This window comes from Archocentrus centrarchus, chromosome 18, assembly GCF_007364275.1.
Source record: "Archocentrus centrarchus isolate MPI-CPG fArcCen1 chromosome 18, fArcCen1, whole genome shotgun sequence".
In the NCBI taxonomy this organism is placed as follows: Eukaryota; Metazoa; Chordata; class Actinopteri; order Cichliformes; family Cichlidae; genus Archocentrus; species Archocentrus centrarchus.
Window position 1 is genome coordinate 7,281,729 of NC_044363.1, and position 105,922 is coordinate 7,387,650.

The 105,922-nt window shown below is 39.7% G+C and overlaps 7 protein-coding genes across 7 annotated transcripts; all 7 read right to left on the minus strand.

Annotated features, from left to right (window-relative positions):
- Nucleotides 1-20,650: 20,650 nt before the first annotated feature.
- On the minus strand, nt 20,651-22,728 carry LOC115796635 (low affinity immunoglobulin gamma Fc region receptor II-like). The gene is made up of 7 exons (XM_030752999.1): nt 22,710-22,728; nt 22,458-22,502; nt 22,031-22,288; nt 21,699-21,944; nt 21,356-21,601; nt 20,902-21,060; nt 20,651-20,733 (listed from the first exon to the last, which is right to left on the minus strand). The coding sequence occupies exons 1-7, from the start codon at nt 22,726-22,728 to the stop codon at nt 20,651-20,653; spliced, it is 1,056 nt and encodes a 351-aa protein (XP_030608859.1).
- Nucleotides 22,729-24,361: 1,633 nt separating this feature from the next.
- Nucleotides 24,362-26,358, minus strand: LOC115796637 (Fc receptor-like B). The gene is made up of 5 exons (XM_030753001.1): nt 26,325-26,358; nt 26,166-26,210; nt 25,688-25,948; nt 25,344-25,604; nt 24,362-24,618 (listed from the first exon to the last, which is right to left on the minus strand). The coding sequence occupies exons 1-5, from the start codon at nt 26,353-26,355 to the stop codon at nt 24,362-24,364; spliced, it is 855 nt and encodes a 284-aa protein (XP_030608861.1). The 5' UTR covers nt 26,356-26,358.
- Nucleotides 26,359-33,175: 6,817 nt separating this feature from the next.
- On the minus strand, nt 33,176-37,377 carry LOC115797238 (high affinity immunoglobulin gamma Fc receptor I-like). The gene is made up of 10 exons (XM_030753759.1): nt 37,330-37,377; nt 37,162-37,206; nt 36,746-37,006; nt 36,415-36,660; nt 36,001-36,135; nt 35,764-35,808; nt 34,946-35,011; nt 33,811-33,873; nt 33,609-33,687; nt 33,176-33,282 (listed from the first exon to the last, which is right to left on the minus strand). The coding sequence occupies exons 1-10, from the start codon at nt 37,358-37,360 to the stop codon at nt 33,264-33,266; spliced, it is 990 nt and encodes a 329-aa protein (XP_030609619.1). The 5' UTR covers nt 37,361-37,377; the 3' UTR covers nt 33,176-33,263.
- A 2,784-nt stretch (nt 37,378-40,161) lies between these two features.
- LOC115797236 (L-amino-acid oxidase-like) lies at nt 40,162-47,006 on the minus strand. Its single transcript, XM_030753756.1, has 7 exons — nt 46,982-47,006; nt 46,436-46,656; nt 46,075-46,187; nt 45,749-45,953; nt 42,355-42,423; nt 42,136-42,272; nt 40,162-40,963 (listed from the first exon to the last, which is right to left on the minus strand). The coding sequence occupies exons 1-7, from the start codon at nt 47,004-47,006 to the stop codon at nt 40,162-40,164; spliced, it is 1,572 nt and encodes a 523-aa protein (XP_030609616.1).
- An 8,654-nt stretch (nt 47,007-55,660) lies between these two features.
- On the minus strand, nt 55,661-62,386 carry LOC115796638 (high affinity immunoglobulin gamma Fc receptor I-like). Its single transcript, XM_030753002.1, has 7 exons — nt 62,347-62,386; nt 62,100-62,144; nt 60,457-60,717; nt 60,113-60,373; nt 59,049-59,294; nt 55,898-55,954; nt 55,661-55,749 (listed from the first exon to the last, which is right to left on the minus strand). The coding sequence occupies exons 1-7, from the start codon at nt 62,375-62,377 to the stop codon at nt 55,661-55,663; spliced, it is 990 nt and encodes a 329-aa protein (XP_030608862.1). The 5' UTR covers nt 62,378-62,386.
- An 8,447-nt stretch (nt 62,387-70,833) lies between these two features.
- Nucleotides 70,834-99,112, minus strand: LOC115797235 (L-amino-acid oxidase-like). Its single transcript, XM_030753755.1, has 9 exons — nt 99,089-99,112; nt 98,095-98,160; nt 75,400-75,448; nt 74,880-75,100; nt 74,064-74,176; nt 73,735-73,939; nt 72,914-72,982; nt 72,695-72,831; nt 70,834-72,274 (listed from the first exon to the last, which is right to left on the minus strand). The coding sequence occupies exons 3-9, from the start codon at nt 75,422-75,424 to the stop codon at nt 71,461-71,463; spliced, it is 1,584 nt and encodes a 527-aa protein (XP_030609615.1). The 5' UTR covers nt 75,425-75,448; nt 98,095-98,160; nt 99,089-99,112; the 3' UTR covers nt 70,834-71,460.
- On the minus strand, nt 88,513-104,353 carry LOC115796639 (low affinity immunoglobulin gamma Fc region receptor II-a-like). Its single transcript, XM_030753003.1, has 7 exons — nt 104,309-104,353; nt 103,845-104,096; nt 103,513-103,758; nt 100,995-101,098; nt 99,089-99,308; nt 94,041-94,143; nt 88,513-88,750 (listed from the first exon to the last, which is right to left on the minus strand). Exons 1-7 carry the CDS (start codon nt 104,349-104,351, stop codon nt 88,513-88,515), a joined length of 1,206 nt encoding a protein of 401 aa, XP_030608863.1. The 5' UTR covers nt 104,352-104,353.
- Between the last annotated feature and the right edge of the window lie 1,569 nt (nt 104,354-105,922).

A 105,922-nucleotide genomic window follows, 5' to 3' on the forward strand; every position in this document is an offset into this window, starting at 1 on the left:
GTGTGTGTGTGTGTGTGTGTGTGTGTGTGTGTGTGTGTGTGTGTGTGGTTTAAAAGGAAGTTATTTGCAGCAATAGCAATAATGGTTCCTGTTTCACTTCAGTCCATCATTCAGCACTGTTTTTGTTATTATACTGTGAAGTCCAAAGCAGCATCCATGTGGCTGATAAAATGTTTTTAATAATTGCCACAGCAGCTATTAAGATACATAATAAAACCTTCATATTCTATCACACACGTGTGCGCTCAGTAATCAACGAACAAGTAGGCTGAGGACGACCTCCACAAGAATTTTCCCTGTGATGAAGAATAATAACCAGAAGACTGTGGATCATATCAGGAACCATCTTCAGGACACAGGTGTGGGAGTGTCAGTGACCACTGTCTGCAGCAGAAGTTTGGACCAAAGAGGCTTCACTGTGACATGAACCCAGTATTTTATTTCAATTGTGAATCAGTCTTTTTAGCTTTTATTTAATCAGCTCATCATCATCATCATATATCAATTCACTTTTTTTTTAACCTGGGGTTATAAATTTGTATTAAAATTTACATGTGATTATTGGCACTGATAGAGAAGCAGCCACTGCAGCTGTGCATGATGTAACAAGAAAAGAAAAAAAAAAGTCAAATGAGTCAAATGTCAAAATTCCATTCAGTTCATTAAGACAGGACAAAGTACAATAACTAAAGGTTAAACAGAACTCATAACAAGAGTAAATGCAACATCATGTATCAACTGTGACTTGGTGCTCAGAGCTTTAGGGGATAAAGTTCTTCACAGTGTGTGAGTCTCTCTGCATCAGGGTGGATGAGGCCGACACAGGGACAAGAAATTCAAATTGAATATTTTCATAATATTGTAATAGCTTGTGATTGGTATTGGCTATTAGCTCATTTTCAGTCCATCATTTTAAACTAATTCAATTTATTCACTTTTAATTCAATTTTATTTATATAGCGCCAAATCACAACAAACAGTCGCCTCAAGGCGCTTTGTATTGTGAGTAAAGACCCTACAATAATACAGAGAAAACCCAACAGTCAAAACGACCCCCTATGAGCAGCACTTGGCGACAGTGGGAAGGAAAAACTCCCTTTTAACAGGAAGAAACCTCCAGCAGAACCAGGCTCAGGGAGGGGCAGTCATCTGCCGCGACTGGTTGGGCTGAGGGGAGAGAAAGACATGCTGTGGAGGAGAGCCAGAGATTAATATCAATTAATGATTAAATGCAGAGTGGAATATAAACAAAGTAAATAAGGTGAATGAAAAGAAACAGTGCATTATGTGAACCCCCCAGCGGACTAGGCCTATAGCAGCATAACTAAGTGATGGTTCAGGGTCACCTGATCCAGCCCTAACTATAAGCTTGATCAAAAAGGAAAGTTTTAAGCCTAATCTTAAAAATACTCTTAAAATCCTAAAAAACTACTGGTGTCTACTGCATAACATTTGTCAATTATGCGTGGCATTATTTAAATAATTATAAATTTCATAATTATTTGGTCACAGGGGGGCTGGAGCCTATCCCAACTGTCGCAGGGCCAACACAGAGAGACAAACAACTTTTCACACTCACATTGACACCTATGGGCAATTTAGTGTAGCCAATTAACCTAACCCCAGTAAGTGCATGTCTTTGGAATGTGGGAGGAAACCAGAGTACCCGGAGGAAACCCACGCAAGCACGGGGAGAACATGCAAACTCCACACAGAGAGAGGGAGAGGCCTGGGCCAAGGTGGAATCAAACCCAGGCCTTCCAGATGGTATTCTAACTGTGAGGCAGCAGTGCTATCCACTGAGCCACCGTGCTGCCACCAGAAATAAACCAATTAACTGTATTCACTTTACTTGATTAGTTATTTTTTACATTTGCCACATGCAAATTCAAGGTCTTCAAAATTTGCCAGAAACTGCAGTTCCTCTAATGTCCACTTGAGGCTGCCTCCAAAAGTAAATCAGTCCCCACAGAGAGCCATGATAAAATGCTCAGCTAATGAACAACTAAATAATCTCTGGAGCTTGAAAAAAAGGCGACTGGACTTCTTTTTGTTCCTTGAAGACGTTTCACCTCTCATCCGAAAGGCTTCTTCAGTTCTCAACCAAATGGTGGAGAGACCCAGGTATTTAAACCCCTGTGGGCGTAGTCCCCTGGAGGTGGTTATGACCCTCTATTGATCATGTGCGTGAACACATGTGCCCAGGTGTGAAGGGGCGTGGGTCATATTTAATCAGTGGTTTCAGTTGAAACCAATTTAGGACTCCGCTCCATTGTTTCCTGTGGCCTATTGAGGTCACTGGAACAAAGGTGTGAATGGGGGTTGAGACGTCTGGGAAGGGAGCTCAGGACAGCACTGTAAGCGGGGGAAAGTTGGTGACGTAATCCACCTCCTCTGTTCAATGATGGTTGTTCACAGTGGACATAGATGGCTTCTTTCACTCCTCTTTCAAACCATCTGTTTTCCCTGTCCAAAATGTGAACATTGGCATCCTCAAAAGAGTGCCCTTTTTCCTTCAGATGCAGATGTACTGCTGAATCTTGTCCTGTCGAGGTGGCTCTTCTATGTTGTGCCATTCGTTTGTGAAGAGGCTGTTTGGTTTCACCAATGTAGAGGTCCGAGCACTCTTCACTGCACTGAACAGCATACACTACATCGCTGATCTTGTGTTTGGCGGGTTTGTCTTTGGGATGAACCAGTATTTGTCTTAGGGTGTGACTTGGTTTGAAGTATACTGAAATGTCATGCTTGGAGAAAATTCTTCTGAGTTTCTCTGACAAGCCTGACACATATGGGATGACAATGTTGTTCCTCTTGTCCTTCCTATTCTCTGTAGTTTGTGTTTGGCCTTCATTCCTGTGCATCTTAGCTGATTTGATGAAGGCCCAGTTGGGGTAACTGTCGTGTATTTTTATCTTGATGACATCAGTATTTTCTATCAATATTTTTATATCATGTATTGTTATATATATATTAATCACACACTCTAATTAATGGTCACATTATGTATTATTTGTCACCTATATTGTCACTCACACACTGGAGCACTGCATAGGTAGGTGGAAAAGGCCTGCTCTGCAGGCAACCTGGGATTTTTCCATTAAGTAATGCTAGCCCCCACCTTTGTGAGGAGCTTCACCTTTTACCCAGTGCACTTTTGACCCAGCTTCTCCCGAGGGGAGGGGTGAAGGCGCACCTGGACTCCTTCCGTGGGAAAGTTGGGTGTCTTGTTAGCCCCCCCGAGATCAATTCATAGAACTGTTGCTTAAAGGAGCATCTTAATATGTCCCCTCCCCTGATAACAGCTGCAGGAGGTGTGAGATTGGGCTATATAAGGGCATGGCAAACTTGGGAGGGAGCGCTCTTCTTTGCTCTTCCTCTCACCCGTGTTTGCAGCGGCTGCAGGCTCTCACTCCCGAGAGGGCTTCTGTTTTTATACTCTGTTAAACTCTGGACGTTTATTTCTTTGCTTTTCTACCACCTTATAACAGCACCAAGGCACTCACTCTCGGGAGGCTTTTTGCTTTCTTGCATTTTGTTTAACTTTTGCTATCTTGTATTTTGTTTAACTTTTTGATATCTCGAACTTTGTTTAACTTTGTGCTTCAATAAATCCTGGAAACGAAACCTGCTCATCTCCAGTGAGTTTCTGTGAAGTGTGGAGCTTTTCTCAAGGTGCATTTGCTCCCATTGGTCTCCCCTCCGCCTGGTAAGAGCAACAGGGGGAGAGAGCCGCAAAAAAACCCGACATCTTGGCGACCGCGGCAGGACTCCGAGATAAGAACAGCTGGAGAGGTACCTAGGGTTTGGACGGAGCCTCACGTTGCTACGGAGAACACCAAAAGCGCGCAAAAGTAAGTAAAGCAGTTTTCTGCAACAATGGTGTTGTCCGGGTGACTGAGACTTCCGCCCAAGTTCCTGGTTACACTTTCAAAATAAAACAGCTGTCTTGCTCTGGATAAAGAATTTGTAAAATTTAAGGGTTTTGTGGTCGGCTATTTTGAGCTAAAATGGTCTAATCTGGATAAAAGGAGACTCCTGGATTGAGCAGGTGTTGTGTTTGGGGTTTTTCTTGCTTTGCTGAACTCTGGAGTGGAATGAATGCGTGTTGTGTGTGAGATCGCAGCTGTGAATGGTGTTTGTTTTGTCTGTTCGTCTTGTCGTATCTGTTCTGTGGTATTTATTGAGAAAGCGCTGAAGAGAATAAAGTGATAGGTCCTCGCGGAGATTTACCGCTGAGAATTATCCGGTCCAAACCTTTATCTTGGGCCGGACGAGCTCAGGCTGCTATCTGCCGCGGGCGATACTGCCCAGGTCGTGTATCGGAAGTAAGCTATTGGGGGTCCCATGATTAGTATTTTGAGACCTTTGCGGTAACAATGCACTGAAGATTCGGCCTGGAGGATTCACTGTATGAAAAAAAGGAAGCTAGCAGAAAGTCGCACGGCGGTTACCGCACGTTTCATCAGAATCCGCTAAAGGTTCGGGCTCTGACGAGCGGGGGTCCACGGTCGGGGTCGACAACCAGGGGCGGATCGAGATAAGCTCTTAGGGGTAGCTCTCTGAAGGGGGAAACCTTTGATAATAAGGCATCGAGGTCCGACTGGTGATTATGACGTCAGGCACTGGATGAGTGGTGCCATTTGGTTAAGTTGTGTTTAAGTAATGTTTTGTACATATTGCCTGGGCTTGTAGTTATTCCCTGCTGTAAAATCTGCTTTTGAAAAGTATAACTCATTTATCGTTGTTAATTGCTGTAAATTGTGCTTCAAGAATATAACCTGCTGTGGGAGAAGGAGGAGAGAGGCTGCTGCAAGCTGCAAAGGCCTTGGCTGCGGACCTGTGTGTGTGTGTGTCTGCCTGCCTGGTATGTGTGTGTGTGTGTGGGAGAGCCTGGGATGTGTGTGTGTGTGAGCAGGAAGGGAGTTTGGGAGAGAGAGAGAGAGAGTGCTGTCGCTGGGCAGTTCTCTCTCTGCTCTAAAAGAAAAAAAAGTTGTGTATATGTGAATAAGGAATTTATGAATTGGGATTAATAGTAACTTTATAACCAGTAATAGGTTAAGGATAATCGGGAGGAGCTCAAATAAAAATAGCCCTGTGAACAAAACAAAGCTCCTGCCGGAGCCAGAAGTCATTCAAACAATGTTAAATTTGATGTTGGTCAAAAGAACAGCTGAAAAGAAGCAGATTAGAAAATAGGTCAGTGAGAACAAGTGACACAATTGGGAGAAATTGGTAAAAATAAGGGAGGAAATACTTGGGGAAAACTAGAAGATAGTGAAGAAATAAATAAAATCTCTAACAGCTGTAGTAGAATAATAGATAACATTATGTAATGGTAACAATAAAATAACTGGGAAATAATGTGTAGATCAAATAAATTAATAGATGTGTTCATGAACTGGTGGTCAGTGTAGTGGAGGAGTGATCTGTGAAGATGGACCTGCTGCGGGCTGCAAGGCCTCAGCCTGCAGCAGCATACATCTGTTGGTGTATATTAAAAGCAGAGCTTGTCTGCTTTTCTATACAATTGGTGAATTAAAGTTTGCATAAAATTGTGGGAAATAAGTGCAAACTAGGAAAATTAATCATTGAGGTTTAAAGTTAATATTGAAGAGTGTAAAAAGTTTAAAAGTAGATAATCTGGAGGGGCTAGAAGTGTTAAATTAGAGACCAAAAGGGGAAAACAGGAACAGTTTAAATACATTTGAATAAAAGAATAACCCATTTAAAAGTGAAAAACCTCTGATAGAATAATTGGATTGATTAAAGCTAATAATAGAAGTAACATTAACTAGAAAAAGAGTCAAATAAAATTAAAAAGCTTAAGAGAATGGGTAAGGATGAATCATAAACTTGGAAGAATAAGGGGAAATAAACGTTAAAATATTTGGGAGAAAAGGAAAGAAGAGAAAATTAAGAGAGAATTAAATAAAATAGCTATAATAACAACAATAGTATGAATAATAAATAATAACAAAATAGTGATGATAATAATATAGCTTGGACACAAACTGAGCCTAAAATAAATAGATTTAAGTGAAAATATAAATGTAGTAGGTGTGAGTGAGGTAAAGGAGTGGTGAGAATAGATTAGAGAGGATGAAATAACAGCTGAGCCTCTGAGGAGATAAAGGAATTTCAGAAACAAAATATAATCTGATTATTAGAAACACAGCTGTGTAACAGGTCTGAGAGACTGCAGGACACCCAGCTGATCAACCTGAAGCTTTGACACCTCACAAGAACCCTAATTTAAAACATAACTCTTTGTATGATGAAGTCAAAAGGAGTTCCTAGAAAAAGAAAAATCTGTAAGTTGGTCCTCGGGAAATATTGTTTGGATATTTGTGTGTGTGTTCTCAGTGCAGATGATGTCTTCACCTCAGCACATTCTTTGAATACCGGAGGGTTTAGAAGAAGGGGGTAAATTGAGTTGCAATGACCTCTCTGCTGTATATCTGCCTGGTTCCAAACATAGTTATAGAAGTAAATCTGTAAGTTTACCAAATTATTAAATAAACACATTTAAAATAAATAACAAATGAATTAAATAGATTTGATGGTGCTGAGAGATTACTCTTTGAGTAAAAATTATAGCCAGAGAGACAGTTATTGGTTCACAGTGGACACTGTGTTATTCTCAGAGAGCGAGTGTGGAGCAGGAACACATGGAGACCCTCTAAACCAGGGGGGTGATCCACAGCCCCATGCACACGGTAATAAAATGGTAATATCCACCTCCAACCAGGAGTGTGGTGTATGCACAATGACAATGATGGACTTCCATCTCTGACTTTCACCTGGTAACTTTTAACATGGCATGTTGCTGAGTGACGTATAGATGAGAATGTGTTTACTGATAGAAAGTGGTTTTGGGGTTATGATAGAGGGGAAATAGATTAAAGCAAAATTTATGGTAAACAGAAATGATGTAATAAAGTGGAGGTGAAACAAAAAAAAAAGGAAAATTCCTGAAGTGTCTTCCTCTGCCCCATTGAGGCAGAAAATGCCTCCACTTTATTCTTTAAGTGCTTGAAGATCATTTTTGAGAAGCATGTCCTCTGAGCAAACTGCGGTGAGTGACGTCACACAAGAAGTGGACCTTTAAACAAAAAAACCATGAAGATAAAGAGCAGAGTACATGAGCAGAATGCAATCTGTTCTCTTCTACTAACATTGTGTCCAGAGATGATTTACAGATGACGCTGCAGGTCTCCACAGCAACCTTCCTAAACAACAACATTAACAACAGCTGGACAAGGAAGAGGATGGCCTTCCTGCAAAGGAGGCAGGAGCAGAGGCTGGAAGATAATACACCAGACGGACAGCCAGCAAAGTGACGTCCAGACACACAAGAACTCTTACCTCCTGAATGGGAGGAAGGGGGAGCGCAATGTGTCTATGTGCTCCACCGTGAAGGGGGTGAGGTGTGTCTACCCATGAGCCATGGATGCTTATGGACATGGTGAGACTGGCTGATGGACTGTTCTCAACATCACACAAAAAACCAAGTAAGTCATCATTTCCTTTGGAGAAAATGCTGCAGGAGCTGCTCTGCACTTTGAGACATTTAAGCTCTTTGGGAGACATCCCAGTGAGCTGAGCAGAGTATTCCAGACTAACCTGCCTGATGATGTGAAACTGGAGATGCAACACACTGTATAGTGGAGTTTTTCAGGCAGCAGTATCCTGATGGCAGAGCTCTTCTAAGATAGGAGAAATCCTGAGAGAGGAGGAGAGTCCAACAAAAGGGCTGCGTACATTCCAACGGAGGAGAGACTGAGAGCTGACCAATCACAGGAAGGAGAAGGTTAAACACCTCTGATAACTGCACACTGAGGCTCAGGCTGCAGTGCTGACTGCTAACACTGATCAGAGTCTTGCAGCTTCTTCTCGTTCACCCAGCCAGCTCCTCCTGCTGTCAGCACTACACAGGTAACGGGTGGATTCCCTGCATCAACTGTTCCTAACACTCTAACTGAATCTGCTGTGCCTGTTGTACACATGCATGTTAATCAAGGTGACAATCTGGACTTGTACACCTGAGAGGGAGAAACTAGAAGCAGATGAGAAGCAGAGTGACCTGGCGTGGAGGAAGGAGAAAACTGTCACAGCCAGGACCGCTGCTTGGACTCACTCAGCCTACTCAACAGAGAAACACCTGCTTAGAGGTAACTTCACAGGTCACCTCCAGAGAGATTGCCACATGACCTCTTGGGCTAGACCATCAGCCTGTTGGCCATAAGGAGGTCCAGAAAGGCCTGAAGAGGAAAAGGAGCAACCTGACGCATCCTTTAATTTGTTAAGTGAGCTGACATTTCAATAAGTCTTATGAGAAAAGACATTCTGTGTTCTTTAGAAGCAAAATCATGTGCAACAGTGATGAACTGTATGCAAACTGTCAACTGAGGAAGCACACAGAGTGATGATGTGCCAACAGACACAGAGACTGTGTCTGGGTTCAACCTGAGGTGTTTTGGTTGCAGCCAGTGACTGAAGACTCCATGTTAAATGAACGATGGATGAAATGTGGGAGCTCTGGGTACGAATGCAAAGGAGGAGACTGAGGAGCTGAGGAGCCTGGATTGCTCTACATTTACTGTTTGATGAGAAACTGGAGTCCAAAGACTATGGACTGTGCTTTGATGAGCTGATCAATAGGGGAACGTAAAGAGAAAAATGTTCTTTTGTTGATCAGTTCATTTTTACTGGTGACTACATCTACTTTGCTCCACAGGGTGTGGCTGCTGCACCTGATGGACTGAAAAACTGGTAACAAGTGTCAGATGCTGGGCCACATCTCTTTGCTGATTGCTCGTGGACATACTCTCATGTACTGCACTGATGTTTAACAAGACAAAGCTTATTTTAGAGGGAATCTAACTACACAATAAATGCATGCACATTTCTAAGGACAAAACACTTACCACCACCAAGTATGATTGAAGTGTGAATGGATAGTTTATTAGATAAACATGTGTAGATCAAATTCAATTATCATTGAACATAAGTAGTTGTTGAAACAGGTTCCATCTCAACTGAGCGAAACAACGCAGTATACTTGGCTGACTACGAGAGAGCCCTGCACAAACATTCCAATGTGTCTGGACCTTGGTCCATGCACAGATGGCAAATGAAAATCCTTGAATCCTTGAAATGAGGGAAGGCTCAAATTTGTCCAGCCTGATACAGTTGAGCTGAAACCTGGGGTCAAATTACCTTAATAAATTAGGCAAAGTTCATTTAAGTCACATGCCATTGAAGCTATCAGGCTTAATATTGATGAGCTATTGAAGGCTGGAGTGCTTTTAAAGCTCATACACTAAAACCAAATTCAGACAGTTACATACTGATGCAATTACAGATTCTGATACACCTGTGGTTCCTAATCCATATCTTTGCTTTCTAACAGTGCACCAGATATTAAGTGGTATTTATGTTTAGTACTTAGTACATTCTATGATAACTGTGATAATTGTGATTAACAGCCCTAACATCTTCAACCAAATTTTAGTGTAAGATTTGCAGTATCTGAATATTCTCAGTACTGTCTCACAGCATGCAGCTGATTTGTCGTCCTCTAAAAGAACAAAATGAGAAGAATTCTTGCAATTGTGCTAACAAACCACTGAATATCTAGGAAGACAGTTTAGTGGACAGAGGACGCTAATTGTTCTCTCTCAATTAGAAACTGTGATTAAAACTGACAACCGCAAACGGTTGGTGAATGTTGACGTGTTTGGGAATGACAGGATTCAGCAGACGGTGGATTTGTGACTATGTGTTTAAAACTGCATCTCTGCTGCTTCAATAAAGCAGCAGGACAAACTAACTCTGATCCCTAGCTGCAGTGGTCGGTGGGAGCTGAAGCAACATCTGATGCACTGAAGCAGGACACGCAATCTGACCTGGCATTGGGTAATCAGATTACTCGTAACCTTTCCATTTATATGTGGCTACTAGCAGGGGCTAGGTAAGAGCTGCCCTTACGCAGGATCTCCCAGTAGGTAAGCAGCTCCTGCTTTATTACAATATAAAATTGGATAACATGAAAGCTGGCTTCTCACCTTGCTATCAAGGTTTGATGGCAGCAGACTTTGTTTTTCAGAAACTAGGATTTTAACTCCAGGTCATCCTGTAACTCTTTGTATGCCACATCAATTGTGTGTTTTGTTTTTTTGCCCGAGGTTTGTCATCACTCAAATAAGACTACGGGGTAGGAGGTAAGATTATCTGCCCCTGAACTATTAAAGATGTAATAATGTTAACCCTGTTTCCAAAATGAACTCCTCATGATTGTGCCACAGACTGACAAATTCAGGAGCTGAGAAAATTAATGTGCATAATGAATTTATTACCGATAATTTAACACTGCCTTTGGATGGTTCTTGTTTTAGGGATGAGTGTGGCTGTAATGTGGGCTGCACAGTTGTTTAACTTAATTCTGCAGGTGTAAGTTTTTCTGCTCTAGAAGCTCAGAAGGTTGATCTGCTGAGTTCATCGCTGATCTCAGATCAAAAAGCTTTAACAGCAGCTTGTACACTGGCTACAGGTAAGACTTAATTTGTACATTGATTCAGCCTAGGTTAATGAGGTTTGTCATGCTAATGCTAATATTTAGAAATAGAGAGGATTTCACAAGAGCTGAAGGCAATCCTCTAGTATATGGAGAGGCTGTGTTGCAGTTAATTGATGCTTTACAGCTTCCCAGTGCAGTGGCCATTACTTTAAAATCAAATGGCCAGGAGATCTCAAAGGTGTGATCGAGGGCATAGCCTGGTCAGAGCTAACTTTGTCTTTCCAGGAGGAGGAGAACTAAAGGGTGACACTTCACTGGACATAAGTAATCTGAATACAGAGGGGGTCAGCATGAGGCTGGAGAACAGACAGTGGAGCCGAGGTAGGAAGTTATGGTCAAGCACTCATCAGCCTCAAGGGGGAATAATTGTTGGAGGACATTAGAAAGTGAGGCTGATGATTTGCTATGTCATTAGCAATAATAATAGTATTAATACCGCTCCGCATAGGTAACATAGTGCAGAAAGTGAGGTCTTTCTTGTCTAAATATGATAATATGCTTGGGTGCATCAAGTTAATTTAAAATTTATGTTATAGAATATTAAAACAATCTCAAGTGAGCTAAGTTCAGTATAGTTTATATAAAACATGCTCAGTTGATCAGTCACTAAACCAACAATAAATAAATATATACTAAGAATCAATCAGAAAAAAAGAAAAAGCTGTGTTAGCACAGTAAAACCAAGGGTACAAATAATCTGTATGTAAGCAAATATAACATTTTTAAATTTTTTAAATGATTGAGAATTTGGGCTACTCTCATGGGAAAGAGTAAATCACTCCAGAGATCAGATGTCACCACTGTAAAGGCTCTGTTGCCTCTGCTTTTCAGCCTTGATTTAGGCAAACTGAGGAGCACTTGGTTTGTAGACCGCAGGGCTTTGAAAGGAATATAGGGTTTCAAAAGTTCAGTTAAATAACTAAGTAACGCCTGATCACATCCAACGTATAAAGAATTATAACTAGGTTGAAACAAGAAGTAACAAAAGTATAAATTACTCTCTCTAAGTCATGTTGTGGGAAAAAGGTCTTCATTTTTAACTAATTGGAAAAGCTCATCTTAACAACAAAACTAATGTGTTTATTGAGTTTTAGAACACCATCAAAAATCACCAAGGTTCCACATAACAGAGTGATAATAGGAGGCTAAACGATCAATAGCGCTCTCATACCCAACCAAGGTGGGGTGGTCCAAATAATATAATTTCTGTTTTGTTTTTATTCGACTTAAGAGGGTTTGTCTCCAGGCCATGAGTACATATCCCTAAGACAGTTTACTAGTGTCTGCATAGAAGCAGAAGCAGTCAGATTATAAAGATAAGTATATTTGTAGTTCATCTGCCAAACAATGAGAGGCAATGATGTGCCTTTCAAAAGTGGAACCCAAAGGAAGCAAATATAAAGAAAAGAGAGTGTGACCCCAATAGAGAACCCTGGGGAACCCCATAATTGTTTGGGGATACAGATGACAGATACTGTCCTAAATGAACAGAAGAAACTCCTATCAGGCAAATATAATGGATGCTTATCTGCTTTAGAAGTCCATCTGTAAAGCAAACAAGGCTTGCTTTGGGTCAAAGTATTATTCTAACCTATGTTAAATTTGAAAGATAAAAGATTATATGACAACCAAAATGATTAACTACAAGGGGTAACTGCATGAAATATTGTACATGATAATGCAAAATAGACTTCTGCCTTATGAAATACACTACCGTGTGATGGCAAGGACTCCCCAGGTAAGATAACAACTGTAGATGCCATCCTTTCTGTTACCCATTATAAAAGCATAAAAATGAAGAGAAGTGTAAATATAAAAACAACTTAATAAGAAGAAAGGGAGAAAAGGGAGTGCTTTACTTCAAGAAGATCTAACATTGCATGTTATGGATATTATTAATCTTATGTTTTATGCTATAAGCAGTAACAACAAAACCTGAATGGAAGATAAGGTTCTGACAGTCCCATTCAGCCTCCCCCAGCCAAGAGGCTGCCGAGCCTGGCCTCGTATTGGAGAAAATCTTGCTGAGATCCGTGACCAGCGAAGGCTCGCCCTGTTGTGGAACGGCTAAAGGAGAGAGGAGACTCAGCAGAGCAGGTATCCAGCACGGACCCAGATCTTCTTAGATCTTCTGGAAGCAGAAGGAACCATCTCGACAAGAACGCGTTGTGGGCTGAGGACGCCACCTGGACTGGAATCGAGTCGTTTGAGGGGCCTTCACGACATGATGACATCACCTACGTGACTCCTGGGAGCTGCTTCCCCAGCCAGTGGGAGTTCTGATGACAGCAGATAGCCAGTGCCACCTAACACCCGTGGCACGAGGCTCACCGGGAACAACGCTAACTAGGGGGATCTGAGAGGTCCCCCAGTTCAGGAAGTGCTTAATGCATCTTCAAGCAACCAAGTCTGTGAAACAAGTCAGCTAACGGATGAAGCAGCAGAGCTCGACAGTGACACTGATTTTGTCACCAGTAAGTTGGCTACGGCCAGGGTCGTCGATGGAGAGCAAACCAGTGAGATTCAGAAGCTCACTGGTGAGAATTGAAATTGAAGATCATCAACGATTTGCTTAGAGCAACGAAGGGGGAACAGGTGGAATGGAGGAAGTGGTCCTCACAGAAGCCTGAAGAAGATGCTACAACATCATGAGGACTGAATGATCGTCTAAAAGATGCTGACAATGTTATGAAGTCTGTCTAACACTGAAATTGTCTTTGCTATTGCCGCTATTGTTGTGTTTTCACATAGATACTATATCTCGAGTGCCTTATCTTTTGTGCCCATAAGTATAGGTGCCTCTGACCTGTGTGGTGTGCACTGTAAGTGAGGATGCTGTGTTGGTGAGATCAGTTTGTTTGTTCTGGATTGAGATTTATTCTAGCATCCAGAGTGACGAGCACACCATGTGAGTGAGAAGATTTAGTTTGAAGCTTGCAAATGTTTATATCAATAAAAACAGCTCACGCAGTGTTTTTGCAATGTTCACCTTGTTTAAACAAATATTTACTCTTGAATTGATAAAAATACTTTGTGTTGATACCAGTAGGCATCAAAGGGGGAAATGTCGTGTATTTTTATCTTGATGACATCAGTATTTTCTATCAATATTTTTATATCATGTATTGTTATATATATATTAATCACACACTCTAATTAATGGTCACATTATGTATTATTTGTCACCTATATTGTCACTCACACACTGGAGCACTGCATAGGTAGGTGGAAAAGGCCTGCTCTGCAGGCAACCTGGGATTTTTCCATTAAGTAATGCTAGCCCCCACCTTTGTGAGGAGCTTCACCTTTTACCCAGTGCACTTTTGACCCAGCTTCTCCCGAGGGGAGGGGTGAAGGCGCACCTGGACTCCTTCCGTGGGAAAGTTGGGTGTCTTGTTAGCCCCCCCGAGATCAATTCATAGAACTGTTGCTTAAAGGAGCATCTTAATATGTCCCCTCCCCTGATAACAGCTGCAGGAGGTGTGAGATTGGGCTATATAAGGGCATGGCAAACTTGGGAGGGAGCGCTCTTCTTTGCTCTTCCTCTCACCCGTGTTTGCAGCGGCTGCAGGCTCTCACTCCCGAGAGGGCTTCTGTTTTTATATTCTGTTAAACTCTGGACGTTTATTTCTTTGCTTTTCTACCACCTTATAACAGCACCAAGGCGCTCACTCTCGGGAGGCTTTTTGCTTTCTTGCATTTTGTTTAACTTTTGCTATCTTGTATTTTGTTTAACTTTTTGATATCTCGAACTTTGTTTAACTTTGTGCTTCAATAAATCCTGGAAACGAAACCTGCTCATCTCCAGTGAGTTTCTGTGAAGTGTGGAGCTTTTCTCAAGGTGCATTTGCTCCCATTGGTCTCCCCTCCGCCTGGTAAGAGCAACAGGGGGAGAGAGCCGCAAAAAAACCCGACATAACCGCATGTTTTGAGGGCTTTCTCAATGTGTGTGTGTTCCTTATGCTTCCCTTCTGCCTTAGAGGGAACACTTTCTGCACGGTGTTGTAGGGTCCTGATCACCCCAAGTTTGTGTTCCAGAGGGTGGTGGGAGTCAAAGAGGAGATACTGGTCTGTGTGTGTGGGCTTCCGGTAAACTTCAATGTTGAGGCTTCCATCTTCCTCGATACGCACCGCACCGTGTTCACGCACATGATCAATAGAGGGTCATAACCACCTCCAGGGACTACGCCCACAGGGGTTTAAATACCTGGGTCTTTCCACCAGTTGGTTGAGAACTGAAGAAGCCTTTCGGATGAGAGGTGAAACGTCTTCAAGAAACAAAAAGAAGTCTTGCTCTAGCCTCTGACGGGGACGGTCGCATTCTATCTCTCTCCCTTCCCTCCCTATCTTTCCTGCTTGCTGCTTGCTGTGAGAGCGTCTCTTGCACACTGTTCGAATAAGAATAAGATTGAGAGCAATATGGATTTGGCAAACTGGGCCTTCAAGACCATGGATCGAATTTTTTCCACTATGAGATCTGGGAAAGGGGAGCCTGCGTGTCTGAGTGGAACAGACCCGGTTGGATACGTCATCGACTCCTGGAGCTCGTGGAGACCTGTGTGCTTCTCGGCCCTAGAGGTGGAAGACGTGGAAGACGCTTACATATTTGGCTATCTGGTAGCGGTATCTTTTCTGTTTGGGCTTGGAGGATACCCGATTTACCGTGAAATCAAGAAAACCTGGACGGCAGTTCGACATCTGCAGAGGCTGCCGACCCAGGTGGATGGGCTGACCAGAATGGTACAGACTCAGACTCAAAGCCTGATGAACCTGAGCCGTAGACTTGGGGAGTAGCAGGTGAGAGGGGTTCGATCTGGAGATAAGGTACGGTTCTGCTCAGTGAGGACGGTAACTAACGAATTTGGATTATTGGATTTATTGAATGGTTTCCCAGTGAGACTGAAGGCTGTTGAAAAAACAAGCAGCCTGTTCCAAAACAACATCTGCATTATCAGAATTCGGCTCCCTAGCCGGCCTTGGCTGGCAATCATATCTCTCCAGAACTATGTGTGAAGGCCGCTATCCCCCTCAGCCCTCTCTGTGATTTGTGAAGCTGGATCTGGTGTACCAAGGCTGCTGATGAACTTCCATCACTATCAGCAAACTGTTTGCCTGGGAGCTGGCATCTGGGCTCCACAATGCCCCCACCCTCTCGTCTCCGTCTGCGTCCCCTCCTGACCCTGACCCTACCCACCATACTGCTATCCCGGCTTTATATGTGCAATATGCTTTTTGCTGAGGTGTTTTTTGGAACCTCGTAAGGTGTTCTTTATGAACACAGTATGAGATGATTTTTTGAACCTAACTATCCCAATGTATCTCTTTCTGTCTCTCTGCTAAAGGTAGCGCCGTTGAGAAACGGTTGCATGACCTCAGACATCTGTCCCCCCCCCCTGTCTGTGTTATGTTTTTGTCTTGGATGGATGTTCTGTTAACTGCAATTTCCCCATTTGTGGGACTAATAAAGGCATTCTTGATTCTTGATTCTTGATTCTTGAAGTCCAGTCGCCTTTTTCAAGCTCCAGAGACTACTATGACCTGGATGACTGAGAATCTACACAGACATAACAACTATATAAAGATGTCTGGAAACAGAGAGCCAATTACTGAACCAGTCATTAATTAAAATTTAAAATAAATGAAGTCAGGATAACATTACAGTCTCATTTCATAACTGAAAAACTTCAACAGACATTGTGTTACCTTCTGCAAAACTATTTTGCCCTAATTTGGAGGCCAGAATTTAAGTCACCCCTGGGTTAGTAAAGATATACATAACAAAACATCTTCATTTTTGCTGTAAGAGATTGATATTCTGCGAATATCTTTAACATCTCTGCTAATACTTTTTGGTAACCTTGTCCTAGAATAAACACAAAAAATGTCCATAGTAAATATATTTGAGAAAGTACATACTGTGCTCTTATACATAATGTTTTTTATTCATAATAATTCAGATATGTGCACTTTGTGTCTCACCTGTGACTTTCAGCCAGCTCTCTGGTGATTCTCCAGCTCCTGAAATGCTGCATTTATAAAGTCCTTCATCAAGCTTGAAAGCTCTGTGGATGCTCATGCTTCCTGTGGAGCTGCTGCTGATGTGGAGTTCATCTTTATAGAAATCAGCTGTGAAGTCGTTTTGTTTTTGCAGCGCAGAGTCACAGCTTCTCCCTCCAACACAGGATCAGCAGGAACCTCCAGGATCACTGAACCATCTGAATAACCTTTTCAAAATGAGTAGTTATGCACTTATTAATGTGTATTATGAAGTTAATTACTATATGACCTCTTGCCTTACAATATAAAGGCTTCTTGAGGCGACTGATTGCTGTGATTTGGCTCTAATGAAATTGAATTGACCTGAATCCTGACCTAACACTGAAAACATGGATACATAGCTGTATACTATACAACTAAACAATTATGCAAATAAATCATAAATAAACATCAGTGATTAGCAGTGAATTCATATGCAAACAGGTTTTTGCACTAAGATTACCAAACCATCTAACCAGAATTCATTGATATTCAGTGCTGCCAGGGGCAACATGTGTTTCAGATACCCTGTGGGGACTCAAACCTCTCTGATTGTAGGTCTCTCTTGTCGTGAAACCCACAGAACAGAAATCACAGTAACAGTGGTCATTTCCATTTGTGACATTTGTGAGAAATGGGAAACGAAAGTCAGAGAGTGGCACAAAACTTTGTTCCTTAGAAGTGTATGTGAACCAACAATGCACCAAAACACACCATTAGTGTTTCCATAGGAATTAAGATGGTAAGTAAAAGGCAGGTCAAATCACTACGTCCTAACATGATAAGCTTACTTTGCATAGTAATTCTTTTGGCTGCTCACTATACAGGGGTGAATACAACAGATCTTCTGCATCTGCATCCATGATAAAATAAAAATAAAATTATTTGCCAGAAGAACTGTTATGGACAATTTATATAACTCTTCTTATGAAAACAAATTTTTGGCACAACTGTTGTTTGGCACAACAGTGCATTCAGATGATTGTGACTGCAAAAGCTGCCAGCGCGTGAAAACTGCAGCAGCTCTCCTTCTTCTAACATACAGGTGTAAAAAGGACAAAGCAGGTGGAACACAGTTGGCTTATGTTCTTCTTCTAAATACCAGACAGATGCTTTGTTAACACAGCTAACTGATATCTAACTCAATACACACAAGACGTAACAATTTATAGACATGCACACCAAACCCAGTTGAAAATATACAGTTTGCTCAGTTACAATAACACAACATGTTAAATCTAGATTACTTCATTGTTTTCACCCTCACAGTTGTGATTATGTCTTCAGTCAGCTCTCATTCTGCAAGCTGTAAGAAAAACAGGAAGTACAGATCAAACAGTATTTTAAAACCTTGGTGCACATTACTTATTGTACATATTAAACTCCAGGATTAATTCTACACTTTATATCATGTCAGCATTATTGGAAGTGAGTAAAGCTCACACGATGAAAAGCCATACATATTTCATTGACATTCCACATTTATTCATCTTTATTACATATTAACAAAGTGCAGCACAGGAGGCATCATCACCCCAGTCTTACCTATTGGACTAGAGAATAAAAGCAATCGTCTGCTGCAGGTTGTTGGAGACCTGCTGAGGATGGATCTCTGATGGTTCCTGATTCTGCTGCAACAACAGGGGGATTAAACTAGGTGGTCACAAAATGTTTAAAACAGTTATCATTATCGATGACTCAGTGATGTTTCTGATGCACTGTAAAAAAAAGTCAGTAAAAATGACAGTGGAAAAACATGAAATGGCAACAGTAACAGACCATAAAATCAAAAAGGGTGTATTATGTAGCAGAAACATGTGATTACCGTAAATCAAAAAACAATACATAACTGTAATTTTTACTGTGACAATGTGTTGAAATCACAATGAAAATCTTTTTCCGGCACTGCAAAATGGTTGTAAAAAATACAGTGAAAAACTGCCAAATGGCAATAGTAATAGACTGTAAAATTGAAAAGGGTCTAACTCTGTGGCAGAAACGTGTGATTATCATAAATCCAAAAACAATGCATAACTATAATTTTCACTTTGATAGTATGTTGAAATCAGACATTTTCACAGTGAAAATCTTTTTTCCTACACTGCAAAAAAGTTTGTAAAAAATACAGTGGGAAAAGTGCCAAATGGCAACAGTAATAGACCTTAAAATCAAAAAGGGCGTATCTCCGTTGCAGAAACATTTATTCACCATAAATCAAGAGCCAAGTTATAACTGTCAAAATATGTTGAAATCACACAATTTCACTGTGAAAATCTTTCTTTTCTGTAAAATTTCTATAAAAATGTCACACTCATACCATAAAAATAATTTCAGTTTTTTGTTTGTTTGTTTTTGCAGTAAAGGAAATGCAAAACATTGTCCATCCATCCATTCGCTTATCCTGTTCAGGGTTGCGGGGGGGGGGGGGGGGGGGGGGGGGGCCTATCTCAGCTGTCATAGGGCGAGAGGCAGGGTACACCCTGAACAGGTCGCCAGCCTGTTGCAGGGCTAACATAGAGAGACAAACAACCTTTCACACTCACATTGACACCTATGGACAATTTAGAGTAGCCAATTAACCTAACCCCAGTAAGTGCATGTCTTTGGAATGTGGGAGGAAACTGGAGTACCCAGAGGAAACCCACACAAGCATGGGGAGAACATGCAAACTCTACACAGAGAGAGGGAGAGGCCTGGGCCAACGTGGAATCAAACCCATGCCTTCCAGATGCTATTCTAACAGTGGTATTCTAACCACTGCGCCACCGTGCTGCTGCAAAACATTGTATTGTTTTAATATTCTGTGTGTATCAACTGCATCTGAACTGTAAACTGAATAACTGGATTTAGATTTCATCATACAGATTTTCTTTTCATGCACCTCGTGAGTGGTCCCAAAATATTCAGCTTATTACAGAGTAACCTGCTAATATAAAATGAACCCGCTTTATGGTATTTTACTGTGAACCCGCCTTACGGTATTTTGTCATAAACCCAGTTTGTTGTATTTTGCTGTTAACATGTTAACGGTAAAATACTGGCAGCTGCGGTTGCCAGTACTTTACCGTGAATCTGTTTACAGTATTTACCATAGAACAGTTTACAGTTAAGTACTGGCAACCACAGCTGCCAGTATTTTACCGTAAATTCAACTGTTTTTTTTTTTTTTACAGTGTGTTGCTTAATCTCTGTGTTACTATTAAAATGGTTATAGTCACAATGAGTCTCACCTTGTCGTTGAGCAACTTCCTGGTCTAAGATGTAGTACATCTGCTCATCTTCTCATAGAGAGAGACAGAGACAGAAAACCACAGTAAGATCAGTGATAATGATTCCTGCTTGATATCATTATATTCATTAGGTTTAATTAATATTAGAAAAATCAGCCATTCAGAGTTAGATAAGAAAAATCAGCCCATTATTTAAGGCACTGCTAACAGGACTCTGTTTATTGAGTTGATTCTGCAAGCGAGTGCATATCTCAAGTGTTACTTTATGCCACATGTAACCATTCTGAGCTGCACGAGAACATTTACAGCCCCCACCTTAGTTGCAGGTCATGTTTGAAAGAGGAACCTTAGACGTGTGTGTGGTTAAGTTTGAGAAGCTCAAATTATCACTAGCGTCTACGCATTTATAAATAACACACACACATCAACTGAAACATGGGCAATACTACACAAGAACACAAGAGCAATCTTTTTATTTTGTGCTCAGTGACGTACCGTCCTTCTTCTTGTTTTTTCTTACAGCAGCATACACTGCACCGCCTGCAGTCACCGGGCCGGTCTCTATGTAGACTGAGAAAAACAATTAAAATAAAAGACCCAGAATGCAGACTGAGATCAGGGAGCTCATGAGTACACACAGATGTAATTAGAGAAATGGGAAACTAATCCAGTAAAATAAGACAGAGGAAGAACAACTAATTGTAATGTACACAAAAGAAGAACCATCAAAGCACAACAACAAAACAGAGAGTTAACAGACGCAGGAACGCAGGAGGGAGAAAACTCAGAGGATTAACAAAAACTATGACGCAGTGTTTGTGTTCTGACCTTTTTCATCTTCAGCTGAGTCTGAATGATCTACCTTTGCTGACTGACGCAGCAGTGCTGCAGGGCAAGAAAACATGAAACATGCCACATGCAGTTAATTATCACAATAGATGAAGTGCAGCATTACATTATTGCTGCTGAGCAATCACACACTCACATATTGTGAGTTTTAGTGCAGCAAAACAAAGCGAGGAACTGAATGTTATGCATGATTTTTTATTTTACCTCTGTTGCAGGAGCCTTTGCCAAAGTGAAACAGTCCCAGTGCTGCCACCAACAGAGCGCTTAATAAAGCAGTGGCAATGATCCATGGAGTGGCAGTAGAGGAGGAACGGCTCTCTGTGCGAACGTCTGGATTAGCTGTTGAATTTAAATTTTGTGAGGCTGAAAAAAACAGAAAAGCTGATTTAAGTGACGAAAAACAAACCATCCAAATCTTCATATTAGCTTTTTCATAGTGACACATGTAAATTTTGCCAATGAACTTCAACACTTCTAACACACCTTAAAAGTTTAATACATGTGTCAGTTTTGTAATTTGGCCATTTATGTTTGCACTCTGGAGATTTCCCAGTATTTCAGAAACGCTTCCTACAAACAGATTCAGCAGCTCTGCTTTAAAGAGCATCAGCTCTCACTCACTTCACATGCATTTAAACCAAACATCTCACTGTCTCACCTGTGACTTTCAGCCAGCTCTCTGGTGATTCTCCAGCTCCTGAGATGCTGCACTTGTAAAGTCCTTCATCAGACTTGGAAACTCTGTAGATGTTCATGTTTCCTGTGGAGCTTCTGTGGATGTGACGTCCATCTTTATAGAAATCAGCTGAGAGGTTGGAAGAAGAGGTTTTATTTCTGCAGTGAAGAGTCACAGTTTGTCCCTCCATCACAGGAAGAGCAGGAACCTCCAGGATCACAGAACCACCTGAAAAAACATGCATTTGATATTTATGTCATATTACATTTAATTAAAATTATTCACAAAATACTGAAGTCTTGCTTCAAACATCTCAGTGTCTCACCTGTGACTTTCAGCCAGCTCTCTGGTGATTCTCCAGCTCCTGAGATGCTGCACTTGTAAAGTCCTTCATCAGACTTGGAAACGCTGTAGATGTTCATGTTTCCTGTGGAGCTTCTGTGGATGTGACGTCCATCTTTATAGAAATCAGCTGTGAAGTTGGAGGAAGAGGTTTTATTTCTGCAGTGAAGAGTCACAGTTTGTCCCTCCATCACAGGAAGAGCAGGAACCTCCAGGATCACAGAACCATCTGAAACAATATAAATATGAGATTCATTTGCTAAAAAAATAATTTAAAATGAATCAGAAAATGTTGTTGAATCAATGAAAACATACTAGTGACAGTGATGTTGATAATGTTGCTTCTGTTCCCTCCTTCAGTCTCACTCCAGTACTCTCCACTGTCTTCTGTATAAACATTTTTAATGGTGCAGGATGATCCTGTTGGTGTCTTATTAGTTTTGCTACATGATTTTAATTTCCTATCGAATTTATGCCCAACGTCACAATGATCGACTCCTTCACAGTAAAATGTTACTGATTCATATTCAAAGAACTGCGATCTGTTTGGAGCGATACTCAGAGAAACTGCATCTGAAACAAAGAAGAAAGATTCAGTTTAGACTTTTACTGCTGAAACTGCTGCAGTGAACTTAAACCATGAAGGAATAAAAGGGTCAATAAAACAATGAAGTGCATATGAACATCAGTAATGATTAATCATACCAAAGGATGAGGTTCACAGTAAGTAGCTGTTACTCACCAGCTACCTGCTTCTGTCCATCCAGCAGAATCACAGCGGTCATCACTGAAGAGACAGAACAAAGTCACACATGCACACACGTTGACTCTTACAGCTGCTAATTAAAGCATTAATACATCTGCTCAACAACTGCTCAGCAAAAGAATGACAGCCTACTTTGCTTAATTAAAATATCAAACAAAGCAAATCCTCATATTTTAACAGAAGTAATAACTTAAAATTTTTGCTAACGTGGGAACAGAAAATACTCACACAGAGCTCTGACCACCATGTTGTCTTGATGCAGACAGAAAGGTAACAGCAGTGAGCGATGGGCGTCTTCTTCCTGCTAAGACACTTTTAATATCATTACATTTTTACAACTTAAGGCAACACAAGCTTCTAAATTTGTAACAGCAGTTTCCAGAAAAGCTGAGCTGCTTTAGTTCTGAGTCAAGCTTCAGTGTTTCAGTTCACTACAGTGGGCAGAACAAGGAACCAGTTCAGACTCATGCTGTGTTTGATGCAGCTTTGTAGGTGGTTCATGTTTCCTGTGCTCACATCCTCATGTTGTTGTACTGTTCTGAGATCAGTCACGAAGTAGGGAACATGAAACCCGAAGACAGTCAGGGACTCAGGCACAGGACAGTTAACACTGCTGTAGATAAAGTAGATAAAGTAATGCTATTCTGTCAGTCAAACATAGTTTATCTTTACAAAGTGTCAGTGAGAGCATCTGAGCATGTGCGATATTTGCCAAACCTGCTTAAGTCTTGTTGCACTTGTGGCAATAAGCATAAAAACATCACTTATTACAGTTTAACCAGACTTTTGAATATTTAGCTCTTTGTTAATGAAGACTTTGCCAGATGTCCAAAAACAGGGAGATCGTTTCATTAAAATCTGATCTGCTACATTTTTTGATGCCTAAAATTGATTGAAATTATTTATTATTACTATTTATCAGACTCAAAAAAATTTTAGTATGTGGGGATAATATAATGTTAATATCAAGAGGCCCAAAGAAATGAGCTCATCATGTAACACACAATGAGGCAAACTCAAGAAAAAACATCATTTACTTTTATCATATACATGTACTGGTCACTATATTAGGTACACCGTCCTATTACCAGGTTGAACCCTCTTTTGCTTTCAGAGCTGTTTTAACTCTTTGTGGCACAGAGTCAGTAAGAGTGTCTGTGCGTGCGCGCGCGTGTGTGCGTGTGTGTGTGTGTGTGAGCACTGCATGGTGCTGCTATGTGATAAGAGAGAGAGAGATGCCTCTGGCCTACATACACATACATAGATACATAAAGAGAGAGATTACTTGCAACTGCACTTTTGACAACATTTACTCATGTATGACACAATAACAGAGTATAAATCACACAAAATCAAATGCAACACATACGCCCCCAACTCTAAAAACATCAAGATTTGTATATTGTTTCAATTTATTGTGAACATTTACAAATCATACTTTTTCCTGGAGCAGGTTAACTGAACTCAGTTACCCTGCTCCAGGTGATGGGCCACAAACAACCCAGTGTGATCTCAAGTGAGCTATATCACTGAAAGTACTCTTCATTTTCCCTGAAAAGGGATTAATAAAGTTTAATCAAATATATTAAAATATTAGAATAAAATAAATAGTTTTGTCTTTGCAGCAATGGCAGCTCGTTTACATACACAAACATTTATTTATTTTTCCCCTGAGTAGATTTAATGTTGTGCGCTGTTCAGTCCAACATGAATGCATCAGGCTGATATGAAATACAATCAGAAAAAAAGACACTTGATTTTTTGAAGAAACATATGATTTCATAGAAAGGTCACAGGTCATATGTGTGTCCACAACCAGAGCACACAGTTGATTAATAAAGAAGCAACAATTCTGCATTTACTTTGCCGTTGCATCAGAATCATGAAGCATCTGATGAGACATAAACTGTTGTGCTTTCATTGTTCTGTTTATCATCAGAGGCTGAATCATTTTCTCTCTTATCACTGTAACATTTACAGCCGGGCAGCCATGAGTTAGTTGTTGCAGCTCTGATTTTCCCGCAGTGAAGAAGTCCCACCAGCAGCAGCAGCAGAGCCACCATCATGATGGTGAACACAGTCCGCAAGACGAGGTAAACATGACAGCAGGGGTCCGAAGAGGGGTCTGTGTGACTGTCTGTGTGAAGGAATGCAGAGATGATAGAAATTATATGTGTGAGATACAGTAGAGTTTACAGGAGGTGGATGCATTTGTATAATCTTGGGATATTTAATAATATTAAATACATTCTTGATGACTTTCATGATTGTCTGTGTTTGTCTTGGTTAATTTTTTACTCTACTTTTTCATACATTTTCATTCATGTCCCACCAGCAACAATAAGCTAATGTACTGAAGGTTCTCTGTGACTTTAACTCCCCACTGCTGACATCTGACCACATCTGCTTATTTAAATAGAAAAATCAAGATGGCAACAAGCAGAACGCAGCCTCTGCCCTTTACAGGAGTCATCCAGAACCCTGTAGTTAACATCAGAGCAGCAGTATCCATCTTTAATATACAGTCTATGTAAACATGCTGCACTGCAGCAGCTGTTAATAACAGGAATTTATGAATGATTACAAAATAGTGTTTGACATTATTGACCATTCACTGACCAAACATTTTCAATGGTGTAACAATTTACCTTCAACACGGATACATTGTTGTTCTCATTTACACCATTTTTCTTTTTTATGCCATGAATTTGCCTGACAACACACGTAGAGTCCATAACTATCAAACACCTGCCCCTCCCCGGCCAGCAATTTTATTTTATTTTGGTTTAGTTTATTTGATGCAGTACAAAATGTAAGTAAATAAATAAATAATGGTGTCATGTGGACACTTGACCATTTTACCATCCTTCCATTTTCCTGTCACATTCAGCCAGCTCTCCGGTGAGTCTCCAGCTCCTGAGATGCTGCACTTGTAAAGCCCTTCATCCACGCTGGAAACTCTCTGGATGGTCGTCTCTCCTGTGAAGCTTCGATGGACATGAACTCCGTCTTTATAGAAGTTCGAGGTGAAGTTGGAGGAAGCGATTTTGTTTCTGCAGCGAAGAGTCGCAGTTTCTTCCATGAACACAGGAACAGCAGGAACCTCCAGGATCACAGAACCAGCTGGAGGACATGGATATGAGATTTATTTGCTAAGAAATTCATTTTAAATCAATCACAAAATATTTATCTTGTTGTAAACTTACCAGTGACAGCGATGTTGATGCTGTTGCTTCTCTTGCCTCCCTCCGTCTCACACCAGTACTCTCCACTGTCGGCTGTATAAATGTTTTTAATGGTGCAGGACGATCCTGCTGGTGTTCTCTTGCTGGTGTGACTACAGTAGTTTATTTTCCCTTTGATATTATGCACAACTTCCCAGTAAACATCACCCTCACAGTAAAACGTTACAGATTCATATTCAAAGAACTGCGATCTGCTTGGAACGATACGCAGAGAAACTGCATCTGAAACAAAGAAGAAACATTCAGCTTAAACTAAAACTGCTGGAAAGAAACATTTGAGTGAATAAAATTAAAATAACTAAAAAAGTTCTCTATAGCATCTGATTATTACATGCACAGGAGGAGGTGGTTCTCTGAAAACAAAATGCTTTTTTCCTTCCTTTCAAACTGAAAATAATAAATAAAATTTCTGTCAAGTAGCAAATTTTACGGCTCTCACCAACTTTCTGATCATGCGCACTGAGCAGGATCACGAGGGTCACCACTGAGGAGACAAAAAGAGCCACAGATTACAAACACTCGTACTGACTCCTGCAGCCGGTGACAAATGTATCAGAACATCTCATAACTGATACACATTAATAGCCGTGGTACTCACACAGTCTGATACACAGACCTCTGACCGCCATGCTGTCTTGCTGCTGATTGTGTGAACAACTGACAAATGTAAAGTCAGTGAGCGGGGTTGGGTGGGTGGGGGTGGGGCACCTGTGTTTTCAAAGAAGCCGATTCCCATTCAAGTTAGCAGCAGTGTTTCAGTTCCCTATGAGAGGGGAGCAAAGACAGACTCATGCTGCTTTCAAGCTAACATGCATTTATTAGCACTGAAGTTACAGAGTAAGTAAAAGTTTGGATAGTACAAATCTCATAACCAAAAATAGGGTACTAGTAGTAGAATAAGTAGTAGCAGTAGTATTAACTGCTGCAACAAAATTATTTTACAAATATGGGAAATTAAAGTTTATTTTATAATAAAAGAAGGTTTGATGGAAGAAGAAGTGTAAAGACTGAGATTCAACATCCGGGTCACCAACGTCACACTGAGTCAGTATAAAAGCTACGAGTTACTGTGAAGTTATAGAGAAGTTCTGTTTTGGACAAATGTGTTGTGTTGGTTCCTAATTTTAGGGTCTCCGTGTTCCTCTTGGTCGAAAATTCAAACCCAATTAAATCCAAAATTTCCCAAAAATCACTGGGATGAACAGGTTCTGGTGCAGGCTGTTTATTAGACATATTAGTTACACAAAACACAGACAAAGACCAAAACACAGACAGTAACATATTTAACACTGAGCTACAGAGAGAGAGAGAGAGCGAGAGAGCGAGTGAGAGATGCAGAAACAGGAAGAGAAGAAGACGAGGACAGGAAAGGGAAGAGCAAAAAAAGAGAGTGAGACAAAGAGCGGGTCAATATTTATATCTTAAAGATGATAACTGCCCACTTGTGTTTGACCCCTCCTAATTTACAGAAAGTCTCAACCCCTGAAACTTGAACCCCACCCAATCCCCTGTTGAGGCTGCCCACTCGAGTCCCACGTGGGCTAAAGAAACAAACGTCCCCAGGGGTACCTCAGTGATTTACAACAACTGTGACTGATGTCATCATGAAGGATCTTCTTTCTATTAAAACCTCTGCTAAGAAGACTCCTCTTTGACAATCCCCACTTAGCTACAATTTATCCCCCGCTCTATGTTACACACACACAGGAGGGTCTGAAGGACTCAACTTTTGGAGCGTACCTCTCATAAGACTTCCCCAAAATACAACATGAGGTAGCAAAAGTCATGTGACCTAAAGATGTTCCTGCATATGGGTAATAGATATAACAGGCATTACCTTTACCCCAGCAACCTTATTCAGTGTTCATTAATTCAGTGTATGAGACTAATGTGCTTTTTAATACATGGGATCCCAGAGAGACCGCTCAGAGACTGCACCCCCCAACCTGCACATCTTTATTACAGACATATTCAGCCTGCCTCTGCAATCAATCAACCACAGTCACCTCAGTATCCAAACAAAACCACATCACCACTTTAAATCAAAGGTGGTCCAACACACAGTGAATATGGTGTACCTAATTAAATGGCCAGTTAGTGTATACAGTGTGTGGACTCATATTTCCATAAAGTCTCGTTGCAGTAATTGCTGCAGGTATTATTTTAGTCCAACTCTGCCACCTGCAGTGCAATACAAGGCATTGCAATTTTTTTTTCCTTGGGTGGAAAAAAAAGCTACATGTAGTTTGATCATTAAGAACCATTAAATTGATTAAATTGTAGATTTTGCATGATTTTTGTCACATTGTTAAAAATTAACGATTGGAAAAATAATGTGTGGAATTCACTGAGCATTATTCAGTTGTCTGTTAAAGGGGCCGGTACACACATAGTGCTTTCACTTTTGTCTATTCCTAAGTGCTTTGTTTAACATTTGCACACACACTCTCAAATTCTCATGGATGACAAATTAGGGTTCAGTATGTGGCCCAAGGATGTAGCCGGGGAAACAATCTGCTACATCCTGAGCCGGAGATTTACACACACACACACACACACACACACACACACACACAAACACACACACACACACACACACACACACACACACATAAGAAAATTGTGTAAATGTTAACACTATTTTGAATTCACCTGCAGCAAACATACAGTGTGTGATAACACATATTGTTTTTTAAATAAACATTTTTGTGACAAATTTACAATACTGAGGATGATTCAACAGCTTTTATCACATGTGTACGAATCTTATTTTGAAACTTTCTGTTTCTCACCTGGGAGATCTCTGTATTAATATTTATTAATTTATGGGGGGGTGGGGCATTACAAAATAAAGCACCTTGAGGCGACTGTTGTTGAGATTTGGTGCTATATGAATAAAACTGAATTGAAGAATTGAATTGAGAAGCAGAGCTGCTGTCAGTGTTGAATGTCAGTAAGTCAGTTGATTATCAGAAGGACTTGCTGCTTTTAACACTGCTTGTAGTCATTTAACAGTCACCTTCTTGCTTTATAGCAGTGATGGGTCATCATTCACAGTCATGCTCACAGTGGTATACAGAGATATTTTAAATACATCACAACTAAATGCCATTTTCTTGGTACTGTAGGTAAAAAGTGCATAAACCATTTAAATTTTACATTTTACACCCTATCATTTTGTAAATATACTGTAGAGATATTTGAGTTTGGACAAAAATTTTGGGACACCATTGCGAACAATGAAGCTGTGTTGCAGTACTGCTAACAATTAAACCTTCAACACTTCCAATGCTAATGGCTTGAACAATTCTCAGTGCTAACTACACAGCTTTATTTCTATAATCAATCAGTTAATCCATATTATGTTGATCCCAGTGAATACACCAGTTTTGAACTGAAGCAGGGAACAACAACAAAAAAACCTGCATACACACAAAGTATTTGCTTGTCTGCCTTCACATGTATATGAACTTGAGTGCAATGCAAAGTGAAAATGCAGATGCAGCAGCTCGGCCATGGGCACCATTCCATGAAGCTCTCTATGCACTGTTCCTGAGCTAACCTGAAGGCCACATGAAGTTTGGAGTTCTGTAGAGACTGACTGCAGAAAGTTGGCGACCTCTGTGCAGTATGCACCTCAGCATCCACTGACCCTGCCCTCATTTTACATGGCCATACAACAGTTGTGTTAGGAAGCATGTGTGGTGGTGGATGGTACAGTAAAAGAACTGCTTTTCTTCTGTTCCATTATCGGTGTCAACTTTTTTCTTCTTGTCTGGTTCAGTTTAGGCAATAAAACTACACAGTTTGTTTAGTCATAAATGGATCCACACAGAAACAATACACAGCTTCATGTAGTTCTTCTGCATGTCATGGTCCCCTGAGGGCTCTGGCTGGGCTGCCTTTTTTGGTTATGTTTTCTATCATGTTTCCATTCTGAATGTATTTTTTGGTTGTGGATGTATCGTGTGGAGTCTTGCCTGATGCAGAGGTAGGCGGGTGTTGGAGACTCCACCCGTGGAATTTTTTTCAATGATTTTTGAGCATGCTATGATTTTCATAAAAGGAACAAAAAGTGCAGTACTCGAGCAGTTAATGGAGATCTTAAAAAGATGAAAAATGTTTTTTGACGAATTACATTCTGTACAATGATATGACCTCTGCCCTTTGCCTCTGCTGTCTGCCCCTAAGACACATTCAACCTGCAGCACGATATCCTGATCTAACAAAGGAAGTCATGAAACCATTGTTGAACTATTGAAAAAATAAATCATAAAGACAACAAAAACAACTGCAGTGACTTTTTGAAACTGTCTTTTACTCTTAAGTTTGCCAAAGCATTAAACCAGAATTCATGTGCTCCCCAGATCGTGCAAGTGCAACCCACTTGCAATTCTTATTGCTGCCAGCAGGGTGCGCATACATACCATGCAATTAAGATAAGATAAAATAAGATAAGATAAAACTTTAATGATCCCACGACGGGGAAATTTGTGCATTACAGCAGCTCAATACAGAGAAAAAATGAAAAGGATGAGTAAGAACAAATAACTAAACTAAAAACTAAAACTAAAATTCAATAGAATAAAATAAAATAGCAAAAAACTATACACATATACATAAGCACTATATACATAAATATATATATATATATATATTTACATATACACACATATACACACACGTCAAACACTATATACAGATATTAAAATATTATATACATTTGTAGCCGGTAAGGTACACAGCATACACGGTATGCATTATATGGGTGAGTGTAATAAATAAAATGTATCTGACTGTATGGATAAAGTGATGGCAGAGGAGGTAAAGTGTCCAAGTGACTCAAGACATTATGATGTGTTATACAGTCTAACTGCTGTTGGGATGAATGACCTGCGAAAGCGCTCCTTCCTGCAGCGAGGATGTTTCAGTCTCTGACTGAAGGAGCTGCTCAGTTCACCCACGGTCTCATGAAGAGGGTGATGGGGGTTGTTCATGATGGATGTCAGCTTTGCTAACATCCTCCTCTCACCCATCACCATCACAGACTCCAGAGGACATCCCAACACAGAGCTAGACCTCCGCACCAGTTTGTCAATCCTGCTCCTGTCCCTTTCGGTGCATCCACCCCCCCAGCAGGCCACTGCGTAGAAAAGGGCAGATGCTACCACTGAGTCATAAAAAGTCTTTAACAGAGTCCTGCAGACACCAAAGGACCTCAGTCTCCTCAGCAGGTGTAGTCGACTCTGGCCCTTCTTATACAGGACGTCTGTGTTTGTACTCCAGTCCAGCTTGTTGTTGAGATGAACACCCAGGTACTTGTAGGAGACCACTGTCTCAATGTCCTTTCCCTGGATGTTCACCAGTGCTGTAGGGGGTGGCTTCCTCCTGAAGTCTATGATCATCTCCTTCGTCTTGCTGGCGTTGATTTGGAGTGCGTTGTTCTCACACCAGCCGACAAAGTCACTGATGACCCCCCTGTATTCCTGGTCGTTCCCATCTGATACGCATCCGATGATGGCCGTATCATCTGAGAACTTCTGTAGGTGGAACTTCTGTATTAAGCTGATTAGAGCATGCACAGGGCAGAGAGAGGGAGAGTTTCTTTGCTCTGATGTTCTGTTGATTTTTATGACTAATGGTGAAGTGGATAAGTTCACAATGTGCCGCTGTATTGAGGTAATTTGTAGTTTTGGATTTGTACTTTGAGTGGAAACTCCGGTGAGTGGAATGCTAGTAGTGGTACCCTAAAATGCTAGTTTGCGCCACCTTGGCTACTTGTTACCTTATTCTTTAAGTATGTCTTTTGTTATGTGTCATAAGGCTTCTGTGGTGGTAGCAAAAACAAAACCAATCGTATTGCACACGTATTGCCTTTTCCAAACCTGTGTCCATGTTCCATCTATGCTCCCTGAGAGTACCTACCTCTTCTGACTGGTCCAACTTGAGAGCACATGAACAAATCACTTGTACTTTACAGGGTGTTAAAGTTGCAAACGTGCATGTGTTGTTGTCACGTACAACCTCATGGAAACTCAGATTGCTCATAATAATAAAGGCTTTTCCTCTTTGTTGAAAACCACAGAAAACCTACTCTGAGATTGGAGATTCTGAGAAACATTAAACAAAGCAGCAACAGACTGACACAAAACCTCCATCCTTAAGGATACATGTGAACCAAAGATGCATCATCCCCGCCAGTCATATTCTTTAGACTGCATGTAAAGGCATTTCAGATGATCTCTAAGATTATAACAAAGACAAAATGAAGGGAAGAGTCCATTTTTTTGTGTGTGTTTAACAAAGATCCTTATTTTGCTTGTCTAAATTTGAGCGGGAAAATTAAATCATAGATAAATGAAACATTGTCGGTTTTATAGCTTAATAAGTCTGCAGCTGAGGTGACATTTTTACTTTTTCTGGTCACCTCACATGGCAGTACCAGCAGTTACCACTACATGACACCAGATCACCTGTGATCATCAAAAGTTCTTCTAAACAGCTTCAGGGTTACTGCACTTAAAAAAAATAAATTCCTTCTTACACTTGATTTGGTTTATATCTCATATAACACATTTCAATAACACATCTACAACTACATTATATTTTGGAAATAAGTGCAACTCGCTGAAATGGATTACACACATATTAAAATGAGCTCTTCTCTATTTCAGAGCAGCAAATTAAGTCTTTAGCCTGTCAGTTAAATCAGTCTTAGTCCTTTACGGGCAGCAATCAGCAATTGATTTTTTTTTTTTTTTAAATAAGTGTCTTGTTTTCGTAAAGTCAAGACTTACTGTGCTGCTCACCTTTCAAACCCACTTCATAGGCTCCATTACAAAGTTTCTAATTTTATGTGAAACAGAATCATGATGTGGGGGTGAAAATTCGGCTGTAATAAATAATAGTAATTGACTCTTTTTAACCTGTCAAATGTAAGTATACCGTAACTAATCAACACCAAGCCCAAAGGAGCTGAGCGCTGCCTCCCAGTATCTAAATCTTTATCATAACAGCTTCCCCAACATTCAAACAGCTTCTGACTTCTGCTAATGCTGGCTACATAAATATAGAAAATTATCTCCCCTTTGACCTTACTGAGCAGCTGAGGTTGTCACACTTCTGCACCATGAACCCAACTGCTCTTTAATTAGAGACATGCTCAGTATCAAACTTCGTAGCTATATTTCACTGACGACCACAAACTTGGTGCAACACTTTCAGTTCAGCAGGTGACCACAGTGAGTGCCTGTAAACTGCAGCAGTTCTTTTCTTGTAACAGCATTCAAACATGTGTGAAAACACAAAGCATGTGAAACAAGTTACAGTAAAAACAACAGGAGTTTTTATTAGTAATTGCACTTGATGTACTTATTAATATGTGGGTCGGGGCAGCCAGCTGTATCTAACCACATACACACAAATACAACAGTTTATAGACAAGTCAAACTCAGCTGGCAGTGTACGGCTTGTTCAGTTACAAAAACAACATGTGATCATTCTGGGTTTTCACTCTCTCACAGATGTGATTCTGTTTTCAGTCAGCGCTCTGCAAACTGTAAGGTGCACAGGATAAACAGAAGAAAAAATGAATATTTTTTTTAATGATAGAAATAGTTTGCTGTGTTGTATGTTACATACCAATATTCACAGAGGGCAGCTTTTAAACAAAAAAGTGTGTTTTTGACATGTTTTTTTTTTTTTTTTGGACGGACCAAGGATTAATTCTACACTTGTATCATGGCAGCATGATCTCATACATGAGCACTGGAATGATTACACCTCACAAACTTTATCCATTCTATTCAGTGTAATAGCATGTAAGTGTTATGAGGCACATAATTCAACACATAAGGTAATTTTTATAGTGAATCTTACCTACTGTATTGTAGAATAAAAGGGGTCTTCCTCTATAGGTTGGTAGATTCCTGCTGAAGATGTCTTTGTGATGGGTCCTGATTCTGCTTTGACAACAGTTTCTGCTTAATAAAACTTCTTTTTTTTTTTTAATTATGACAAACTCACTGATGTTGTTTAATCTCAGTTCCACCATTAAATTGGGTTTTAATCACAGTGAGTCTCACCTTCTAGTTGAGCGTCACCCTGGTCGAAGCTGGAAATGGGTCGAGAGGACAATCCATCTTCATCTGATGGAGATAGACATTGGGAGTAAATGGAGAGATAACTGCGCGCACACCCCAGAGGAGGAAGACCCCAGACAGGGCCCCCACGGTCAACGGGCAAGAGCCCAGAGAGCCAGAGGCAATGAGCAGCCCACCTCCCCCCGGCAGGCCGGCCCCCCCAGCAGGAGCCGAGAATGCAGCCCCGAGGCCCCAGGCACCCAGGAACCGCCTGACACCCAGCTCCACCCACTAGCCACTGTGTGACACACCTGCACCCCAAGCTCATATTTTCTGTCTGTGTTTCCCTCTGTGCTGCACACAGATGCTGCAGTAGTTTGGTTTGGACCATAAAATGTGTTTGCAGCACAAGAAAGGGGAGCGTGTTCTCCCACGTTTGCGCTCTTCGGCTTCCGTGTCCAGACGAGGACCCGCCCACACTCATGCGTAAAGGAGCGGTTCGCAAGGGCAGTGGAAACGCGGGCCCATTCCTAAGCTTTTTGCCGGTTCTTTTGGGAACAGCATCAGCACCGGAACACCGGCGGTGGGAAAGGGGTATAGGTGCAGTGCTGGAGGGCATGCCACCTGGCATTGTTCTACTGGGACACTTCAACGGTCACACGGGCAACAACCGTGAGGCCTCTAATTAAAGAAGAGAGATGTGGTTTTTGTCCTAGTGGTGGGAATTTTAGCCCAGCACTTAAACCTCACAAGGATATGTGAGTGTGCGTGGAAATTTACCTATTCAGTCTACGTCTATTTTGTGGACTTGGAGAAGGCATTTGACCGCATCCCTTGGAAGATCCTGTGGGAGCTCCATTGGAAGTATGGGGTATCTGGCTTTTTGTTATGAGACATTCCTTCCCTGTACATCTGCACTGAGTGCTTTGTCCCTAGTGCCAGCAATTATTCTTGTTCACAGTGGGTGTTGGACTCCACCAGGACTGCTCTCTGTCACCAATCCTGTTCAGAATTTTTGTAAGGACAGAACTTCTAGGCAAAGGCAGTACCGCACAACTAAACAAAAGTAACTTTTATGCTTGTGAATTCAAAGACATTATTTTGTCATATTGTTGACATAAAAATCTTTATAAAATACCTTCCATCTTCCTGCTTTTTCTTACAACAGCATATTCTTCTCTGGCTGCATTCACTGTGCGGTCATCTATGAAGGCCGGAAAACACAAAAGCAGAGATAAAAATTCGAAGCTGCATAGACTATTTCTTCAATCAGGTCACTTTGCACATGCTATTCAAATTTACCCTGAGCAGATCCCTTTTTTTTCAATAAAAAGATAGATGTTGGGAAAAATCCCAGGAATTCTATCAATAATCAAAAGACCAAGACCACACAATCAGTCTCCAGCAAAGAGCTCTGCTGCCTTGACATCCTGCAAGTGCCTGCTGAACCCCTGTCTCAGCACTATTTTATATTCATACACAAGCACATGGCACACAGGAAGGAGTGTATTCAAGAGAGGAAGTAACAGAAACACTGACGTCTGTAAGGTTCTGCTTCAGTGCGTGCAGCCAACAGTGTCAAACAAATAATGAACCCAGACTGGAGGGGGATGAAAATCAGACATAGTAGCACCTTTTCTCAGGTCTGAATAACAAGGTACACAAATACAGAACTTAGGTAAAGGTCATTAAGACTGTGGTGAACTTTGGTCTTCACATGTTTACAAGTAAAGCATATAAAGTTTAGAGAGGTCATACAAAGTTTTTCCTCTTCACATAGACATCTCTGTTCAGCACTTATACAGTCATTTCAATAAGCAATATATGCATAAGCATAATTATTATAAAGAATGGTTATCATACTAGCACAGAGCTTATTTTTACAACAATAAATACTAAGACAACGTGTTTCTATTTGATTTCACAATAAAAGTGAAACAGTGTTTGTGTTCTGACCTGTTTGATTCTCGGTTGAGCCTGAACCATCTGCCTTTGTTGACGCTGCAGCACAAGATGGAAACAAACAAATGAATCACTACATGGCCAGAAATATTTTTCAGATATTATGCACCAAATAAACTTAAGTAGCACATTGTCCACCTAACAGCAGTTAATATGCAGTGATTCCATGTTGTGAGTGTGCAAAAAAAGCAAAAGCAGGGAACACAAAGTTGCATTCAGAATTTTCTTTACCTCTCTCCCAGCAGCTTTTGCCACACTGATAAAGTCCCACCACTACCAACAGGAAGCTCAGAACAATAGTGGAAATGACCCAAGGTGTGGCAGCAGAAGAGAAAAGGCTCATCTCTTTGTAACTGTCTGGATTAACTGTTGAATATTACAAAGTTAAAATTGTAAGGTGAAGATAAAATGCCAAAATGTCAAATCAAGCTTCTTTATAATGAGATAATGTCACACATCTGACTCTTGGGACATTTTGTGCACCTGTTTTATTTGCTTATGTCATTTAGGTTTCCACATGGAGGATTTCATTATATTTTGTGAATAGCTACAAACAGAATTCTTAAAGTCTCTGATTGAAAAACGACTACAGATTTGATTATATCGCACTGAATTATCAACCTATCAAGGTTTGCAGTTTCTCACCTGTCACATTCAGCCAGCTCTCAGGTGATTCTCCAGCTCCTGAGATGTTGCACTTGTAAAGTCCTTCATCTGACTTGGAAACTCTCTGGATGGTCATCTCTCCTGTGGAGCTTCGATGGACACGACGTCCATCTTTATAGAAGTTAGAGGTGAAGTTGGAGGAAGTCGTCTTGTTTCTGCAGCGAAGAGTCACAGCTTCTCCCTCCATCACAGGAACAGCAGGAACCTCCAGGATCACAGAAACAGCTGAATAATATGAATATGAGATTTATTTGCTAAGAAATTCATTTTAAAACAATCACAAAATATTGTTGTCTTACTGGAAACATACCAGTGACAGCAATGTTGATGGTGTTGCTTCTCTTCCCTTCTTTAGTCTCACACCAGTACTCTCCACTGTCTTCTTTATAAACATTTTTAATGGTGCAGAATGATCCTGCTGGTGTTTTCTTGTTGGTGTGACTACATAAGTTTATTTTCCCATTGATATTATGCACAACTTCCCAGTACACAGCACCCTCACAGTAAAAAATCACTGATTCATACTCAAAGAACTGCAGTCTGTTTGGAACGATATGAAGAGAAACGGCATCTGGGAGAAAGAAGAAAGAAAGATTCAGTTTAAACTTGTACAAGTGGCGATATAACTCACGAGAATCACAGGTACCTGAGGAGGTGGTTCACTAAAACCACAAAAACAAAACAGTAAATAATATTTGTGTCAATTAGCACATTTATGGGACTCACCAGCTTTCTGTTCATGTGCACACAGCAGGGTCACGAGCATCATCACTGTAGAGACAAATAAGAGCTACAGATTACGAGAGTCTTGATGACACTTATCACTGCTGGAAAACAACACCTCACAACTGGCACACAAATATACAAAAAAGAAAAAGAAATGAACTTTCTTACACAGTCTGATGCACAGAGCTCTGACTGCCATGCTGTCTTGCTGCTGACTGTGTGGACAACTGAGAACAGGCTGTAAAGGCAGTGAGTGTGGGGTGTTTTCCTGTGTGGCTTCTTTCTTCAGCTAAAGCAATGCTAAATATGTAAAAATAGCTTTCAAAGAAGCTGCGCTGCGTTCAAGTTAGCCGCAATGTTTCAGTTCACTATCAAAGACGAGGAAAAGACTAATGTAATGCTGCAGCATTACAGTAATGTTTCTCATGTTTATCATGCTAGCATACATTTATGAGCACTGAGCCCAGTAAGTAAGTAGAGACTGAGCTTGTAGAAAAGTTATTACAGAACAGAAAAAAATCTAATAATAACACCAGTAAGAATAACATTAATAAATCTGCAGCTGATGGCTTCCTCATTCAGTAATACATCATAGAGCTTCACAGAGGCTCCATTTCCCCCAATCTGCCATTACCACATTTCCAAGTGAAGTTCACCCCTGGGTCCCACACACAATAATGATAGGTTACTGTAACTAGGGAATAGGGGTGTGCGATATATATCGTCTACGATAATATCATGATTGCCATGTTAACGATGTGTGCTTTAATATGCTTTAGTACAGGCTGCCCTGTGTGCGAATTGAGAGTGCCCATACTTCGCGCAAGCATAGCAGCCTAAACAACACATCTAAAGCCGGAAATGAGTGAACGCACAGCGCCAGAGAAAGAAATTCACCCTTGCAGGCTACCGCCTTATAATTAAGGCGAGGAGGTGGTTTGGATTTGAAAAAATTGACATTAATCAAAAGATGGCAGTTTGCAGTTTGCACTTTGTAAGAAAGCTGATAGCTCGACAACTAACCTGTTCCATCATCAACGAGTATGAGGAATATGAAAAGTTTCGGGAACCCGCTGTCCAAGACAAACCTAAATCAGGTAAGGTGTCTGGCAAAACACATACACAAACCCCCCACCCCATGTCCACGACTAGCGGGATAAAGAGGAAGATAATGGACGGCTGTTAATTTCCTTTACGTTAAAGTACGTATGTTAAAAACACTGCGTCATAATCTAGCAACGTTCTAGGGGCTGAAGCGGTCTACCGAAAATTGGGTTTCCGATCAGATGAAGGTGTGTATTTTCTGCGATTATTTATTTATTTATTCTATAATGTAGGGGGAATCCCCCTGGACAGCCTCTTTTTGGATTTGTTTTTTCATTCTGTCAAGTCTCCCATGTTGAGTGATTGCCTTTGAAAAACTCTGTTTACACTGTCAAGCCCAGGACACTGTTGAAGAAGAGATTTTAATCTCAGTGTGTTTTTCCTGGTTAAATAAAGGTTAAATAAAATGAAATAAATATAAATTAATGTGTCAAAAACACTGATTTAAGTCTTATATTTTACCAGCTTGCACTTCTTGTATGAATACATTTTTAAATAATGCAAAATATTGTTTATTATTGTGTTTGATAAAAGTAACTGCATTTGTCATCCTGATGCCTATTTAGTTGGTTGTGATGAGAGATCCTTGTGTTCATGTCTCTGTGTTTTTGTGTGTGTGTGAATGAACTACTCCACACTACATTAGCTCACCTCCCTTCTTTCTTTAAGCCAAGCTAATCCTTCAGGCAGAGCAGATTTAAAATTCCTGCTGAGCCTGGGGCCCCTTACTGGATTCATGCCCAACCTATTGTTCCAACAACAATCATGTTGGCACTGCTCTATCCATTTGCTCACATACACACTTATATATAACAAAACTGAAAATAAAGTAGGTGAAACTGCTCTCTACTAAACACAGCCTGGGCTTGTTTTGAGGATGTAGCAGGAGTGCAAATTCACAAAGTGAATCCAGTTCCATAACTATACTGGGGCACACCGTTATATCAAATGATAGAACTGCTATTATGTTATATTATAGAATTCACATCATGTGTGCATATGAAAAAAAGAGAATTATCCTTGAAGATTGGCACTGATTATTAAAGACTCAGAGTATTTGGAGTAATGCAACCTTATATGATCACAAAGAGGATAGCTTAACTGGGACTTTCATTTAAAATAATGATGTAATGATGATGTGAATAGAAAAGATTGTTTTTGTGATGAAATATAAAAGAACAGACACTGACAATGAACTTTTACATATGAAATCTATTTAATATAAAATTTTGCAGTAAAACAAGTTTCTACCTTTGATTTTTCTTCCCATTTATTTTTTCAGCAGGTAAAACAATTAAAGATTAAAAAGATGTTCAAGGCTGATAAACTTTTATCTTTGAAAAATGCAATCTAAAATAATAAGTAGCCTGTAACAACAAATTCTTAGTAATAAATTTTGAGATATCAATCTAATGATGTTAATATTTTACTGTGCAGCACATGAAGAAAATAAAAAGCACTCTAAGAGACTGTGACTGAACCCGTGCAGACAACAAAGGTTAAATCTCACTAAAGTTCATGTCCTGGTATTCGAGAATCACTCAATTAACTCAACCCATGAAACCAGATTTCTAATAATGCATCATAATAATTCAGTTAAAATTTACCTGTAAAGAAGATTGGAAAGCAAAAGTAGTACAAAAAAAAAACTGACTGTTCATGAACTACATGGAAGTTTTAATCAAATTACAAGCAAGGACTGTTGGTAAAAATGAAAGAATGTGCTCACAGTATGTTTAGATAAAGAAAGGGCTTTAAAGAAAAATGTGCCTATCCCAGCTGACACTGCAGGGAAGAGACAGGATACAGCCAATTTACCATCACCAGTTAATCATATATATCTTTGTGAGAGCCACCTGAACACCAGGTTCTACAGCTAAATCCAGAATCAGTGCATTAGAGCTCATCTCGGATTTCACTTTTAACTGTCTCTTTCTTTGCAGCTTTGTTAATCTTTTTTGCTGCCCTGATTGCAGACTTCATTGATGTCTCGATCCACCCATGAGGGAAGGCTGTGTGCTCACCAGCAAAGTGCACCCTGCCTTCATTTTTAAAGAGCTCTGTAGCATACTCTAAGTGTTGATAAGGTGTGAACAGAGCGAAGGCACCCAAGCTGTAAGGATCCATGCTCCACTTCTTCACCAACACCCCTGTGCAGAGAGCCCTGACCTTCTCACCATGAATCTTTGCCAAATCTCTCAAAACCAGCTCTTTAAGGTCTTCATCACTTGCACCTAGAAAGAGTAGTGAGTCATCAGACCAGGTGTAAGAAGCCAGGAGGACACCGATGGTTTCATTTTTTATGAAACCGTGGCTGGGATAGTAGATGAAACGAGAGGGCCCATCTGTGATGCTCTTTCCTCCTCGGATGTTTTCATCCTCCCAGAACTTGTTCTTGAAGGTGAGCAGGACTTTAGTGGAGCTGTCATAATGGACGGACCTCAGGGCCTCCATCTTTGGGATGGAGAGAGGGGGATCAAAATCTATGAAAAGAGCTGCTTTGGCTGTTGTTGTTACCAGGATGGCATCAGCTTGAAGTTTAGTAAGAGAAGACCGTTCACCACTCTGGTAGGATACAGTGACTCCTTTATGAGACTGGCTGATATGCTTGACTGTGGAATTAAGAAGAATTGGAACATCAAGGTCCTTAAGAAAAGCTTTGGGGAGAAGGTCTGACCCACCAGTCACTTCACTGTACCTTTAAGATAAAAAGAAAGATATGTATATTTATTTTGTGACTTTTGTACTAAACACTTTCTAATAAACATTTATACAGTTTAGGTTAGTTTAAGAATAAATTATGGTCTCCAATATGTTTTTTCCTGGACATAAATTTAAGTTTTCCTTGTTTCAGACAGAAATTCCAACACATCACATCAGCAAAGTATGCAATTAGGTTAAAGAGGACATATCATGCTTTTAAATCCTTCCATTTCATATGTAAATCATTCACTTGTGGTCTATATAAAGTAGAACTGCAATGCTTTGGTCTGAATTCCACGTTATTGAAGCTCCACAGACCCCTCTTTTACCCCTGTTCTGAGGCACGTCTTAGAGCAACTCCTTTTGTTGCTTAAATCTGAATGAGACATTTCATGCCCCGCCCCCCTCCAGGCTGCAGAGCGTTCCACTCCACCCCGTTCGGCCATTTTTGTAGTTTGCCAGTAGATAATCATATCACTGCTATCAGAGAAACAAGCACTTCGAAGAGGCTCTGATGCCGGGGGGGGGGGGGCGCATGTAACGAATCATGTGGGTTAATCCACCCAACCGAACATTTTGACTTGTCTACTTGCAACTTTGGCATAACTGAACTTGGACTACAAATCGCTGTAAAAAAAAAAAAATAGATTCACAAAATTGGTTAGCCGGAAGTCCATGACCTTGTTTAGCAGTTCAACAGCAACTACTGTGATGTAATAGACAAGAAAACGTAACAGGGAATAGAGAAAACTGAACAGACTGAAAATTATAACTCAAAAAGTATATACTGTAAAGATATCTACACAGTACTGGGAGAGAATACATTTAAATTTCCTGCACTCCTAGACACTCAAAGTACACTACAAAATGTATTTAAGGGCTAAAAAAGTGGATTTTGCATGATATGTCTCCTTTAAGACAATGAGTTGCTCTGTCCTCCACTTCAAATAATTAAAATCTAAAGCTCCACTAAAGATGTCAATGAACACTTAATACGCAGCTTTTTAACTGGGCAACGGTGAATAGAAAAAATCCACAACTTTCATCCTTAAACACATTAAGAATTTGATTTAATTCTCAGAATATTTCATGACCTGATTTATGTCACTTATAACTTTGATCTCTCCTGTGAAATAAGTTACATTTAGTATAGTTGAAAGGCCTTACGTGACATTGTCACTAATGTAAGTTTGGACATAGATCATTTCGGTCAGTGCGGTGTACATAAGACTCTGTTCGTTAAGGAGGTCTCCAATCATCCTGATGGCTTCAGGACTCAGACCAGCTTCTTCTTTCAGGTACTCCTGTTAGGCAAACAAAGATTCTGGTTATGAAATCAAAGTGATTCAGAACAAAGGATCAAACTTTAGCTATCATGAACTTTACCTTCACTGAATAATGGTCAAATTTATCCAGTGCAGCTTTACAACCATGTTGTTTAACTTCCTTTTTCACCTACAGAAAACATATATCACATGAGATAATGTCACATGTACATATTCAGTTGCCTATCTGCACAGACTCCTATATGGCAAGCAGATGTAATACCTGAATGAGCTCATATTGATTTTGGACTGCTCAGAGCTGTGTTAACCTCACATTAGACAGCAGATTACCATCAACTCATCTAGAGTTAAGGTTGAGGTTTGTTTTAACCACATGCTAAAAAGGACGGTTTTCAGAAATGAGGACACGTTGTCGGGTCGTGGTGCGGCTCTCTCCCACTGCCCCTCTTATCAGGCGGAGGTGAGACCAATGGAAGCAAGTGCACCTTGATAGCAGCTTCACACTTTACAAAAACTCACTGGAGATGAGCAGGTTTTGTTTCCAGGATTTAATGAAGCACATAGTTAAACAAAGCACAAGAAAGCAAAAAGCCCTCCCGGGAGTGAGTGCCTTGGAGCTGTTGCAAAGGTGATCGAGGAAAAGCAAAAAAGAGTGCTCCCTCCCAACTTTGCCTCTTCCTTTTATTGCCCAAACTCACACCTCCCCCTGCTGTTATCAGGACCAGTGGGCATAGAAGGATGCTCCCAATCCACTATGAAGCGTACTAGTTTGATCCTCATGCAATGGCTCCAAGACTGTTCTCCGGGCTGTCATAAACAACTTTTCCTACATGAAAATACCCCACCGGAGCACTACCACGCCCTTCTATCCATATTTTCACTTACTTGAAACACTTTTAGGGCGGTCTTATCTCAATACACAAATTTACTCCCTTACATTATTACAGTAAATCAGGTGGGACTTCAACCCCCCTTTTCGATACACACACTCCCCACTACTCGACCTTCACACTGGCAATGCTGTGTCAAAAGTGCACTGTGTACAAAGGTGAGCCTCTAAATATGAATGAGTGCAGTTCTACTAGTGGAAAAAACCAAGGCCCTGGGCACTGCAGGCCTCAGTCCTTTGCACTCACCTAAAGCAGTGGTCCCCAACCTTTTTAGAGCCTCGGACCGGTTTAGCGTTAGAAAATATTTCCACGGACCGGCCTTTAATGACCATAGTCAAGTGTGACATTTTCTAAGTATAATAATAAACGTGAATCCACTGTGTATTCGTATGTATCTCTATCAGCAGCGTCCTCGCAACATCGCGCCACAACATGAATAACATGCTCTCTGCCCACAGTGCTCCCTGATAACGTGCCTTCAAAATAAGAAACACCGCAAAAACAAATAGTGTAGAAATCGCCTCACTCTGATTCAAATGGCCCAGTTTTTGGTCTAATATCGAATTTCGCTGCAATGGCTTCTGCTTCATCTCTGGATTTGCGTCTTCAAATTTTTTAATCTGATATTTTGCTCGTAAGTGCGAGTTTGTAGCTTACGCTTGCCGTGATTGTATCCGGTGAAATGAACTGATACAGACACTAAAGCGTCTCATTGTTAGCATTGTTAGTGTGTGTAGCTGTGCATGAAGGAGCCGATGCATGGAAGTGGGCGGACGGGAGCTGAGGAGGGCTTTAGCGCTAAATTCATCCGGCTTATGCGATCACATTTAATTGGAAATTTATTACAATGGGAGGTAGGTGAATATCCTACTGATGTAGGTGATGATTTTATTGGAATTAATGTTACAAAAAATCAGGACCTGCAGATGCCATCAGACTAGAGCGAAAACCCGATTTGTGCGATTTCGACTTAGGCGATTTTTACTGTATAAAGCGCATGAAAAAAATACAACTCACCATAAGGCTGAATCAGTGTGAGCCCTGAGCTTGTTTCTCTGTTACTCATTTTTGCTGGCTTGTGGTTTGGCTGGGTTCGGCCGATTTCACATGGAGAGTGGCTGCAGAGCGGCGGTGTCGAGCGCTGGAGTCAGCACTGGAGTCGATGTTGATAAATAAAAATGGTAAATGGACTACTTCTTATATAACACTTTTCTACTCTTGTTGAGCACTCAAAAAATTAAACAAGCGTTATGTACGTCAACCAACCAATTTCGTTAGACAAGCATGAAGCTTCTGGGTTTAATTTTAGCGGTATCACCTGAGTAGAAACGTGTTGACAGGTGAAGAGGAAGTTATGGAGGGAAGTAACGGAGAGAATCCGCCCACTTTTCAAAATAAAACATCGTTCGGACTCAGATAATAAGTAAAACGGAAATAATGTAAGTTATTTATTCTTTAAGTGTGACCCGGTACCAAATGTCCCACGGCCCGGTACCGGTCCACAGCCCGGGGGTTGGGGACCTTTGGACTAAAGCATGCAGTGTTTCAGTGTGTGTGAGTGACAATACAGGTGACAAATAATATATAATGTGACCATTAATCCAGTGTGTGTGATTAATATATGTAACAATACATGATATAAAAATATTGATGGTAAATACTGATGTCAAAATGATAAAAATACACCACAGCGTTACCTTTTTTATTTGGATGCTGTAAACATGATTTGTTAATTATTTATTTTTTAACAAGAGGAGTGGACACTGACGTAGTCCAAACCCTTCCCCTACACCTAGATGGAGTAGTAGATGTGCAGAGACTAATTGGACACAGATGACTCTGCAGTTAGAAGATTGTTAACCTTTCAGAACAGCTTCTACATATGAAAAACTACAATGAACAGTTAACAAAATGCACTCATCAAAATCCAGAAAGCGACTGCAATTATTTTGCTGCTTGGGAGGCATTACAAAGTCTTTTCTGTCCAAAAAAAAGGATGTTACAACAAACCTTAAAAACAGTTTGTCAGATTCAATTCAATTCAATTTTATTTATATAGCGCCAAATCACAACAAACAGTCGCCTCAAGTTGCTTTGTATTGTGGGTAAAGACCCTACAATAATACAGAGAAAACCCAACAGTCAAAACGACCCCCTATGAGCAAGCACTTGGCGACAGTGGAAAGTAATGAGATGAGGGTGTTTGGACAAATCAAATGGTTTTAGATTGCAGCTGTGGTCACGTACATCACCTTAATTTTTGCCACTGTATCAAAAGAACAACAAATGTACGCAATATGACAAAAAACAATTTCCATGTGATGTGGTTCTTTGTTCTCATGATCATATGTCTTTGAATTCTAGTTAAAGAGCTCTTTTAAAATTAAGAAAAACTTGCAAATAAATAAACTATAGAAATCCACATTCTTTGTACTTAAAGGATAAAAAGATGAGTCACTGTGCAAGGTCAAAAGTGTTCAGCTCAAAAATAGATCTGTTAGAACTACCAGCTAAACTAAATCAACCTAATTAGGACAAAAATTGTGGTGTTTGTGTTTAAACATTTATTGCCTGCTAGTAGAACCTCCTTACCCCTCCACGTACCTTCTCTAAAGCCTGCTGTAGAAGAGTGTCAGCTGATTGATGCATCTCATTTTCTGTTAGATTGTACTTCAGGATGTTAGGGTTTTCCTTCACTTTGTATGTCTTCTGTGGCTTTATTCCATTCACCAGGTAGAACGTGTTGTTGTTGTCCATGATGAACTCATTCAGCTCAACGCCCAGGTCTTTAGCAAACCAGAGGAGGATGCTGTTGAACAGAATCAGGTTGTGAGTGTCCCCGGAGATTAAAAAAAAAAACAGGAGCAGCAGTAGACTATCACCACTGTTGTATTGAAATGATTAGTTTTTAAATAACTACTTTAACTCACTGATGAGAACTCGGGATCCTCATGGCCCCAAATTCAGCATACCAGCCCTCTTTCTCATTCCTGTAGGTCTCCACACGCCCACCGACCCGTCCACTAGCCTCTAATATGGTGACCTTATTTAAATATTACAAAATACAATTTATATGTATTATTAATATCTATGAAATGTGGGTTGTTTTATTTAAGAAAGAGTTGTAATAAAGGTTAACAAAAACCTTCAACAGTTTTTACTACACCAGGATTAGTCATGTTAGTATAGGACTGCTGCTACTTCTAGTTAACATACTGTAGGTAGAAGAAAACCAAACGTCTCAAAAATCTAAAATTCTTCCTAAAAATTAAAGCAGTGTATTACACACACCGTATGTCCTGCTTTGTGAAGTAGCCGAGCAGCTGTCAATCCAGCCATGCCAGCTCCAACAATGACAACATGATGAGGTGTGTTTATTCGTGGAAGACCGTTCATTGCTGTCTGCAGCAGCTGATCGTAGTCAGTGTCATTCAGACAATCAGCCAGGCTAGACTTCCAGCTGGTCCCAGTGTGGATTTGATACACTGTGAGCAACAACACACTCACAGAGACTAAAGACAAGAAATAATTAAACACAGTGAATATCAGCTGAAACAAATATTCTATCAAAACAGAAATCAGTTTTTTAATGCCTAAAACGAAGCAAAATATCAAAGGAATAGATAAATGGCAAATGCTATTTTTTTATTTGAGCAACAAAAATGACTTTTCATGTTAAAAAAAAACATATTTATAACAAAGAGATTAACTGTGACAACAATAAAATCTATAGATTGATTAATTAGTATTTAATTAGCATTTTGGCTTGGTTTTCAGTTTTCACACATTAAAATAGTGCTCTCACTACTTTAGTAAAACATTGAAAATGTGACTCACATAATTTCACCATACGTGGATCCATTTGTCTATTTTTCTTCTGTGCTGTATGAACAGGAGTGCATGCTTTAATATATAGGAACAAATAATAAACTACAACTGTTTGTTGTGTTTGTTTGATAAATCATTTTAGTCCTCTTTGAACTATAGAATATCAGCTTACTCAGTTTGGGATACGGAAACATAGCATTGGCGTAGCAGTGCCTTCAGTCTTTAGTATTTGGTACAGTTGAGAGTGATTTTATAAAAACAGTAATAATTGAGTAAACTGATAAATATTTTCTGTTAATCAGTTATAGTAAATTATTCATCACTTAAATCACTGCATGCATTCGTATTTCTGTTTATACTAGTTTTTATAGAGTTTTGCTATATTCCTTCAATTCAAATCAAACAGTAGTGCTTACCCTGTGGGGTTCTGTCGAAATTGAGATTGAATCAGAAATTATTTGTGACTAATGGTGAGTCTTCTTATATAAGGAGAAGAACAAATATTTACATAACCTGTCAGATCATGTTGTTTTTCCCGGCATTATTTGTAAAAGGTGTATACTTCTTGCTCTGCCTGTGGCGTTCCTCACAGTTTTCTCAGGAGGGGTCTCTCTGTCTCTGTGACTCAGAGGAAAACATGTACACTGGTTTGGGGTAGTTTGTGCTGGGACCTCTTTCCCTGGCTCTTTGTTTTGAGTTTTCTTACTGACAGCGGCATTGCTGTCTCTGTGTTGAAGCTCTTTTACCTTTTCTAATTTTTTTCCAAATAAAAATCTGTATTTAACCCTAACTGCCTGTCTGTTCTCTTTACCCAGCTTCATTTTTTGTTGCTCCCCACATTACCTCAACAGGGACACAACAGGGGACAAAACAGCTGTCCAGCTACTTTGTGGAGCTAGAGTGACAGGCCCCTACCTTTGGAAAGCCATGAAAGAGCTAGGGGAAAGTCAGTGACCCCTATTGACCATGCACCTCAGCATCCGCTGACCCTGCTGTGATTTTATGTGGCGGCCGCTTGAGGTGCTGTCGTTCCCAATTGCTTCCACTCTGTTACACAACTATGAGCTGACTGTGGATTAGTATTGGTGAGGAAATGTCATGACTGGACCTGCTGCACAGGCGGCATCTATATTGTCAAAAGTATTCACTCGCTCATTCAGATCATTGAATTCAGGTGTTCCAGTCACTTCCATGGCTACAGGTGTATAAATCAAGCACCTGCTTCTACGCAAACATCTGGGAAAGAATGGGTCGCTCTCAGGAGCTCAGTGAATTACAGCGTGCTACTGTGATAGGCCCACACTACTCACTAGTAGCAAACACCAGAGAATCCCTTGTCCACATGCCACTTGCAATGTAGCCCTCAAAAACATATATTTATGAATGTGAGCAACAGATGGGTAGTGATGGTATGATGAGGCCTGATCACACAAAACCCCGTTTAACAGATCATTTAGGAGTGCTGACATCTGCTGGGCATTTGATTGATGTTATGTTACATGTGTGCTGGTGGCTGTTTTAGCATAATTATACAGTTATTATGTCAAAAGCTCCATTTGAGGTATTTTAAAGCAAGATGAAATAAATCTGTCCTGACTGTGGTCTATCTAAGAATCAGTAGCTCAGTTGTGGTATATCAGTGAAGTATTATATATAGCCAGTGTGTGGTGTGTGTTTGTGGATCAGCAGTTTTAGGAAGTGCTTGGGTGGGGGGTGCTTTATTTATTTTTATTCAGGAATATATTTTTTGAGCTGTGTTGGGGCTCAGGTAATCCCCTCTTTTTGATATATATTTTTAGTGGATCAGACTCAGATCGTGTAGGGAACTCTTCCTGTATTTCCCGCAGCTCAGAGGCAGTCACGTGATTTCAGCTCGTGGCTGAAATCCCTGTGGTTTGCTTTCCACTGAAAGAAATTATCTCATTATTTGTAAACTTGTGCAAACACTATTCTTTTCCCATGAAATGAGGGTGTGAAGATAAGAATTTGAGAAGTTGCCAAAAAAAATCCGCGCACAAACCAGTCACAGTTCTTTTTGATTTAGATTTGGGGTTAAAGCATAATTTGTGGTGAAGAACAGGAAAAGAGTAAATGTGTACATTACCAGTCAAATTTTTGGACACACTCACCCATTCATCTAAAAGGCTAAGTGTGTCCAAGCTTTTGACTGGTACTGTACCTTTCAGGTGACTCACTGTTATCTGGAAGGGTGGATGTTTTATTTGGTACTGAAGGAACTTGCTACCAGCTTATTCCTCCCAGGTTTCAGCGTGTTCATTTATTGAACAGGAACTACACAACACAATGGAACAAGGAGTCAATTATTAAATTTAATTAGCCGTTTTCATACAGTTTACAGATTAATCTGGGTCTGAAGTGCATACCATGCCCAGTGTGGTACTGAACATGACATGAAATAAACTTGGTTACATCATTATACAAAACCAAATGTGGAAAACAGAGAATTTCAACAGCTGGGTGTTCAGATGACCTCGGAGTTTCCCTTTATCGTTTGTTTGGTCTCCATCAGTGGCTGACCATTGCCCAGACAGAGTCCTTTTTATCTGTTATTGATAATCTGTTAGTGATAGAGACATACATAGAACGAACACACTGTTCTTGGCTGACACCAAACAATATGAGCTTCTGTGTCATTAATCAGTTATGCTTATTTTCCAGTCTAAGACAGATTTCTCAGGCAAATAAATGTAAAGATGGTAAGAGCAAACATATACCATGAGTATATTTGAAACTTCATGAAAACTCATTTCCTTCAGTACCTTCAGAAATAGAGAAGAAACCAAAACAACCAACACAACACAAATTACATACACAACCTTTGCAGTTTCTATAGAGCATCAAACCCACCTGCATTAAACTGTTCCCCCATTTGTTATTTCTTTAAAATACTTATGTATTTTTTGCAGAGGTGGGAAGTAACGAAGTACAAATACTTCATTACTGTACTTAAGTAGATTTTTCAGGTATCTGTAATTGAGTATTTAATTTTCTAACTACTTTTTACCTTTACTCCCTACATTTTTACACACGTATCTGTACTTTCTACTTCTTACATTCTCAAAACAAGCTCGTTACTTTGGGTTTAACACGTTTGCATTTCCAGTCAGTGCATCATCAAACCTCAAACGATCTGAGTCCAAATGGAGGAATAATAACATATAAGAGACAGTCGTACTGGCGTATCCTCCATCATCAGGGCTTATCGGGTAGAAAGGGATTAAATACACAAACCCCATATAATTAATCTATCATTTATAGCGATATAATCAGAAGTTACAGTGGGCCGATGTCCATAAGTTGTGTTCGCGGTACTTCAGCATTTAGCTAACACTACAGAGGCGCGAGCATAAAGAGAGTAACGTGCAGCAGGTAGTTTTAAATGCAGTGTTTCTAAATGCTCAACAAATATCAGCACAAAAAGTGTGTGCAGTTTGTCACACAGTGAGTCTGCTAGCTAAAGAAACAGCTGCTGTATTTCCAGAGAGAGCAAAGAATGAGCGATAACTTCACTCGGGTGGAGAAAGATGTAAGAAAGAGGAAGGAGAGAGCAGCAGCAGCAGGTCAGCTGATCACAGCCTGCACACCAACATCATTTACTGCAGCTCACAATAGAAAGCTGTGATTGTTCTCCCCATGCAGAGCCACTACAGCTGATCTTAGGGTTCCTCCACCTTCTGAATCCCACTGTAACCCCTGAGTATCCTCATAACATATCCATAACAGACGCAAGTACTCTGTCTCGGCAGCCCCTGATGGAGACTTCATAAATGATAGAAATGGAGACTTTGAGGTCACCCTGTTGTTGAAATTCTCTATTTTCCACATTTTGTTTTGTATATGATGTAACCAAGATTGATAAGCTGTGACTATATGAAACTGTGAGCTGAATTCGAATGTGTCGGCACTTCATGCCATCCCACACGGGGATGAGATGCAGTCCTGACCCAGATTAATCTGTAAAACTGTTGGAAATGGCTTTATTAAATTTAATAATTGGACTCTTTATTCCGTTGTTTGTGTCATTCCTGTTCGATAAATGAACACGCAGAAACCTAAAGGCTCAAGCAGCACGTTTTTTAAATTTCTTCACTTTACAGAAAAATAGCAGGTTGAAACATCCTCCAAAGAGTTACTTTTACTTTCTTATTTTGAGTACATTTCAGAGCCTGTACTTTTTTACTTTTACTTAAGTAAAGAAGTTCAACCTGTATTTCAACTTTTACCAAAGTAATTTTTAACACAAGTACTTGTACTTCTACTGAAGTATAGAATGTCTGTACTTTTGCCACCTTTGATTATTTGTACATGTATGTGATGGGACTATAAAGATATATGAAGTAGTTTCTGGGCAGTTGAACAGTAAATCTGCACAGTGAAATTCTCCATCTGTGAACCATGAACATTCAAGTTGTGAGATATTAAATTGCAAAGTAAATGTTTGGACTGTCTAAAAGGTTATGCAATCACCCAAGTAAGAATGCTCGTGTATTACTCAAAGTTACTTAGTATAGTCACAAAGATTCATGTGTTTACACTAAAGTGTTGGACAACCATTGCCAACAACAGAGTTGTGCTGCTGTCACAGGTAAAACTAAACCACTAAAGGTCAGATTTACTTAATGGGGCACTTCCCCCCCTCTTACACACAGTCTTGTCACTGCAATCTCTTTGGAAATACTGACAATATGTTTTTATTATTTTTACGTCAAAACCCAGTTTGCAGTGGTGCAGAGTGTTATTAAAGCTGGGCCTAAAGGTTCCCATCTGCATGCAGTTTCCAGTGAATAAACCCACAAAAGTAAGAACAGCAACACTAAGACTTGTGTGACAGTTTGGGGGCGTGTGAAAACATGCAACTTTATCATTCTGAAGAAATAGATAGAAATGCAGACGTGTCTTTCAGCGAAGCCACCAGTCTGGTTTTGTTGACCTGCAGAAACCTTATAACACAGATTTATGGCAGCATTATCATGATTGTAGCTTGGGAGGGGCCTCCTCCTTATTGTTGTAATAATTTATATTCCCTGACCTTATTTAGCCTGTCAAATATAACTTATTGAGGTCCTGAGGACCTAAGCACTATATCCCAATCCTAAGTCCTGTTCTCCTTTCCATATTCAAAGAAGCAGCACAAATTTAGAAAGTGACAGTTTTTTTTTCTTTTTGACTTTACTGATCAGCTGTTGCAGCAGCATGAAACAAGCTACCACTTGTTCTCTCTGAGTACCAGACCACATTTCAGTTAGAGACGCTGCTGACCACAAACTTGTCTGTTTTAGAAAAAAAAAAGTAATGCGACACATTCAGAAGTGGTTGACCACAGTGGATGCATTTATAATCTGCAGCAGCGCTTCTGAACAGCATTTATAGATGAGTACAAAGATCAAGCAAATGGTACAAGTTGGTTAAAGATCAACTGCTCAGTAACAGACGGGGTTTTTCTTAGAAGTCAAACTTTATATGTACTTATAACTATGTGGGTCTGGCAGACAGTTGAATCTAACTGAATAGATACAAAATATGACAATTTATAGACATGCAAATTTAGCTCTGCTAACAATGTACATCTTGTTCCATTCAAAAAACAAAAAACAATACTGTACATAATAAATCTGGGGTACTTCAAGGTTTTTCTTCTTACTGAGACGGGGTTATGACTTCAGTCAGCTCTCACTCTACGACCTGTAAAGCAGACAAAGTACAGAAAAATAATAAACACGTGGAAACAATTTGCTATTCTGCATATTAAACATTAATATTTACTGCATAAAGCCAGACAAGTAGGAATTTCTTAATCTAAAGCATTACTTTTCTTGTTGTCTGTAGTGAATCAAGGGTTAATTTTACATATATTTTATACCGTGGCAGTATGATCTAATATTTGGGGATTAGTATAGCTCAAAAGATCACAAACTACACATATTCCATTCCATGATCTGGCGGCCTGTCTACAGACAGCACATCATCCAACAGCAGCTCCACTTTTTTTTTTTTTCTGTGAATCTCAAACATCTGACAAACTCTAATAAGAGTGTTGCTGAGTCATCACATTTATGTTCTGGACATTTATCAGAGGAAATTAACAATAACTGAATGTGGTACAGAATCATGAAGAATCTCATTTTTCCTGTATATGTTTATTGTTGGCTTGTGTTTTCATTTGTTTAGTATAACTGAAATACTGAAATAAGAGTGTTTAGTAGCTTCATGTGTTATTTTGAGAGCAAGCTTTTTTCCCTCCCTCTCTGCTCTCCACTATAGATTTTCCCCCTGGCCACCATCTTGGCTGCTCTTTCTTTGAAGATGTTGGAGGAAGATCAGTTAGCAGGGGGAGAATGTGGAAAAAAATCATCTCGATGCAATGAAAACGTTCCTCATGTGTAAGTCATGTTTAAAACAGTTCGAGTGTGTTGGGATTTTTTCACTCCATTAATTGTTTTGAATTTTATAGTTGATATAGCGGTGCTGCCATCTCCTTCTGATTCAGTTTGTTTATTGATAGTGGCATTGCCGTCTTTTGGAGTTAAGATTCTTCCTTTTATTTATTTAATAAAAAATCTTACTGTATGTTTGGTCTCTTTGTTTTCATTTTTATCTATTGTTGCTCCCCACAGTACCCCCAGACTTTATTGTGGAGACATATGAGACTTTCATTTTTTTGTTAAACTTGTTTTTATGGAAAAAAATTTGTTAAAAAACACTTCTGCTGCTGCACTGCGGTGCATAGTATTAAAATGTTGTCCATGCATTTGTGTCATAATGCTTAGACTATTGTAATGCCTTCTTTACTGGCTTAAATAAATCATCTGTATCCCGGCTCCAAGTGATACAAATTGCAACTGCTAGACTTTTAACTCGTTCTAGCAAATGAACACACATTACTCCTATTCTGTTCTCTCCACACCGGCTCCGGGTTACTATTAGAATTCAATTTAAGATCCTTCTGCTTACATATAGAGCTTTAAATGGACAAGCCCCTGACTATTTATCTCAGTTACTAGTTAAATACATTCCTACACGTTGTCTTCGATAAGAAGAACAAAATCTCTTGGTTCCCCCACGCACAAGATTAAGGCCTAGAGGAGAAAGACCTTTTCAAGCTATAACCCCCAAGCTCTGGAACAACTTACCCCTTGAGCTCCGCAGTTGAAAACTTTTTTGTTCAAACAAGCTTTTCGTTAATTACTCTCATTTTATTCTCTTTTTAATCTGTTGTTTTTTGCTGTTTTTTATGTAAAGGCATAATTTTTTTTTAAATTGATTAATTGTTTTGTACAGTGCTTTGTGATTTTTTGTCTGTGAAAGGTACTTTATAAATAAACTTTACCTTACCTTACCTAATATTATAAAGTTCAGTGGTTACACATTTCACTGACACACAGATCTCTTTGTAGTAAATTATTAAATAAGCAAACTATTAAGTATAATATTTATTTATTTATATTTATTTATAATATTTATGTATAGCTGGAAGGTTTCAGGCATTTTTACCTATTCTTATATATTAGACAGATTTTATGCTTAAAGGCGGCTGCTGACACTAACACTATAAACTGATGTGTTCAGTGGAAGTTCATTGAAGTGTTGCTTCTTGTGTGATTACAGATTCAGATTCATGTTTTCCAGGCTGCCCCTGAACACGTCCTAAATCCTTCAGCCTGCAGCAGATAGAAGAAGGTGTGCTGCTGTTCCTGTGCAGGAAGATGCTGCTGCTGCTCCACAGACACAGATTTGGATGGAGGAGCCAGAACTTTTTGTTAGACATGTGAAACTCTGACATTTCCCAAAAACTGGACTAACAGGATGTTTTATAACTCCAAACTTGAATTAAAGACTTTCTTTCCTTAGTTTGATTAATCTGAGTTGTAAATGATGATTTTGAGCTGAACTGCCTAAGTTTGATGTCTGAATGTGTTTAACTGTTGTTAAAGTTAAAATGTTTTAGATGACTACAGTTTTTGCCACAATTTATGACCATTTCATTTTGAAGTCATTGTAACTATCACACTGATGGGCAACAAGCTCACTTTTTATGGAGGATTTCATTATTTCTGCTTTACTTACTGCAAAATGCTTTATAAGATTTCCAGAGAAAAATATTAACTTTGCTTTAATGTTCCAGTGTAAACTTTTACTGTATAATCTGATCTAAGATCAGCCTTCACTGACAGATGATGGCTCTCTGACAGCCACAGCAGAGTTACTATTAATATAAACCTACTTTACTCTTTAACATTTAACTAAAAACGGTTAAAGTGGATCTATTATCAGTGAACTGCAACACTTAGAGGATAAACTCTCATACAATGTGATAATGGAATCAAACTGTATTGGGGAAAGTGGGATTTTAGGAAAATAAATTTAGCTGGCATAATGTTAGCTTATAACCAGCTGTTGTTGCTGCTAACTGTCCTTACAGCAACAAGCCACAAGCACCAGATGAGCGCAAAAAGGAATGGAATTGATCTGTAATCCTGATCCATTCCAGATCTGTCCCGCCTTGCAAGTGGACTCAGATCTGGACCCAGTTTGCAGATCCGTTATGGAGTCTGTGATGCATCCAGGGAGGATCAGTTCCGGAGTCACTTTGCGCTCTGGGATGGAAGTGTCTGTCCATCACATGTTATCTGCATACAGCACAAAAGGCATCTTTGGCCTCAGTCTTACCTACTGTACTGCAGAATAGAAGGGATCCTCTGCTATAGGCTGATAGATACCGGCTGAAGACATCTTTTTGATGGTTCCTGCTTCTGCTCCTACAACATGGGAATTAAATCAGTCACCAAAATTTTCACTTAATAAAACATTTATTTCCCTTAGATAGTTACAAATTACTTGGTGATGTTTATGATATTGTTTAACTTCAGTCTTACTATTAAAATATCTGTTCACAGTTGGTCTCACCTTCCAGCTGAGTTTCCAAGACATAGTAAATGCATGTAGAGGACAATCCATCTTCATCTGATGGAGATGGACAGTGAGAGTGAGGGATCAGATAACCACAGTAACATCAGTGATGCAGAACCCTGTTTGCTACTCAGTGCAAGACTAATTCAAAATTTTAGAAAAATCAGTTAGATTGAAAGATCAATGTCACTCTAATATTGGCCCATAATATAAGTCACTGCTATAAGGAGAGTGAACCACCAAAAAAGTAAAGTAAAAGAGTTTTTGCTCTTAGTCTGGCAAAAACATCAGCTGCTCTTAATATGTTCTTTGGCTACGTTTCATTAATTTAGCTTTGTGCTAAGCTAGGCTTCATTTTGTGGCTCCTGCTCAAAACTTTACAGATTTACAGATATCAGCGAAAAAAAATCGAGTTCATGAAAAGCATGTACAGTATATTCCTTAAAAAATCTGAGACATTTATTTATTTATTAAACATTTAAATCTATCTATTTTTGTGTTCCTTTGTCTTTTAGTTTTGTAATTTTTTAAAGATATTTATATACACAAATCATGAAGTGCTTTGATAATCATGAAGTGCTTTGAGAGGCTGGTTCTCCAGCCCATCAAAGACCATCTGCCCCCCACTTTCGACACCCATCAGTTTGCATATCGTGCAAACAGATCCACAGAGGATGCCATCGCTGTAGCTCTCCACTAGGGGTGCAGGAAAAAAATCGATTTGAGCTCGAATCGCGTTTCTAACATTGAACGATTCAGAATCGATTCTCATTTTCAAAAAATCGATTTTTTTTTCGGGTGCGGGTGTGCCTTCTCAGCCACCATAGTGCTAGGCAAAACAAGGAAGCAGCGTGGCGTGTGTGTAGTGTCGTGTTATGGTGTTTGTTGTTGCGCCGCTAAATTATGGAGGATGAAGAAAAAGAAATCCAACCGCCTCCGCGGTCTTTGAAAGCAACCATTTGGAAACACTTTGGGTTTTACCGTCAACCCGGGTAAGAAAGGGCATGACATGACTCATGCGATTTGCAGAGACTGTAACGGTAAAGTATTTCGGGAATACTTCAAATCCCCGTTCTCACCTGGAAAGACATCACCCAGAGCACGCTTCACCACTTTGAAAAACTGCCACTCAATTGTGAACGGGCAAAGAAGATAACAAAATCCATCGCTTGTTTCATCGCAAAAGACCTGCGACCATACAGCGCAGTGGAGAGAGACGGCTTCAAATTCATGATTAAATAATTCATTCATTCATGATAAAACCTTTATAATTATAAAATCTTTATAAATGTACTCTGCTTTCATGCCAGCAGACCGGAGTAGATCCTGAGAATCGTTTTGAATCAAGAATCGTTTTTGAATCGGAAAATAATCGTTTTTTAATCGAATCGTTTGGATTTGAAAGAATCGGAAAAAAATTGAATCGTGACCCCAAGAATCGATTCTGAATCGAATCGTGGGATTCCCAAAGATTCACAGCCCTACTCTCCACTCTGTGTTGAGCCACTTGGAGCAGCAACAGAGCTACGCTCGTATGCTCTTTGTGGATTACAGCTCAGCGTAATGTAACTGTGCAACACCCACATCTCTGTGCAATATTATATTATTCATACTGAACAATATCTATCACTCCTATATTGTGTAATATCCAGTATTCATTCACTAGTGCAATATTCATTCACCAAGTGCAATATTCATCATCTTCATTATTATATGTATACACGCATTTACTTTCTTACAATGTACAGATGCACCAATGTAGGTATGTATGTATATATTTTTATACATTCTATTTTTTGTATATTTTACACATTGTTTATTTTCTGTATATCTCTTGATCATATTGATTATACTAGATTATAATATTTTTATAATATTTTTATTTTAGAGAGTTTGATTTTCTGTTACATGGCACTGAACAGGAGTGGCCCTCCAATCTCATTGTACATCCTGTATAATGACAATAAACGCATTCTATTCTATTCTATTCTATTCAACCACAACATCAAACAAAACATAATAAAATAAATATCTACCTAATCCGTCCAACATTGTTTTCCTGGTTGTGACTTCATTGAAATAATTTTTTGGCTACTGTTTAAGATAATAATTTAATAAAAATAAATTAATAAAGGTCACTAACATACCTTCCTTCTTCCTGTTTTTTTTTACAGCAACATATGTCGTGCTGCTTGCACTTACTGTGCAAACACCTGTGTAGACAGAAAAAACTAATTATTACTATCATTATTATTAATATTGTTTTACTATTATTTCAGCAAGTATTTCTCAGATCATTTCATAATCATCTAATAAAGATTTGGAAAATCAGAAATTCCTCTAGCCTTTGCCAAATTTCCCTTCAAAGTGACCTAAGACATTACTGCTGTTTCGCTAAACAACAATTAATATAAAATATCGAAACAGTGTTTTGATCTGTTTGATCTACCTTTGTTGACTGACAGCGCAATGCAGCAATATAAGAAAAACAAAATAATTTCAAACATTTCTCGCCAAATGTTAATTAGCAGATTTTTTCATGTGTCACTTGTTAAGCCGCAGTGACTCCAGATTACAGCTGTTTAGAAACCATACGATTGGTTAACACACTATGACTGTGAGTGCGCAGAGCAGCAAAACAAAAAAAAATGAACACAAAGTTAATATTTATGTTGTTTTCTTTACCTCTGTTCGAGCAACCGTTGCCAGAGTGATACAGTCCCACTGCTGCCACCAACAGAGGGCTGAATAAAATCGTGGCAATGATCCAAAATGTCCCATTATAGGAGGAGGAAATGGTCATATTGCTGTGACTGTCTGGATTAGTTGCTGAATTTACATTTCGAGAGACTAAACGGTGGTTTGAAAAGAGAGAAATGTTGAAATGAGAAAAGAAAGATTAACCATACAAATGTTCATGTTAGCTTCTTCAAACTCACACATTTAAAATCTTGAAAATCAACTTGAAAGCTTCTAATACAGCTTAAAGGTTTAGTACACCTGAATCAATTTACATTTGCACTCTGGCAATTTCCCAATATTTCAGAAATGCTTCCTACAAACAGATTCAGCAGCTGCTTTAAAGAGCATCAGCTCTCAGTCACTTCACATGCATTTAAACCTCATTTTAAACACCTCAGAGTCTCACCTGTGACTTTCAGCCAGCTCTCTGGTGATTCTCCAGCTCCTGAGATGCTGCACTTGTAAAGTCCTTCATCAGACTTGGAAACTCTGTAGATGTTCATGTTTCCTGTGGAGCTTCTGTGGATGTGACGTCCATCTTTATAGAAATCAGCTGTGAAGTTGGAGGAAGAGGTTTTGTTTCTGCAGTGAAGAGTCACAGTTTGTCCCTCCATCACAGGAAGAGCAGGAACCTCCAGGATCACAGAACCATCTGAAAAAACATGCATTTGATATTTATGTGATATTACATTTAATTATAATGAGTCACAAGATATTGTAGTCTTGCTCCAGATATACCAGTGAGAGATGTTGATGATGTTGCTTCTCTTCCCTCCTTCAGTCTCAGTCCAGTACTCTCCACTGTCGTGTTTATAAACATATTTAATGGTGCAGGATGATCCCGTTTGTGTTCTCTTATTACCTCCACTAAGGAGGTTATGTTTTCGGTCGCGTTGGTTTGTCTGTTTGTCTGATTGTCAGCAGGATTACTCCAAAGTTTATGAGCGGATTTCGATGAAATCCTGTGGCCTGGTTGGAAATGACATGAGGAAGAAGTGATTAAATTTTGGCGGTGATCCAGATCACGATCTGGATCCAGAAATTTTTTTAAGGATTCTTCACTATTGCGGCATAGGGGGTTTATTGTTGTCTGGGAAAGATACACGTATTACAGCGTCAGTGACCCTATGGCCTTGGTGGAGGTTTGCGCTTTCTGAGTGCTTCTAGTTAGTTTTGCTACATGCTTTTAATTTCCCTCAGAACTTCACAATAATTGAACCCTTCAATGTAAAATGTTACTGATTCATATTCAAAGAACTACGATCTGTTTGGAGCGATACTCAGAGAAACTGCATCTGAAACAAAGAAGCAAGATTCAGTTTAGACTTTTACTGCTGAAACTGCTGCAGTGAACTTAAACCATGAAGGGATAAAATGGTAAATAAAACAAAAAATGCAGCATAACTTCTGATGATTAACTAGCCATTTTCAGATTTTAAAAAAACTTGCAGACACAGTAACCTTGATTACCATGAGTGCTGTTTTTTGAGACTTTCAGCCAGCTCTCTGGTGATTCTCCAGCTCCTGAGATGCTGCACTTGTAAAGTCCTTCATCAGACTTGAAGACTCTGTAGATGTTCACGTTTCCTTTGGAGCTTCTGTGGATGTGACGTCCATCTTTATAGAAATCAGCTATGAAGTTGGAGGAAGAGGTTTTGTTTCTGCAGTGAAGAGTCACAGTTTGTCCCTCTATCACAGGAAGAGCAGGAACCTCCAGGATCACAGAACCATCTGAAACAACATGGATTTTATATTTGTATCATATTGCATTTAATTAAAAAGAATCATAAAATCTTGTCTCACTGCAAACGTACCAGTGACAGAGATGTTGATAATGTTGCTTCTCTTCCCTCCTTCAGTCTCACTCCAGTACTCTCCACTGTCATCTGTATAAACATGTTTAATGGTGCAGGATGATCCTGTTGGTGTTCTCTTATTAGTTCTGATACATGATTGTAATTTCCCTTTGAATTTATGCACAATTTCACAATAATCGACTCCTTCACAGTAAAATGTTACTGATTCATATTCAAAGAACTGCAATCTGTTTGGAGCGATACTCAGAGAAACTGCATCTGAAACAGAGAAGAAAGATTCAGTTTAGACTTTTACTGCTGAAACTGCTGCAGTGAACTTAAACCATGAAGGAATAAAAGGGTCAATCAAACAATGAAGTGCATCATAACTTCTGATGATTAATTATACCAGAGAATGAGGTTCAATCACAAAAGAACATTTTTTCCCTACTTTTTTTTTTTTTCTTTTCCTGCTCTCAGTGGAGACGGATGCATTTTTCTCTTCTCCCCAGCCTTTCCTATCTACCCCTGCTTTTTGCTGCTTCGCTGCTTACAGCGTCTCTTCACACATCCCCGAACTGGAATTTAAATTATGGATCTGGTCAGCTGGTCTCTCGATACTATTGATGATCAAATTCACATCACGAGGAGATTGGGAGAAGGGGAACCCTCTTTCCTCTGGCCCGGCTACAAACCCGGCTGGTTATGTTATGTTATGATTCCCGTGGGGATGGAAGATAACATTCCTGGCTGCACTGTGTGGACGTGGCATTTATATTGATACCAGGATTTTTCCCGAATTGGACCTGGGGATACCTGGTTTCTGGGCAGCTGTTCAGGCCCTAGTAAGGCTGCCTATGAGGGATGCAGAAACAGTACGAACTCAATCAGACTCAGTAGAGCTGAATCGAAGTGGATTTCATCTGGAGGAGTGTTGGAGTCTCTGTTCTGCGTGGCAGAGTAGAACCAAAAATTCGGATGATTGGATTTCTGAGAGGTAACCAGAACACTGTAAGGTCTGTCAGTAAATAGTTATGACGGCCTGAACCAAAACAATTGCACTATTTGGAATTTGGCTCCCAGACGGCCTTGGATGCTGTCTATCTAAATCCTCTCCTAGAGGTGTAAACAGATGCTCTTCACCCCCGCCCCGTGTTGTGACCTGTATGAACTGGTATCCTGGCAACCAAGGCTGACTGTACCATCTTATCATGAACATTATCATGAACTGCTGGTCTGGAAGCTGTGTGTCCATCACAGTATCCTGCTCGTCTCCGCTGGCAGCCCCTCCCCTACCCACCCTACTGCTCTCCAGGCTTTAAATGTGCTGCTGCTTTGCTGAGGTGTTTTTTTGGAACCTCGTAAGGTGTTCATAATGAACACAGTACGAGATGATTTTTTGAACCTAACTATCCCAGTGTATCTCTTTCTGTTTTCCTGCTAAAGGTAGCGCCGGTAAAACAGCTGCATGACCTCAGACACCTGTCCCCCCTGTTGTTGTCTGTCTCTATGTTTGTATTTCTTGGATGGGTGTTCTGTTAACTGTAATTTCCACATTGTGGGACTAAAAAAGGTATTCGTATTCGTACTTTTTCTAAATATTTTGCTCCTCCAACATGATAAACAGTGTTCATATAAACGAGCAAACAGCAGGTACTCACCAACTTTCTGATCCTGTCCATCCAGCAGAATCACAACAATCATCACTGAAGAGACAAAATGTTACAGATTTACTGAGACACTTGTTGACTCTTACAACTATTAGTAATGATAAAAAATTTTTTAAAAAATTGTTCCACAAAAATACAACAGCCTGCTTTGTCTTGAAGTAAAAACAAAGAAAATTGTCACATTTGTATCAACATTAATAAACTTCTTCAATCATGTGCAAACAGAGAAAATACTCACACAGTCTTATACACAGAGCTCTGACCTCCATATTGTCTTGCCACAACCTAAAGACCAAAATGTAAAGACTGCTGCAAAAAAATATTTTAATATCAAATATTTTCACAACCTAATGCAATGCAATAATCTAGTATTACACAAGTAGTTTCCAGAGAAGCTGAGCTGCTTCAGTGTTGAGTCGAGCTTCAGTGTTTCAGTTCACTCTCAGTGGGTGGAACAAGAAGCAGTTCAGACTAATACTGTGTTTGATGCAGCTTGTAGGTGGTTCATGTTTCCTGTGCCCACATCCTCATGTTGTTGCACTGCACTGAGATCAGTCACACGTAGGAGATATTTATAACCTCTGTGAGGACACTCAGGGACTCACCAAAGTCACTGAAGCGCTTTTCAGGCACAGGAGAGTTAACACTGCTGTAGATAATGTAATGCCATTCTCTCATTCAAACATGATTTATATTCATAAAGTATCATGAGAGTATCTGTGCATGTGCAATATTTGCCATACCTGCTTATGCCGATAAGCATAAAAAAATCCCTTTAACTAACATCAGGTTGGACCCACTCTGACCTACTTTATTTGTGGCAAAGTTGTTGCAGATTTGTCAGCTGCAAATGACAGGAGAACCTGTCATGTTTAAGAAACTAGTCTGAAATGATTCAAGCTTCGTGACACAGATCTTATAGTACTAGAAGCAGTCATTGGAAGATGAGTACACTGTGTTCGGGAGTATGTCAAGAATACCAGCAGCAGTAACGTAAACACGGATCCCTCAGAACGGAGGATGAAATGTGCTGGAATGTGGGAGCAGCTTGAAATGTTACAATGTTGGAACCTTGTGCTGGAAAATCAGGAGAGGAAAGAAATTGGGGATGATTAATAAGGAAGTAACTGAAACTGTTATGTTATATGTTCTTTGCAGAAATTGAACCAAAGACAAAATATCTGAGACGAAAAATATGTCCGTCAGACCCAGACACCACACAAGGGTTAACATGATTGTTTATTTTTTTCATGTGTGAAACAAAAATTCCTCCTGTCTTATCTTCACTGAAGAGGACAGTGTGAGCTGGAAGATACAATCATATATAAATAAAACTTTGGCACACACCCACAGACACTGGAGTTTTATAGTTTAATTATATTTAGGAAATAAAGTCCAACTCACTTAAATGTATTAAACACACACACACTGAAATTTGCTCTTCTCTATTTCACAGCAGCAAATTAAGTTTCCTGGAGATTTTCCTTTAGTGGAACCAGTCACAGTGGACCACAGGAACCTTTGAGCTCCTTGAAGTCAAAGACTTATTTACCCTCAGGCTGGTTTTCAGGGGCTCAACATGGAATATATGGCATACGTTTTAATTTCACTTGCATATTTCCATTTTACACTTTACATGTTACTATTTTAGGGCAGCACGGTGGCGTAGTGGTTAGCACTGCTGCCTCACAGTTAGAATACCATCTGGAAGGCCTGGGTTCGATTCCACCTTGGCCCAGGCCTCTCCCTCTCTCTGTGTGGAGTTTGCATGTTCTCCCCGTGCTTGCGTGGGTTTCCTCCGGGTCCTCCGGTTTCCTCCCACATTCCAAAGACATGCACTTACTGGGGTTAGGTTAATTGGCTACACTACATTGCCCATAGGTGTGAATGAGAGTGTGAAAGGTTGTTTGTCCCTCTGTGTTAGCCCTGCGACGGGCTGGCGACCTGTTCAGGGTGTACCCTGCCTCTCGCCCTATGACAGCTGGGATAGGCTCCAGCCCCCCCCCGCGACCCTTAACAGGATGTGCGGAAGCGAATGGATGGATGGATGGATGTTACTATTTTCAAAGGCAAATAGCCCAAATTCAAAAGAAATATAATTGATAACCAGATTACTTGTTATTTTGCATAATGAGATACATATCACAAACACGACTGACACAAACACAGTCTAATAGAGGCCAATCATATTTAGAAAACTGACTCTTGTTTGACTTGATTGCTGAGGTCATCACACTTCTGTAGCATGAAACAAGCTACCACTTATTCTGTCTGAGCACCAAACCACACTTAATCTTGATCGGTATCAAACATCACAGGTATATTTCACTGCTCACCACAGACTTGGTGCATGTGTTTCAGAAAAAGAAAAATACCTGAAGCGACAGTTTCAGATCAGCAGTTGACCACAGTGAGCGCCTGTAAGCTGCAGCCGCTCTGTTCCTGGAACAGCGTTTATATGCATGTGAAAAAATAAAGCAGATGGAACAAGTTGGTTTAAGGTCAACTTCTAAATAACAGATGATGCTTTTGTTAGCATTTGAACTTTATATCTAATTAAAGTCATGTGGCTCTGGCAGCCAGTTGTATCTAACTGAATAAACATAAGCTCTAACAATTTATAGACCAAACCCAGCTGACAGTTTGTTCAACTACTAAAAGCATTATGTGATAATCCCTCCAGTCAGCTTTCTCTCTCTTTAAGACACAAAAGAACAAAAATAAACTTTGTTTTTTTTTGTTTTTTTTTTTAACGAAAGCATTACGGCACTCACAGCTGGAATAACATCTAGAACAGGGATTCCCAAATCCAGGCCTCGAGGGCCGGTGTCCTGCAGGTTTTATGTGTGTCTCTGCTTCAACACACCTGAGTCAAATACAGAAGTCATTAGCAGGACTCTGGAGAACTTGACTGTATACTGAGGAGGTAATTCCGCCATTTGATTCAGGTGTGTTGGATCAGGAACACATCTAAAACCTGCAGGACACTGGCCCTCGAGGCCTGGAGTTGAAGAGCATTGATCTAGAAAGTCTGGGTTCGATTCCACCTTGGCCCTGGCCTTTCTCTGTGTGGAGTTTTGATGTTCTCCCCGTGTCTGCGTGGGTGTCCTCCCACAGTCCAGCGACATTCAGTTACTGGGGTTAGGTTAATTGGTGATTCTAAATTGCCCGTAGGTGTGAATGGCTGTCTGTCTCTCTGTGTTAGGCCTGTGACAGGCTGGCGACCTGTACAGGGTGTATCCTCCCTCTCTCCCTATGACAGCTGGGATAGGCTCCAGCCCCCCGCAACCCTGAACAGGATAAGCAGAAGAAAACGGAAGAAAGCATAGAAACAATTTGCTACTCTGTGTAATACACACTGTTTACTTTGCAGGGCAGCTCCCAAACATGTATGAATATTTGTTAAATGGTCCTTATTGCTCCTAGAGGACCAAGCATTAATTCTAAGTCTTAAATCATGGGGGCATTTTGGAGTGACTACAGTTCAGAAATGATACTTTCCATGTAGATAAACTGTAAATGTCTTTGTCATCCATCCCAAATTTTACATGATTGTCTTTAGTTGTCTTTAATCTGTTCTGATTGTTTGTTTGTTTTTTACTGAAGTTCAGTAAAACTTGAAATATCAGTGGTATCTATCCATTCATATACAACACATACACATCTAACAAAGATGCAGAAATAACACACACATCCATCCTCTTATCCTATTCAGGGTCACAGGGGGACTGGAGCCTATTCCAGCTGTCATGGGACAAGAGGCAGGTGCAATATGAACACTGTTTCAGAAACAGGTTGCAGAGAGACAGAAAGCAACTCACACTCAAATTCAGACCTGAGTACAATTCAGAAACACCAGTTAACCTAACCCCATTAACTGCATGTCTTTAGACTGTAGGAGGAAACCGGAGTACTCGGAGAAATCTTTTTTTTTTTTTTGCTTGTGAATTTAAATATATAATTTTGTTCTGCTGTTGCTTAAAAAAATGCTTTGTAATATACCTTCTTCTTTCCATTTTTTCCTACAATGGCATAATTTCCCTGCCTGCATTCACTGTCCTGGCCTCTTTGGAGACTGGAAAACTAGATATTAGCTAAATAAATGATTGATTGTTAGTTTAAGCCTGTCTCTACTTTCTCTCAATAAAATAACTTTGAGCTTTGAATTAAACAGGACATTTTTGTTTCATAAAAGATAATAAGGGGCACCTGGGTGGCTTAGAGGTGAAGCCAGCGACCACATACATATGCCACATTGCAGTGCGGGCAACGAGGCAAATTATCTCTCTGATGCAAGTGTCGGAGTATGAATGTGTGTGAATGGTAGAGAGTAAGCACTTAGCTGCAGATGGAAGTGTTTGTGTGAATCGGTGAACGAATGTATAAGCGCTTTGCCTGCCTAGTTAGAAAAGTGCTACATAAGAACTGGTCCATTTACCATTAATGAAGCCCCGAAGATAGTTTATGGTCCTTCTTTTCAAGTCCAAAATTCACTGCACAGTGAAGATGGCTAAAAGACAAGGCCTCCATCATGAGCCATTGCACCGAGCATTTTAACACTCTTTTCTCAATCAACCAGACACTGCAGCTCACGGCCCCTGAGTGCATCTCCTGGCAAACTGTCAAGACATGCTACATGAAATATCAATAGTTGAAGAGACCACTAAAGCTATTTCACAGCTAAAGTCTGGCAAGGCTGCATGAAATGATAGCATACCTCCAGTGATCTGGAAGCATAGTGGCTTGAACCTTCATTCCAAGCTCCACAAGCTCTTCACATCTCTGCTGGGAAAGAGACAAACTTCCTCATGACCTTTGCGATGCAGTCCTTGTAATGTTGTAAAAAACAAAGGTGATCAGTCAGACTGTTTAAACTATCAGGGGATTATCTCTCTTTCTTATTCCAAACAGATTGGTTTCATCCATTGCCAAAGAACATCTACCTGAAAGTCGGTGTGGCTTAAGAGCAAATTCCTTTGTGGATTTGAACAAAGCCTTCAACACAATGAGCAGATCATGGAGGGTCTAAGCTGCCCCTCAAAATTCTTGAGGATGATCATGCAGCTCCATGAGGGACAGATGGGACAAGTGAGGAACAACAGTGAGCTCTTCAAGCCCTTTCCAATACTGAACAGCATCAAAGAGGGCTGTGTTCTCACACCAACACTGTTTTCCATTTTCTTCAGCATGATGCTGCATCAGGCAATGAAACCATTGGGTAAAGAGGATGGCATATACATTCACTATCACACTGACAACAGCTTGTTCAACCTAAGGAGCCTGGAAGCATGCACCAAAATAATGTAGCACCTCATTCAAGTATATTTATTTGCCAACGATGCTGCTCTTGTTGCCCACATAGAGCCAGCATGGAGCACATCGTGGCCTGCTTTGCTTTGTTTATGAGCCTCCACCAAACCAGACTTCCCACCTGCCTAACATCACCAGCAACCAGTCTGCAGTTAAATCTGTGCAACTTTTTACTTATCTTGGCTGACGCCAAGATATCTCCCATGACTCCAAGATCGACAAAAAGGACCTTTGAGCTGTTTGGTGTAGAGCAGCAAAATCTTGACTTATCATGCAAAAATCCAAGTGTACAGAGGTGTTGCACTACCCACGCTGCTGTATGAATCTGAATCATGGGTCACCTACAAGTGATGCCTGCAGCTGCTTGGCAGTTTCCACCAGCTCTGCCTCCGTTCCATCCAACATTGAGGCCCTCCAGCTGCTCAAATCATGACTTTGCTGGGCTTGATTTGGATGGAAGTCTACCATCTACGGTGAGCTCACCACTGGAAAATGCAACAGAAGGCCCCGAAAAAGAGGACCCATTAAGTCCTCCTTAAATGCTTGTAATATCAGCCCTTCACAATGGACAGCCCTGGCCTCTGATAGGAAAAGCTTGCATAGGTGAATCAGCTTAGCAATTAAGTCTTTTGAAGTCACTGTAGAGCTGACCTGGAAGAAAAAAGGTGCAGATGAAAAAAAATCTGTCATCCAACGGTCCTGAATCTGTCCTTAAACTACAACTGTAGCAGAGTCCACCTATCTCAGATAGACCTTGTCAGCCATCAACGTGCCTGCAGCTGACATGGATGCCTCCTTCATAAATCTTTGTTTCTCAAAGCCATGCCAAGAGACAGTCAGTTGTAGAGTGAATCTCTCTTGCAGTAATTGCAATACATTCATTTCAGTCAAACGCTGCCACCTGCAGTACATCATAAAACATTGCAGCAGGTTTTTTTTCCTTTGCCTTTCAGGCAGGAATAAGAGATGAACTGACACTGCCACCAAAAATGTTAACATATGAATTGTGGACTCACGGTGATTTTTGTCACGTAATTAGAAAATTAAATTTTGAAAATGTAGGTTGGTCACCTTTTCAAGGGAAAATGACTGCACTCTGATGCTGTCCTGTGGAGACAGAAAACACATTATGCAGCCCTCACTTTGTTTCCAGTGTGTCAGCAGCAGCTCTGAGAACTCTTATTACTGTCCACAATGTATTATCCAGATTCTCTTCAAATATCCAACTTTGCTCTCATAGGTTTAAAGAATCATTTACATAATTTTGTTAGGAAGCAATCTCACCTGCATCAGCAGAGTCCAGCTGGTTTCCTGCTCACTCTTTGCTGCTGTTTTAAGTTCCTTCAGTTCAGTAAGTAACATGAAGTCATCACATCCTCTGTGACAGTTTGGTTGGACTGTTAATAACCTCAGAAAATGCAAAAACATTCAGCTGAAATGTGTGAACAGCTTTACTGGGTTAAGTTGCATCCAACACCTGAAACCCTGAAGGTACAACTAGAAACAAAGATGAAACAGACTTACAGGGATGTAAAATCATTACTTTATTTTCCATGTTTGATCCCAAAGACTGAAACCAGTGAATGATTTCAATTTAGTTCAGTTCAGTCTTACTTATTTTGCACTGAAACAACAAATAATCACCTCAACCCATATGTTTTCAGCCTACAACAAAAATAAAGGGATTGGCCTCACTCTTCCAATACTTTTGGAGCGAAGTTTAAATGCCATTTTCAGGCATTCTGAATTCATCATCCAAAAAACACTGATTTAAAAGATATTTTCCACTATTATTTTGTTGTGCTGTCTCCCTCCTCTTAACCTAACCAGTTGGCAGATGACTGCCCCTCCCTGAGCCTCTTTCTGCTGGAGGTTTCTTCTTGTAAAAAGGGAGTTTTCCTTCCCTTTCCCTTACAATTAAAAGTGCTTTGATACAACTGTTTGTTATTTGTTGTGATTTGGTGCTCCAGTCTCACTGTACATTCTGTATAATGACAATAAAGACATTCTATTCTATTCAATTCTATTCTATTCTATTCTATATAAATACAATTGAATTAGACTAAACAGAGCTATTTGGGCCTACACAATTTTGTGGACACATGGAAGAACTAAAATCTATAACACTTTGCATTAGAACGCACAGCTGGTGGTTGATGGGACAGTAAGAGGACATCCAATCAATCTTTCAGTTTGCTTTTCTTCAGTCGATTATGAACATCAACTTTTCCGTTAATGTTTGGTTAGGTTTATATGATAAAACTACATTTTTTTGTTACAAACAGATTTGAACCCAAAGTGTTCTCCTAACCACTTCTCCACAATGCCACCTTCTAAACCATTAAATCAGACATACAATTTGGCCCTTTCAGTTATTTTTTTGACATTTCGCCTTCCCCTCCAATAAGAGGGTTAAGTGAAATGTCAAAAAAGTAACTTAAAGTGCCAAATTTTATGTTTTTCTTGACATCAATTCACAGACGAGAAGCGGGCGCGGCCGGAAGCGGCCCGCGGGCCACAAGTTTGGGCACCCCTGGTTTAGACCCACAGCAATGACTAAAAGAGGCCCTAATACAGATCTCTGGGGAACCCTTTTTTAAAAAGCAACAAATTAAAGCACAGGCCATCATATTTAATGCACTGTGTCCTTTTACTGAGATAATATGTGAACTAACTGCATTCTATTAGAAACTTGAATGACGAAGTCTAAGTGTTAAAATGGCAGGCATATTAAGAGAGTTTATGAGTCAAATAACAAGCCAGAAGAAATAAGGTGCTTGTTAAAACAATTCAATGCTGCCAACCTATCACAGACAGGAAGAGAATCCTTAAAAACATAGGAAGGTAGAACCTGTGAGCTTTTGTTCACCAAAAGGCACTTAATGACTTCCCAGAATTTCTGTGGATTATTTAGATTCCCAGATTTCATTTCCCATTTTCTTTTTCAACAGGCAAAGCGATGAATTAAAGAATAATCCAGCTGCAGACCAAGGTACTTGTAGGTCCTCACCATCTCCACATCAATCCCCCCAATAGAGACTGGCTGTGGGGGTGGTCCAGACCTATTTAAGTCTCCGTAGTCTTGGACGTGTTCAGCAGCAGTTGGTTCAGTTTGCACAAATCCACAAAGTCATCCAGCAGTCTCCTGTACTCGTCCTTCTGTTCACTCCTGACATACACGACAATGGCCACGTCATCTGAGAATTTCTGCATGAACGCACCAGTACTGCTGATCACAGGCCTGTTGCACACCTTATCTGGGCCAGATAAAAAAGTAAAGAAATGTGGAAAGCAAATGTAATATAAGCAAACTGGTTGTTCATTAATTACATTGAAGTTTTAATCAAATTAGAAGCAATGATTACTAGTTAGGAAAATTATCAAAGTCCAAGAAACACAGAGCACTCAGAACAAGGAACGTTTAGGGGTTTATTACTTGAAAGGCAGCTTTTAACATTTAGTGAGACACAATGCATTTTTATAGGAAATGTCAAGCAGCATAAAAAACACAGAAGTGCTTCTGCAGCTTCTCACAATTCTGGAATGTGATAACACTGACTTCACTTGTGACCTTCAACCACAATATTCAAGACTGTAAGTGTATTCTTTTGCTGTGATTTACTGTCATACACTAATCAGCTGTATATACAGGTGCAAAAAGCAGGCTGAATAACAATAATGAAACACACATGCTCCAAATGATTATCTTTTCAGCCCTGATTATATTTTTGTGTGTTCCTTTAATCGAGGTCAGCACACAAGAGAGAGTTACACTTCTTACAGGAAAACATCCGGACACAGCACATGACTAAGTTTAAAACAGGAGTTAAGCAGAAAAAGCATTACAACAACTATTTTTACCTTAATTGGTTGCACACTAATGTATCAGAGTTACATAGTGATTATAACAATAAAGTATTTTCCAACATTATTCCAGCTGACACTGCAGGAAAGAGACAGGATAAAGCCAATTTACCATCACCAGTTAAGCATGCATATCTTTGTAAGAGTCGACCGAGCCCCTGGTTCTAGAGTCTACAGCTCAATCCAGAATCAGAGCAATAGAGCTCGTCTCGGATTGCATTTCTGACTCTTTCTTTGCAGCCTGGTTAATGTTGGTAGCCGCCCTGATTGCAGACTTCATTGATGTCTCCATCCAAGCGTGAGGAAAGGCTGTGTGCTCACCAGCAAAGTGCACCCTGCCTTCATTTTTAAAGAGCTCTGTAGCATACTCTAAGTGTTGATAAGGTGTGAACAGAGCGAAGGCACCCAAGCTGTAAGGATCCATGCTCCACTTCTTCACCAACACCCCTGTGCAGAGAGCCCTGACCTTCTCACCATGAATCTTTGCCAAATCTCTCAAAACCAGCTCTTTAAGGTCTTGGTCACTTGCACCTAGAAAGAGTAGTGAGTCATCAGACCAGGTGTAGGACGCCAGGAGGACACCGATCGTCTTATTTCGGAAACTGTGGCTGGGATAGTAGATGAAACGAGAGGGCCCATCTGTGATGCTCTTTCCTCCTCGGATGCTGTCATCCTCCCAGAACTTGTTCTTGAAGGTGAGCAGGATTTTAGTGGAGCTGTCATAATGGACAGACCTCAGGGCCTCCATCTTTGGGATGGAGAGAGGGGGATCAAAATCTATGAAAAGAGCTGCTTTGGCTGTTGTTGTTACCAGGACGGCGTCAGCTGGAAGTTCAGTAAAAGAAGACTGTTGACCACTATGGTAGGATACAGTGACTCCTTCATCTGAGTGGTTGATATGCTTGACTGTGGAATTAAGAAGAATAGGAACATCAAGGTCCTTAAGAAAAGCTTTGGGGAGAAGGTCTGACCCACCGGTCACTTCACTGTACCTTTAAGATGAAAATAAAGAGAAATATATTTATTTCATGATTTTGGTAGTGAACAGTTTCTAGTAAAGGTTTGTAAGGTTTTTGTTCATTTAAGAATAAATTGTTGTCTCTAATCTGTTTTTTTCCTGGACATAAATTTAAGTTTTCCTTGTTTCAGACAGAAATTCCAACACATCACATCAAAAAAGCATGCAATTAGGTTAAAGTAATGAGTTGCTATGTCCTCCACTTCAAATATTAATATCTAAAGCTCCTCTAAAGACATCAAAGAACTGTAAATGGACTGTAAAGGGGGGATAATAAAAATAATCCACAACTTTGATCCTTAAACACATTAAGAATTTGATGTGATTTATGTCACTTATAACTTTGATCTCTCCTGTGAAATAAGTTATATTTAGTTTAGTATAGAAGCCTTACGTGACATTGTCATTAATGTAAGTTTGGTCATAGATCATTTCAGTCATTGCGGTGTACATAAGACTCTCTTCGTTAAGGAGGTCTCCAATCATCCTGATGGCTTCAGGACTCAGATCAGCTTCTTCTTTCAGGTACTCCTGTTAGGCAAACAAAGATTCTGGTTATGAAATCAAAGTGATTCAGAACAAAGGATCAAACTTTAACTATCATGAACTTTACCTTCACTGAATAATGGTCAAATTTACCCAGTGCAGCTTCACAACCATTGTTTATGACTTCAACTTTCACCTAAAGAAAATATATATCAAAGGAGACAATGTCATGTGTGCACATCCAGACTCCTACATGGCAAGCAGATGTAATGCCTGAATGAGCTCATATTAATCTTAGACTGCTCAGAGCTGTGTTAACCTCACATTAGACAGCAGATTACCATCAACTCATCTATAGTAAAGGTTGGAGTTTGTTTTAACCACTTGCTAAAAAGGACAGTTTTCATAAATTAGGACAGTATCTTTGAATTGCCTCATATATTTATTTTCACGTTACTGTTTTTCCTGATGAAAGCTTTGTTATATTTGGATGCTGTAAGCACGATTTATTTGTTTTTACAAGAGAGGTGGAACCTCATCTAAGCCACATGTTAACCTTTAAGAACAGCTTCTGCATATTAATAACTACAATGAGCAGTTAACAAAGTGCACTCATCAAAATCCAAACAGAGACTGCAATTATTTGACCTGCTTGGGAGGCATAAAAAAGTCTTTGCTGTCAAAAAGAAAAAAGCAATTAAAACAAACCTGCAGTTTTTCAGTAAACAAATAAATAAATGTCAGTTCAAATAAATTACAAATTGTATAGAAAACAAACCACATTCTTTGTTTTTAAATGATGAAAAGATGGCTCTCTGTGCAAGGTACAACTGTCAAAAATGGGTCTGTTGGAAGTACCTGCTAAACAAAATCAATCTAATTATGGCAAAACATTTGCTTTTAAACATTTAATGTCTGCTGGTAGAACCTCCTTACCCCTCCACGTACCTTCTCTAAAGCCTGCTGTAGAAGAGTGTCAGCTGATTTATGCATCTCATTTGCTGACAGATTGTACTTCAGGATGTTAGGGTTTTCCTTCACTTTGTATGTCTTCTGTGGCTCTATTCCATTCACCAGGTAGAACGTGTTGTCATCGTCCATGATGAACTCATTCAGCTCAACGCTCAGGTCTTTAGCAAACCAGAGGAGGATGCTGTTGAACAGAATCAGGTTGTGAGTGTCCCCGGAGATTTGAAAAATCATAATCAGAAGCAGCAGTAGACTATCACCACTGTTGTACTGAAATGATTAGTTTTAAAATAACTACTTTTACTCACTGATGAGAGTTTGGGATCCTCATGGCCCCAAGATCAGCATACCAGCCCTCTTCCTCATTCCTGTAGGTCTCCACACGCCCACCAACCCGTCCACTAGCTTCTAATATGGTGACCTTGTTTAAATATTACAAAATACAATTTAAACTTTTTATTAATATCAGTTAAATGTTATTAATTTTGTTAACCAACATGCTAATCTGTTTGATTAAGAAAGAGTTGCAATAGAAATGAACAAAAACCTCCAACACTGTCTTGTCCTGGGTCGGTGGCCCAGTGTTTTATGTTTTCTTGGTATGGTTTCCGTTTTCTCAGGTTGTTTAGTTATCTGTTATAGTTGCCTTCAGTTATTTCTAGTTCCTTGTGTCTCTCTGTATTGTGTGTCAGGTTTGCGTCTCTGTTCCCTTGTCATACTTCCTGTTTTATTTTGATATCCATCCAGCCCCTGTCTGTTGTATTCAGTTTTGCTTCCCTCTGGTCTCGTCTTAGTTATCAGTGTCACCTGTGTTCCCACCTGTTTCCTCTTCCCTCATCAGCCCTTCTGTGTATTTAAGTCCTGCGTTTTCTCTTCCTGTTGTCGCGTCGTTAATGTTTCAGTGCCTGCCTCCGGAGTCCTGCGTTTTTGCCCTTCCTCACCCGTTTCATCGCCGACCGTGACAAACGTTTTTTTTTACCAAGATTAGTCATGTTAGGATTACTAATATGACTGGTATTAATTCTAATCATTAACATAGCCAAAGGTTTGAAGAAAAACAAACTTTCTTTTTTTTCTTTCAAAATCTAAAATTCTTCCTAACAAAAAAGGTGTATTACACACACCGTATGTCCTGCTTTGTGAAGTAGCTGAGCAGCTGTCAATCCAGCCATGCCAGCCCCAACAATGACAACATGATGAGATGTGTTTATATGTGGAAGACCGTTCATTGCTGTCTGCAGCAGCTGATCGTAGTCAGTGTCATTCAGACAATCAGCCAGGCTAGACGTCCAGCTGGTCACAGTGTGGATTTGATACACTGTGAGCAACAACACACTCACAGAGACTAAAGACAAGAAATAAGAAAACACAGTGAATATCAGCATGTAATAAAGATTTGATCAAAACTTAAATGAGCCTATTTAATGCCTAAAGCTAACCAAAATATTTGAATTTGAGCAATAAAAATTACTTCTCATTAAAAAAGATATAATCAATCTACAACAAAAAGATTAAACTAAAAACTATACAAGTTAATTTATGAGTATTAGCATGTTTTGCTTGATTTTAGGTTGTTCGTTAAAATGTCTCCATCAGGATGCTCACACTACTTTAGTACAACAAAACAAAACTTGAAATACTCACATAATTTCACCACATGTAGACTCATTTTTGATGTTTGTCTTATTTTCTTCTGTGGTGATATGAAGAGGAATGTGTACTTTAATTTATAGGAAATATTTATAAACTACAGCTGTTGTTCAGTTGTATTGTTTAATGCATCACAGTAGTCAATTTAGTTTAAGAAACAAAAGCACTGGAATAGCATTCAGTCATTATTATTTGGGACTGATGGGAAAGATTTTATACATAAAAATAATTGACTATGAATATTTTCTGTTATACTCAGTGAAATTGTCATGAACTTGTTCCTTTTTCTGTATTTACTTACTGTATATATGCAGTTTTATGATCTCTGTAGTTTTACTATTAGTATGCTTTGCACAGGTATATACAGTGGTGTGAAAAAGTGTTTGCCCCCTGCCTCATTTCCTGTTTTTTTGCATGTTTGTCACACTTAAGTGTTTCGGAACATCAAACCAATTTAAACAATAGTCAAGGACAACACAAGTAAACACAAAATGCAAGTTGTAAATGAAGGTGTTTATTAGTAAAGGTGAAAAAAAATCCAAACCATCATGGCCCTGTGTGAAAAAGTGATTGCCCCCCTTGTTAAAACATACTATAACTGTGGTTTTTCACACCTGAGTTCAATTTCCCTAGCCACACCTAGGCCTGATTATTGCCACACCTGTTCCCAATCAAGACATCACTTAAATAGGAGCTGCCTGACACAGTAAGGTCCACCAGAAGATCCTTGAAAGCTACACATCATGCCGAGATCCAAAGAAATTCAGGAGCAATTGAGAAAGAAAGTAATTGAGATCTATCAGTCTGGAAAGGGTTATAAAGCCATTTCCAAAGCTTTGGGAATCCAGCGAACCACAGTGAGAGCCATTATCCACAAATGGCGAAGACATGGAACAGTGGTGAACCTTCCCAGGAGTGGCCGGCCGCCCAAAATTACCCCAAGGGCGCAGCGACGACTCATCCAAGAGGTCACAAAAGACCCCACAACAACGTCCAAAGAACTGCAGGCCTCACTTGCCTCAGTTAAGGTCAGCGTTCATGCCTCCACCATCAGAAAAAGCCTGAGCAAAAATGGCCTGCATGGCAGAGTTCCAAGAAGAAAACCACTGCTGAGCAAAAAGAACATTAAAGCTCGTCTCAATTTTTCCAAAACGCATCTTGATGATCCCCAAGACTTTTGGGACAACATTCTGTGGACCGATGAGACAAAAGTGGAACACTTTGGAAGGTGTGTGTCCCATTACATCTGGCGTAAAAGGAACACTGCATTTCAGAAAAAGAACATTATACCAACACTAAAATACGGTGGTGGTAGTGTGATGGTCTGGGGCTGTTTTGCTGCGTCAGGACCTGGAAGACTTGCTGTGATAAATGGAACTATGAATTCTGCTGTCTACCAAGAGATCCTGAGGGAGAGTGTCAGACCATCTGTTCGTGTACTCAAGCTTAAACGTACTTGGGTTCTGCAGCAGGACAATGATCCTAAACACACCAGCAAGTCCACCACTGAATGGCTGAAGAAAAACAAAATGAAGACTTTGGAGTGGCCTAGCCAAAGTCCTGACCTGAATCCTATTGAGATGTTGTGGTATGACCTTAAAAAGGCCGTTCATGCTCGAAAACCCTCTAATGTAACTGAATTGGGACAATTCTGCAAAGATGAGTGGGCCAAAATTCCTCCAGAACGCTGTAAAAGCCTCATTGCAAGTTATCGCAGACGCTTGGTTGCAGTTGTTGCTGCTAAGGGTGGCCCAACCAGTTATTAGGTTTAGGGGGCAATCACTTTTTCACACAGGGCCATGATGGTTTGGATTTTTTTTCACCTTTACTAATAAACACCTTCATTTACAACTTGCATTTTGTGTTTACTTGTGTTGTCCTTGACTATTGTTTAAATTGGTTTGATGTTCCGAACCACTTAAGTGTGACAAACATGCAAAAAAACAGGAAATGAGGCAGGGGGCAAACACTTTTTCACACCACTGTACTTTCTGAGGTGTATGTGGACAGATTTTTAGCCCCCCCAACCCCCACACACACACACACACACACACACTCACACACCCTCTCAAAGTTTTCTATGTTTTCTGTTTGCAGGTCTCACTTATTCATGGACTTATAAAATAAAAGACTTCTATTACAGGGTTTTTATTTTCCATCATCCGTTTTCATTTTCATCAAGCCTCCTCTTCACACACTGACCTAACTTACCGACTGTCTTTAAACCACTTTGAAAAGCTTTTTTTTTTTTATCCCAATAGCATTTTTATCCTTTTCCGCCTTCTGTTTTGTGCCCCTTAGATCTTTCTTTTATGCCTCTCCGGCACTTGTCGTCAGATGAAAGCATGATTCAAAAGAAAACAGTCGCAATCGAGTGCGTTCTTGGAAGCACCATTGAAAGCGTGTGTGTGTGTGGGGGGGGGGGGGGGGGGGGGCAGCACTGTGGCACCTAATCAAGCATCGTACCTCTGTTATTGATCATATTACATGCACAGCTGCTAAATACAGAAAATGCCAACTACAGAAATAATTTCCCCACATTGCTTTGGTGCCCCCACCCCCCCCCACATGCGGCACCCCTATGCATTGAATATAGTGCATACCCACTTTCTGCACCACTGCATTTAAATATCCTAGGAACCACAAGTAAGCCAGCAGTCTGAGAGTGAAGTGCTCTATTGGGGTAATATGGGACTATGAGGTCTTTGAGATAAGATGGTGTCTGATTATTCAAGACCTTGTATGTGAGGAGAAGGATTTTAAATTCTATTCTAGATTTAACAGGGAGCCAATGAAGAGAAGCCAATAAGGGAGAAATCTGCTCTCTCTTTCTAGTCCCTGTCAGCACTCTAGCTGCAGAATTTTGGATCAGCTGAAGGCTTTTCAGGGAGCTTTTAGGACAGCCTGATAATGACGAATTACAATAGTCCACCCTAGAAGTAGTAAATGCATGAAATAGCTTTTCAGCATCAGTCTGAGAAAGAATGCTTCTAATTTTAGAAATATTGCGCAAATGCAAAAATACCAGTCCTACATATTTGTTTAATATGTGCATTGAATAGTATAGAATAGCATGCCATAAGATTGGAAAAATTACTCCAAGATTTCTCACAGTGTTACTGGAGGTCAAGGTAATGCCATCCAGAGTAAGTATCTGGTTCAACACCATGTTTCTAAGATTTGTGGGGCCAAGTACAAGAACTTCAGTTTTATCTGAATTTAGAAGCAGGAAATTCAGGTAAAGGTCATCCAGGCCTTAATGTCTTTAAGACATTCCTGCAGTTTAACAAAATGATGTGTTTCATCTGGCTTCATGGATAGATAAAGCTGAGTATCATCTGCATAACAATGAAAATTGATGCAATGCTTTCTAATAATACTGCCTAAGGGAAGCATGTATAATGTAAATAAAATTGGTCCTAGCACAGAACCCTGTGGAACTCCATAATTAACCTTAGTGTGTGAAGAAGACTCCCCATTTACATGAACAAATTGGAATCTATGAGATAATTATGATTCAAACCACTGCAGTGCAGTACCTTTAATACCTATAGCAAGCTCTAATCTCTGTAATAAAATGTTATGGTCAACAGTATCAAAAGCTGCACTGAGGTCCAACAGGACAAGAACAGAGATGAGTCCACTGTCAGAGGCTGTAAGAAGATCATTTGTAACCTTCACTAATGCAGTTTCTGTACTGTGATGAATTCTGAAACCTGACTGAAACTCTTCAAATAAACCGTTCCTCTGCAGATGATCAGTTAGCTGTTTTACAACTACTCTTTCAAGAATCTTTGAGAGAAAAGGAAGGTTGGAGATTGGCCTATAATTAGCTAAGACAGCTGGGTCAAGTGATGGCTTAAGATAAGATAAGATAAGATAAGATAAACCTTTAATGATCCCACGACGGGGAAATTTGTGCATTACAGCAGCTCAATACAGAGAAAAAATGAAAAGGATGAGTAAGAACAAATAACTAAACTAAAATAGTATAGAATAAAATAAAATAGCAAAAATCTATACACATATACATAAGCACTATATACATAAATATATATATATCAGTGTCAATACCCACATTTACATATACACACACGTCAAAACACTATATACAGATATCAAAATATTATATACATTTGTAGCCGGTAAGGTTTATTAAGTAGCAGTTTAATTACATACAATAATGTTACTTCACCCGATAAAACTGTTTAAAATTACAACTGGCTTTTAAAAGAATTTCAGTTACAGCAAATTATTCATCACTTAAATCACTGCATGCATTCACGTTTCAGTTTATTCTAGTTTTTGTAGATCTTTGCTACAGTCCTTCAATTCGAGCAGTAGTTCTTACTATGTGAGGCCCGTCAGAATTGAGATTGAGTCAGAAACGTTATGCGAATGATGTTGAGCACTCCCCCAAATTGCACCCCTCCAAAAAACGGGCATATCCTGTCAGATCACGTGGACTTATATCAATCATTAAATAATAATGCAGTCTGAAAATGAAAAAGAGTGCTCTATAACATGTATTTTACCAGATAAGCATTAAAATATAGTGAATGTTGCAAGTTATTCAATCACTTAGCTGACCTGCTAATATTGATGTATTTGAGGAATATGCAGGTAAACTGCTTTAGTGGCTTGGCTTGCCTTGAGAAATCATCTCTTTCCCGGCATCTATTAAGTCACATATAGCCTGAAAGGCGTGTCACTCATTTTCCATGGAAAGTGTAAAAAAAAACTATAACTTGGATAAGTGTCAAGTTACAATTCTTTGATTTAGATGGCGATTTTATGATGTTTTTGTCTGAGGTTGTGAAATTCAAATATATAATTCCTTCTGTTTAAACATAATTTGTGCTTGTTGCACGCTAGTCTGTGGATTTAAAGCAGTGCTAGGAGACCTTGCATTTGGGTGATTTGCTACCCCTACATGAAATGGCAGCTAAAGTGTTGTTCCAGTCTTCTGCTCCACTCCAGCCCCTCTTTTGATTAGTTTTAATGAGCTGAGATAGAACCTGCAGCACATCAACCCCAAAAGGGTAATGGATCTGACAGAGTACCAGGACAGGTTCTGAAGAACTGCATATGGGAGCTCACAGCAGTGCTCACAGGCCTGTTTAGCATCTCCCTGGAGCAGGCATCCATACCTACATGCCTCAAGTCATTGACAATCATCCCTGTGCCAAAACAATCAGCTATCAGGTCCCTCAATGACTATTAGCTATTAGCCCTGACACCGGTAGTGATGAAGTGCCTCGAGCAACTCATTCTGGGACACTTGAAGAACAGCACCCCCCCTACTTGGACCTGAACTAATTTGCTTACAGGACAAACAGGTAAACCAAGGATGCTGTGTCACTGGCCCTCCACTCTGGAGAACTGGAGCCGAGATAACAACTTGATCCTCAGTGCAGCAAAGATGAAGGAGCTGATTCTGGACTTCAGGAGACTGAGGCCCCTCATCCAATGCCCAATTGCCATCAGTGGCGAGAGAGTGGAGGTCGAGGAGGAAGTACCTCGGGGTCAACATCAGCCATGACATGACCAGGACCATCAACACCACATCGACGTTCAAGAAAGGTCTTCAGAGGCTTCACTTCCTGAGGTGCTTGACAATAGTGTGACTCTCACAACAGCTGCTGGTGAACTTCTACATGTCAGCCATCGAGTCCGTCCTCACATACTGTATCTCAGTATGGTACTCTGGCTGCACTGCAGACAACAGAAAAGCTCTCCAGCGCATTATCGAGACTGCTGAGAGGATCTCTGGCACCAAGCTCCCCGGACTGGAGGACATATATAGGATCCACTGCACCACGCTGGTCATAGCTATAATCATTAGAGCACACATCCTGGACACTGCCTCTTTACCCCCTGCCTTCTTGGAGGCACTACAGGACACTGTACACCTGGACCTCAAGACTGAAAAGCAGCTTTTACCACAGAGCTGTTACACTACTGAATACAAACATTTCAAATCCAGTATAGCACACTGCACTCAGTTTAAACTGTTTACTACCATTTATACTGTCGCTTACTGTGAATAACGCATCACATTACCTCTGCTCACAGTAAATACCAGCTCTGTATTTATTGACCAGCTGGTTAAATCTGAGAAACGTGGTTAAGTTTTAAAGTAACTGATCTCTGTGGCTTGCATTCCACTGAGAGAAATGATCTCTTTATCTGTAAACTTGTGCAAACAGCCTTTTCCAAGAAAACGAGGGTGTAATAATTAATGTAAGAGTTTGAGAAGTTGCCAAAAACATCATAGCACACAAACCAGTTTCACTTGTTTTTGATTTAGATGGCTGCTTGTGCAAACACTGTGTAACTGAAATACAAGTTTAGTGTAACAACACAATTTGTCATCAAATTTGCAACAATGAGTCTTGTATGACAGTTTGTGGACATGTGAAAATATGTGACTTCAGGTTTTCAGAACAGCCCGCACTCTGGTCCTATTACTTCCAGAAACTTAATAACAACATTATTTATTGCAGCATTATTGAAGCACGTAATTGGGGAAAAATCAATAGACAAATGCTATCTCAGGCTAACTATGCAGATTCTGACCCTTAAACAGCAAATAATTGTGACATTTACGGCTAACTTATTTTTTTCTTTTTTTCTTGAACGCTGCTGGAAAAATTCATTGGCAGAGCCTGTTTAAAGGTAGCTTCAAGTCTGTTATAACTCCAGCTTGCAATGCTGCATCAATTGTATTTAAGAATTTTTTTCTTGATTTTGGAGAGAATACTTTAAGTACAGAGCGAGTTACAGGTCATGTTTGTCCACAAAAACACCACGGAGTCTGTCAATAGAGCACAAGCAAAACTTCAGTCACTTTGCAGGTACTTCTCAGTTACATTAAAGGTGAAAACTGAGAGTGGAACAAAGGTACACAGTCCATTAGACAAGGTAAATATGATAAATATGGTAAATATGTCAATTTTTGACAAAGCCTGTTTTGGAGTCTCTACATGATGGACTACAGAGATGATTGAATTCATGTGTGGGACACTGTGGAGTTTCAATGTCCATCCATCCATTCATTTTCTTCCACTTATCCAGGGCTGGGTTGCGGGACCTGAAGCCTAAGCAGAGAAGCCCGGACCCCAGCCACCTCCACCAGCCCATCTGGGGGGGACCCCAAGGTGTTTACAGGCCAGCCGAGAGATATCGTCCCATTAGAATTATAAGGTTCTATCTGACATTTTTGACGAAATTGACTTATTGTCAATTCTTACTCGTTAACCGCTAATCAACAATATGTAAGAGATTTTTTTTCAGTTATATCCAAGTTTGGCCATTTTATTCACAAAACAAAAATGTTCTATCTGCAAAATCAAGCTTTAACTTGGTACTACAAGGATCTATTATTTAATATCTCAAAACTAGTCAGAATTCACATCGAACCTTATAATTCTAAGGGGATGATATAATCTCTCCAGGGTATCCTGGGTCTGGCCCAGGGCCTCCTTGAAAACCTCACCCAAGAGGTGCCCAGGAGGCATCCTAGTCAGATGCCCGAGCCACCACAACTGGCTTCTTTCAATGTGGAGGAGCAGCGGCTCTACTTTGAGCCCCTTACAAATGGCCGTACTCCTCACCCTATCTCTAAGAAAGAGGCCAGCCACCTTTTGGAGGAAGCTCATTTCTGATGCTTGTATTCACAATCTCATTCTTTCGGTCACGACCCAAAGCTCATGACCATAGGTGAGGGTAGGGACGTAGATTGACCGTTAAATCAACAGCTTCGCTTGTATGCTCAGCTCCCTCTTCACCACCACTTGAAGCTCCCAAAATGAATCAATCCTCATGGACTCCGATGTTAAAATGTTTCATTTTGTCATATAATAAAAATATCATGATCATAAAATGCAAAATACCTTTGGTAATAAATAAATCATTATCACAAATGTTTTTATTTGCAAGATACAAAATGTTCAAATGTCTAAAACTGTATATAATAGATGTCCAGATATGAAAGCTCCTTACCATGTAAATCCTGCACCCTGAGACAGTACGCCAAGCGGGAGGAAAGAGGCTAAGGTCTAACTATTGCTTCCTGATCTTAAGTAGGAGCCTGACTGACGTCATTTAAATATAGACTGAAACAATTTTTAAAAGGTAACCAGTTAGGTGGATTTTTATAAATGTAATTTTGTGTTCTAGTATTGTTTGTGTTGTTGTGTCATTGTATGTTGTTATAATTACTGTGCAAAGGGCCAAATAGGGACAGGCATTGTGAATTACCTTAGGTAACATATCATATTTTTTTAACCTTTCTATTGTAACATATTTGTCCCTATGTACGAATAAATGAAACTAAATGAAAACTAAATGAAAGTCTCAGGGCCACTACCAAGATGGGGGAAAAAATGCATGAGTTCCACATCAGGAAGATGACCACAACTGCGGTGGCTGTGGCTCAGAAAGTAGAGCAGGTCATCTACTAATCAGAAAGTCGGTGGTTCAATTGGCTGCTCCAGTCTGCATGCCAAAGTATCCCTGGTCAAGATGTCAGCGTGAATGTTAGACAGTAATCACTGTAGGGTCAAGTGCTTGTGTTAACGGGTAAATGCAAACATGTTATATAAACCACATTGAGTACTCAGCTAGAGTACTGTATACTATGGTGGCCCTGAAGTGCAAACCACAACAACATTAACTAAGCACAATTACAAATTACAAAAACACAACAACATTAACAAAAACATGACATTAACAAAAACACAACAAAATTAACAAACCAGAAAAGGTAGGTCCCAGTGGGAAAACCTAGGAAATCGCTGATTGGACGACGATTGAACCGGAAGTTAGGCCACAGCTGCTGCAAAAGTTCGGTGACAGCTCAACCAGCTCTTTTCCGCAGCTAGGGTAATACATAGCGCTATGTCCAAATTCAGGGGCTGCATCCGGCGAAGGACCCTGCGCACGTAAACTGGGTCCTTAGCAGCCCACGAAGACCGAAAGTGAAATTGGACGGTCTAGCCGTCATATCTGCGTCACCTGCCCTCACATCTGCATAGCTCATGTCACTTAGCAACCGTGACAGTGTGAAGCACAGCTGTGGAAAAACAGCTGGTTAAATGGAGAACAAACTTTTGCTCCTTTTTGTGTTTTCATTTTAAGTCTTAATTCAAAATAAGCTGTTAAAACAAGCAGGACATATTTCAACAACAAGGAATACAGCTGAGCGAATGATTAACTTCCAACTATATTAAGTGAGACATTAATGTTGAATAAAACTATCCAGTTATGAAGCTTAACTTTAACTTTCAGGCAAACCGATTTGCTCAGGAACAAATGAAATGCTGAAATAAACCAAACACCAGCCATTAGAGATCATCTGAGGGAGTTGTGTAGACCTGTGTTTAACTTCCAATCAGCGGCGAAAGCCAGCGGGGCTTTGAAAAGGATGTGCCAGCAGTCGGGCATTCTCTCCGGCTAAGGTGAGCCTCGGTAGCCCGGTCAGCTGACAGCTAGTGAGGCGAGGTGCTGGTAGAGCAGCGGCAACGGACAGCTCCAAAAACGGTGGAGCTTTTTGCAATTAAGCGATATCTTGATAAAACAAGCTGATATTTGAGGTTTACACATTTACATTCTCACTTTAAAACATCTTAAAAGACATATAAAAATCTTAAAAGACATATTAAGTGAGACATCTTAATGTCTCACTTAATGTAGTTGGAAATTAATCTTTCGCTCAGCTGTATTCCTTGATGTTGAAATGTGTTATGCTTGTTTTAACAGCTTATTTTGAATTAAGACTTAAAATGAAAACACAAAAAGGAGCAAAAGTTTGTTCTCCATTTAACCAGCTGTTTTTCCACAGCTGTGCTTCACACTGTCACGGTTGCTAGGTGACATGAGCTACACTGACGCGAGGGCAGGTGATGGAGATATGAAGGCTAGACCGTCCAATTTCACAATCTCACTTCCGGTCTTCCTGGGCTGCAAAGGACCCAGTTTACGTGGGCCGGGTCCTTCGCAGGATGCGGCCCCTGAGTTTGGACACAGTGCTATGTATTACCCTAGCTGCGGAAAAGAGCTGGTTGAGCGGTCACCGAACTTTTGCAGCAGCTGTGGCCTAACTTCCGGTTCAGTCATCGTCCAATCAGCGATTTCCCAGGTTTTCCCACTGGGACCTACCTTTTCCGATTTGTTAATGTTGTTGTGTTTTTGTTAATGTCATTGTATTTTTGTTAATGTTGTTGTGTTTTTGGTTAATGTTGTGTATTTTTAATCTTGTTGTGTTTTTATAATTTGTAATTGTGCTTAGTTAATGTCGTTTTGTTTTTGTTAATGTTGTTGTGTTTTTGTTAATGTTGTGTTTTTGTAATTTGTAATTGTGTTTAGTTAATGTCGTTGTGTTTCTGTTAATGTTGTGGTGTTTTTGTAATTTGTAATTGTGCTTAGTTAATGTCATTGTGTTTTTGTTAATGTTGTGTTTTTGTTAATGTGTTTTTGTAATTTGTAATTGTGCTTAGTTAATGTCATTGTGTTTTTGTTAATGTCGTGTTTTTGTTAATGTTGTTGTGTTTTTATTAATGTTGTGTTTTTGTAATTTGTGATTGTGCTTAGTTAATGTTGTTGTGGTTTGCACTTCAGGGCCACCGTATTATATACCTCAGGCAACAAAAAACGAGAAAGAAGAGCAAGAATCATCATGGAAGGACAGACCCTTGAATGGCATGTACTACCAACAGATGAAATTCAATGCAATTCAGTTAAGTTGAATTCAATTCAGCTGTATTTATTTTGCCCCAAATCACAACAGTCACCCCAGTGCCCTTTGTATTGTAGGTAAAGACCCTACAATAATTTCAGACCTGTAAAAGAGAGCTAGGGATCACCTTAGGCCTACTGTAGTGTAATTTAAAGTTGGATCACGGTCATGTGATCCAGGCCTAACTATAACCACCCCCCTGTAATTGACTTTATTGTGGTATTGTCTCCCAACTCCCATCCTTCCTCCTACAGCGAACAAAAAATTTTGCATTCTCAGCTTCCTCTTCTAGATCTTTCACAGCTTTCCTCAAGTAGAGTCCTCTCACTCCAGCACCACGATGTAGCTGGACTACTGGTTTTCCTGCAATGCCCTGAGACCTAATTTCCAAAGGGTAAATCCTGGCTTTCTAGCCAATTCTCTCGACAGCCCCCTGCCAATTCAACCAATAGTGCAAATTGGAAAAGAAAGGGCAGGTCTGACAAAAACATGTCTCTTATAATGTAAAAACTGTGGTCATGATCTCTGTGGCTTGCATTCCATTGAGAAATGATCTCTTTATCTGTAAACTTGTCCAAACAGCTTTTTCCAAGAAAACGAGGGTGTAATAATTAATGTAAGAGTTTGAGAAGTTGCCAAAAACTTCACAGCACACAAACCAGTTAGATTTGTTTTTGATTTAGATGGCTGCTTGTGCTGACAATGTGTAACTGAAATACAAGTTTGGTGTTACAACACAGTTTGTCATCAGTTGTTCAACAATGAGTCTTCTGTGACAGTTTGTGGACATGTGAAAATATGTGACTTCAGTTTGATGAGGAAATGGGTGCACACATGGTTTTTAGAGCAGCCAACCCAGCATACATAGGTGGGCCCCATGTGGGATAAGTAAGGGCAAACATTATGGGCCCCAAAAGGTTTTGACCGCAGTTTCCATGGTGGCCCTACAGGGGCTTGCCCAGATAGATTTTAACAGGCCCTGAATGGGTTTTCAGTGGGACCCAGATGGTTGATTTACATGAGGCCCATGTGATGTGTAGCGACTCCACCACCGTTTGCCCCTACACCATTGAGCAGGGAGTACTGCACCGCTGACTCGCTCTTGGTTAATCACAAACAATTCAGTTCCCACATTGCACTTCAGGTTGTTTATTTGCATGTTGCAATCATCCACACAGCAGTCAAGCCCAAGCATATGCAGGCTACTTCATGGCACTCCATACAAAGCAAGGCATTGATAAGCACATAAAAAGCGTGAAGAAAGTGCTTAGAAAGCGGTCAACAAAAATACTTTCTCCCTACTCACCGATACTCCATGCCGACACACCGGTGACCAGGTGATTATATTTCCTACCCATTAACCAAACACCTCCCACGTGACCTACTGTAATCCCAGGCATAAACATGCAACACCATAAGTTCACCATAACACCACTGAGTTGTATATGGCTCTTACACCATGTATGGCCTATGTGTGTGCTTTCAGGAATCTTTACCTGGGCCTTATCTGGGTCTCAACTGGGCTACAATATGGGTAACAAGTGGGTTTGTCCACATTTTCCATGATGGGCCCATATGTGTTAGCCCATATGGGTTTAACAGGCCCTGAATGGGTTTTCAGTGGGACCCAAATGGCTGACTTACATGAGGCCCATGTATGGCCCATCTGTGTGCTTTAAGGAACTATTAACTGGGCCTTAATAGGCTCTCAACTGGGCTAAAATATAGGTACTAAGAGGATTTGTCCACATTTTCCACAATGGGCCCATTTAGGTTTGCCCATGTGGGTTTAATGAGCCTGAATGGGTTTTCAGTGGGAGCCAGATGGTAAGGCCTTATTCCTGATGGACCAATTAATGGGGTCTTTCTCAATTAAGCTGTAATACGAAGTGAATTACATTCACAGATATGCAATCTTAATCAACAAACCAAAGTCCTAAAATGCTTTAGCATAAAACTTGGGGAAAAAAATCAGATGAAAAATGTCTTTTGGTCAAGGCTCTTTATTTGGTAAAAGTTAATGTGAAATATTGGCAGTAACTACTTTTTACCTGAGCAAATATTTAGTATATGAATAAAACTTCTTTAAACAGAAAACTCAAACAGAAAACAGGCCTACAACAAACTACAAGAAATGCGCTTTTAAACCAAGAAAATTTAATGTTTTGCTCAGCGTTATTCAACATCTACAAAATATGATTCCCATTTTTGTTAAAAGATAGCATTTGTGAAAATAACTAAAATTAGTTTTTACTAAAAAAAGACACACACATAAAAAAAAAAAAAAAAGAACCTTTTCAAGATCGATGAACATTTTTGAGAACGACCTAACAGCCATGTGCATGCTTAAACTTAAAAGCTACCATAGACTACTGAAAGTGCGGGGTTGCGCCGGGGGTCCGTAGAGTCGGGGTTGCGCCGGGGGTCCGCAGAGTCGGGGTTGTGCTGGGGCTCCTCAGGCTTTGAGAATTTCTGGGCACACCGGAGCGATAAACTTTTGGGGTAGATCTAGTTGCAGTAAATTCAGAGGGATGAGAAGGTGGTATTTCATTCTCAGAGTCAACATCTTCTTCGCTAGATGAAAAAGCATTCCGTCTTTTGGAGGACCTGAAAAGATCAAACAGAATCTAACAACTACACATGTGGAAAAAATTGCTTGTACCCCTCTGTTAATGACTGAAAAACCCAAAATAGTTACTGAAATAACTTGAAATGGACAAAAAACAAATAAATAAAAAATACACGCTGTGTATTAGACAATATAAGACCCCCTTCCACACTACCTTCTATGTCGCTTTTCTGGGATATCATTATCTGTTTGAAGATCTGATGTTGCTTCTGCCCTAGCAAGCTTTCGTCGTGCCTCTCCATAGTTTTCTTTATAAAAGAAGAAAAAAAAAAGAATTAAGACAATCCTAAATCTAAGCCCCACATGTTTTCAAAGTTTTCATGTAAGTAAATGTTTATCACCTGCATGTCCAAGAACACGCACACAGCATATCTTCCACGAAGCATCTGGCTGTAGTTGTTGTTTTACTGCTTTAGTGACATTTATACCAAGGCCCATTGGCCAGAAGCACTGAACCTTGTTTTCATCTGTAAACCAACATGATGGGATAAAATCCATCAACTTCTTTCCATCCGTCGCCTCTTGAATTCCACGATGCTGAAGAAGGACATGCTGAAAGTTCATATGAAGTCTATTAGTAGTCATGTAACTGAGGAAAGACAACATGACCGACCCGCAAAGGAAGGAGAACAAGTTTTTTTGCCAGGTTAGTCACAGGTACACCATGAAGACGGTCAGACAGTTGTGTCACTGTTCTGATTCCTAGACAAGATGAATCAATAGGGTATCTGCAGAAACAGTCTTGTTCTTCATAAAACTCACACACAGTGTACATGGCTCCTGAAAACAACTGTATTATATTTTTTATTACAGCAACTTTGCCCTCAACATCAAAACAGTTATCTCCTGCGCAACATGATATGACAGTTCCCTCATGTCTGTACTGCCTGAACTGCATGCGAGCATGAAAATCTGGGATAGTTGTACCACATGAATGTGGAAGTTGAGGTTTATTCCTCCTTCCATTTTCACCCAGAATGGGCTTTTCAGCTAAACGCCGAACGACTTGTTGTAGAGGGTTTTGGGGTCTTCATACAAGTCGCTTTAATGTCCCCAGATAATTTTCAAAGGGAAAACATGAAATATTGTCCAAGGCACCATACTTTCTGGCATCATCAGCCAAATGTATGAGACAGTGGGGGTTGTAGACTAAGTGTTCTGTTCCATATACCTTAGCAAAATTGGCAACATAACACTTCAACAGTCTTCCAGCATAGTCACAGTATTTACAGCACAAAGCTGGGCTAAGAAGAATTCTCACTGCTATTGAGAGCAACAGAAAGTTGTTGTACATTTGTGTTGATGGGCCAGTGTACAAAATAAATTGTCTGAATTCTGTTGCCTTCCATTGAGTGTATTCCATCAGTGACCGTGGTTTTCGAGAAACATTTCTTGGAAGGTGATCTCTGACTGATTTCAAGTGATTAGAAATAATGGAAATGGTAACTGCAGACAGATGACACCTTAAAGGTCCCTTGATCCACAAACCTATAACTTTTTTAACATGTCCTAAACAAACTAGGTGCATGTAGTCAAGCACAAAGCTTGACACCATTGCTACACCAAGCTCTTGCAAGGGTCAAACTCCATAATGGTGGTCTTCATCTATCAAAAGTTAAAAAGCTCCATCTGTTCGTAGAGGTGCTGTACAATCAGGAAACACAACCTTTTTATCCATGTAAATTCCATGCTCTCCACAGCGTTCACAGGAGCTGTAGCCAGAATGACCTTTGATACATTTCAAAAATGCCCGAGCAGGTGCATCGCAGATAAAGGCATCTGGAAGTGCAATATTAAAATGTTTTCCTTTGTAATGCAAACCCTCTTGAGTTACTGACTTCAGGTCTTCAATAAAGTCTTTTAAGTACTCGTTGACAGAGTCAGGCTTGGACAAGCCTGCATATAAACCAATGATAATAACACTACACTTTGGAAATTCCTTAATCCTGGCCAAAATAGGCCACAACTCCATATTTGAGCTCCTGAAGAGTGGTAACCCATCAATGTTCACCCGTAAAGTTAAAGTATCAACTGAAAGATGAGTAATTTAACAGCTATGAAGTTATTGCTTTAGTGACTCTAAAATATAAGGGTAAAAAGGTCATAAATACTGAGAAAATAGTAAATTAGTTTCATAGTTATTTTGTCATTGTTGTTTCAAATTTGGCAGGAGAAAGTAAGCATTCAGTAGAAAAAAAGAGGATATAAAGTGTGTTCATAGTAACAGAAACGCAGTGTTTCTCAGTGGAGTGTATCTTTTGTCAACTCCCAAAACCTTTGAAGTGAAAGAAATGGGACATGGTATTTACTATCATTTTGGAGTGGCTAAAGAAATAACTTCACAACTGTTAAATGACTCTCATCTTTCAGTTGATACTTTAACTTTACGGGTGAACATTGATGAGCTCTTCAGAAGCTCAAAAATAGAGTTGTGGCCTATTTTGGCCATGATTAAAGAATTTCCAGTGTGATGTTATTATTATTGAGTCATTTATTTACTTCTGTATTTAATGTCAGTTTTTTGCAGACTCAATGTCCGTACAAAAAGCTTGAGTGACAAAATTGTTTTAAATTGCAACAAAAATGTTCACATTTATACTTCCTAAAATCTTGTTCTTAAAATCTAAACAATGTATTAGCCTACCTTTTCAAATCTTTACAAAGTGATCCTCGCACGCTGCTTGATGCTCTTGAAGTCTGCAAAGAAATAGATTTCAATATTTGGGGTTTTGATAATCCTGTATTTTCACCTAAAATTACCAGCATCTATTGTTGAATAACGCCATTTTAAATATAGTGGTTCTAAAAATACAATATATAATATGGACCATAACTCATATAACTACAGTACAGTAATCTTAAAAAGACTTTCAATTATAATCCATATAATCCAGAAGAGTTACACTTGTATATCATGCATTTAATGTGTCCCAGAGTGCCGTTTTCTTCCACTAATGGGTTTGTAGAAATCACATAAAAAGCATAAACAACAAAAACATAATCCAGATGTTTTATCAATCACCTGCTAAAAGCATTTCCTATGTTCAAATATCAGTCAGCTGTGAGCATAAATTATCAAGTTTTCAATGCAACAACAGGAAGTGACATCATCTTGCTTGAAACTGTAGTTTTTTCTTGAAAGCCTTTCACAGCTCTACTGGTGCTGAAGAGTAATGCCTCTTTGCGCTTGCTGCGCGTGTGCAGACAGATTGCACGTAAAACAGCTGCTGCTGTGTTTTTGTTGAAATACTGGGGGCTGCATGCACATGCCTGCAATGCTGTAATGCTTTTTATTCACAAGCATCCTCGAATTACGTTTCTACTGCAGGTCTATTTTTAGTCGCTAATCAGGGATTAAAGCATAAAAAACATTTTGACGAAACCCCTCGTGACTGGGGGAGAGGCTTCGAGCACAAACGATCGTTAGTGTTAATGGCAGCCCCCGCTAGCAAACTGTGGTTATAGTGATCGTTCTGGTGGTTACAGCTGATGTAAAGAAACTATAACAGCTGACATTCTCTGCACAACGATCACAACGCACGCACGCGCGCACACACTCGCAGCACAGAGCAGTGGAGGCGTGGAAAAACTTGTCAGCCATGATCCACTCGTGTTAAGGGTCGTTTTTTCCAAATGATGGAAATCCCTGGCAGAGACAGAAAGGATGAAATGCTCCACTTACACGGAGACACCCGAGCTGCAGAGTCAAAACGAACCATCAAAGCAACAAATTTGTGTTGAGGATTTTTAATAATCGAATTATTTGAGTTACTCACGGAATCATTGCAGCCCTAAAATTTGCATTAAATTTTCAAGTTAGAACTGATATAAGCTCGACCTCCGGCAGCAACTTACATTCATGCACGTCTGTAGTGAACTAAAGTTAGAGCTGAAATTCGTCTGGCGCCTTGTCAGTCAACGTTGGCGTTCAAATGACTGTTTGTTTTCAGCAAATATGGCGCTGCAGCATTTAAAATGGTCTACAACAGCACAGTCTTTGAAATCGCTCTGCATTAAAATATTAATACATTAATGATGGCAGATTACTTTTATTGTAATTTCTTTTTTTTTACAACATCAGAAAAATTAGCACCCCCGGAAAGAAGAAAAAAAACTCCCGTGATGACAAGCACCAAATGCTTTAAATGGCGATTTGCAATATATCTTTAAAAATTGATACAATACAGTTGAAACAGATAGAAAAAAGTACTTACTGAATTTTCGTGGAAGGACATCCAAGCAGACTCCGCGCCAACTGACTGAAGAAGAGAACCTGTTTGATTCTTCCACCATCAGACAGATGTGCCTTCTCAGAAATGTGTACTGAAGATAAACTGATTGATACTCATGAATCCTGCTTTTTGGAATTCTTTTAAAGGCTCTTAAAAATAAACTATGAATTACTCAAAAATGGCACTTAACATGGGTTTCATAGAGTGATGAGCACAAATTGGAAATTTTTGTTCATATTATAATCGATATGTACGGAGGAGATCAGGAGGGAGGTGCAACAGTAAGTGTCTACAGCTCTCTGTAAAAAACTGTGCAGGTTCTGTCATGGTTTGGGGCTGCATTTCATCCACTGGTGCTGGGTATCTTGCCAAATTTGATGAAATTATGAATGCAGAATAGTACCATCAGATTTTGATCCACCATGCAACAGTCTGGAAAGCATCTGACTGGCAACAGCTTCATTTTTCAGCACGACAATGATCCCAAACAGGCTCTGTCATGGTTTGGGGCTGCATTTCAGCCAGTGGTACTGATATCTTGTCAAAAATCATTTAACATTTACCTAAAAATGGTTAAAGTGGATCTATGAACTGCAACACTTGGAGGATAAACTCTCATATGCTGTGATAATGGAATCAAACTGCATCAGAGGGAAAGTGGGATTCTAGGAAAACAAAGTTAGCTGGCATAATGTTAGCTTATAACCAGCTGCTGTTGCTGCTAACTGTCCTGACAGCAACAAGCCACAAGGAGCGATCCACAATGGATCCAGGCTTGATGAGCTTGGAATATATAAATGGATCCAAAATGGAACAGCATCAGATGAATGGAATGGGTCTGTAATCCTGATCCATTCCATATTCGTCCCGACTTGCAAGAGGACTCAGATCTGGACATAGTTTGCGGATCTATTAAGGAGTCTGTTATACATCCAGGGAGGATCAGTTCTGGAGTCACTTTGCTATCTGGGATGGAAGTGTCTGTCTATCACATGCATACAGCACAAAAGGCATCTTTGGCCCCAGTCTTACCTACTGTAACGCAGAATAGAAGGGATCCTCTGCTATAGGCTGATAGAGATCGGCTGGGGACATCTTTGTGGTGGTTCCGGCTTTTGCTCCTACAGGTGTAATTCCACCTGTAGGAGCAAAAGCCAGTAAAAAATCAGTAAACAGCTAAAATTTTTCACTTATTAAAATACTTATTTCCCTTAGATTGTTACAAATTACTTGGTGATGTTTATGATATTGTTTAACTTCAGTCTTACTATTAAAATATCTGTTCACAGTTGGTCTCACCTTCCAGCTGAGTGTCACCCAAGGCATAGTAAATGCATCTAGAGGACAATCTGTTCATCTTAAATTCCAGCTTATTAATTAATCAAAGACCCAGACAAAATTTGATTTATTTTGAAAGCCTGACTCTTAGTCTTGTCCACCCTAATTGGGAAACTCAAAAACCTGTTTTATTTGTTATTATTTATCATCCACCTGGTCCTTACTCAGAGTTTCTGTCTGATTTCTCAGACTTTTTATCTGATTTAGTGCTCAGTTCAGATAAAATAATTATAGTGGGTGATTTTAACATCCATGTAGATGCTGAAAATGACAGCCTCAACACTGCATTTAATCTATTGTTAGATTCAATTGGCTTCTCTCAAAATGTAAAGGAGCCCACCCACCACTTTAATCATACTCTGGATCTTGTCCTAACATATGGCATAGAAACTGAAGACTTAACAGTATTCCCTGAAAGCCCCCTCCTGTCTGATCATTTCTTAGTAACATTTACATTTACTTTAATGGATTACACAGCAGTGGGGAATAAGTTTTATTACAGTAGAAGTCTTTCTGAAAGTGCTGTAACTAAGTTTAAGGATCTAATTCCTTCATTGTTATGCTCTTCAGTGCCATGTGCCAACACAGTGCAGAGCAGCTACCTAAACTCTGCTCCCAGTGAGGCAGATTATTTCGTCAATAGTTTTACATCCTCACTGCGTATAACTTTGGATACTGTGGCTCCTCTGAAAAGTAAAGCTTCAAATCAGAAGTGCCTGACTCCGTGGTATAATTCGCAAACGCACAGCTTAAAGCAGATAACCCGAAAGCTGGAGAGGGAATGGCGTCTCACTAAATTAGAAGATGCTCATTTAGCCTGGAAAAAGAGTTTGTTGCTCTGTAAAAAAAAAGCCCTCCTTAAAGCTAGGACATCTTACTATTCATCATTAATTGAAGAAAATAAGAACAACCCCAGGTTTCTTTTCAGCACTGTAGCCAGGCTGACAAAGAGTCAGAGCTCTGTAGAGCCGAGTATTCCTTTCACTTTAACTAGCAGTGACTTCATGGATTTCTTTACAAATAAAATTTTAGACATTAGAGAAAAAATTATTCATAAACATCTCTAAGATTTATCTTCATGTTCGGCTGCTTTCAGCACTGCTGGTATTTCTTGAGACTCTTTCGCTCCAATTGATCTTTCAGAGTTAACTTCAATAGTTACTTCCTCCAAACCAGCAACATGTTTATTAGATCCCATTCCTACTAGACTGTTCAAAGAAGTCTTTCCAATTATTGATGCTTCTATCTTAAAAATGATCAATCAGTCTTTATTAGTTGGCTATGTACCACAGACCTTCAAGGTGGCTGTAATTAAACCTCTACTTAAAAAGCCGTCCCTTGACCCAGCTGTCTTAGCTAATTATAGGCCAATCTCCAACCTTCCTTTTCTCTCAAAGATCCTTGAAAGAGTAGTTGTAAAACAGCTAACTGATCATCTGCAGAGGAACGGTTTATTTGAAGAGTTTCAGTCAGGTTTCAGAATTCATCACAGTACAGAAACAGCATTAGTGAAGGTTACAAATGATCTTCTTACAGCCTCTGACAGTGGACTCATCTCTGTACTTGTCCTGTTGGACCTCAGTGCAGCTTTTGATACTGTTGACCATAACATTTTATTACAGAGATTAGAGCTTGCTATAGGTATTAAAGGTACTGCACTGCGGTGGTTTGAATCATATTTATCTAATAGACTCCTATTTGTTCATGTAAATGGGGAGTCTTCTTCACACACTAAGGTTAATTATGGAGTTCCACAGGGTTCTGTGCTAGGACCAATTCTATTTACATTATACGTGCTTCAATTAGGCAGTATTATTAGAAAGCATCAATTTTCATTGTTATGCAGATGATACTCAGCTTTACCTATCAATGAAGCCAGATGACACACATCAATTAGTTAAACTGCAGGAATGTCTTAAAGACATTAAGGCCTGGATGACCTCTAATTTCCTGCTTCTAAATTCAGATAAAACAGAAATTCTTGTACTCAGCCCCACAAATCTTAGAAACATGGTGTCTAACCAGATACTTACTCTGGATGGCATTACTTTGGCCTCCAGTAACACTATGAGATATCTTGGAGTCATTTTTGACCAGGATATGTCCTTCAATGCACATATTAAACAAATATGTAGGACCGCTTTTTTGCATTTGCGCAATACTTCTAAAATCAGAAACATCCTTTCTCAGAGTGATGCTGAAAAGCTAATTCATGCATTTATTACTTCTAGGGTGGATTATTGTAATTCATTATTATCAGGCTGTCCTAAAAGCTCCCTGAAAAGCCTTCAGCTGATCCAAAATGCTGCAGCTAGAGTACTTTTGCTCTTTGGCTGGCAAAAACATCAGCTGCTCTTAATATGTTCTTGGGCTACGTTTCATTATTTTAGCTTTGTGCTAAGCTAGGCTTTATTTTGTCGCTCCTGCTCAAAACCTTACAGATTTGAAAAAAAAAATCTAGTTCATGAAAAGCATCTACAGTATATTCCTTAAAAATCTGAGCCATTTATTTATTAATGAAACTTTTAAACCTTTCTATTTTTATGTTCCTTTTTCCTTTTAGTTTTGCAATTTTTTTTTTTTTTCCATAGATACCCAGGCGCCCAGGAATCGCCCGACAGAGCCCCCCCCCCCCCCCCCCCCCCCCCCCCCAATGCCAAAGAGGACCATGCCAACCCCAGGACACAGCTGCCATTGGAGTGTGCCAGAAGCCACACCAAGACAACCGGACACGCACCACAGGACCCCCAGGCACGTACACCCCAGGGGCAGCAGTGACGAATAATGGGGAGCAGCGGGGAGCGGTAGGAACCATGTCCCACAGGGGCCAAGGCTCAGCAAGCCACAGACCCAGGCCCAGCTGTCCACACATGTGCACGCACACACAAAACACACACACACACACACACATATGCACACGCACACACACACACACACACACACACACACACACTCTAGTCACACACCCATGCATTAGATACGGACCATACATGGACATTAGTCCCTTTATGTACCACATTGTTTATGTTGTTGGTACAAGGTGCCGTAATTCCACATGAAATCAAATTTTCCCTGCAGAAGATTCCACTGTAAGATGGTCAGTGTTATTTACAGATGTTAATATTGTTCCAAATTCATTCATTTTGGCCACATAATGCAGATGACTCTTAGACTCATATTTGTAGCAACAATTTACAATATATTATACTATTTTGTGGCAAAATGTAAATGAAACCCGACTGAGTCTAATAATCAGATACTTTACTAATCTTATGTGTTCATGATTTCACTTTTGGTTTTATTCTTTAACTCATGTTGTCTGCTTTTAAAGTGATTGACTGCTTTATTGCTTTTTTTTTTTTCCAAAACAAAAATGCTTGTGTTTGATTTAAGGTTTTTTTTTTTTAACTAAATGCATGTCTGAATTTGTACTTCAAGCCTCCTGTGTCCTTTTTGAAGAAACTCACAACCCTCACTTTAGACAGAGTATGAATCTAAAACAGGTGCTTCCCACTCATAATGTGTGATTTTCATTTGAGGAGATGAGATTCAGGAAGCTCAAATTATCACTAAAGTCTACAAATTCATGAATATAACAAACTAACAAAGGTGCAGGCAATAAGGCAATACCTGACAAGAAAACACTGTTTTCCTGCTTGTGACTTCATAGAAATAATTTTGTGCTACTGTATATAATACTGTATAAAAAAAATAATTGAATAAAAATAAATTAATAAAGGTCACTAACATACCCTCCTTCTTCCTGTTTTTTCTTACAGCAACATATGTCGTGCTGCTTGCACTTACTGTGCAGGCACCTGTGTAGACAGAAAAAACTAATTATTACTATCATTATTATTAATATTATTTTACTATTATTTAAGCAAGTATTTCTCAGATCATTTCATAATCATCTCATAAACATTAGGAGAAAAACTCAGAAATCCCTCTAGACTTTGCCAAATTTCCCTTCAAAGTGAGCAAAAACATTACGCTTCTGTTTCACTAAACAACCACAATATAAAATATTGAAACAGTGTTTTGATCTGTTTGATCTACATTTGCTGACTGACAGTGCAATGCTGCAGTATTAGAAAAAAAAATATTTTCAAACATTTCTCGCCAAATGTTTATTAGCAGATTTTTTCATGTGTCACTTGCTAAGTCACAGGGACTCCAGATTACAGCTGCTTAGAAACCATAAACTTTGGTTTAACATACTGTGACTGTGTGTGTGCAGCAAAACAAAAACAATGAACACAAAGTTAATATTTATGTTGTTTTCTTTACTTCTGTTCTAGCAACCTTTGCCAAAGTGATACAGTCTCACTGCCACCATAAACAGAAGGCTGGATAAAATGGTGGCAATGATCCAAAATGTCCCAATAAAGGAGATCTGGGTCATAACATTGTGACTGTCTGGATTAGTTGCTGAATTTACATTTCGAGAGACTAAACGGTGGTTTGAAAAGAGAGAAATGTTGGAATGAGAAAAGAAAGATGAACAATGCAAATGTTCATGTTAGGTTCTTCACACTCACACATGTAAAAGCTTGAAATTCAATTTGAAAGCTTCTAACACAGCTTAAAGGTTTAGTACACCTGTTCCAATTTACATTTGCACTCTGGAAATTTCCCAGTATTTCACAAGTGATTCCTACAAACAGATTCAGCAGCTCTGCTTTAAAGCTCTCACTCACTTCACAAGCATGTATGAACCTTATTTTAAACACCTCAGTGTCTCACCTGTGACTTTCAGCCAGCTCTCTGGTGATCCTCCAGCTCCTGAGATGCTGCACTTGTAAAGTCCTTCATCAGACTTGGAAACTCTGTAGATGTTCATGTTTCCTGTGGAGCTTCTGTGGATGTGACGTCCATCTTTATAGAAATCAGCTTTGAAGTTGGAGGAAGAGGTTTTGTTTCTGCAGTGAAGAGTCACAGTTTCTCCCAGGAACAGCAGGAACCTCTAGGATCACAGAACCACCTGATACAACATGAATATGAGATTCATTTGCTAAGAAATTCATTTTAAATCAATCAGAAAATATTGTAGTCTTGCTGCAAACATACCAGTGACAGAGATGTTGATCATGTTGCTTCTTTCAGTCTCACACCAGTACTCTCCACTGTTGTCTGTATAAACATGCTTAATGGTGCAGGATGATCCTGTTGATGTTCTCTCATTGGTTCTGATACATGATGTATTGAAATAATTGCGATCTGTTTGGAATGAAACTGCATCTGAAAGAAAGAAGAAAGATTCAGTTTAGTCTTTTAATACTGACACTCCTGGAGTGAAATTAAACAACAAAGGGATAAAAGGGTAAATAAAACAAAAAGTGCATCATAACCAGAGGATGAGGTTCACTAAAATCACCAAAGAACATTTTTCCCCACTTCCTACTTTTTTTTTCTAAATTTTTTGCTCCTCCAACATGATTAACAGAGTTCATATAAATGAGCAAACAGCAGGTACTCACCAACTTTCTGATCCTGTCCATCCAGCAGAATCATAACGATCATCACTGATGAGACAACAGAAAAATACAGTTTTTCTAAGATACTTAGTGATCCTTAAAGCTACTTAAAGTAAATGTACTATCACACATTGTAATTGTTGATGGCCACGTGTTTAAGAATAACTGATAACTCCTTAATCATGTGGAAACAGAGAAAATACTCACACAGTCTTGTGCACAGAGCTCTCATATTGTCTTGCCTCAGATTAAAGACAAAAATGTAAACTGCTGCAAAAACAATTTTAATATTAAAATATTTTCACAAATAATCTAGTTTTAGAAAAGAAGTTTCCAAAGAAGCTGAGCTGCTTTTGTGTCAAGTCAAGCCTCAGTGGGTGGAACAAGGAAGTAGTTCAGACTAATGCTGTTTGATGCAACTTGGAGATGGTTCATGTTTCCTGAGAACATCTGACTTCAGATCAGTGAGAAACTGGCACTACAAACACAAACAAGGTTTTCAGAACAGGAAACAGTGTTGACTTTTGACATGCAGAGAGCATTTTTATACATTTTCACATCAAAATTTGCACTTTTGGCCACATGATATGTGTAATCAAATGAATTAATCAAATGCAACCTGTTCAAGAAAATCTGTTGAAAATAGGTTTTGCAGTTTAAAAATAACTTATTGCTTTTTGCAGCAATGTCAGCTCAAATGCATCATCCTACATTTTGTTTTTTGTTTTTTTCCAGGAAGGTTTAAAGTTGTGAACTGTACAGTCCAACATAATATGCATTGTGTCTTCTACTTCCTTAATAGCTATTATTTCATTTCAGTACAAAGAAAATCACAGGTTACACGAGTGTCTATGAACGGACCACAGAGTCCGTTAACAGACAAATAGCAATACTGCAGTTATATTGCAGATGTTTATCGGGATCATGGTGAGAGTTTTAAAAATGAGTTTTACATTCATGACAGTCATTTATTTATTTTTTTAAATTTCTTACAACAGTCACATGATGCATGTGCTTATAGAAGCTTAAAATACAGAATGCAAAAAAAAAATCAGTAAAATGTTGAACATCAAGAAGAGGCATGATGGGAAATTAACTATTGAGCTTTCATTGTTTTATTTGTCATCAGTGGCTGGAGTGTTTTCTGGTATTAGTTGCAGCTTTGATTTTCCCACCACCACCACCAGCAACATCACAGCCACCATCACAACTGTGAATACAATCCGTAAAATGAAGTATATACTACAGCCGTGGTCCAAAGAGGGGTCTGCCTGAGTCTCTGTGTGAAGGAACACAGATGATAGAATTCATGTGTCAGACACAGCAGAGTTTTAGTGTTGGATGCATTTTGTACATTTGGTTTGGATAAAATAATATTCAATACATTGCTGTTGACTTGCGTAATACAGTGCCTTGCGAAAGTATTCGGCCCCCTTGAACTTTTCAACCTTTTGCCACATTTCAGGCTTCAAACATAAAGATATAAAATTTAAATTTTTTGTGAAGAATCAACAACAAGTGGGACACAATCGTGAAGTGGAATGAAATTTATTGGATGTGTCCAACTTTTTTAACAAATAAAAAACTGAAGTGGGGCGTGCAATATTATTCGGCCCCCTTGCATTAATACTTTGTAGCGCCACCTTTTGCTGCAATTACAGCTGCAAGTCTCTTGGGGTATGTCTCTATCAGTTTTGCACATCGAGAGACTGAAATTCTTGCCCATTCTTCCTTGCAAAACAGCTCGAGCTCAGTGAGGTTGGATGGAGAGCGTTTATGAACAGCAGTCTTCAGCTCTTTCCACAGATTCTCGATTGGATTCAGGTCTGGACTTTGACTTGGCCATTCCAACACCTGGATACGTTTATTTGTGAACCATTGCATTGTAGATTTGGCTTTATGTTTTGGATCATTGTCTTGTTGGAAGATAAATCTCCGTCCCAGTCTCAGGTCTCTTGCAGACTCCAACAGGTTTTCTTCCAGAATGGTCCTGTATTTGGCCCCATCCATCTTCCCATCAATTTTGACCATCTTCCCTGTCCCTGCTGATGAAAACCAGGCCCGAACCATGATGCTGCCACCACCATGTTTGACAGTGGGGATGGTGTGTTCAGGGTGATGAGCTGTGTTGCTTTTACACCAAACATATCGTCTTGCATTGTGGCCAAACAGTTCGATTTTGGTTTCATCTGACCAGAACACCTTCTTCCACATGTTTGGTGTGTCTCCCAGGTGGCTTGTGGCAAAATAAACAAGACTTTTTATGGATATCTTTGAGAAATGGCTTTCTTCTTGCCACTCTTCCATAAAGGCCAGATTTGTGCAGTGTACGACTGATTGTTGTCCTATGGACAGACTCTCCCACCTCAGGTGTAGATCTCTGCAGTTCATCCAGAGTGATCATGGGCCTCTTGGCTGCATCTCTGATCAGTCTTCTCCTTGTTTGAGATGAAAGTTTAGAGGGACGGCCAGGTTTTGGTAGATTTGCAGTGGTCTGATACTCCTTCCATTTCAATATGATTGCTTGCACAGTGCTCCTTGAGATGTTTAAAGCTTGGGAAATCTTTTTGTATCCAAATCCGGCTTTGAACTTCTCCACAACAGTATCTCAGACCTGCCTGGTGTGTTCCTTGGTCTTCATGATGCTCTCTGCGCTTTGAACAGAACCCTGAGACTATCACAGAGCAGGTGCATTTATACGGAGACTTGATTACACACAGGTGGACTCTATTAATCATCATCAGTCATTTGGGACAACATTGGATCATTCAGAGATCCTCACTGAACTTCTGGAGTGAGTTTGCTGCAGTGAAAGTAAAGGGGCCGAATAATATTGCACGCTCCACTTTTCAGTTTTTTATTTGTTAAAAAAGTTTGACACATCCAATAAACTTCATTCCACTTCACGATTGTGTCCCACTTGTTGTTGATTCTTCACAAAAAATTAAAATTTTATATCTTTATGTTTGAAGCCTGAAATGTGGCAAAAGGTTGAAAAGTTCAAGGGGGCCGAATACTTTCGCAAGGCACTGTAATACTGTCTGTGTTCACCTTGAATAATAATTTAAAATACTCATATATTCATCTTACAAACACAACTGTTCAAAAATAAGCCAAAGTGCCAAGAGGTCTCTGTAACGTTACCTCACCACTGCTAACTCTAATCTGATCCACATCTGATTATTTAAAAAGCAAAATCAGGATGGCAACACTTAAAATATTAGACTTACCACCTCACAAACATCACCCACAGCCTTGTGGTTAAAACCAGAGTTTCTGTGCTTATCTTAAATGCACTTAAATCCATCTCCATGTAAATGTGAACCAGGTGACGTTCATTTTGTGAGATGATCAAAAAAAGAAAAAGAAAAAATAACCAAACTGTGATGAAACTTAATTTATGTTAATCTTCTCTGACAACATATATAGAGTCCATTACATGCTGCGATGCTTTGAGATTGAAAACAAGGTAAAGAGTTGAAAACAAATCTATTCGTAAGTTACTGTTGTAACTAAAATGCAATCACCAGGAAGTTTTAGTGTTGAGGTAAGCCATTTTTTGTTTTAAAAAAACAAACAAACTTGCACACACAGTAAACTGGAGTATTAAAACATTTTACCATAATCTTACCATTACTGGTGTTTTTTGTGACTTTCAGAAAAAACAACTTTTGTGAGATCTCAGTGTCTCACCTGTGACTTTCAGCCAGCTCTCTGGTGATTCTCCAGCTCCTGAGATGCTGCACTTGTAAAGTCCTTCATCAGACTTGAAAACTCTGTAGATGTTCATGTTTCCTGTGGAGCTTCTGTGGATGTGACGTCCATCTTTATAGAAATCAGCTGTGAGGTTGGAGGAAGCGATTTTGTTTCTGCAGTGAAGAGTCACAGTTTGTCCCTCCATCACAGGAAGAGCAGGAACCTCCAGGATCACAGAACCATCTGAAACAACATGCATTTGATATTTATATCATATTACATTTAATTAAAATGAATCTCAAAATATTGCAGTCTTGCTCCAAATATACCAGTGACAGTGATGTTGATGATGTTGCTTCTCTTCCCTCCTTCAGTCTCACTCCAGTACTCTCCACTGTCGTCTGTATAAACAGTTTTAATGGTGCAGGATGATCCTGTTGGTGTCTTATTAGTTTTGCTACATGAGTCTACTTTCCCTTCATGCACAACTTCACAATAATTAACCCCATCACAGTAAAATGTTACTGGTTCATATTCAAAGAACTGCGATCTGTTTGGAACGATTCTCAAAGAAACTGCATCTGAAACAAAGAAGAAAGATTCAGTTTAGACTTTTACTGCTGAAAGGGATAAAAGGGTAAATCAAACAATAAAATGCATCAAAAAGTCTGCGATGATTAATTATACCAACTTACAAAAGAACATTTTTCCTACTTCCTACTTTTTCTAAATGTTTTTCTCCTCCAACATGATAAACAGTGTTCATATAAATGAGCAAACAGCAGGTACTCACCAGCTTTCTGATCCTGTCCATCCAGCAGAATCATAACAATCATCACTGAAGAGACAACAGAAAATTACAGATTTACTAAGAGACTTGCTGACTCTTACAGCTACTAGTAATGATAAAAAAAATAATCGTTCCATAAAAATACAACAGCCTGCTTTGTCTTGAAGTAAAAACAAAGAAAACTGTCACATTTGTATCAACATTAATAAACGTCTTCAATCATGTGGAAACAGAGAAAATACTCACACAGTCGTGTGTACAGAGCTTTGACCTTCATATTGTAATGCTACAACCTGAAGACCAAAATGTAAAGACTGCTGCAAAAACAATTTTAATATCAAATATTTTCACAACTTAATGCAATCCAATAATCTAGTTTTACAAAAGAAGCTGAGCTGCTTTTGTGTTGAGTCGAGCTTCAGTGTTTCAGTTCACTGTCAGTGGGTGGAACAAGAAGCCAGTTCAGACTAATGCTGTGTTTGATGCAGCTTGTAGGTGGTTCATGTTTCCTGTGCTCACATCCTCATGTTGTTGCACTGCGCTGAGATCAGTCACATGTAGGGGACATTTGTAACTCTTTTCAGGCACAGGAGAGTTAACACTGCTGTAGTAATGCCATTCTGTCATTCAGATATAGCTCATATTTATAAAGTGTCATGAGAGCATCTGTGCATGTGTGATATTTGCCATACGTGCTTATGCTGATAAGCATTAAAAACATCACTTGAACCACCACCAGGTTGGACCCACTTTGACCTATTTTATTTTTTCTGGCATAAATGCAAGAAGGTGTTGCACATTTGTCAGCTGCAAATGAGATGAGAACCTGTCATGTTTAAGAAACTATTTTGAAATGATTCAAGCTTTGTAACAGATATTAGAGGACTAGAAGCAGTCATCAGAAGATGGGTAAGCTGTGCTCAACAGTGCGTCAATAATACCAGCAGCAGTAACATAAACATGGATCCCTCAGAACAGAGGATGAAATGTGCTGGAATGTGGGAGCAGCTTGAAATGTTACAATGTTGGAACCTTGTGCAGGAAAATCAGGAGAGGAAAGAAACTGGTGGTGATGATAGTTAATAATGAAGTAACTGAAACTGTTATGTTATAGGTTCTTTGCACAAATTGAGCCAAAGGCAATAAATCTGAGACTGAAAATATGTCCATCAGACCCAGATGCCACACAAGGGTTAATGTGATCATTTATTTATTTTCATTTTTTGTGTGTGAAACAAAAAAATCCTCCAGCCTTATCTTTACTGTAGATAACAGTTCGAGCTGGAAAATACAATCATATATAAATTACACTTTGCCACACACCCACAGACACTGGAGTTTTATAGTTTAATTATATTTAGGAAATAAAGTCCAGCTCACTTAATTGTATTAAACACACACACTCTGAAATTTGCTCTTCTCCATTTCACAGCAGCAAATTAAGTCTCCTGGAGATTTTCCTCTATTGGAAACAGTCACAGTGGACCACAGGAACCTTTGAGTTCCTTGAACTGAGGGTAAATAAGTCTTTGAGTTCCTTGAACTCAAAGACTTATTTACCCTCAGGCTGGTTTTCAGGGGCTCAACATGGAATAAATGGCAGGGCTGCAAATTTAC

Bases quoted from the DNA above. Each gene is read 5' to 3' on its own strand.
- LOC115796635 (XM_030752999.1), bottom strand. The intron at 21,602-21,698 runs GTGAGACACTGA...ATGTTTTTTCAG, and splicing joins GAGCTGGCTGAAAGTCACAG to GTGGTTCTGTGATCCTGGAG. The intron at 20,734-20,901 runs GTAAAATAAAAA...CTTGCCCTGCAG, and splicing joins CAAAGGCTCCTGCAACAGAG to CACTGCTGCGTCAGTCAGCA.
- LOC115796637 (XM_030753001.1), bottom strand. From the start codon at position 26,355: ATGGCGGTCAGAGGTCTGTGTATCAGACTGT. The intron at 25,949-26,165 runs GTGAGAGCCGTA...TCTTTGTTTCAG, and splicing joins TGCGCATGATCAGAAAGTTG to ATGCAGTTTCTCTGCGTATC. The intron at 24,619-25,343 runs GTAAAATGGTCA...TCCTTCACACAG, and splicing joins GACAGGAAAATGGAAGGATG to ACAGTCACACAGACCCCTCT.
- LOC115797238 (XM_030753759.1), bottom strand. From the start codon at position 37,360: ATGGCAGTCAGAGCTCTGTGCATCAGACTGT. The intron at 36,661-36,745 runs GTATGTTTCCAG...CATATTATTCAG, and splicing joins CATCAACATTGCTGTCACTG to CTGTTTCTGTGATCCTGGAG. The intron at 36,136-36,414 runs GTGAGAAACTGC...AATATTCAACAG, and splicing joins GAGCTGGCTGAATGTGACAG to TTAATCCAGACAGTTACAAA.
- LOC115797236 (XM_030753756.1), bottom strand. From the start codon at position 47,006: ATGGATCCACGTATGGTGAAATTAT. The intron at 46,188-46,435 runs GTGTGTGTAATA...TATTTAAATAAG, and splicing joins TTCACAAAGCAGGACATACG to GTCACCATATTAGAGGCTAG. The intron at 42,273-42,354 runs GTAAAGTTCATG...TTTGCCTAACAG, and splicing joins TTGACCATTATTCAGTGAAG to GAGTACCTGAAAGAAGAAGC.
- LOC115796638 (XM_030753002.1), bottom strand. From the start codon at position 62,377: ATGGAGGTCAGAGCTCTGTGTATAAGACTGT. The intron at 59,295-60,112 runs GTAATCAAGGTT...ATGTTTTTTCAG, and splicing joins CTCAAAAAACAGCACTCATG to ATGGTTCTGTGATCCTGGAG. The intron at 55,750-55,897 runs GTGAGACCAACT...CCCATGTTGTAG, and splicing joins CTTGGAAACTCAGCTGGAAG to GAGCAGAAGCAGGAACCATC.
- LOC115797235 (XM_030753755.1), bottom strand. From the start codon at position 75,424: ATGAGTCTACATGTGGTGAAATTAT. The intron at 73,940-74,063 runs GTGAGTAAAAGT...TCTGTTCAACAG, and splicing joins AGGATCCCAAACTCTCATCA to CATCCTCCTCTGGTTTGCTA. The intron at 72,832-72,913 runs GTAAAGTTCATG...TTTGCCTAACAG, and splicing joins TTGACCATTATTCAGTGAAG to GAGTACCTGAAAGAAGAAGC.
- LOC115796639 (XM_030753003.1), bottom strand. From the start codon at position 104,351: ATGATTGTTATGATTCTGCTGGATGGACAGGATCAGAAAGCTG. The intron at 104,097-104,308 runs GTGAGTACCTGC...TCTTTGTTTCAG, and splicing joins TGGACAGGATCAGAAAGCTG to ATGCAGTTTCTTTGAGAATC. The intron at 88,751-94,040 runs GTAGGTAAGACT...TGATCTTTTCAG, and splicing joins CCCTTCTATTCTGCGTTACA to GTCCTCCAAAAGACGGAATG.